The 144,179-nt window shown below is 42.4% G+C and overlaps 1 protein-coding gene and 1 pseudogene across 2 annotated transcripts; one reads left to right on the top strand and one right to left on the bottom strand.

Annotated features, from left to right (window-relative positions):
- The first annotated feature begins 85,486 nt into the window (after positions 1 to 85,486).
- On the top strand, positions 85,487 to 127,213 carry GYPC (glycophorin C (Gerbich blood group)). Of its 2 annotated transcripts, none has more exons than XM_039480061.2 (3): positions 85,487 to 85,895; positions 118,350 to 118,406; positions 120,374 to 127,213. In XM_039480061.2, exons 1-3 carry the CDS (start codon positions 85,856 to 85,858, stop codon positions 120,568 to 120,570), a joined length of 294 nt encoding a protein of 97 aa, XP_039335995.1. In that variant the 5' UTR covers positions 85,487 to 85,855; the 3' UTR covers positions 120,571 to 127,213. The 2 variants fall into 2 exon arrangements, with proteins under 2 accessions (XP_039335995.1, XP_074255929.1); XM_074399828.1 differs by lacking the exon at positions 85,487 to 85,895 and adding an exon at positions 86,117 to 86,417.
- LOC120368281 (U6 spliceosomal RNA) lies at positions 127,195 to 127,307 on the bottom strand (annotated as a pseudogene).
- Positions 127,308 to 144,179: the final 16,872 nt, after the last annotated feature.

Below are 144,179 nucleotides of genomic sequence, written 5' to 3'. Positions count from 1 at the left end.
CTAGGCTGTCTGCAATCCCCAGCTCCTGGGTTCAAGTGATTCTCCTCCCTCGGCCTCCCAACCACCTGAAACTACAAGTGTGTGCCACCATGCCCAGCTACTTTTTGTATTTTTAGTAGAGACAGGGTTTCACCATGTTGGTCAGGATTGTCTTAATCTCTTAACCTCATGATTTGCCCACGTCGGCCTTCCAGAGTGCTGGGATTACAGGCCTGAGCCACTGTACCTGGTCGGCAATTCAACTTTTTAAATTGGCAAAGGGCTTGAACAGCCATTACCCCAAAGAAGATATACAAATGGCTAACAAGCAAACAAAAAGGTATCCAACATTACTAATCACTTGGGAAATACAAATCAATACCACTTAATACACCCTAGGATGCCTATAATAAAAAAGATAGAAAATGATATTGTTGACCAAGATAGGGAGAAAGTGGAAGCTTCCTATCTTGCTGATGCAAAGATAGAATGGTGCTGGTTACTAACATTTAGACATGGAGTTACCATAGAATTCAAAAGTTCCACTCCTAGGTATGTACCAAAAAGAACTGAAAATAGGTTTTCAAACACATACGTGTACAAGTATCGAAGCAGCACTATGATAAACAAAATGTGTGAACAACCTAAATATCGATAGATAAACAAACACACTATTGTATATACATACACTGGAATATTACCAAGCAATAAAAAACAATGAAGGTCTGATACATGCTACACCATTGAGAAACCTTAAGAACATTATGCTAAAAAAAAAAAGGGAAGCCAAAAACAAAACATTATATATTCATATGATTCCATTTATATAAAATATCCAGAATATGTAAATCCGCAGAAACAGAAAGCAGACTGAAGGTTTTAATCTCCCGGGGAAGAATGAAATGGGAAGTAACTGCTTAGTGTTTATGGAATTTTATTTTGGAGTGATGAAATATTTTGGAACTAGATAGAGGTTGTGATTGTACAACATTGTAAGTGTACTAAATTACTTAGATGATTAATTTTGTTATGTAAATTTTGCTGCAATTACAAAATATATTTTTAAGGAAATGAGACTACTTTAGAGGGAAAAGGGTGGAAAGGGAATTCCGGGCAGTGGAACCAACACAAATAATGATACACAGTTTTAAAACAGGAGGATGAGAGCAGGAATCTACAAAGAATTCAGTTTAAAACCTAAGATTTTCAGGCCAGAATTGGAAAGTCAAGAGACTGGAGAGGCAGGAGGAATAATGGAAGGGCTGTGTGCTTTGCCAAGGGACTAGGAACTGATACAGCAGAAGACAGAAACCCATTAGATGGCTCTACACAAGAGAGGGGCATGTCCAGATTTGGGCTATGCATGGAGGATCGATCATATTAGCCGTGGAGTGGAGAGTGAGTGGGGCAGGCCGTATCTGTAAGCAGAGAACGAGAGTTAGGAACCCTGGTGGGAGGAGTGTAGCCAAGAGTTAATGGGATATGTGGACTAGGGCAATGTTAATATAACTAGAAATAAGGAGACTATTTAAGAAATACTTGGGAAATAAAATGGGAAAGACTAGATGGCTGTCTGAAGCAGGAAGTAGAAGGAGTAACCACTCAGTGCTAACGTCCAGGTTTCTAGCCTGGGAGCCCGGGTGGATGCTGCCACCACCATCTGAGATGGGAAGGAAATTTCATTCCAAACACACTCTGTCAGAATCCCTGCAGGGCTGGAATCTTAAGTGGGCTCTCCTGGAATAAACACTTTCATGTATCAAGAAGAGATGCATGTATCATCACAAGCAGCTGGTACAATTAGCCAGGTCACTACTGCTCGTCGCAAGCCTGCAACTGCACCTCAACCCCAATGACCCGATGCGCTTCTCCTGAGAGGAGGCCTTATTCTCGGGTCTACCAACAAAAAGGCCTGTCTGCTTCACCCATCATTCAAATACTGAAAGTTGACTGCCAACATAAATAGGTTTATAACCTTTCCGTTGGATGAAATGGCATCTGCTTTTCACTATGCTTAACATCTGGCTAATCCAACAAAGTCTATAATTATATTTAATGGATGGGAAGTGTCTGATGGATTGCAGCCAAGTATCTGAATAAGACAATAAAGCGTTTAAGTGCAATGGATAGGGATTTGCCTGACAGGATTCCCAGGCAAGGGTGAAAGGTGCTCTTCTTTCCAGGTGTACTCTTTGGTATTCATACCATACTCGGTTTAAAAAAATCAAAGCATTAAGCCTCCACACTGAAATGCACACCATGTTAGGTCCCGAGATGCACAGTTCTCTACCTTCTAAGAGCTGTTAATCCAGAGGGGAAGGCAAAGAAGTCAACAGCTCTAGCAGCATGGCAAAAGATAAGATAGGACCATAAACCAAGGACTGTAAGAGCACCCGAAAGGGCCACTCGAATGACACTGAGAAGGTTGGGTATCAAATAAGCTTTGAAGGAAGAACAAGATTTCAAATAATAAGCAGGGTTGAAAAAAGCAAAGGAATGGGAAGGAAATCTTCAGGCAGAGGAAACAGCATGTGTAAAATCATAGAGAATTATACAGCATGATATTTCTGATGACTGTATGTAGTTTCATAGGGCAGAAGCCAAGTGCACTTCCAGAGTCAGAGAAGAAGCCAGAAGATCAGCCGGATTGGGCCACTGAAGGGCTTCAGTCCTGAGGAAAGACTTCAGAACCATATCCTGAAAGCCCAGTAACCACTGAAGGGTGCTCAGCAGAAGTGCCATGTGATAAGATTTGCTTTTCAGCAAGCCTGGGCAGCACTGTGAGGAGAGAGTAGAGGAAGCTGCTGCTGGGGAAGGGCAGACCAGAAGAGGACTCCCGAGCCATCCAAGAGAGAAGTGGCAAGATGCAAAGGAGCCAGAGAGCTGTGAGAGGCAGCTATAGAACTGAGGAAGCTGTGGACGCTGGGAAAGACACTTAACTAGTTTGAGCCTCAGTTTCCTTTTCAGCAAAATAAAAACAATAAAGTCCAACCCATAGGGTTTGTTTTTTTTGTTTTTTGGTTTTTGGGGTTTTTTTTTTGAGACAGAGTTTCACTCTTGTTGCCGAGGCTAGAATGCAAATGGCACAATCTCGGCTCACCGCAACCTCCACCTCCTGGGTTCAAGTGATTCTCCTGTCTCAGCCTCGCAAGTAGCTGGTATTACAGGTGCCCACCACCACGCCTGGCTAGTTTTTTGTACTTTTAGTAGAGATGGGTTTTTACCATGTTGGTCAGGCTGGTTTTGAACTCCTGACCTCAGGTGATCTACCTGCTTCAGCTTCCCAAAGTGCTGGGATTACAGGCATGAGCCACCACACCTGGCCACTCAGAGGTATGTTCATGTTAAGCCCACCGAATGGCAGACGTGTTTAATTTTGGTGTATTCCATGAAAGCAAAAGTGCCTTAAACCAGATGAGCAGGGCCTTAAGAACTTATGCATTCATGAAGTACACACACACACACACACACACACACACACACACACACGTAACAACAACAACAACAATTAGAAACAAAATGATTCATAATCAAGTATCATAGTCAATTCATGTTCAGATCCTGGAGTAAACCCACAAATGGAAATCTGAAGGCAATAGGCAATAAAACATAGTGGTAAAGAGACTCCTGGAAACTCGCAGACTTGGGATTGCACCCTGACTCCATCATGTAAAGGATGTGCTACCCTCTCAGATCAGCTCTGAGCTTCCATTGCCTATTTTTAAATGAGAACATTTTCCTCATTATTTAAAATGTGGGGGAAGCTCTTATCATGGCCTTTGTTGCCTAATAAAGCTCAACAACCAAACTTGGGTCCATAGAAGTTAAAATTCACCCCCGACAAGAAGTCAGGAGCAGAGGGAGATCTTCCTGAACCATGCCAAAAGTTCTAAACCTAAAGGTGAAATGTTTAATCGAATGAAGTTTTTATTATCTGAAAAATTATAAAACAAAGCAACATCAGTAAATCAGATGACTTAGATAAAATGGAAAACTTTCTAGAAGGTGTAACCTGTTGAAATTGGCAAGAAGAAATAGAAAATCTGAATACATTTAGTTATACAACAGATAAAATTAGCAATTTGGCCAGGCATAGTGGCTCACACCTGTAATCCCTAGTCAGGCGTCCTAGTCAGGAGGATCACTTGAACCCAAGATTTCCAAACCAGCCTAAACAATACAGTGTGATCCTGTCTCTACAAAAAAAAATTAAAAATTGACCAGATGTGATGGTGCATGCCTGTAATCCCAGCTACTCAAGAGGCTGAGGCAGGAGAATCACTTGAGTCCCGGAGAAAGAGCCTGCAATGAGTCACAATGCCACCACTGCAGTTCAGCCTGGGTGGCAGTGTGAGACCCTGTCTCAAAACACACACACATACACACACACACACACACACACACACATAAACTTTTAATTCTAACAAAAAAATTCTAAGCCCAGAACAGTTAACTAATGAATTCTAACAAATATTTAAACATTAATTCTCATAAATACTTCCAAAAAATAGATGAGAAAGAAACACTGTTTAACTCATTCTTGGAGGCTAGTCTTACCCTGACATGAAACCAGAAAGACATCTCTTATGAATATAAGCAAAAAAGTCCTCAACAAAATATCAGACAACAAAATCCAGCAACAAATAAAAAACATTATATGCCACAACCAATTGGGACTCATCCCAGCAATGCAAGATTGTTTTAATCAATTAATGCAACACTCCATATCAACAGAATAAGAGGCAAATACCATGTAATTATCTCAGTATATGCAGAAAAAAAAGTGGTTAACAAATGTCAACACTCTTTTATGATAAACACACTCAACAAGCTAGGAATAGAAGGGAACTTTATCAAACTGATGTAGAGCACATATGAAAACTCCACAGGTAATATCTCACTTAATGATGAAGGACTGGATGTCTTCACCCAAAGAACAGAAACAAGACAAGGATGTTTGCTTTTCCCACCTTTTTTTTTTTTTTTTTTTTTCAGTATTTCGATGGAAGTTCTAGTCAGGGCAATTAGGCAAGAATATATATATTATATTTAAGGCTCTCATATTAGAAAGGAGGAAGCAAAACTATGTGTGTGTAAGTGGCATGAACCTAACTGAAAAGCTAAACTATAAAACAAGATCTTCACAATCTTGGCTTAGGGAAGACCTTTTCTGATTATGGCACTATAAGCTCATGACAAAGATGAAATAGATAAATATGACTTCATAAAAATTAAAAATCTTGTACTTTATAGGATATCATCAAGAAACCTAAAAAACGATGCACAGAATGGAGGAAATGTTTGCAAATACTATGTGTACTTTGGAACTTGTTTCTAGTATATATCAAGAACTCTTACAACTTAATGATAAAAAAGATAACAAATACTCCAATTTTTAAATGGGCAAATGACCTGAAGAGATAGTCTTCAAAGATTATACACAAATATTCAATAAGTATGTGAAAAGGTGCTCAACATCATTAGACATCCAGGAAACACAGATTTAAAAAAGCCACAATGAGATCGTCTTTGCACCCACTAGAATGGCTATGCACACACACATACACACACATACACACACACACACACACACACACACACACACACCTGATGACATGTTTGCAAAACAGAGAGAAACTGGAAACTTCAGACACTGTTGGTGGAATGTGAAATCATGCAGCAGGTTTGGAAAACACTTGACAGTTCCTTAGAAAGTTAAACGTACAGTTACTATATGACTCCTCAGTTCCACACCTATGTATATTCCCAAGAATAATAACAACATGTCTCCACATAAACACTGCAGAAGAAATTTTCATAGGAGCATTACTCATAATAGCCAAAAAGTAGACACACTGGTGAATAGATAATGGTGAATGGTGTATGTGCAGTAATAGAATATTGGCTCAGCAATAAACAGCACAGTAAGTTCTCACTTAACCTCCTTGATAGGTTCTTGGAAACTTCAATTTTAAGTGAAATGATGCATACTAAACCAGTTTTATCACCATCTCATTGATATAAGACAGGGTTAAGTTCCCATGGCATATTTCTGGTCACAATAATATCACCAAACTTCTAAATAAGGACCCAAAACAGGCCAGGTGCAGTAGCTCATGCCTGTAATCCCAGCACTTTGGGAGGTTGAGGTGGGCTTATCATTTGAGGCCAGGAGTTTGAGACCAGCCTGGCCAACATAGCAAAACCCCATCTCTACTAAAAATACAAAAAAATAGCCAGGTGTGGTGGAAGGCCCTTGTAATCCCAGCTGCTCTGGGGGCTGAGGCAGGAGGGTTGCTTGAACCTAGGAGGCAGAGGTTGTAGTGAGCCAAGATCGTGCCAGTGCACTTCAGCCTGGGCGACAGAGTGAGACTCCATCAGAGAGAGAGAGAGAGAGAGAGAGAGAGAGAGAGAGAGAGAGAGAGAAGAAAGAAAGAAAGAAAGAAGAGGGAGGGAGGGAAAGAGAGAGAGAAAGAGAGAAAGAAAAGAAAGAAGGAAAGAAAGAAAAGAGGGAGGGAGGGAAAGAGAGAGAGAAAGAGAGAAAGAAAAGAAAGAAGGAAAGAAAGAAAAGAGGGAGGGAGGGAAAGAGAGAGATAAAGAAAGAGAATGAGAGAGAGAAAGGAGAGAGAAAGAGATAAGGAAGAAAAGGAAGAAGGAAAGAGAAAGAAAGAAGAAAGAGAAAGAGAAAGGAAGGAAGGAAAGAAGGAAGAAAGGGAGGGAAGGAGGAAGGGAGGGAGGGAGGGATGGATTATAAAGACCCAAAACAACTCTAATATTAAATACTGAAGTAATGGTGAGCTATATACACATGTAAGAAAGATTAATAAAAAACAAAATAAGATAATTATTTACCAAATTACTCCAATTTAGGGTTGAGGGTGACTGTACTAGGTCTCAGCAGCTCAAGGCACAAGGCAGGAACCAGGTCCAGACAGGAAGCTTTTCCATTGCAGGGCACACACACTCAAGTCACACTTACTCAGATTGGGACAATTTAGACACCCATTAACCTAACATGTGCACTCCTTTGAGATGTGGGAGAAAACTTGGGATACCCAAAGAAAATTCATGCATGCATGAGGAGAATGTGCAAATTCCTCTCAGTGGCCCCAGCTAGGAATGCTTTCTTTTCTTTTTACTCATCAGCATTTTAATGAAGTTACATTGGGTGAAACAATGTTATCTGAGGACTTTCTGTACTGACACCTGCTTCTACATGGATAAAACTCGAAAATAATGATGCTAAGTGAAAGAAATCAGATACAAAAGACAACAGATTGTACAATTCCAGTTATATGAAAGGTCTAGAGCATGCAAATTTGTAGAAACAGGTATTAGCAATTGCTTACATGAGGTAGAGAATAGTTTGAGGGGAAATAAGAAGTAATTGAACAACAGTTACAGGTATATTTGGGGAATAATGAAAATATTCTAAATTTGACTATAGTGATGGTTGTACAACTCTGTGAATACACAAAAAAACCTCCATCCAATTTTATGGTATGTGAATTATATCCCAATAACACTATTATATTGAAACAATAACAGAAAAATTCAAAATTTTAGCCTAATTTAAATGAGTTTTATATTTTAAAATTTTATTTGAGCTTAATTTTGATGAAGTATTCCATCCTCATCAGAAACAAAACTTTACATCTGAGGATTACAAATTTTGGTGTTTGTGAACATCAGAAATGCAGAGAAAATAAATCATATTTTAAGTTAAAATTACACATGATTTTCTTAAAATTCTCACTTGTGCCCTTTCCCTTAAAGAGGGTCTGCACAATGCAGCCAGCAGAGCTACAGAGTCAGGATGCTGAGCAGATGCCAGCTACAATGTGGGCAGCGCCTCTGGGAGGCCAGGAGGGGCTCCAGATGTGAGCAGTGGGTGTGGAATCCCAGAAGTCAGGAGCCCCTGCTCTGGACGTGAGGCATTGAACAAGCCTCTGAACTTTTCTGGGTTTCCCATTCCTTTTTATTATGATGATTACAAACGCTAAACCGTGGTCTAGCAACTTCACAGGACCACTGTGAAAGATAAAACCAAAGTGTGTGAAAGTGGTTTAAACACTTTTAAACTGCTTTACAAATAGATATCCAGCTATGAGAAGTGATGCCAGAGTCCTCATTTTACAGATGAGCACAGAGGGCCAGGGAGGAGTTACTGGACCATATGGTGGCAGAGGCAGTTCTAAAATCCAAATTGTGGTTATGGTTTCAAAACAGGCACGCTGCTGCTTTTGAACATTGTATGGGGGTGGGTCTCCACTCTAATACATGAATCCAGTGCATATACACCAAGAGACTTGAAACAAACCTGCTTTGAACTGCACTAATTCTGCTGCGTATGATCTATCCTGGGGAAATTTGATCAAACAAAAAGCATCTTTTATTCAAAAATGTTCATTACAGATTTATTTGTTGTAAATAAAAATAGTGTGAGCAATGTATGCACCTAAGGATAGTAGCCCATTTTATTTATAAAACATAATAACACAAAAATATGTACATTATGTTATGTTAAAAGAGAAGATCCAAAATTATCTATTTATTGCATTCAAAAGTGTGTTAAAATGCATAGAAAAAAAGAAAACTGTGAAGGATCTCCCCTCATACTCAGCACAGGCCTAACGTAACTGTCTGATAAGCTGCCCCCCGTCAGAAGCAGGGCCTGGCTTTCAGGGTTGCTGAGAGGGAGTGAGTGTGTGTGGAAAGAGCCTGCTCCATGCGGCCGGCACAGGGCAGCCTCTCCTCACTGCTTCCTTGGCTGGTTTGGAAAACAGGCTTATTATCTGCTGTCTGTGCATACAGCAGCTGTACACGTGGCCACGCTGGGCTTCTCATTCAGAACCAGTTTCCCAAACCAGAATTTGCTGATTTGATTTTAGCATCCTGGAGCAGCATCCTGGATCAGCATCCTCCCTTGCGGTGAATTCATCCACTCCTCGGACATTCATCAAGAGCCAATCCTTCCCTCCCAGAGCTCTCCCCACCAGTCCTTCATCAGTGGGTATTTACGTTCTTCCCACTTCTTTCCCATTATGAACAAAGTTGTAATGAGTGTCCCTGTATACAATAGGCATATTTTTAATTCTTTTTTGTTTTTGTTTTTTCAGATGGAGTCTCGCTCTGTCACCCAGGCTGGAGTGCAGGGGCAGGATCTCGGCTCACTGCAACCTCTGCCTCTCTGATACAGGTGATTCTCCTGCCTCAGCCTCCCTAGTAGCTGGGACTACAGGTGTGTGCCGCCACACTCGGATAATTTTGTATTTTTAGTAGAGACAGGATTTTACCATGTTGGCCAGGCTGATCTCGAACTCCTGACCTAGTGATCTGCCTGCCTCGGCCTCCCATAGTGCTGGGATTACAGGCCTGAGCCACAGTACCCGGCTGCATATTTGTAATTCTAATACATCATATCAGACTTTTTTCCAGAAATATTGAACTTACAGTATCTCCAGCACTAAGTGATGATCTTTGGCAGAAGAACAAGCAAAAGAAATGGTTTTATTTACATTTCTCTATTAGTGAGGTTGAGTATATTTTCATACTGTTTTCAGGCTTTGGTGTTTTCTCTGTGATTCCTATAAATCATGTATTCAGCATATGTTCCCACGAGCTATACTGAGTGGTTTATCATTCTTTCAATTTGTAGGAGCTTTGGGTATATTACGGCAACTCGTCTAATAGTACTCAGTGGGGTATGTGTCACACATGGGTCGTAAGGATGCTGAAGGTAAGTGAATACTCCTCAGGCAGCGGGGCAGCCAGGGCACCATCCCCCAGGCCTTGTTGCTCAGGCTGCGTGCAGTCCCATCCGTTTACCGCATTCATTCACACGCTGCTAAGCTCGTATTCTCTACTTTTAGATGTGTTGTGGCGTGAAGTAAGTTGGCAAGTGTTATTTCACACATAGATCTTTATTTGGCACATGGATTGCAATTTGTGTGTTCTCTGTCTTCTAGTATTTGCCTTTGTTTGTGGTATCACTTGACATAGACGTTTCGTCATTACATAAAATGACATTTGATATTCCCATCTCATCGTTCAATTGGTATTGTCTTCACAAGGGCAAGAGTTTTTATTTGTTTTGCTCACTGTATATCTTTAGTGCCTAGAATAGTGTCTGGCATACAACAGATGCCCAATAAACATGAGTTAATCTAGTGAATTAACTGCAATGCAATGTGTTAGTGCAGTATAGTAAAGCTGCATATACCATGTGTGTGTATTTTTTTTTCTCAGAGAAGTAAGGTTTAATTTTTGGGGATGGGGGAAAGGTTGTTGTGAATCTTTCCCAGTATTTTTTTTTCTTAATGCATCTTTTCTGTCTCTGCATTTCACATGGCAGCCTGTTCAGCACCTCCCTTTTCTGAGCCAGAGGCTCAGGGATGGGAGAAGATATGGCATGAGGTCAAGGCTACGCTGAGGTTCAGTGGAGTTCACTCCAAGAACAAGCTTCCAAGAGACAGTCCAACCAGGTCCTCTCACAGCACTGAAGGAGACGCTGTTTACAAATGCCAGACTCTCTAGACTTGGCTGCCCTGATTGCCACAGCACTACACAAATCAGCCAGACCCTGCTTTCCTCTAATACTTCAGATCCTCGACTATATAGAGAAACAGAGAAAGCGTAGGCAAGCAAGACACACAGAAGAGCTGGCTGTGCATTGTGGTGCAGAGCACTAAGAGAGGTGAGTGAAAAGGAGGCAGGTGTGAGCTCAGGTCCTGCCTCTGCCCATTACTGAGGCATGATCTTGTGCTTTAGATAAATTTTTTTAGAGTGGGGGATTTGGTATGTAAAATGGTAACAGCATTACCTACCATAGCATCGTCACCATTACGTGCCACAAAGTGTCTAAAACTTTTAGATGATCAATAATAGTTGTTATTGCAATAGCACTATTTCTAGAGACATTATCTCCATTTCTTCTGTACAAGCCCTCTTTTGACAAGACATGTACATATTTGCAAACAGCTTTCCACCATGTTTTCACTGCAACTATAGAGTTACCTACGACACCAGATGTGCTCTCACAAATTATTGTTGGATTTCCTCACCTTGTTTAGAGCATGTTTTATCATCCCCACTCCACTGCCAGGGGACTTGCAGACTGGAGGAGGTTCAAGGAAGGCTTCAGGCTGCAGATGCACTGGGGCTCAGCCATCAGGGATCCCGCTCTAGGACTCAGAGTTGTGCCTACTCTCAGGGAGAAGCTCAGTCAGAGCTGCAGAGTACTCAGATGAGAGAACAATGGTGAGGGAACAAGATTGTTGCTGTTTCTGCCTCCCCTGTTTCAGCAAGCCTGTGCTGGTCTCCTACTGCTATTCATAGTAAACCTGGGTTCCCCAGTCTACCCTCATCTAACCTGCCCCTGCCCTTCATAGCACCAATCACACTTCAAGACTCAGCCCACGTGCCACCTTCCACCTCTTCCCTTCTACCTCATCATTGAACTTCATCTTCCTTCTACTTTAGCAAGACAGACAGCAGTTCCTGTCATGATGAGACTTTGTATCCAAGATGGTGGATGGGCACACACATCGGTCTTGTGTTCTCTCCTAAGACCCTAACATGACAGCAGAAGCATAAAAGGGGAATAAATCTACATTGAAACATGGACCGTGAGAAGGCAGTCATCAGTGGTCAAAAGATACCCAACAAATTTCTGGAAGATAAAGGAAGACAAATGGCAGCTTCTTACCACTTGGTCAAAGTGATGGGAACTATAGCTCAGAATTCTGGAGAGGAACAGGGTCAGAGTCACCAGGGTTGGGGAACAAATGGGAAGCAGGTAACATTTGACCTGACATTGAACCCCGGGGAAAAACACACACATGAACAGCAGAAAGGAGCTGAGGCTTCTAGGGTGGTTGCTGGAACCGTGGATACAGCCCAGCTCACTCTGGAAATGGGAAGGGGCTGCAGTGGATGGGAGAAGGTGATGAGTCAATGGTTGTCTCCCATTCACCATTAATTAAACCCTGCCAGAAATGGGCACACAAACCACCTTCCTTGCCAGGACACTGACCTGTCTACCATGAGGGGACAGAAGAGAATTCAAATTTCAATGTTTATCCTAAAATTTTAAAATAAATGTTAGTTTTATTTTTAAAAAAAATTGGATACTATTAAAAATAAAGAAGAGATAATAAAAACAAGTTGTTGTGAAAAGAAGAAAAAAAAAGATTGCCAAAAATATTTAATCAGGATGCCTAGAAAATAATGTCAGAAAATTGTATTTTCCAGGTGATGGAGTTAAAGGAGTTGACATAAAAGAGTCATTGAGTTTCAATGAAGTTGCTCCAGGAAAAAAAGGACATAAAATAGAGGTGGCATAATTGTAAAGAAATAAAGGAAGAGTAAATTCCCAGAGCTAAAGAGAAGCATCAGTCATTGCATTGAAAGACTGCATTACAAACTAAGCAGAATAAATGAAAAATAACTCCCATGTCAACACATGTTTCTGGACCTCCAGAAGACCAAGAATAATAAAAGACTGAAAAGCTTCAAGAGAAAAAAAAAGAAACTCATTAAAAACTCCTGAGAATCAGACTGATATCATATTTCTCTTTAGCAACACTTATGTAAGACACAATGGTACAGCAGCACCAAGTTCTAAGGGAAATTATTTCAATCCCAGAGTTGATACTAAGCCAAAAACCAAGTTATTTATCCAAAAGGCAAAATAAATATACTTTCAGACACAGAGAGACTCAGAAATTTAACCACACATATATCCTTCCTGAAGAAATTGCCTGAAATCTAACAAAAGGAGGAATGAAATTCAAAATAAAGGAAAACAAAAAGTACAATAAAAATGGACCTAACTCAAAGTCCAATAAAAATAAAGTGTAGGATTCCAGCTGTCCAGCTGTGCAGCAGTCCATAATGGGAGATGGTATGGCAGGTTCTCAGCAGAAAATCATCAAGAAAAATAGAATACAGCCCGCTCCATAACATGCACATGCCAGAAGCTCTTAGCGATATGATGAAGGGAGCGTAGGTTGGTTTCTCCTTGATGAACATAATCACATGCACTTAGGAAAAAAATCAAAGCAAACAAATGAAATAGGATGGCAGAGTAATTCAAGGAGAGTGGACCCCTCTAAAGATGGAGGGAGGATAATGGAGGTTGGAGAGGTAAAAACAGAACTTCAGATGAAACTATAGCACTTACTTATTTAAAAAAAAAAAATCTGAAGCAAAACAAAAGGCAATCGCATTTGGAAAATAGGACTGAGGGTGGGAAAGAATGAGGCAAGTTAGAAAGGGATGCTATTATTTTCTATTGTAAGGCCTTCTGCAACACTGGTTCCCTTCCCAGATACACATATTATCCAGGTAAAGGTTGAAATTAATCAACTTCATGTTAATGTATTAAACGTCTGGATATTCTAAGTTGCTGTGGGTGGAATGTGAGACGGTTGCTTTTCAAAAGCCCCTTTGGGGCCTCTACCATCAGCTCATCCGAGGGCTGGCACTGAGGAATCTGCCCTGATGGGTTTCTTTCTTGGGGGGACCTCCTGGCCCATCTTTTTGCATATGGATGGAGAACTGGTGCACCCTCCTCGCTCCCTCAGCAGTGGCTTCATGGCTGCACGTCACCTTCTTGGAAAATAATGGAGATCTCTGGGCTCACCAGGATTGCGCCTTCTCTTCTCCCACAGCACTTTGGACTAAATGCATAAGAGGCGCTTAATTATTTCTCTGACTCTTAAAGTTAGAAAACAGTTAAAAAATAAATTTCCCAGGGAGCCATAAGATCCAGGGCACTCAAGGCACATGAGCTCCCCATTTTCTCCCTCTCCAAGAACTATTCATTCTTCAAAACTTAATGCACTGGTGTCTTTTAGGGCATCTGATTCCAATTCCACTTAACACATTTTTGTACATGCAGTCAGCCCTCTGTATCCACAGGTTCTCCATCCACTGGTTCAACAGACCACAGATCAAAAATATTTAGAAATCAATCTATCAATAATAATACAAAAAATTAAAAGTAATGCAAATTTTTAAAATACATCATAACAACTATTTACATAGCATTTACATTATATTAGGCATCATAGGCAATCTAGTGATGATTTTAAGTATAGAGGATATGCAGAGGTTACTTGGAAATACAATGCCATTTTTTATCAGACACTTGAGCATGGGTATCCAAGGGAGTCCTGGAACCAGTCTCCCTGTCCATGCTGAGGGACCAGCGGAGTTAAGCCTCAATAAAGTGTATCAACTCTAATATGTTATGCAATAGAATTTTGCACAAGGGACTCTACAACATTCTCACATGGGTAGGGAGGTTTACCTAGGATTCAGGTTCCACTCTTACCATCCCAAGCCTATATTTGAACTTTTTGGAATTCTGTCACGGACAACCTACAGAATGGGAGAAAGTTTTTGCAATCTCTCCATCTAATAAAGGTTTAATATCCAGAAACTTAAACAAATTTACAAGAAAAAAGAAATCATTAAAGAGTGGACAAAATACATGAAAAGATATTTCTCAAAAGATGACATCTATGTGGCTGAAAAGCTCAACAACAAGGATCATTAGAGAAATGCAAATCAAAACCACAATGAGATGCCATCTCACACCAGTCATAATGGTAATTATTAAAAAGTCAAGAAACAACAGATGCTGATGACAGTGTGGAGGAATAGGAACTCTTTTACACTGTTGATGGGAATGTAAAGTAGTTCAGCCATTGTGGAAGACAGTGTGGCAACTCCTCAAAGACCTAGAAGCAGGAATACCATTTGACCTAGCAGTCCCATTACTGGGCATATACTCAAAGAAATATAAATTATTCTATTGCAAAGATACATGCATATGTATGTTCATTGCAGTACTATTCACAATAGCAAGGACATGGAATCAACCCAATACCCATCAATGACACACTGAATAAAGAATAGTACACATACATCATGGAATACTATGCAGCCATGAAAAAGAATGAGAACATGTTCTTTGCAGGAACATGAATGGAGCTGGAAGCCATTATCCTCAGCAAACTAACACAGGAACAGAAAACCAAACACTGCACATTCTCAATTATAAGTGAGAATACATGGACACAGATGAAGGAACAACACACACTGGGGCCTGTCAGGGGTGCCAGGGGAGGAAGAACATCAGGATAAATAGCTAATCCATCTGAGGCTTAATTACCTAGGTGTTGGGTTGATAGATGCAACAAACCACCATGGCACACATTTACCTATGCATGCTCTGAACATGTATCCCAGACTTTAAAATAATAAATAAATAAATAAAACAGTCAAATATAGTCTTTTCCTCATTTAAAAAAAAATCAGCGTTTAATCCACATGGAACATTGAACCAAACAATTGATTGTTTTCATATTCGAGATACTATGCAGGAGAGAAACAGTGAGGAACCAGAGGTTTCATGGACTGGCACTATTGAGCTTTATGTAATATTTACATAATATCCTATCATGCAAGGAGGAATTACACTAACTGTGAAATCATTAGGATTGTATGCTATTTCTGGAAGTAAATATTATTAGTACATCAGCTTTAAAACAATGCATTCCTGTTATTTCTCTTCCAATTTCAAGGCTTGGAGATAAGTTTAAATGACCTGACATCACAAAGAAACACACTGAAAGGATTTAGCATTTGCAATTGGTTATTGTTAAAATGTTTAGATTTCCAAATAATATAAAACAAATAAATTAGATACTGAAGCTAATATAAAATGGTCACATTTAAAAGCCACACACATAATTATAAAAGTCTATGATTGTCAGAATTCCTTATTGTTCACATATATTAATTTTACAAGTAAAACTGTAATATAGATTCAAGAAATGAGTGTGTACACCAATGCTACCGTCCCCCATTTTTTACATATTGTTGTTCTGTGGAAGATTTTGCCTGAAGACAAAGTTTACTTTACCTGGCATCAGTCTGAACCGGGTGGAATTCAGGCTCTATAACTTACTAGCTGGGATATGCCTTCAACTTTCTAGAATAAGCCAGGGAATAAAAAAGATTTCAAGTTCTTTACAAGAAAAAAACAAACAACCCCATCAAAAAGTGGGCAAAGGATATGAACAGATGCTTCTCAAAAGAAGATGTTTATGCAGACAACAGACATACGAAAAAATGCTCATCATCACTAGTCATTAGAGAAATGCAAATCAAAACCACATTGAGATACCATCTCACGCCAGTCAGAAAGGCGATCATTAAAAATTCAGGAAACAACAAATCCTGGAGAGGATGTGGAGAAATAGGAACACTTTACACTGTTGGTGGGAGTGTCAATTAGTTCAACAATTGTGGAAGACAGTGTGGCGATTCCTCAAGGATCTAGAACTGGAAATATCATTTGGCTCAGCAATCCCATTACTGGGTATATACCTGAAGGATTATAAATCATTCTACTATAAAGACACATGCACAAGTATGTTTATTGTGGCACTGTTCACAATTGGCAAAAACTTGGAACCAACCCAAATGCCCATCAATGATAGACTGGATAAAGATAAAGAAAATGTGGCACATATACACCATGGAATACTATGCAGCCGTAAAAAAATGGGACATGGATGGGACATGGATGAATCTGGAAATCATCACTCTCAACAAACTAACACGGAACAGAAAAACAAACACCGCTTGTTCTCACTCATAAATGGGAGTTGAACAATGAGAACACATGGACACAGGGAGGAGAACATAGCATACCAGGGCCTGTCAGGGTGTGGCAGGCTAGGGGAGGGATAGCATTAGGAGAAATACCTAATGTAGATGATGGGTTGATGGGTGCAGCAAACCGCCATGGCACATGTTTACCTATGTAACAAACCTGTACATTCTACACATGTACCCCAGAACTTAAAGTATAATTAAAAAAAATTTTTTTTAAGATCTTAAAGTAAATTTAGAGAAATGGTACAACTTCATTAACTTTCAGAAACCTCACTGTGGTAATGGAACAGTAACACTTTCTTGAGTGTTGCTGTGAAAGTTCTGGGCCCAGCTTTTGAACTCAGAACAGGCTTCAAGGATAGCTCAATAGCTCACTGCCTGCCTGACCCTGGGCCTGTGAATTCACCTGCCTTGAGTCTCACCTTCTTCCACAGAAAAAGGGTCCTCACCTGCCCCACAGCCTCACATGGCTGTGAAGATTAAACACCATAGAGACCACATCGTGCAATCTCAGTGCCTTGCTCTTAGCATGGAAATGATCATCTGTATTACCTTATGCTAAAGAGTATGCTTTCTCTTATAGCTTTCTCAGTATGTTCTCATGAAAAGAAAGTCCAGACCTCAATGATCACTGTAGTGTGGGCACAAGTTGTCTTTGTGGGCCTCTGAAATCACAACTTTTACATTCCATCTCCTCCACGCAGACATGCAGTGGATCTAGATGCAAGATTTCAGTATGCAATCCTCACGCCCCTCTTGACACCTTTAAGCAAAGAAACCAGACTGACACACGATATTGTTATCACTATTATTATTATTATTCACCCTCAAGCAATAGTGATTAACGAAACACAAATAAATCTCACTGATTTCCAAATAGCAATACTTTGAGAACCGGAAGAGTAGCTTCCACTTTTTTAGGCAGAAAAGTTCGTCTGATCCTCAATGGGAAATTGTAGGCTTTCTGAGACGTATTTGACAATCACAAAAAAACAGAACTTCATATTTTAAAAACCAGATGAACAACATGTAATTTAAGCCATAGTTATGTCAGAAGAAGTATATATATGTGTATGTCTTCCACCCACTCATTATGTAATTCACTTTTCAACACCAGCCCCTGGCATCTGATATGTAAGTGATAGATTAAATGGAGCTAGGAATGCACATGCCTGCTTGATTACAAAAGGAATAAAAAACTTCCATGACCCCATTGGATACAAAGGCCTTTATTAGTTTTAGAAACTCTTTGGTTGAAAAGAGTTTTGCTGGTTTCCCTGAATAAACTTTTAAAAAATACATCAGATCCCCAAAGTCTTTTAACCCATATCCATCCTGAAACAAGCAATTCTCAGGAAAACTCCCTAATTTCTACTCGTCTTCGCTGGGTTGCACCGCTGGGGTGGTAAATAGCTGAAACTTCTTACCATCTTGTGTAGTTATGCAGACAGTAGGTCTTGATGCCACTGGTTGGCTTACTGGGGCAAAGAGTTACAAAGGGGAGTCATAGACCCCAGGAATGCACATAACACCGTGGACTGCTGAGGCTGGGCCAAGCAGAGGTGCCCACCTGTCTTGAGCATCCTATGAGAAAAAGGTCCATGACCTGGCCAGCCAAACAATGCCAATGCTAAGTCCATAAACACACCAGCCAAGAAACGGCAAATGCTTAAAATGAGGCCAGTGACCAAGCAGGCAAGGGGCAGTGAACACCAAGAGAATACTGCAGCAGCCCCAAGGAAGTGCATGCCTCCCTCCCAACTAACATGAGGACACAGCTCTGCTCTGTACACAAGCCACATCTCAGGGTGGGTAAAGAGGAGCATGGAGTATGAGAGTCATATCACCAACCCGAATGAATACATTTTCAACCAAAAGAACACTAACTAAGCCAGAAGAATATATATATATATATATATATATATATATATATATATATATATATATGTAGTATATGTATACTTTATAAATATACATTTAATATATATTATATATAGTATATATATATGTGGGTGTATATATATATATATATATATATATATATATATATATATAGAGAGAGAGAGAGAGAGAGAGAGAGAGAGAGAGTATATATATTCAACTGACGGGTGTAAGTTTTCCCACTACCAGGCCAGGTGGGAGCTTATGGGACATAACAGGTTGTAGATAAAGAGGCGACATTTGCTTTGCCCATCTGGGCAGTAGCATGTGTGAATTCTCAACCTTGCCAAATGCATATAATATACGTGTCTAATGTGTCCATTGACATGAATATATAAGTGTGCATTTGCCACATTTCAATTGGTCAGTCCATAGTGGATCATCACCATTCCTTCATGATTATCAACCATCTGTACCAGACACCGTGCTGCTTTTTAAACACAACCTTACCATACTGCAAGTTAGATGGGACTACCCTATTTTACAGATGTGGAAACTGAGGCTGGAGGATGTAAGCATCATATGCCTGGTCACTCACCTGGTAAGTGACAAAGTCAAGTTCCCAGCCCAGATTTGTCAGACTCCAAGGCCTGTGTCCCTTTCGGATGCCAAACGGAAGCTAGAAAGCCACATAGTGGGAAAGAACAGGACAACAGCAATAAAGGTTGGAAGGAGCCTCCCAGTTTAGGATGAGCAAAACCAGGACACCACGGCAGTGACTGGAGATGAAATTAGGGAAAAGAGATACTCCAGGAAGATTCTGGTGTGATGAATCATGGAGGATACACAGGCGGGGGCCATTGCAGGGAGTGACGTTGCCAAAGGGGGCTGGATTGGGCAGACCCGCTTGGTGGCAGGCTGAGCATGGAGGCAATGGAGTGCCAAAGGGCCCTGGTTTTCCCTGTAATGGAAGCTTCCCACCTCCTATGATGACTGCAGGGCCAAGCAACCCTCTACTCAGGAGGCAGAAGTGTGTGTCACTTCACCTGTTGCTTCCACAATATAATTCCCTTACCTTGTACCTGCAATGTACATGCTCCCCGGGGGTGGGTTCTATGGTTGTCAAAAAATGATCATTGAGGAAATTCAGCCCAGGCCTTCCTCCCAGAACAGTGTGTCTATGTCTACACCTGCTAAACCTATAAGACTGGCCACCTTATGCTCCAATCCTAAGGTAGGTGATGAGTCTCAACAGCAAATGGTTACCATGTGGCTGAATTCCATAAATCTGTGTGATGAAGTCAGGGGCATCCACCTGGACACATCCCAGCCCCACCTCCGCTTGTTATGAGCCTTAGGCAGGTCCTTGCTTCCCTAGCTCTTATTTCTTCACTCTAGAATTGGAATCATAGCATCTATTTAACAGTGCTGTTTATAAGGACCAAGTCAATTCACGCCTATAAGATGCTCATTTTTCCTAGAAGACATTCATTTTACGTTAGCTTGTTAATAAGTTACTCCTTTTAGTAAATATGGTATTCATGGGAGACAATAATTTCTTCAAAACAGGAATGAGACTCCAAGTTACTGATGGCGGAATGCGAAGGAAAGTGTGGGTTCCACGCGTGCTCCCAAGGCTTCAGAGGTATAGGGTCACCAATATGCAAGGGCAGCCTGGGTGGGCTTCAGGCACTTAGCTCCAGCCTGTGATCTGCTGCAGCATGAATAGAGAGAGGGTCTCTGAAAGCCTTGGAGACCTAACCCCTACCCCAATGTGTCCTGAAGGCAGGACATCAAGTCAAAGAAGATAATTCTCAAGGCTTCAGATTTTGTGTTCTCTTTGCTGGGTTTAGACTAACTTGGGACCTGTTACTCCTTTGTTCTTGCCCATTCTCCCTTGTCTGTCCTATGCCGGTCCCATTATTCTATTTCAGAAGCCTGTAACTTGCTTGATTTCAGACTCACAGCTGAAGGAAAATTTGCCTCAGGATGAATCACACTGAGTCTAACCCATATCTGATTTAGATGAGACTTTGGACTTTAGACTTTTGAGTTAATGCTGAAATAAGTGAAGGCTTTGAGGGCCGCTGGGATAAAATAAATGTATTTTGCATGTGAGAACATGAAATTTGGCAGGCATTTCAGAGCCAGGAGCAGAAGGCTGTGCTTTGAATGTGTGCCCTCCAAAATGCAGATGTTGGCAATATAGTAAGATTCAGAAGTGGGGCTTTTTAGAGGTGAGTAGGCCATAAGGACTCCTCCCTGGTTAATGGGACTGAGACCCCTTATAAAAGAGGCTTCACACAGTATTCAACTAGTTTGCCTGTCTTTTTTTTAGCATGTAAGGCCCAGAATTCATGGAGCCAACCTGGAAGCAGAGAGCAGCCCTCACCAGACACCAAACCTACTGATGTCTTGACTGTGGACTTTCCAGCCTCCAGAACTGTAAGAAATAAATTTCTTTTCTTTATAAATTACCCAGTCTCAGGCATTCTGTTATGGCCGCACGAAATAGACTACAACAGTGAGGGTGTAGAATATCAATTTGGGTATATGAAAAAAACCCTGGAGATGGATGTTGCTGATGGTTTCAAAACAATGTAATTATACCTAATTTCACTAAATTGTACACTTAAAATGGTTAAAATAATAAATTTTATGTTATGTATGTTTACCACAATTAAAAACACCTTCCAAATTTTATGCTATGTATGTTTACCACGATTAAAACACCTTCCAAATTTTATGTTTTGTATGTTTACCACGATTAAAAACACCTTCCAAAGTCTTCCCGTGGCCAATACGGCTCAAGTCGTCCAGCCGAACGCACAGCTGCTCTCACGGGCTGGGCACACACGCTGGTCTGGCATTGTCTCTCTCCATTTCCCGCCCACAGTCCAGCCACAGTGCGTGCCCTGGTGTCCCTAGAGTGTACCCTGCCCTCATTTCCGTGCTTTGTGCATGTGCTTATGTCCATGGGGAATTTCCTTTGCTTGTTTTTTCCCCTTTGTCTACACTTACTCTCGGTGACTCAGCTCACGAGCCATGCTCCTCTGGGAAATCGTCAATCCTCAGGATGGATGGGCTTCGCTCTCCTGGTGCTCCCGCTGCTCTGTAAGAGCACTGATAACACTGCAACCTAATCATCCCATAACAATGCAGTGGGGAACACCTATTAGAAAGAAATAAAGCTATCTCGTGTTCACATTTTAATGAGAGGAGAAAATTCCGTCCATAAAAACAGACCCAGAAGTGACATAGATAATATAATTAGTAGACAAAGATGTTAAATCAGTTCTTATAACTACATTCCACATGCATAGAAAGAAAGTGTGAGCATGGTAAGCAGAGATATGTAGCATGTATAAAGGACTCCAATCATATTGTTAGGTGCAAAAAAACATTATGTTGAAGATTTAAAATGGAATGAATGAAATTAAAAGTACATTATGCATTACAGAAGAAAAAAAATGGGTAAACTTGAAAATATAAAAATAGAAATGACAAGACAGAAAACATAGAGAAAAAAATGAAAAGTGAATCAGTGAGTTATGGAACAACTTCAAGAAACTTAATCTATGTATAATTAGAGCAAAAGAAGGGGAAAAAAGAGAGAAGAAATAGAAAAACACATATTTGAGGAAATCATTGCCAAAAATATTCCCAAAGTTGATAAAAACTAGAAACCCACAGATCTTAAAACTCAAGGAACTATAAATACAAGAAATATGAAGAAAACCACATCACAGTGTATCATAGTTGAAAATATTAAAAACAGTGATAGAGAGAAAATCTTAAAAGCAGCCAGTAAAAAAAAAAGTCTCATTACGTAGAAAATGGCAAGAATGACAGAAACCTCTCCACCGGTAAAAAATGAATGCAAGTTAATAATAGTGGAATGTCTTTGAGGTATTAAAAGAAAAAAAAAGTCAACTTACTATAGAAATTCTGCAAAAATATCTTTCAAAAATAAAACTGGCTGGGTACAGTGGCTCATGCCTCTAATCCCAACATTTTGGGAGGCCAAGGAGGGAGGATCGCTTGAGCCCAGGGGTTTAAGATTAGTGTGAGCAACATTGTGAAACTCCATCTCTACCAAAAAAAAAAAAAAATTAAAAAATTATCTGGGTGTGGCAATGCATCCCTGTAGTCCCTCCCAGCTGATGGGGAGGCTGAAGCAGTAGGATCATTTGAGCCCAAGGAGGTCAAGGCTGCAGTGAGCTATGATCACACCACTGCACTCTAGCCTGAGTGACAGAGCAGGCACTGTCTCAAGCTAAAAAAGAAAACAAAGATTTTAAGCACAAAAGAAAGCTGAAAGAATTTATCATTAGCTACCCTGCACTACAAAAAATATTATGGGAAGTCTGCTCGTCTGTTAGACAGAAAAAATGACATTGGATGAAAAACTTGATCTATGTAAAAGAACAAAGAACTCCAGAAATATTAAGTATGTTGGTAAATATATATATACATTCTTCTCATTTTAAAAAAGTCTTTAGAATATAATGAATTGCTTAAAATAAAAATAATATCAATGTATTGTGGAATGCATAAAATACATAGAAGTAAAATGTATGACAACAGCACAATAGCCAGGAGGGAAACACAGAAATATATAATTACAAATTTCTTATGTCATGTGGGAAAGGGTGTGATATTATTTATGGGTAAACAGTGATAGGTACAAGATTCTAACTATAAATCCCAAAGCAAACATTGCCTCAATAGACAGAGTCTTCAGGTGACCCTCTGATCCACTCCTCTGAGTGTTCCTGCTTTTGCGGGATCCCTTCCTCTTGAGTATGGGTTGGACCTGTAACTTGCTTCCATTCAGTAGAATATGGGAAAGATGATAGAATGTACCTGGTTATACAATATTGTAGCATTCATCTTGCTAAAGTCTGTCTATAGTTTGGAAACAAATAATGGAGTGAATGTTTTTCCACTATATCATAAATAAATAATATCTACTGCTACAAGTTTTATTCAACATTATAATTAATGCTTTACTCAATACAATACGACAAGAAAATAAATAGATGGCATAAGATTGTAAGGAGGGAAAAAAAACTCCCTCTATTTACAAATTATTGATTGAATAGAAAATGATAAAGAATTAACCAAAACAACTAGAAGTAATAAGTGAATTTAGCTATGTTGCTGGACACAAGGTCAGTATACAAAAAATCAATTGTGTTTCTAAACTAAATTCATTTCTTTCTAAACTCAAATTCATTTCTTTCTAAACTAAAATGTATAACAACCTAATTTCAATGAAAATTCCAGCAGAACTTTTAGAAATAGGAAAAGTGATTCTAAAATTTGTATGGAAAGGCAAAGGAACCAGAATAGCCAAAACAGTTTTTACAAAATAGAACCAATTTTCAAGACTCAGTCATAAAACTACATTAATGAAGACATGGAATACTGTCAAAATGTCAATTGAACAGAATAAAGACACTAGAGTTAAACCGACATATATGTGATTTTTTTTTTACAAAGGTGTAAAAGTATTTTCTTGAAAAGAAAGATTGTCTTTTTCATATGTGGTTCTAGAACCATTTACCATTTACATGCAGTAAAAAATATCAGTCCTTTCCCAAAGCACATATAAATTATCAATTGGACTTTATCTGACTTTTAAAATTAAAAAGACAATTTACAGATTGGGAGAAAATAATTGTGAATCCTATATTTAATTTAAAAATCTGCATACAACATACATGAAAGACTTTCAAAACTCAAAAGTATGAATAAAAAGCCCAATTTTTTAAATGAGAAAAGACATTAATAGACACTTCACCAAAGAAAATATGAGAATGGCAAAATAACCATATGAAAAGATGCTCACTATTATTAGTTATCGGGGATGTGCAAATTAAAATCACAATGAGATACCAGTATACATCTATTAGGGTGGATGCTTTTTTTAATTAAAATTGTCATGTTGTGCTAATGATGTAGAATAGCTATAACTTAACGCTTTGTTGGTGGGAATGTAAAATGGTAGACATTTGTAAAATAAAGTGCCAATATCATATAAAGTAAAACATAGACTTACCATGTGGCTCAGAAATTTTCCTTGGTATTTAACTTAGTGAAACGGAAACTTATATTTGTACAAAAATCTATGTAGTTGTGTTTACAATGGCTTCATTTTGTAATCCCCCAAACTAGTAAATCCCAATTTTTCTCTGAGAAACTAATAAATAAAGTGTGATATGTTCATATAATGAAATACCACACAGCAATAAAATAGATGTGGAATATCACTGGAGACAAAGAAGTTACAAAACAAAACCGAATAAAAAAATTTGGAACTAAAACGAGCAATATCTAAAGTGAAAACAGATTGGTCGTGCTCAACAACACAGTGGAAGCAAAAAATTTTTAAAAAAGGAATATATGAATTCAATGACAATTTGAGGGAAATTACAGTTTTAAAAAGAGCAGTAAAGAGCGAACAAAAATAAACAAAGCCTCAGGGACTGTGAGGCAATATCAAGTAGTCTCACACATATAATTGGAATTCTAAAAAGAGAGAAAGAGAAGATTAGAAGAGAAAATATGAAAAGATCTTTAAAGTCCCAAATTTGGTGAACTCTATCAACTTATAGATCTAATAAATGTAGAAAATAACCAGCATCATGACTGCAAATAAATTTATCTCTAGGCACAACAGAGTCAAAATATTTAAAACTAAAGAGAAACAGGCCGGGTGCAGTGGCTCACATCTGTAATCCCAGCACTTCAGGAGGCCGAGGCCAGCAGATCATTTCAGGCCAGGGGTTCGAGACCAGCCTGGCCAACATGTCTCTACAAAAAATATAAAAATTAGCCAGGTGTGGTGGGAAGCACCTGTAATTCCAGCTACTCAAGAGGCTGAGGTAGGAGAATGGCTTGAACCTGGGAGGTGAAGGTTGTGGTGAGCTGAGATTATGCCATTGAGCTCCAGACTGGGCGACAGAGTGAGACTCTGTCTCTAATAAATAGAGATAGATAGATAGATAGATAGATAGATAGATAGATAGATAGATGAGAGAGAGAGAGAGAGAGAGAAAGAGAGAGAGATGATAGATATAGATAGATAGATAGATAGATAGATAGATAGATAGATAGATAGATGATAGATAGATAGATAGATAGATGAGAGAGATAAACAGATAAATAGATAGATGATAGATAGATATAGATAGATGATAGATAGATAGATAGATAGATAGATGAGATAGATAGATAGATAGATAGATAGATAGATAGATAGATAAACAGAAAATCTTAATAACAGTCAAAGAAAAAAAGTAATATTACCCACAAAAGAACAACAAAAGAAATTATGAGATCACTGCTTCTCAGCGAAAAATGGACATGACAATAAAATGAAATGACAACCTCAAGAGCTGAAAGAAAGCTTTTAACCCAGAATTCCATGTCTAGCCAAAATATTCTTTAATTCTATATCTAGCAAAAAGGGATAGCCTCAAGTAGCAGCTGAGAAAATTTGTGTTCTAATAAATAATTCTTTAAAAGAAACCTGATAGTTTAAAGAAAAAAACCAGTCTATTGTTGGGTTGAAAGTATGCATGATAAAATGCAAGATACAGGAATATAAACGGAATTAAAGTCTTTATGTTACAGGGGGTGGATGGGAAGATGTAGATCAAAGGGCTAGAAGTTTCAATTAGACAGGAGGAATCAGTTTCCAAGATCTATCACCAAGCTTGGTGGCCATAGTTAATAATAATGTATTGTATATTTCAAAATCATTAAAAGAATAGATTTTAAATGTTCTTACTACAAAAAAAAACTGGTATCTGAGGGGATGGATATGTTCATTAACTTGATATAATCATTATACAATGTATAAATAAATCAAAACAACACATAGTACCCCATGAATATATACAATTATTTTCCAATTAAAAATAATTTGTTAAAAATAAAGTGTTTCAAGGGTCTTAAGACTTAAAAAGTGTATAATATTAAATCTAAGAAGAGCATGATAAGATTCAAATATACATTATAACTCCAAGAACAACCACTTAATAATAATACAAAAAGTGACAGATGGAACACCATCATAAATGAAAGGTAAAATATTATTTTAAGATAATATTTGAAATTTTCAAATATGTAAAATTTAAAAAATATTTGAAGAAAATGTATAACTAACTCAAAGGCAGTTACATACATGAAAAGTTGTATGTAACATATGAAAAGAGATAACAAGACAGTGTTCTTAAACTCAACAATTTAAATACGTAAAATATAAATGCACTAATCTGACAGTCCACATCTAAAATCAGGACATAATGATATAGTATCAACAATAAAGAAACATTAAAGTAGATGGACTGAGAGTAAAAGAATGAAAAAAAAGATGTCTTCCTGCAAACAATAAGTATCAAAAGGCTTGTTTGGCCATATTATCACAAAATGTATGTGTTAAAACAACAATTATTACTGAAGAAATAAAAATGTGTATTAGATGCTTCTTCAAAGAGTTTACAATTGTTCCTCCAATGATGCATGAATCAAAGATATCCTAAAAAAGAAGTGAGAAAAGACAATTGAGTAGTTTCCTGGCCTTTGATAATAAGAGTTAATTCACAAAGAGACATGAAAATACTTAATCTGATTACATCCAATTACAGCTCTTCAAATCAAAACAGAATGAAAGGAGAAATAGACATATCCACAATCATAAATTAGAAAGTTGAGCATTCCTCTCTTCAAAAAATGACAGAACAAGTAGATAGGAAATCAATATAAAATAAAGGATTAAAACAACTTGTCAACCAACTAGATCATTCCAATACTACACCTGACAACTTCAGAATGACAAAATTTTCAAATGCCCATGAAATGTTAACCAAGTTATGCCATATTACGACATATATAATGGACCTAGTAAATTTCAAAATATCAAAATCTTAACACAATATGTTCTCTAACAATAAAAGCTAGCATAACAAAAAATTACACAAAAAATCACTGTTTAGAAAATAAGCAATAAAAATTGTAAATAATTCATGAGTGGAAGAAAAAATAGAAAGTATCTCAAAATTGATGGCTAAAACACAGCATAATCAAACCTTGTGGACTGCAGGTGAAGCAATATATAGAAAGAAAGTTATCTTTAAATGATTTCATTATAAACAAGAAAGATTTAAAGTGAGTAATCTAAATTTTCTTATTATAAGCTGTTGTTAAAAATAGTAAATTAAACCCAAATTAAGTGTAAGGAAATAATAAAAATAGAATTAGAAATCAATGAAATAAGAAATAAAATTAGAAGATTTCTTAAACAATTAACAAAATTGAGAAATCCATTACAAGAATAATCCAAATAAACAAGAAAAAAACATAAATTATAAATTTCACAAATGAAACAAGATGTCATTATATATTCTAAACTCATTAAGAATGTAGACTGCGTGCGGTTGCTCATGCCTGTAATCCGAACACTTTGGGAAGCCAAGGCACCAGATTGCCTGAGCTCAGAAGTTCGAGACCAGCCTGAGCAACACGATGATACCCATCTCTACTAAAATACAAAAAAAAAAATAATAATAGCCGGATGTGGCAGTATGCACCTGTAGTCCCAGCTACTCGGGAGGCTGAGGCAGGAGAATTGCTTGAACTTAGGAGGCGGAGGTTGCAGTGAGTCTAGATTGCACCACTGCACTCCAGCCTGGACAACAGAGCCAGATTCTGTCTATAAAAAAGCAAAAGCATATATGTACATATAATATATAATAAAGGAATATTAAGTCAACTCAATTTTTAAAAATTTGGCAGTTTTTGAAAAACACAACTTGCCTTACAAAAGAAATAATACACTTTTAAAAGTGCATTTATTAAGTATATAACATATACATATATTATATACATATGGCATATTACACATATGTATAACACATACATTGACATAAATAGACACATTTATTGAGAAATTAAATTCAAAATAAAAATGTCCAGGCCCAGATTATTTCATTGGTGAATTAGGTCAAACATTTAAGAAGGAAATCATAACAATTTGACATACGCACTTTCAGTAAATGAAGGAGAAAGAACACTTCCTAAATCCTTTAAGCCAAGTAATTCCACAAAATCTGACAGGTTTATTACCCTAACAGCTACAACAAAAATTATGACCAATGTCATTCATATACACAGATACAAAAGTCCTTAATAACTAATAGCAAGTTAAATCCAACAATATGTAAAAACAATAACATCATCCTGATACCAAAACCTGGCAGAGACACAACTGAAAAAGAAAATTTCAGGCCAATATCCATGATGAACGTTAATACAAAAATCCTAAATAAAATACTGGCAAACCGAATTCAGCAGCACATCAAGAAGCTTATCCATCATAATCAAGTCAGCTTCATCCCAGGGATGCAAGGCTGGTTCAACATACACAAGTCTATAAACATAATACATCATTAAACAGAACCAAAGACAAAAACCACATGATTATCTCAATAAATACAGAGAAGGCCTTCAACAAAATTCAACAGCCCTCTATGCTAAAAAAACCTCTTAATAAACTAGGTATCAATGGAACATATCTCAAAATAATAAGAGCTATTTATGACAAACCTACAGCCAATATCATACTGAAAGGGTAAAAACTGGAAGCATTCTCTTTAAAAACTGGCACAAGACAAGGGTACCCTCTCTCACTACTCCTATTCAATAAAGTATTGGAAGTTCCAAGAAAAATAAATAAAGGGTATTCAATTAGGAAAGGAGGAAGTCAAATTGTCTCTATGTGCACATGACATGATTGCATTTTTAGAAGACCCCATCATCTCAACCCAAAATCTCCTTAAACTGATGAGCAACTTCAGCAAAGTCTCAGGATACAAAATCAATGTGCAGAAATCACAAGCATTCCTATACACCAATAACAGACAAACAGAGAGCCAAATCAGGAGTGAACTCCCATTGACAATTGCTACAAAGAGAATAAAGTACCTAGGAATACAACTAACAAGGGAAGTAAAGGGCCTCTTCAAGGAGAACTACAAACCACTACTCAAGGAAATAAGAGAGGACAAAAACAGATGGAAATACATTCCATGCTCATGGTTAGGAAGAATCAATATTGTGAAAATGGCCATACTACCAAAAGTAATTTATAGATTCAATGCTGTCCTCATTAAGCTACCATTGACTTTCTTCACAGAATCAGTAAAAAAACACCTTAAACTTCATATGGACCCAAAAAAGAGCCCACAGAGCCAAGGCAATCCTAAGCAAAAATAAGCAAAGCTGGAGGCATCATGCTGCCTGACTTCAAACTATACTATAAGGCTATGGTAATCAAATTTGTTTGGTAGCAAAACAGATATATAGACCAATGGGACAGAACAGAGGACTCAGAAATAACAACACACATCTACAAACATCTGATCTTTGACAAGCCTGACAAAAACAAGCAATGGGGAAAGTATTTAATAAACGGTGTTGAGAAAACTGGCTAGCCATATGCAGAAAGCTGAAATTGGATCCCTTCCCTACACCTTATACAAAAATTAACTCCAGATGGATTAAACATTTAAACATAAGACCTAACACCATAAAAACCCTAGAAGAAAACCTAAGCAATACCATTCAGGACATAGGCATGGGCAAAGACTTCATGACTAAAACACCAAATGCTATGGCAACAAAAGCCAAAATAGACAAATGGGTTCTTTTAAAAAAAATTTTTTTTTTGAGACGGAGTTTCGCTCTTGTTACCCAGGCTGGAGTGCAATGGCGCGATCTCGGCTCACCTCAACCTTTGCCTCCGGGATTCAGGCTATTCTCCTGCCTCAGCCTCCTGAGTAGCTGGGATTACAGGCACGTGCCACCATGCCCAGCTGATTTTTTGTACTTTTAGTAGAGACGGGGTTTCACCATGTGACCAGTATGGTCTCGATCTCTTGACCTCGTGATCCACCCGCCTCTGCCTCCCAAAGTGCTGGGATTACAGGCGTGAGCCACCGCACCCGGCCGACAAATGGGTTCTAATTAAATTAAAGAGCTTCTGCACAGCAAAAGAAACTATCATTAGAGTGAACCAGCAACTAACAGAATGGAAAAAATTTTTTTCAATCTACTCATCTGACAAAGGGCTAATATCCAGAATCTACAAAGAACTGAAACAAATTTACAAGAAAAAAACAATCCCATCAAAAAGTGGGTGAAAAATATAAACAGAGGCCTCTCAAAAGAAGACATTTATTCAGACAACAAACATATTAAAAAAAGCTCATCATCACTTGTCATTAGAGAAATGCAAATCAAAACCACATTGACATACCACCTTACACCAGTTAGAATGGTAATCATTAAAAATTCAGGAAACAACAGATCCTAGAGAGGATGTGGAGAAATAGGAACACTTTCATACTGTTGGTGGGAGTGTAAATTAGTTCAACCATTATGGAAGACAGTGTGGAGATTCCTCCGGGATCTAGAAGCAGAAATACCATTTGGCCCAGCAATCTCATTACTGGGTATATAACCAAAGGATTATAAATCATTCTACTATAAGGACACATGCACGTGTATGTTGATTGTGGCATGGTTCACAATAACAAAGACTTGGAACCAATCCAAATGCCCATCAATGATAGACTGGATAAAGAAAATGTGGCACATATATACCATGGAATACTATGCAGCCATAAACAAAGATGAGTTCATGTCATTTGCAGGAACATGGATGAAGCAGGAAACTATCGATCTCAGCAAACTGACACAAGAACAGAAAACCAAACACCGCATGTTCTTACTTACAAGTGGGTGTTGAACAATGAGAACACATGGACACAGTGATGGGAGCATCACACACTGGGGCCTGTAGGGGGCTATGGGGCTAGGGGAGGGATAGCAGGGGGTGGGAGATTAGGGAGGAATAGCATTAGGAGAAATACCTAATGTAGATGACAAGGTGGTAGATGCAGCAAACCACCATGGCATATGTATAACTATGTAACAAACCTAAACCTGCACATGTAACCCAGAACTTAAAGCACAATTTAAAAAAAAATTTTTTTTGAAGAATAACATAGTATGATTAATTTGGACTTACCTCAGGAATGTAAGAAATGTCAGGTTGGTTTAATATTCTAAAATTAATGTTATTTTTTACATTGCAGAATAAATGAAAAAATATAATTATTTGTATAAATGGAAAAATCATTTGATAAAACTCAATAATTTTTTATGATTAAAACTATCATCAAAATAAGAGGGAAAGTAACTTTTGTGACCTAATAAAAGGCATCTAAGCAAAACCCAAAGCTAACATTAAACTTAATGATGAAAGACCAGATGATTTCACTGTAAGTTCAGGAACAAAGAAGCATGTCTGTCCTCATTAACCGTATTTAAGATTGGACTAAAGGTCCTACCTTGTGCAACATGGCAGAAAAATAAATATAGGGCATACCATCGAAAAAAAGTGAAACTACTTATTAACAGACAAGATGTCTGTGCATGTAAACATTCAAAAGAGTCAACAACAACTAAAGTCTGCTTTAAAAAGTCACAGGATTAAGGGCCAATGTAAAAACCTAAACTGCATTTCTACCAGCCATCAGCAATGCATGGTGGCCTTGAAGTGCGTATATAAGTGAAGCTAATTAAGTGAAGGACACCAAACAATTTTGTGTGATATATTAAAGACAGAAATAAAAGAGTATACTTTTAGATACAGAAACAACTGAAACTATTGTAACACGTACACATTGCTATTGAATGGCCAGCCTACTTCATAGGAGAGAGCAGCAACTGCTCCAACAGCTCCTGTAGCTTCTGTCCAGTGTCTTCATTCAGCTTCCAGGAATCCTGGGCCAAGTCAGTGAGCAGATACACAGTGAAGAATGTCAGCGTATTCTGCAAGTAACTTGTATCATAAAGCTTACAGGTTATCTTAATCAGCTAAGTCTGTCATAAGAAAATATTATAGACTGAGTGGCTTAAACAATATAAATTTATTTCTTACAATTCTGTAGGCTAGAAGTTCAAGATAAGGGTGCCAGCATGATCAGTTTCTAGTGAGGACTCTCACTAGATAAGTTTCAGTTTCTAGTGAGGACTCTTCCCAGCCTGCAGGCAGCTGCCTTCTTGCTGGATCTTCACATAGCAGAGAAAGCTCGCTCTCTCTCTCTCTTTCTCTTATTAAATGACCAACAATTTTAGTATCCCTCTCTTATGACCACATTTAACCTTAATTACCACCTAAAAGCCCTATCTGTAAATACAATCATTGGGGGTTAGGACTTCAGCATGAGTTTCTGGTGGATACATGGAGGCACAATTCAGTTCATAGCAGAAGTGGTGAGAGAGAGACACAATTCTATTGTGTCGTTATAGGTTCTGGTTTGTCCTTAGTTCCTCCCACTTCTTGCTCATCTTCCTTTCCCAACCACTACAGAAACTGATGCAGCAATCCTAGAGGCTGCTTAATGACCTCTCATAATTACATAAAGTCTAATAACTATCATTAATCTCTCATTCTACATTACTTTCTATATGGTAGTTCTGCTTCTTTGATTAGACCCTATTACATGATGAAACATGAAATTTAAAAATATATCATTTATAATTGCATCAAAACACTTATAAATAAATTTAATGAAGACAAGAGCTCTACACTAAAAAATACACAGCTTTGGTAAGGGATACTAAAGAAGTCTTAAATAAGTGGAGAGGTCAAGGATTAGAAGACTGACTGTAGTTAAGATGTCAGTTCCTCATAGATTGATAATGATTTTATGCAATTCCAATCAAAACCTTTATAAATTGTTTTATTGAAGTTAATAAGCTGACTCTAAAATGTATTTAGAAAAGCAAAAGGCCTAGAAGAAACAAAACAATCTTGGAAAAAAATGGACAAGGTTGTACAACTCACACTTACTGAATTTAAAACTTCCTATAAAGTTTCAACAATATGACAGTATGGTATTGATACAAGGATAGTCAATATCATCAATGAAACAGAAGAGTTTAGAAACAAAACCACACACATATGATTAACCAGTATTTCACAAAGTTGCCAAGGTATTGGGACGATTATATCCATGTTGAAAAAATATTACTCTGACCCCTACCTCACACTTTACACATAAAAAATTTAAGAAATATTATAGTCCTAAATGCAAATATAAAAAGTCTGAAACTTCTGAAAAAATAGGAGAATGTTTCCATGACCTTGAATGAAACAAGAATTTTTTAGAGAGAACACATTAACGCAAACTATATAAAAAGATGCAGTCCTGCATTGCTTAATGATGGGATACATTCAGAGAAGTGCATCATTAGGCAATTTTGTCATTGTATGAACATCTTAGAGTATACTTCCATAAATCTAGATTACATATATTTATATATATTTATCAGTGTATATTTTTTCATATGGGAAACCAAATGTTCCAGCACCATTAGTAAATATCAATGATTTCTCATGGGATATGCAAAGCTAATATCAAGTGCCATATATCAGTTTTCATTTTTTCTTAAATAGAGACAAGGTCTCACCCTGTTGCCCAGGCTGTTTTTAAACTCCCAGCCTCAAGTGATCCTCCTGCCTCAATATCCCAAAATGCTGGGATTATAGGTATGAACCACCACACCCAGCCTCAGGTTATCTTAGGGAACCACTGTCACACATGCAGTCTGTCACTGACCGAAACACGGTTGTGCAGTGCATGACTATATACTCAAATTCACCAAAACTAAAAATTTTGTGCACTAAAAGACACAGCTGAAAAAATTGAAAGGGAATTCACAGTTTGAGAAAAAGTATTTGTAAAACACGTAATTGACAAAGGGCTTTTACATAGAATAGTATATAAAGACTTTTAATAAGAAGAAGAAAAGAAACAACCCTACAATAATGACCAAAAGTATTTGAATAGATACTTCAGAGAATAAGATATACTAACAGTCAGTATGCATGTATCATTAGTCACGAAGGAAATGAAGATTAAGACCACAAGGACATACCAAGCAAACTACAAAGGTTAAAGTTTGGCAACACCAAACTCTGATGATGCTATGAATAAACCAGTACACTTGAATATTTCTGGTACAATTTTTTAAATCATACAATTGTGTTGAAACAGTTTGACAGTGTCTTAGAAAGAGGAATACACAATTATCATTCCTAGATATTTAACTAAAGCTAACTGAAAATATAGGTTTATACAACGATTTATATAAAAATAATGATAGCAATTTTATTTATTATAGCCCTAAACCAGAAACGATAGAAATGTCCATCAAGAAGCAATTTAAGGTGTATTTATACAATAGAGTCGTTTTTACCAGCAGAAAACAAGTCACCAACACATGCAACAATGTATTTATAGCTATACCGACTTCCTCCCTCACCTCCTTAATTCCTGGCAACCACTAATATGTTCTCCGTTTTCAAGTTTGTCGTTTGAAAAATATTATTGTCATTTGAAAAATGCTATAAATGGAATCATAAAGTGTGTAACCTTTGGTTCTTTTGTATTTACTCATGATATATTCAATACAAAATGAAAAATTCCATCCAAAAGGTTACACACTTTATGATTCTATGTGAAAGAACCATTTGTGGTGAACCTTTGATTTTAAGAGGCTTGTGTCTAACATTTTTAACTTCATCCAAGTTCTATTTTCTTTCCAAGGACTATCTTTTTTCTTCAAGTCAGAGATAATATTGTTTTTCTTGTAGCATGATATAGCCTAAAAATGAAGAGGTAAAGTTGAAATTATTGATTTGTCTTTTGGTGCAAATTGCCTTTTTTTGAGTACTCATGAAGATTCTTTTTAAAGTGACATTTTAAAAATGTTTAGATGTCTGAGAAGATCCAAGCCCTTGTTTCTCCATAGAAATATCAAAAACAACCAGAAACTGACTGAACAACTTTTATAAGAGCTCTGGAAAACAAGTGTCCAAAGAAACCACATGAACACCCAATTAAGATAAAGCCACCTTCAAAATTGTAGTAAATGTCATGGTGTTTCTACTCACTCTTGCCTTACTCCCTAAGTCGAAAGATGTTGTTGGTTTGCAGGAGGAAGCACCCTAGCTCCCAGCCCTCTCTCTCAACGGAAGGTAACAGAGCAGACCCTACTGACAGCATTTCAGCCTGTCTGGGAACTATCTAGGGGATGTTTCTCTGCCTTGTCTAACTCATATCTCAGACAGGGAAAAAGCAGCAAGCACAGCTCATGAAAGCTGTGCACAAACTCTAACCTGAGAAGCCAGGGCAAGAGATTTATACTGGAGACATAAAATAGACCATCTAAGACCCCAGGAAGGAGCTGGAGTGAGACCATTTGTGAAATTAAGACATTCAAAGTAGCCATAGATAAATGGGAATTGAGAACGTCACATGAAGGCCCAGGGCTCAAAAAGTAGACTGTTTGCTTTCATCCGGGACTAATCCCCAGGCTCAGGGCAAGCCTACTAATCAGTCAAGGACTGCAGCAGCACAGAGCCAATCAGCAAAGCCTGGAAGAGGTGGTTGCTTTCTCAAATGTCCAATTTTTAATAAAAATAACCCCAAGATAAAGAAACAAGAAAACATAACCCACTCAAATAAATACAATTAATTGGCAGAGATACTATCCTTGAAGAATTGGAATTACCAGACAGAGGCTTTAAAACAACTTCCATAGTAGTTCAAATGCAGAAGGAAAAAAAAATGAACCAAGGACTAAAGAAAATCAGAAAAGCAATATATGAACAAAATGAGAATACCAACAAAAAAACAGAAATTATGAAAAGGAACAAAGCAGAAATTCTAGAGCTGAAAAATGCAATGATGGAATTCAAAAATTCACTGGAAGCGTTAAGTAAAATCTTGAAGCATAAGAACAAAATTAGATTTTTATATCTAATTTTACATCTAAATGTATATCAGGCTTCAGGACTTATTCTAAAGCTACAGCACTCAAGACAGTGTAAAATAGTTTAACTCTGACTTAAGAAACAAAATATCAAAAAACAGATCTTCATATAAGATAGTCTATAACAAACGGTTCACTGCAACTAAGTGAAAAAAATATGATCTTAATAAATATTAATGGACCAATTGGACACCCAGATGAAAAAAATTTACATTGACTTCTACCTTGCACTATACAAGAACATTAATCTAGAATGTAACATAGACCTAAATATAAAAGATGTATAAAAGGTAAAGCAATAACTTGCTAGAAGAAAACATAAAAGAATAATTTTATTAAGTAAGATTAGGCAAAGATTGCTCAAACAGAAACAAAAAAGCACTAAATATAAAAAGACAAATTATAAATGCTAAATATATTAATGCATAGCTTCATTCAATTAAAAAATGTAACAAACCTGCACATTCTGCACATGTACCCTAAATCTTAAAGTAAAAAAAAAAAAAAAAAAAAATATGAATTTGGCTGGAAGAAAAAAAAATGTTTGCCAAAAGCCAGTATTAAAAGTGAAATAGTCAACTCACAATTGGCAATGCATATACTAAACCAAGGACTTTCATCCAGACATATCCTTACCTGTTCCCGTATCTGAATCCTCTGGCCCATTCCCTGCCTCCCTGGCCCAAGGATCAACGTGTGACTTGCTTGGGCAGATGGGATGTTGGCCGAAGTGAAACAAGCAAAGGCACAACTGGGCTCCCTCACTCATTTCTCTGATAGGTGTATTGTAAAAATTAAGAGACTAACTTCATGGAGAACTCTGGACAGTAATTTGTAGTCAGTAGATGTCCAATGAAGGAAAAATCTCTTCTATCTTGATTGCTTTACCAGCTAAGGCTGAGACAGTCCCAGTGGCCCTGGTGAAAATCATTAGCTTTTCCTAGTGGCCAGAGGCAGGAACTGCTGGTTTCCCATTCTACCTGAAAATATAGAATAGAGAAAGAGTGTGATATTAGAAACCAAAAAAAAAAAAAACAGGAGATATTTTAATTTCCTAGTCTTCAGAGGTTCTGGAAAAAGAAATTTTCCTTTGGAATTCATCTTCTCATTTCATAAAATAAACAAAGAAGCAAATATGGAGGTGGAGGTTTCTCTTCCTGAGATTGCCTGAGACTGTCAGCGAATAGTGAGGAAGTGTATAGCTAATGCATACAGCTAATTACGCACCCCTTAATGTTCATACTGCAATTAAAGACATTTGTTCTTGGCGAAAGCTGTCCCATAAGCTTGCACAAGCCCAGTCAAGAGGCTTTTCCTGGGCTCCTGAAAAGCGCATTCATAAATCAGGATAGTCTCTGAATAAAAAGGGCCAATTAAAGTGATTAGTTCTTCATATAATATAATTATTTGCAGTCATGCCTTTCACTCTCCCTCTCTCCCCTCCACCAAGGACAATGTTCTAAAAGGTAAACATCCATATTTCAATGCGTGCCCACATGGCTCCAAGAAAAACTCCATTAGGAAAACAGAGGAAAGGGCAATTCTCTAGTAGTTTTCAGCAGTTTTTACTCATTAGAAAAAAAAAAATGACTCAGTCAGGCCTCTTCACAAGCAAGCCAAAGTGTCACAATGTTTCCAATGCCAAGTTTGGTCGGCAGATCCCTTGGGAGGGAGGCAGGGTGGTGATGTGTGAGGGGAAAGGCTTAGCTCCAGAAAGACCTCATCTGAGTCACCTTGCACCCAGAGCTGCTTATCCTTGCCTGATTCTCAGATCCCTCTGTACCCAGTGAGGACAGCATCATAGTACCTGCAGGATATGGCACAGACTGAATGGAACATGTGGTGCCCACGGGTCACATGCTCTTGCCTTCTCCTTCCCAGTAGAGACAATAGCCCCTCCTACATCTTGCACAGGGAATGTGGCCTGCATGGTGGGTGACAGATGCAATCCCTTATGTCATTCTCCACTGGAATAAGGGAAGCCTCTCCATGAATGCTTAATTTCAAAATGACCTTGCAAGAAGTTTGCAAAGTGGAGCAAAGACTTCACCCAACCCCTCTTACCCCATATGAGTTCCATGTTCAGTGTCATAACTCGTAGAGACAAGCCACTTGCAATTGTGAACTTTTTTTTTTTTTTTTGAGATGTAGTCTCAGTCTGTCACCCAAGCTGGAGTGCAATGGCATAATCTAGGCTCATGGAACTCACAGCCTTCCAGATTCAAGCAAATCTCCTGTTTCAGCCTCCTGAGTAGCTGGGATTACAGGCATGCACCACCATGCCCACATAATTTTATATGTTTAGTAGAGATAGGGTTTAACTGTGTGATCCACCTGCCTTCGTTTCCCAAAGTGCTGGGATTACAGATGTGAGCCACTGTACCCAGCCACAATTGTGTACTCTCAATTGTGTACTCTTTTATCTTTAGGTGAGTCATGTTCACAACAGTTCCCAAAAGCCCCCTGGGTTTCCAGCCCTATGCTCCCTGGTCGGCAGTCCTGAGATGTACAGTGGTGCAGAGAAGACGGAGGCACTTAATGGGAGGCCTGACCCCAGAAAGGCCTGAGCTCTCTCTGTCTTCACATGGTAGAAGTGGACAGTTAGCTCTCTGGGGCCTCTTTTATAAGGGCACTAATCCCATTCATGAGGACTCCAACGGCCCACAAACCCTACCTCCAAATACCACCACACTGGGGATTCAGACTGAACATGTGAATTTTGGGACAATGCAAACATTCAGTCTGTAGTCCCCCGCTCACTGGGGAGTTGTCATTTGTGTCTCATAACCACTTACCCTCTGTCTTGCCTTCAAGGACAGACACATTCTGACAGGCCACCCATGAGTGATTGGACTCTACCCTCTGTGTCTCACTCTTTCCGGTTTCTCATCCTCTGATTCAGAAGTGGCCAAACAAAGGGGTGTAAGAAAACCAGTTAAGCAGTTTCATTTACAACTGTATTTTAACATGTAATCTTTACACCTAGTTTTGTGTGTGTGTGTGTGTGTGTGTGTGTGTGTGTGTTAAATGCATAACAATAGTCTTTACTTCAGTATGAGAATAATCTGTTCTCTCCTATTTTTTAAGAACACTTGGCCCTCTCAGTCTTCTTTTCATCTTCACACTTCTAACAGAGACATGCAAGTAAGAAATATTTTATAATTCCAAATTTATTGCAAGAAAAAGAGCTGTGGAAATGTGTGGAAACTAACACTTGCCTGAAAATAAGGAAGATTGGGACTTGGGTGGCTGGGGGAGCATACTACTCATTCAAAGGCACAGGTGCTCTTTACCCAGGTGCTGCTCTCCACCCAGGTACTGCCCACAAAAATGCAAACCCTGGGTCCAATTTCTTAAGAGAAGATGGCCTCTGGATTTGTAACATGAAATTCACTGGCTGTTAAATGTACAAGTAATCCAGTGTTTTGAGCACCCCAACATCTGCAGGACAACTGCTGGGTTAATTTGACCAGAGCCAGGAGAGTGTGCTTTCGGCTCTGTCCAGCCTTCACATGGCTTTTCCACTTCACCACCCAGCAGGCTGCAAGACAAACTCAAAACTCGACAGTCTGGTTTGCTATATTCACAATCCCACTCTGGCTTCATACTCAGTCTTACCTCCAGCTGCTATCCTCAGCAATTACTACTGCATAAGCGTGACTACAGCCAGGCTGTCATGAACCTTCCCTCTGAATGCCCTTCATAGCGTCATTGCCCAAGCAAGCAACATTCTCTCTCACCTTGCAATTCTGCCAGTGTGGATCATCCACAAGAGATGTGAAAGACCTCTTCAAGGAGAACTACAAACCACTACTCAAGGAAATAAGAGAGGACAGAAACAGATGCAAAAACATTCCATACTCTTGATTAAGAATCAATATTGTGAAAATGGCCATATTACCCAAAGTAATTTATAGATTCAATGCTATCCCCATCAAGTTACCATTGACTTTCTTCACAGAATTGGAAGAAATCACCTTAAACTTTACATGGAACCAAAAGAGAGCCCACACAGCCAAGATAATCCTAAGCAAAAAGAACAAAGCTGGAGGCACCATGCTAACTGACTTCAAACTACACTATAAGGCTACAGTAATCAAATTTGTTTGGTAGCAAAACAGAGATATAGACCAATGGAACAGAACAGAGGCCTCAGAAATAACAACACACATCTACAAACCTCTGATCTTTGACAAACCTGGAAAAAAAAAAAACAAAAAACAAGCAATCGGGAAAGTATTTAATAAATGGTGTTAGGAAAACTAGCTAGCCATATGCGGAAAACTGACACTGGATCCCTTCCTTACACCTTATACAAAAATTAACTCCAGATGGATTAAAGATTTAAACATGAGACATAACACCACAAAAATCCCAGAAGAAAACCTAGGCAATACCGTTCAGGATATAGGCATAGGCAAGGACTTCATGACTAAAACACCAAAAGCAATGGCAACTAAAGTTAAAATAGACAAATGAGATCCAATTAAACTAAAGAGCATCTGCATAGTAAAAGAAACTATCATTAGTGTGAACCAGCAACCAACAGAATGGGAAAGCAAAATTGCAATCTACCCATCAGACAAAGGGCTAATATCCAGAATCTACAAAGAACTTAAACAAATTTACAAGAAAAAACAAACAACCCTATCGAAAAAGTAGATAAAGGATATAAACAGACACTTCTCAAAAGAAGACATTTATGCAGACAACAAACATATGAAAAAAAGCTCATCATCACTGGTCATTAGAGAAATGCTAATCAAAACTACATTGAGATGCTATCTCATACCAGTTAGAATGGCAATCAGTAAAAAATTAGGAGACATTAGATGCTGGAGAGAATGTGGAGAAATAGGAATGCTTTTACACTGTTGGTGGGAGTGTAAATCAATTCAACCACTGTGGAAGACAGTGTGGTAATTTCTTAAGGATCTAGAACCTTTTGACCCAGCAATCCTATTACTGGGTATACCCAAAGGATTATAAAGGACTTAACTAAAAAGACATATGCACATACATGTTTATTGTAGCACTGTTTACAGTAGTAAAGACTTAGAACCAACCCAAATTCCCATCAACACTGTAATGTGGCATATATACACCAACGAATACCATGCAGTCATAAAAAAAGGATGAGTTCTTGTCCTTTGCAGGGACATGGATGAAGCTGGAAGCCATCATTCTCAGTACACTGACACAAGAACAGAAAACCAAACACCACATGTTCTTACTCATAAATGGGTGTTGAACAACGAGAAAACATGGACACAGGAAGGGGAAGATCATATACCAGGGACTGTTGAGGGTCAGTGGGGCTAGGGGAGGAACATCAAGGGGTGAGGAATTGGAGAGGGCTAACGTTAGGAGAAATACCTAATGTAGATGACAGGGGGATGGATGCAGCATACCACCACGGCACGTGTATATCTATGTAAGAAACCTGCATGATCTGCACATGTACCTCCTAACAAAGTATAATAAAAAAATTAAACCCTTCCAAAAAAGATCCAATGCTCATGTATAGAAAGAAAAAATATCATTAAAATCGCCATACTGCCCAAAGTAATTTACAGCTTCAATACTTTTGCCATCAAATTACCAGTGACATTCTTCACAAAACAAAAAAATTTTTTAACTATTTTGAAATTCATATGGAATCATAAAGGAGCTCTAACAGCCAGGGCAATGCTAAGCAAAAAGAACAAAGCTGGAGGCAATGTGCTACCCAATTTCAAACCATACTACATGGTTTCAGTAACCAAAACAGCATGGTAGTGGTACAAAAACAGACACATCAACCAATGGAACAAATTAGAGAGCCCAGAAATGAAGCCACACACCTACAACCATCTGTTCTTTGACAAAACTGAAAAAGAACAGGCAATGGGGAAAAGACCTCCTATTCAGTAAATGGTGGAGGGATAACTGGCTAGCCATATGTAGAAGATAAAACTGGACCCCTTCCTTACCATATACAAAAATCAACTCAAGATGTATTAATGATTTAAATGTAAAACCCAAAACTATAAAAACCCTGGAAGACAATCTAGGCAATACCATTCTGGACATAAAAATGGGCAAAGAGTTCATGATGAAGCCTCCAGAAGCAATTCAAGAAAAGCAAAAGTTGACAAATTAGATCCACTTTGTCTCTACTTAAGAGATTCTGCAGAGCAAAAGAAACTATCAAGAGAGTAAATGGACAACCTACCAAATGGGAGAAAATATTTGCAAACTATGCATCTGACAAAAGTCTGCTATTCAGCATCTATAAGGAACTTAAACAAGTTTGCAAAACAGACCCAACTCCCTTAAAAAGCAGACAACATATATGAGCAGACACTTTTCTAAAGAGACAGATGCCGTTAACAAGCATGTGAACAAAAGCTCAGCATCACTGATTATTAGAGAAATGTGAACAAAATCACAATGAGATACCATCTCACCAGTCAGAACCACCTTTATTAAAAAGTCAAAAAATAACATGCTGATAAGGCTGTGTAGAAAAAGAAATTCTTGTACACTGTCAGTGAGAATATAAATTTGTTCAATCATTTTGGAAATCAGTATGGTCATTCTTTAGAGAGCTAAAACCAGAACTACAGTTTGACCCAGCAATCTTATTACTGAGAATATACCCAAAGTAACACAAATTATTCTACCATGAAGACATATGCATGTAAATGTTCACTGCAGCACTATTCACAATAGCAAAGACATGAAACTGATCTAAATATCCATCAGTGGATAAAGAAAATATGGTACATATACATTGTGGAATACTATGCAGCTATGAAAAAGAATAAGATTGTATCTTTTGTGGGAACATGGATGGAACTGGAGTCCATTATCTTTGGCAAACTAACACAGGATCAGAAAACCAAACACCACATATTCTTACTTATAAGTGAGAGCTAGAGGATTAGAATTCATGAACACAATGAAGGGAACAATAGAGAATGGGGCCTACTTGAGAGTGGTGAGTGGGAGAAGGAAAAGGTCAGAAAAAATAACTATTGGGTACTAGGCTTAGTGCCTGGGTGATGATATAATCTGTACAACAAACCCCCTTGACATGGGTTTACCTATAAAACAAACCTGCACATGTACTCCAAAAGTAAAATAAAAGTTATACAAATAAAATAAAATAAATAAAATATGACATCATAGATTATTATTTTGTGCACTTATAAGAAACTATCCTGCTAATTAAATAAGTGTAAATGTTTATTATATAATTTTTATGCATATATGCAAAATGAAAGTGAAATGAAATGAAATAAACAATATTTTAAAACCCAATGGATGGTTTTAACTGTAAAGTTTCCAAAGCTAAAGAGATATTTCACAAAATTGAAGTTAAATTTAAGTACATTATCTATAATGCAGTATAGAAACACAAAGATTCAATAAATTACCAAAGAGATTTAGAATACATGGAGGAGAGAAAGAAATCTCATGTTTGGCTAACTGGAGGACGAGAAAGATGAAGTGAGCTGGGGAAAGATGGTATTTGAAGAAATAATGACTAAGAAACTTTAGATTGATAAATGACATTAATAGTTACATTACAAAAGCAAACAGAATAAGAACAAAATTAAATCCACCTTAGAAACATAACTGTGAAACTGCACAATACTAAGGAAAAACAGACAATCTTAAAAACCTTCAAATAGAAAAGACAAATAATCAATAAAAGAATGACAAATAGAAAATGGAAGTCAGAGGAGTGGAATAATATCTTGAATGTGCTGAGAGAAAATAGATCCAGTGAAAACATCTTTCTAAAAGTAGATGAAGGAAAAAAATCAGATTAACAAAAGCTAAGCTCTGTGCTCAAAATATCTTTACTAAATGATATTGTACGGTTATCCTAAAGGCAAACTGAAAACAATCAGAAGGAAGATCTCAGATGTGAGAATAAATAAAAAAACAGAAAAGGGGAAAATGGAGGTAAATTTATCCAAACACTGGCTATGTAAGACAATATTAATAATTTTTACCAACACAGGAAAAAGCAATCATTGGCAATAATATATCATAAGGAAGTCATGAGACTGCTGCTAATTTATTGTCAGTCCTTGTATTGTTTAGGACAGATGTAAAGATAACAAACATCTTAAATTTCTGAGGTGACCATTAACAGAACAGAAGACAGAATGAATCAGTTCCAAAATAGTAGAGAGAAAAAGGTGCAATGAGAAAATTTACAGAAGCAATCAAAAAGAAGGGGAAAAAGGAAAGTTAAAAAGCATAGGAAATGCATAATACACAAAAAGCTCAAAATAAATGATGTAAATAAATGTAATTAAAATGATACTTAGAATAAATATAAAAGAACTACATTCAAGTATTAAGACAAAGATTGTCAGACAAGATGAAAAAACAGAAGCTAGCTTTATGGTATCCATAAGAAACACTTCTGAATGATGACTATTAGAAAGAATAAGGCTAAAAGAATAAAGAAAATTACACCAGGCAAGTCCTAACCAAAGTAATTATATAGCTCTCTATTAATAGTAAAAACGCAGGAAGGCATAAGCATTAACACTATTAATCTATTAGGGTCTAATAGAAATATTATTGAACAGTAAAAGGTTTTATTATTATGGAATATATAGTAATTAAAAATTTGCATGTACATAACAACATAGTTTAATATATAGTAACCAAAAATTAAAAGAACTAGAAGGAAAAACCATCATTAACAGCAAAAGCAATATCTTAGGTGGAGATTTTGCAACTTTTTTTAATAGTAGATAATATATCAGGAAAATACACAGTCTGCACACGTAAAATTAAAGCAATGCAGCTAACAAACTCAAACACACAAAGTTAACACTTTAACCATGCCAGTAGAAAACACAAATTTTTCTTCAGCACATATATAACATTTATAAAATTGACCAACTGGGAGGTAATTCAAACACTAAAGAATTAATAAAATTTGAGAGTTCTGCCAAGATGGCCAAATAGAAACAGCTCTGGAGCACAGTTCCCAGTGAGAGCATGCAGAAGGTTGGAAATCTTCACATTTCCAACCAAGGTACCAGGTTCTTTGCAATGGGACTGGTTGGACAGTGGGTGTAGTTGAAGGAGGGCAAACTGAGGCAGGGTGTGGTGCTGCCCCACCCAGGAAGTGCAACTGGACAGAGGGTCAGGAATTCTTCCCCTCTGGTACTCCAGTTCTCCAGTTCAGATGCTGCACTTCTCTCATGGCCTTTGCAACCCACAGACAAGGGGATCCACACCGGGCTGAAAGGCATCATGAGTTATAGCACACATCTGAACTGCAGCTCCAGCCAGGGCCACAGGTTGTTGGCATAGATCTGGGTGGATGTTTTGCCCATCAATGATAGACTGGATAAAGAAAATGTGGCACATATACACCATGGAATACTATGCAGCCATAAAAAAGGATGAGTTCATATCCTTTGTAGGGATATGGATGAATCTGGAAAGCATCATTCTCAGCAAACTGACACAAGAACAGAAAACCAAACACCACATATTCTCACTCATAGGTGGGTATTGAACAATGATAACACATGGACACAGGGAGGGGAATATCACTCACTGGGGTCTGTTGGTGTGTGGGGGGCTAGGAGAGGGACAGTGTTGGGTGGGGAGGTTGGGAAGGAATAACATTGGGAGAAATGCCTGATGTAGCTGATGGGGGGATGGAGGCAGCAAATCACCATGATATGTGTGTACCTACACAACAATACTGTAAGATCTGCACATATATCCCAGAACTTAATGAACAATTAAAAAAAAAAAAGAACTAAAAGTAGAACTACCATTTGATTAAGCAATCCTACACAAAATCGTGGAACCAACCCAAATGTCCATCAATCAACAAGTGGATAAAGAAACTGTGGTATATACAGTTTGTGGTATGTATATGAGATTATTCTAAGTGAAGGACCTCAGGAGTGGAAAACCACACATCATATGTTCTCACTGGTATGTGGGAGCTAAGCTATGAGAACACAAAGGCATAAGAATGATACAATGGACTTTGGGACTTGTGGGGAGGAATGGAAAGAGGACAAGGGATAAGACACTACAAATATGGTGCAGGGTAAAACTTGGTTGATGAATACACCAAAATCTTACAAATCACCACTAAAGAAATTACTCATGTAATCAAATGCCACCTGTACACCAATAGCTTATTGAAAAGTAAAATTTAAATTAATAAACAATTTAAAAAAGAATAAAATTAAAATCACTAATAAAAATATAAATTTTAATTCTCAGAATTTCTCATATAACCTTATAGTCTTATAAATTAGAAAGCAATAACAAAAAGATAAATATTATTTTTTAAAATATAATTTGTTTAAATTATTTGTGGATCAAGTAAGTTATTATTATCATAAAATACTTCAAGTTGATCAATAATGAAAGTACTGTGCAGTTGAGTATTTCTCATCTGAAATGCATGCACCAAAAGCATTCTGGATTTCAGATTTTGGAACATTTATATTTACACAATGTATTGGGGTTAGGACCCAAGTCTAAACACAAAAAATCATTTATGTTTTACCTATACCTTATACATATAGCCTAAAGTAATTTTATACAATATTTCTAATAACTTCGTATATGAAAGCAAAACGTATGTACATTGAACCATGAGAAGCAAAGGTGTCAAACACACCTATGGCAACATGTCAGAACTTAAAATGTTTCAGATACTGGACTATTTTGGATTTCAGATATTCAGATTAGGGATGCTCAATCTGTATAACAAAATTGTGGGATACAGCTAAAGCAGTATTCAGAGGAAAATGTATAACCTAATAATTTACAATAGAATACAAAAAGTATGAAATATAATGAGCAAAAAATCTGATTTGAGTGGCCACCGCATGAATGAAAGAAAGGAAACATAGAGCAGAGAGCAATTCCATGAAAACTGACAGATCCTCTGCACAGATAATGGAGAGGGACGTCATCAATATTAGAAGTCATAAATGTATGTAACTATGGAGGCTGCACACACAAAAAAAAGTAAGAGGATTTGATAAATAACCTTATACTAATACATTTGAAAACATGTAAAAATCCACAAATTACTTAAAAATATAAGAATCATCCGGGTATGGTGGCATACTCCTGTAATCCCAGCACTTTGGGAGGCAGAGGCTATTGGATCACCAGGTTAAGAGATCAACACCATCCTGGCCAACATGGTGAGACTCTGTCTTTACTAAAAATACAAAAATTAGTTGGGCGTGGTGGTGTGCGCCTGTAGTCCCAGCTACTTGGGAGGCTGAGGCAGGAGAATTGCTCGAACCTGGGAGGCGGAGGTTACAATGAGCCGATTGTACTACTGCACTCCAGCCTGGCAACTGAGTGAGATTCTGTCCCAAACAGCAACAAAAAAAGAATCAACACCAAAAAACCAAATAGTGTAAATAATCCTGTAAGTATTCAATAAATTAAATCAGCAATTAAAAGTCTTTCTATTCAGAAAAGGTCTCAGATGGTTCTCTCTATTATGTCTAATGCTCAAGGAAAAAATAATTCTAATTTGACAAATATTCCAGATGATAAAACACTGGAAATACTCTACAACTCATTTTGCAAGAGAAAAACACTATAGGCCCATCTTACTCATGAACTTAAATGCAAAAATAGTTAAATAAATGCGAACAAACCAAATAAAAATGTATGGAAAAGATAGCACGCTATACTATTAGAGGTGCAGCGTTAATCTAACACTAGAAATCATTTTATATAAGTTCTAGATTAAGTTTAAAAGAGAATAATTCTAGAATTTTTATTTGATAAAAGCAAAACTGATTTCATATTTTAAAAATACAGTCTTATCAAACAAAGTAGAGGTGAGTTTTTTAACCAGCAAAAGTTATCTACAAACGATTTAAAACATGAATCACACTAAATACATGGAAAAATGGAAGCATTTTCTTTATGAACAGGAAAATTCTAGGGGGCCTGTCATCACCATTTCTAGTCAATATTTACTAGTGATTTACTATGCAATAGGAATTGATAAATAAATTGAAAGCTTAAGAATATGAAAGAAAGAGAGAGAGGGAAAGAAAAGAGGAAGGAAGAAAGGAAATTTTATAGACAATAAGATTGTTAAAGGAAACATAAATTATTACAATTAATGTATTTAGAAAAGTTGTCTGATTTAACAACCATTTATATGCAAAGATAGCAAGGATTTTTAAACTATAATTAAATGGAAGATACTACTTAAGCACCCTGAAATTATAAAGTGCCTAGGAATAAATCTAGCACAAGTTTTTAAGTTTTTTATGAAGAAAATTATAAAGCTGTATTAAAAGACATTAAGGCAAAAGCAAATAAATGAAAAAACACACAATTTTCATCAATCAGAATACTCAGAGCATAAAGATGTCAATTATTTCCCTTGATGAGTTCAGTGTAAATCCAACCTAGATCTTCAAAGCTATATTGTGGTACTTGACGAGTTGTTTCTACAAAAAGGATGAAATATAGTAAGCAAAGAATTCAATTGGAGTGGCCACAGTGTGAGTGAAAGGAAGGAAACACAGAGCAGAGAGCTATTCAATAAAAACGGACAGATCTGTATATAGAAACATAAGGAAAACGTTAGGAGCAGGAATCACCAAGATACTAGTGAAGAAAAATGACGTAGGAAGTTCTACCCCACCAAACTTATTAAAAAGTGGTATTAAGAAAATACAGCATTTGTGCAGCTTTAGAAGACCGACCAAGCAGAATGGAAAGACCATACACATACGTGTGCACATGAAACAGATGTGTAGTATAGCAACAATGGAGAAAGCATGAAAGCATGAGCTTTATAATGATCTGAGACAATTGCTTATCCACAGGTGGAGGAGAGAAAAAAATGAAAGAAATAAACTAGAGTATTACCTCATATCATACTTAAAAATTAATTCCAGATGCTTTAAATATTTAAATCTGTAACACAAAACTATAAACATTTTAGAATGCCATATGAAAGAATATCTTTGACTTCAGAATAGAAATGAATGTCTTAAGATTCAAAAAAGGCAAATCATAAAAAAGCAAACTTATTAAAACTAAGAACTTCTGACTATAATAAGGAAATATGGTTTTTTGTTTGTTTTGTTTTTTTTCTTTTTTTAATTGCATTTTAGGTTTTGGGGTACATGTGAAGAACATGCAATATTGTTGCATAGATATACTCGTGGCAGTGTGATTTGCTGTCTTCCTCACCATTACCCATATCTGGCATTTCTCCCCATGCTATCCCTCCCCAACTCCCCACCCCCCGCTGTCCCTTCCCTATTATGTTTTAAATGAACATAAACCACAAACTGAAAAAAAAAAAATTGCAACATGTATCACTGACAAAGGAATAGAATACAGAATATTTAAAGAACTACTACGAACTAATAGAAAAAGGTAATTCGCAAAAGAGAAACACGCAGAAGACTTAAAGGAACACCAAAGAAATGCCACAGGTTAAAAATACATGAAAATATGCTCAACTCATTATTAGTTAAGAAAATGAAAGCTAAAACCACAATTAAATGCTGTTTTTACATCCACCAAATTGTCAAAAATTTTGAAGTCTCACAATATCAAGTTTTGGCAAGGATGTTAGGAAAAATCCATCTACTGCTGTGATACAGCAATCTGGCATTTATTCAGTAAAATTGAGGATGTGCATTTCAAAAATGCAAGAACTCCTTTCCTAGGAATTCATGGAATGCTTGCGTACATGATGTGCTCTGGGGAATATCTACAAAATGTTCATAACAGCACTGTTTACAACAGCAAAACCTCAGAAACAAGCCAAATGCTCAATGACAAGAGAATACCTAAAGATTTGGGTACATTTATCCCATGCAATACTGTATAGCAGTGAAAATAAATGAACTATAGCAGTAAGCATATGGTGACTCACTCTCAGGAGGATATGTTGAGTAGTGCAAAGCAAGTTGCAGATGAATGCATATGTTAGGATTCCATTTAAATAAAATTTTGAAATTTGCAACACTACACACTGTATTCCTTTTGGGAGGCTGCAAGGCAGAGCTGTGCTGGCCCTGTGCTAACCCCATCAGCAGATAACCCTTGATCTTTTACAGTGCATATTCTCTGAGGAATTACATAGTGGCCTTGTTATGGATTTAGCCACAATTGTTAAAACTACAGTAAAATCCAATACAATTATCGATAAAAAATGTGGTATAGTGGTTACCTCTAGGGAAGGTACAGGTACTCCCTGGGTTTCAAAGATTATGGCAATGTCTGTTTCTTGAACTATATGGGGATACATTGTCATTCATTGTAATGTATATTTATAAATTTATATAATTATAAAAATATATATATACAATATGTATATTAAATATAAAATAAATATAATTATATATAATTTATAAATATACATTATATATAATTTATAAATATAAATGTATATTAAATGGAATGTTTTTATAAATATACATTTATATTTATAAATTGTATCTAAAATATTTATTTTCTATTTAATATACATATTGTGTGTATATATATATATATAGTATCTAACCAACATTCAATAAAACCAATTAAAATAATGACTTCTCTAGTCATGGCCTTGCTTGTACAGTGTGACTCATGGTATTACCATTCCAATCCCAATGTCTTCCTGCAGGATTCCAGCTTTCTATCATCCCACCATGAATAAACCCTTTTTCCAAGGACCATGAAAACCAGTGGACACTTAGAGAAGCCCTCATGGCACAGAGAGTGAGACCAAAACAAGACCAGCTTGGGAAGTTCTTCATTAGATTATATGATACCTGTGTGACATTAAAAAACTTAACCTTTCTCTGGTTCCTCATCTTTAAAATGGAGATGGTAACACATAATTTGCAATGCTGTGGGGAAGTGAACTACACAGGCAGAGGATGGGTAAATCAGACACAACATTTTTGGTGGAAAATTTGTGGAAACTATTAAAATATTAAATGCTCTTGCCATTTAATCAGCAATTCAATTACTTCTCATCTATTCCATAAAAATGTTCTCCAAAATAGAAACACTTTTACGCTGTTGGTGGAGTGCAAATTAGTTCAAACATTTCAGACACAGTGTGGCAATTCCTCAAGGATCTAGAACCAGAAATACCATTTAACCCAGCAATCCCATTACTGGGTATATATCCAAAGGACTATAGATCATTCTACTATAAAGACACATGCACGCATATGTTTATTGAGGCACTGTTCACAATAGCAAAGACTTGGAACCAACCCAAATGCCCATCAGTGATAGACTGGATAAAGAAAGTGTGGCACATATACACCATGAAATACTATGCAGCCATAAAAAGGATGAGTTCATGTCCTTTGCAGGGACATGTATGAAGCTGGAAACCATCATTCTCAGTAAACTGACACAAGAACAGAAAACCAAACACTGCATGTTCTCACTTGAAAGTGGAAGTTGAACAATTAGAACACATGGACACAGGGAGGGGAACATCACACACCAGGGCCCGTTGGGGCATGAGGGTCTAGGGGAGTGATAGCATTAGGAGAAATACCTAATGTAGGTGATGGGTTGATGCGTGCAGCAAACCACCATGGCGCATATATACCTATGCAACAAACCTGCACATTCTGCACATCTATCCCAGAATTCAAAGTATAATAAGAAAGAAAGTTCTCCAAACTTTGCATAGATCTATGGGCAAGCTAGTTCATTGCTACATTGTTTTGTGTAGAAAAAATATGAGAAGATACCTTCAACATGAGAATTGTTAAATAAATTATGCTACATCAATACTTTGGAATATATTTCATAACCATTAAAATGAATAAGGTAGATGATGTATTGATGTAAGAAAATCTCTGTGACATATGATTCAATGAAAAATATTCATGTAGATAGAGTCTGAAACCCAGACAGTTTTAGAGAGGTCTAGTTTTTACCAGCTAGTAGGAGGAAGAGCGGGAGCTGCAATTCACATGTCATTCTCGAGTGAGAATTATTCCTGCTTCAACACACAGCCACCCTTAAGAAATCTTCTGTCAGCTATGTTTTGCATTTTCTCTCTCCCAAAAGATTTTTTTTAAGTTATTCAAAGTCATAACTGAAGCAACAAAAACCTGATGATTTTGGAAACTTTCTGAAATCTAAAAAATGGCCTTTGTAAAGACAAGGTCTGTGAGACTAGGGCACCGCGTTCCGTGTGGTTTTGAGGAGAAGGAGTTGCTATGTTTGGGACGTATGATTGATCCATCTTCACATGGTCACCACCTGTCTGTGGTACTATTTTTTTCCAGAAAAACTGGGTTGAAATGTCACTGAAAGGCCTCTCCAAGGCTCTTAGATGAATAATTTAATCACCCTCTAGTTGTCTCAATGGAACTGAGCCTGTCTCTTTTCAAGCATGATCATAGGAGGGAACTCAGAGGTTGTGCTGACCCGGCCTTCATCTGCCAATGCTGGCATCATGCTTGTCTGTCTCCCTTGAAGGCAGCCTCAGAGAGTGATTAGAAGAGTCCCTGGAGGGGGTTTGGGGGAAGATCACCATTACAGGTTTTCTTGAATGTGGAGGAGAGGTGGGCAAGGCCGAGAAAGCCATCCGTCCCGAGTCCCAAAGGCCTAGGTGCGCCCCCAGGATTGGTAAGGTGATTAAGTTGGGAGGGCGTCCATTTGGGGCTTATGTTTTTTTTATTTCTTGAGAGGCTGAATCATTTTTAAAATGAACTGTTATATTGCCTAAAACTTTCCCCCTTGCTGAACAGTTCTTTTCCATAAAAAGAAGTTAGAAAGGCATGGAGGGTTTGGTTTGTGCTCGCATGTGCCTGGGCAACCAGGAGCCAGTGTAGAGCCAGCCCCTCACATCAACCAGGAGGCTGACAGGGCCAGACAGAGCCGGGCAGCCAGGCTCCCGCCCAGTGCTCTCACCCTCAGTCAGCCACCCTGTTGATGGTCTGATTGTAGGTGATCATCACCGCTGCGAGGTAATGACAAGCCTCATCCATGGTGAGCTACATCGGCACCAGCTTGCCCAGAGGACTTCGATGTGAGGACTCAGAAGGTGGAGCCATTGGCATTTACAAGCTCAGTACATAGAAAATCTCATAATCCTCTCAGTGATTTTACAGAGTCAGTGTTTATAACCCAGGTCTTATAGATAAAAGGCCTGAGATTCAGAGGGTAGGAAACCACCCAAGATCTCTTTATTCCTAACTGGCAAGATCAGGATTTGAACCCAACCCCATATAATTCCAAAATGCATGCTTTTCCCGCAAATTCTTCCACAGACATCAACACAGTCAGAGCTGTTTGGGGCCAGCATGAATTAAATCTCATTTGTAGTATTTTCTGAAAATTCCAGCTAAGTCTGAGAATTCACTGAAGTCAAAACTTAGATCCCTAAGGACAGAAAGGCAGATAAGGACTCATCTCAGCAAGTCCCACAGACGGGACTCCATTACCCCAGGTGAGCACAGAGGCTGCTCTTCTCCCTCTTCTGCACTGAGAGCCAGCAGGGATGTCCTGTAGTTACTTTACCATGCTGCTCCTACTAGTCCAGGACAGATTTGTGAGGATGGTGGGGACACAGGCTAGGTCTTGAAAGAAAAGTAAAAACATCGTTACAGCGATAACTAACAAAATGCCTGCAACCACTGAATACACCAGACAAAAGTGCCTGGTACAAATCAGCACACAAAATAGCTTCAGCTGGGCATGGTGGCTCACCCCTGTAACCCCAGCACTTTGACAGGATGAGGCGGGCGGATTAACTGGGGTCAGGAGTTCAAGACCACCCTGACCAACATGGTGAAACGTCATCTCTACTAAAAATACAAAAATCAGCTGGGCATGGTGGCAGGCACCTGTAGTTCCTGATAGTTGGGAGGCTGAGACAGGAGAATGGTTTGAACCTGGGAGGTGGAGGTTGCAGTGAACCGAGATTATACCACTGCACTCCAGCCTGAGTAACAGACCAAGAGTCCATCTCAAAAAAAAAAAAAAAAGATAGCTTTCATATGCCAAGCACTCTTCTAGGGGCTTCATATAATTTAAATACCCCATGACCCTTCATGGTAAACATGATCCCTTTCATTGAACCTATGATGAGATCAAAGCTCTAAACCCAAGTTCCACAGGGCCATGTACAATCAATTCATTCCATTGTGTTCATCTACTGGGTGTGTGAACCTGAGCTGTGTACCGATGAAAGCCCCAAACGTGGAGAGGAAGGTCTTTTTCTGCTCTTCATAGAGCTAGCAATCAGACAAAGGACAAAAGCAATATACCACGAAAGAAAAACAGTAGTGGGAGGTGATGAGTTGTCCTTGTCACACAGACTAGAGGTTCTCTTGGCAAGGCAACACCTCCTCCAGAAAGTCTTCCCAGAGCCCCAGGTAATGTCAACCACTCTCTCTTCTGAGCGTCTCTGCCCACCCCCTGTATTCTAGGCACGTTTCTGTCTTTGCACACATCATCTGTTTTGGAGACAATTTTCTTATTTGCCTATTTCCCTAGTAGACTCTGGGTTCACTGTGTCAGGCATTGTGATTTAGCCTTTCTTGGCAAAAGGTTGGTAACAGGGGGAAAAAAGTGTTTATTGTTATAAAATATGGATATGAGAGCCGATCTTCTGGGTCTGACATAGGCTGGGCAGTCCATACAGAGCAATTTCTGCAGCAGAGAACAGTGACAATGGGCAAAATATCAGCTAGAGGAAGTCCTCTCCTCTGCTCGTCTCTCCTGTCACCCAGCTTTACCTGTTTAAATGATAATTTACCATAGTGTGTGGATCCTTTTTTTTTTTTTCGTTAACCTTACAAAGAGTTCTATAGTGATAGAGAAGAAACGGAAGCACTAGATAGGTCAAGGTTCTGAGTTTGCATACTGGTTCCATCACAAACATCTTCTGACAGTGACGAGGACCCAGCACCTCTCTGAGCCTCAGCTTGCCCATCTGTAAAATGACAGAGTTGAATTAGCCAGACCCCAAGACCCTTTCCAAAGTCCACATTCCATTCATCAGAGAGGACAGATATGGAGAAGCCAATTAGACTCCTCAGACCAGCAAACAGTGATACTAAGCCCAGACATCAGGAAAAACAGGAGCTGTTTGAATCATGACTTTGCAGATAGGCATTGGGCCATCATAAACCTTCTCTGCCGTTCTCCAAGTTATAAGTCCACCTCATCGTCACTACCACCGTAGTTCCTGCCGTAATTTCATTTAATTTTATGGCCTGGCTCCTCCAGCCTTCCTAGTCCGATAAGCAGGAATGAGGAGGATGCCCAGCAGTGATTTGCAGGGTTGGGAGCAGCATATAAACCAGGCCGATCAACAACGTGGGTGGAGGCATCGATTTACCTCTGAAGACGAGAGCTGGGCCTCCTTGCAAGCAAAACAATCAGGACAGTACAGGATGCTGGCTGGGGGAGGGGGTATAGGGGGGAGATACTGATGATGTGCCCACAAAAGGCATATGGATGGCTGGTAGGTTATCACCCAGGCACAGAGATGAACCAGTGCAATCTGCTCACGAGTAGAAAGAGGGATCCATCAACCAGTTTCTCCCTGGAAGGATCCTGCAATTCCCAAGTAGAAGAGAGGACAGTCTGGAGCTGTGGGCAGAGTCACCTGTTATTGCCATGTGTAAAAGAGGCTGGCATTTCTGTGTTAACTCCCTTGCACAAGTCACTTAACCTGCCTAAGCCTTGGTTTCCCCAGGGGTGAAGTGGGTACCGTAATAACTATGTTCAGGACTGTGAGTGTGATATTCACGAGGAAGTCAGCAGTGACCCTGTCACAATGGCCGTGGAGAGGACACTGTACCCTCTGTTCTCGGCAGACTCAGAAGTGTTCAGTCTCAGACCCAGACTCTAGAAGTGTTCAGTGGACAGGGCCTCCTGCTGTAAATGCTGACACTTCCTTTTTTGGTGTGTTCTGCTTGTCCGTGACCTTCTTGGGTAATCATTGAGTGTGTCTTATTTTACCTTGTTTCTCCAGAGTTTAGCAAAGTGCCTGACCAGGGACAACCCAGGGAAAATTTGAAGGAGGCATGGAGGCACCTATGACACCTGGGGGATCACAGAAAAACTGGTCGAGTCCAAACAAGAGAGACGGAAAAGGCACTTTTCCTCTTCTCTCCTCCTAACTAGACCTGATAAGATGACGTGCCAGCCTGGAGCTGAGTTACCACTGAGTCAAGGTCAAACACACAAAAGGCTAACTCTATCTCACCAAAGGCTGTGAAATGGAAATCAAGGACAGAGGAGAGAGGAACTGCCTTCCTCCTTCATCACAGGTGTAGCTGAGCCCTGGCCAGGCTGGTGTGACTAGAGTCCACTGCAGAGCTGCTACTACATGGGTGTGGCTGGAGGGACCCTGGCTCCCTAAAGGCCTAAAACTCCACCCAGGAACGGGGCTGTGGACCAGCCCCTTGCCTGTTGGACAGTGTTCTGAGCGCACTGCACACATTCACTCCTGTAAGCCCCATGACAGCTGGGAGGCAGGTGGGAACCCAGTTGTAGATGAGGATGGACCCTTGGCGGTGAGAAACCTGCTAGGGAGCACCCAGCTAGCAAACAGAGAGAAAGGAGTTGGCCTTGAAGGAGAGCTTCTCCACTGTGGCACTACAGACATGTGGGGCCAGATTGTCCTTCGTTACAGGGGTGTCCTGTGTATTGTAGGATATTTGGCAACGTCCCTGGCCTATGCCCTCTGGACATCAGTAACACCCCTTTCCCAGCCGTGACAACCAAAAATATCTCCAGATATCGTCAAGTGTCCCCTGGAGAGCTGAATCACCCCAGTAAACTACCGTTTCAGAGGGTAGCAGGCACAGGCCAGGCAACAGGCGATTTCCACGTACAAATTAATTTCTTGCTGAGAGGGAAACTGGAATTTGGGATAGGGCCACCAGGGAGGGGCACTAAGCTCAATCTCTTGGGTCAGGGGAAGCGAAAAGGTCTGAGGATCAGGAGTCATCTGGGGGAAGGGCTGGGAGAGGATGTGCGCTATTACCCCTGAGGAACAGGCTGCACTTTATGTGAAATCTCATCATTTAGCTTCCTCACCTAACCAGACACTACCACAGCTTTTGCATCAATGGACGGGAAAAAAACATACATAGGTTTTGGAGTCAAACAGAATTGAGTGTGAATCCACTATTGACAGACCATCACCATTAGCCCCTTTAATGTTTTTTATTTAATCTACGAGTACAAAAATATCTACCTCCTAGGCATTTTAAGGCTGGAATTGTCTATTTGAAATGTGATGATGTGGTTGACATCAAAGGTTGCTGAATGAATCCAGAGCTAAGTAGCTGCTCGACACACAGACCACTCAAGTAAATGATGCTGCTGAGATGCATGTGGAGCTTATTAGAGAGTCACCCAGAGTGCTCATTAAAACACAGAGATTAGGATGGGATCCAGGCCCCACTGCATGGAACTATTCCTCCGAAATAAGTCCTAGCTGCCATGATTTCTAAATCACTCCCTGGATCTGTTCGCAGCTGCACAAGGTGTCAGATGATCCCTGGGCCATACCTCTGCCTTGACAATCAGAGCCAGGTACCCAGCCCAGGCCTCGAACTCATTTCCACGAAGGCTGGCCTGGCTTTTCCATGGCCTGAGAGCCTTCCCCTGAACCACAGCAACCATACCACCACACACTACTTACTTCTCAGGACCCCCTAATGCAGTCACTCCCAATTGTTCCCTGAGTATGAGCCTTTTTTTCACCAACGCTGTTGAAAACCAGGATCAATGTCTATAAGTGGACGTTATCACTGACTTTTCTCACTTCTTGGAGACTGCATTTTAATCAGAAGTTTTGCAATGCTTCCACACTGGGCCCTGCGTCCTACCGTCACCAATCAGTGGCCCTGTACGGGCTGTTTTCTCCACAATAAATCCCAAATCTGCCGGTTGTACTCAAAACCCACATTTTAAACATATGTTTGCTTCTTGGTCTTAAAAAAAAGAATTCAACACCTTCCTCTACAAACAACATCACAGCTATCACATATAATACATGTTATTTTTTAGCTGAGCCTGCAATTTGTAAATGAGCCCATCGAAAATAGGAAGAAACATGCAGCATTTGAAGCAGCTCGGAAAATGATACTACCAAGGTTGCTCTCCAGTTTAAACCCATTTGGGTGACTAAGTAGCATAATTGAGGAGCTGTTTCAATGCTTGTTCCAAACCCAGCAAATCCCTTTTCCTACAGTCATGATGGCAGAGGTTTTCCTCAACATGGAAAAATGATGGTAGAAGGAATTGATCCCCCGGCGTGAAGGGTATGGGGGTCAAGGAAGAAGCAGCCATACTAACACTGTCCAAGGAGCACACTGTGCCAGACACTGTGTGAAGGCCTTGAAAACACATTAGGTGATGCTCACAGCCATAGCTCTCAACCTCCGTGATTATGCCTCCTGGGGCAACAGAAACACCAGCAGATATTCTTGGTTGTCACAATAAGGGAAGGAGGGACGCTACTGGCATCTTGTGGGTAGAGCCCAGGGATGCTGCTAAACATCCTAGCCCCTTACAAGAAAGAATTATTCAGTCCAAAATGTCAATGGCATCAAGGTTGAGCAACCCTGGCTTTCAATATAGTCACTGATAAAAAGAGTAACACTCTGTAAAATACTTGAAGAGATTTATTCTGAGCCAAATATGAGTGACCATGGCCCATGACACAGCCCTCAGGAGATCCTGAGAACATGCCCAAGGTGGTCAGGATGCAGCTTGGCTTTATATATTTTAGGGAGACATGAAACTTCCATCAAATACACTTAGAAAATACATTCATTCAGGCCAGAAAGATGGGAAAACTCAAAGTTGCATTGGAAGGGGTAAAGAGGTAGGGAGCTTCCCATTTATAGGCAGATATTTTAAAATTTTGGTTGGCAATTGATTGAGTTTATCTAAAGACCTGGAATCAATAGAAAGAAAATGTCTAGGATAAGAGAAGGAATTGTGGGGACCAAAGTTATTATCATGCAGATGAAGCCTTCCGGTAGCAGGCTTCAGAGAGGATAGATTGTAAATGCTTCTTAACAGACTTAAGGTCTGTGTTCACGTTCATGCCAGAGGGGTATAATGAAGCATGTCCAACCCCCACTTCCCGTCATGGCCTGAACTAGTCTCCCCCGTTACATTTTAAGAGGGCCCTGGCCAAGGAGAAAGCCCATTCAGATGGCAGGGCATTGAGAATTTTATTTTTGGCTTACATAGTTATCACCATTCTTATTTTCCAGATGAGGAGACTGAGACTCAGAGAAATGAAATCGCTTCCCAAAGATCGGTAAGTGAAGGAAGCAGGGTTCAGGCTGAAGTGTAGCTGACCTCATAGCTCCATAGTCAACTTTTAGAAGTCATCATTTTAGTTACAGGTAATTCCCTGAATCCAACATAAAGATGGTTGTGTGGCCTGTTTTTAGCACAATCTGAAGCTACGTAGTAAATCACACACCTTAATGAAAGCAGAGATGAACAATATCCATACACACATACAATATTTAAAGTTAAGAATCACTGATTTCACAGCTCTTTTCACACAAAAGTTAAGAAGCATTTCACAGTTACTAAATTGTCATGTAGCATTAGTCAAATCACTGAAAGTCTCTAAACCTGTTTCCATATTTAAATAATTCATGTTGAGGTTATACTTACTGAGAATGACCTAATGTTGTCATCCTTATCTGAAATCTTTCTAGCTAATGAATTGATGTGAGGATTTATTAGTCTAACCTAAATTTTGATTTGCATGTTAGGAGGGGATCTTGTGTGTTTCAGGCCCCATGACAAATGGCAAAAGACATTGTTGGGTGGCCGGTATTTCACCAATTTGTCCTAGAATTTCTACATTGACTTTGGTATCAAGTGGAACCAGCCTGAGGACAAACACGAAGGGCTGAGGAAGGCAGAACCCCCAAGACTCCCAATTCATTGCAAACTTTAAATCTACACCTTGATCAGTAGTGAGGTCACTGCTGCCTTGGGAGGTCTCTGCACCCTCTCTGGGATAACACAGTGTCACAGGATGTCTTGCTTTGTGGATTCTTCTCCTTCTGATATGGAGACCACCATTACCAGGCCAAAGAGTTTGAGCTTTGTCCACAGAGAGCTCTTGAGGTCTTGCGATTGGTGGACTAACATACATCACTTCTTTTCTAATAAAATGATCTAGAACATCTTTGATGTAAATAGGTTTGCAGACAATATTTGCAAACATAATTGTTTATGTAGAAAATCCTGGTGAAACTACAAAATAAAAACTATAATAAATTTACATATCTAATAAACTAATTTAGCAAGGCTATACTATAAATGGTCTTACACAAAAATAATTTGATTTTCTATAGTTACCAACAATTAGAAAAGAAGTTTAAAAACAACTACACTAACGATAGCATCAAAGGATATTTAGATACCTAGGAATAAAGTTAATGAAAAATGTTTAAGTCCTTTCCACTGAAAACTGCAAAATAGTTCTGAGAGATATTAGGGATTAAATAAATGGAAACACATATTATGTTCATGGGTTGACAAACTCAAAATATATAGTTTAATTCCCATCAAGTTGATCATTTTGAAATATTCCTGGAGCATTCTGTTCCGCCTTAAGAAAGGCCCTTCCATAGAAGAAACCACTTTACCAGAGTCTTACCTGACAGAGGGGAAAGGCAATTAGACAACACCAAGCCTCCACCAACCATCCTTTCTCATATAAAGAGAGAATAAAAAAGATAAGACACGTGTCTGAAGGTCACAGCCCAAAGACTCAGGTCCACTAAAATAAGATACTGAGATTTAATGGTATATAATGTTTTCCCTCCCTAGTATCTTACAACCTCACCAACAAGGCTCTAGTGTAATTACAATGAATTATTACACCCAAAAAAAAAAAAAAAAAACCTCTGCAAGACACAAACTCCCTTTAAAGAATTCTTAGGGAAACACAAAGATAAGACAAGAGAAACCCTCTGACATCTATAACTTCAACAAACAATGTATGTTGAGTGAATCTCTTTATTCACTCACAATGTACTGGACATTTCTGTGACCAAATACGTGGGGGTTTTTCGTACAGCAGGCAATTCTCCAATTCTCTGCAGATACCACCAAGGTGTCTCACGAGTAGTAGGTCCTCTGTTTACCCATGACTTCTGTCTAACTTGGCTACCAATCAGAGGTTCTCATGACCCTTTTCTTGGGTTCAACCATTGGCTAGAATGGCTGACAGAACTCTGGGAAACACTTCACTAATGTTTAACAGCCAAATTGAAGAAATGCATAGGGCAAGATATGGTGGAAGGGGCATGGGGCTTCTATGAGTTCCATGGATATGACACTGTCCCAGCATCTCAACAAGAGCAGTCCAGAGATCTTCAAACCCCATTCTTTTGAGTTTTTATGTAGGCATGATCAACTAGATGAGAAGTCACCAACTTTTTTGGCACAAGAGACTTGTTTCATGGAAGACAATTTTTCCCCAGACTGGGTGGGTGGGCGAGGCAGGATGGTTTCAGGATGACTCAAACACATTACACTTACTATGCACTTTATTATTATTACATTGTAATATATAATGAAATAATTACACAACTCACCATAATGTAGAATCAGTGGGATCCCTGAGCTTGTTTTCCTGCAACTAGATGATCCCATCTGGGAGTGATGGGAGACAGTGACAGATAATCAGGCATTAGGTTCCCGTAAGAAGCATGAAACCTAGATCCTTCACATGCACAATTCGCAATAGGGTTCATGCTCCTGAAAACCTAATGCTGACATTGATCTGACAGGAGGCAGAGCTCAGGCAGAAATGCAAACAGTGGGGAGCAGCTACAAATAGAGATGAAACTTGCTCACCTACTGCTCATTTCCTGCTGTGCAGCCCAGTTCCCAACAGGCCACAGACTTGTACTGGTCTGTGGCTCAGGGGCTAGGGACCCCTGGTGTAGATCATTGATCAGTGGCAATCAACTCAACCTTCAGCCCCTCTCCTCTCCCTGGAAGGTGGAACTGAAAGTTCCAACACTCTAATGCACAGTTGGCAACCACCTCAAAGCTACCTGAGACACCCCCAGCCTCCCCCAGCTACCAGTCATTTAATTAGCATACAAATGACACTTATTACTTCAGAGTTTCCAAGAGTTTAAGATCTATGTGCCAGAAAATGGGAATAAATACCGAAAACCATTTTTTAATTGTATCACAATATTACAAAGGCAAAACAAAGACTTTTTCTTCTTATTTTTGATTGATTTAATAGTTCAAAGTGTTACTGAGCAAAAGGACTTGCTGCCCTATGCACTAAAAGCCAATATTACGACATTGTGTTTTTGAGAATACAAAGCTTTTTGTAAAATCGATCAACAAAGAGATAGGATTCCAGCTCAAATCTGTCTCCCTGTGCTTTAAGGTAATATTAGTAGAAAATGTTTAGGGGGTGGATTCCAGGACTAGTAGGTAATTAGTGGAAGAAAAGAGGTCTGAAAAGTGCATGTGCAGGTATCGTTTTATGCTACCTTATGAGTCACATGTGCAAATTCAAGGGGAGTTAGTATAAATTATTCTGCGGAAATTTGGGCTGTGCCATAAGCAAGCTCAGTCTGCAGACTCCGGTTAGACACATTTGTTCCAACCAATTTCAGCCAATTTTGCTATCTGACAGGCTGAGGGAGTTTCCATGTTTTAGCAAGTTGTCTCTTTTCTTATCTGCCATTCTGTGCACTCAGGAATTTCTGTTAGTCACTGATTTCTTTTACTCTTTGGGGCACAGTTTCAAAAGTAGTAATAGCAGCAGTGTATTGGATAATCATAGCTTAAGAATAAGTAAAATGAAATAAAACAATGTTATAAGGAAAAAAAGGGAGAAATGGGAACACCCCCATTATAAGGTAGTTGCATTTCTCATAAAGAAGTACATCGTTATTTGAAAGTAAGCTTAAATTGGTTATAAATTGCAAACATTAGCTCAACAACTTAAAAATAACATTAAAGATGTATAATTGATGGCTAAGAGAAGAGAATAATAGAATTACATGAAATCCTCAATTAAAACCAAGAAAAGACAGAAAAAGAATGAAAAACAAATAAAAAGAACAGGGCAATGAACATGATAGATATTAATCAAACTACATCTACTATCACTTCAAAAATGAATATCTCAAATATATAAAAAAAGAAACTGTCACAGAGAATTTTTAAAAGACCCAATTATTTGTTGTCTACAAGAAACCCTATTTTAAATATAAAGACATGCATACATTAAAAGCAATGAAATTGAAAAAAAATATACTAAGATAACACTAATCAAAGAAAAGCTGGAGTAGTCACATTAAATTTTAGACAAGGCAAACTTCAGGGAAATTATCAGGAATAAACATGGGCATTACATAGTGTTTAAGGGGTCACTTCTTTAAGAATGTATAACAATTTCTAACATATATGTGTCTAACAACAAAGAATTAAAATATGTGAGGCAAAGCTTGATAGAATTGCAAAGAGAAATGAATAAGTCCACTGTTATATTTGGAGACCACAACATTCCTTCATCATTGACAGATCCAGCAGGCAGAAAATTGGTAGGGATATAGTTTAACTAAATCATGCTATAGATCTCCTGGTTCTATTAGGTTGGTGCAAAAAGTGTGGGTTATTTTTTTCTGCCATTTAAAAGTAATAGTAAAGCTGCGGGTACTTTTGCACCAACATAATACTTGCCATTTATAAATTATTTTATTCAACCACAGAAGGATACAAATTCTTTCAAAACTCAAATTGAGCACTTGACATGGAAAATCACTTTTTGGGCCATGAATACCCTCTAACAAACTTTAGAAAATAGAAATCATACAGTGTCTGCTCTCAGACCTCAATGGAATTAAAATCAATAGCAGAAATATATATGGGAAATCCCAAAATATTTGAAGATGAAGCACATGCCTAAATAACATATAGGTCAAGAAAGAGGTTTCAAGTTAAATTTAATATACCTTGAACAAAATAAAAATGAAAACAGTAATTATCAAAATTTATGGGATGTAGCAAAAGTAGTGCTTAGAAGGCAATGTATAGCATTAAAATGCATACATTAGAAAATAAGATTGATACAAAATTAATAATATAAGTTCACATGGTAGAAAACTAGAAGAAAAAAAGCATTATAAACCTAAAAACAGAGGAAAAAAATTAAAATAAGGCAGAAATCAGTGAAACTAATAAAAGAATGTCAGTAGAGAAAATCAATGAAATCAAAACCTGATTCCTTAAAAATATAAATAGAATAGATTAATAAATTGATCAATTTAATAAGCCTTTAATCAGCCTAACCAAAAGAGAAAGAGAGAAGTTGCAAATTAACAAGACTAGAAATAAAAGGATTATCACTACTAATTTTATGAATATTGAAAGGGATAAGAGGAGAATATTATAAACAGCTATATGCTCACAAATTTGATCACTCGGATGAAATGAAAAACCACAAAACTCTAATGAAAGAAATCTAATAAGAACTAAGTAAATGGAGACATATTTCATGTTCATGTGTAGGAAGACTCAATATTGCTAAGATGTTAAATTTGATAACTTAGATGAAATGGAACAATAAAATATAGAGATGCCATCTTTCAAGAAAAATATAACAAATCTGAATTGGCCTACATCAAAGAAATTGAATCAATAATTAATGACTTTTCAAAACACAAAGCACTGAACCTAGATGGTTTTACTGTTGAATTAGTTCAAACATTTGAAGAAGATGTAATATCAATTCTCTACAGTCTCGTCCCAAAAAAATGGTAGCAAAGAAAGCACTTCCTACCTTGTTTTATAAGGTCAGTATTATTTTAATGCCAAAGTCAGATAAAGACATTACAAGAAAGTAAAAATACAGCCCAACATATTTTATGAACATAGATGAAAAAGTCCTCATCAAAGTATTATTAAATCAAATTTACAATATGTAAACAAAATTATACACCATAACCAATTGGAATTTATTACAGGCATGCAAGGCTGATTCAACTATTTAAAAATTCAGTGAATACAATACAACATATCAACAGGCTAGGAAGTAAAACCACATGATCATATCAATACCTGCAGAAAAAGCATTTGACAAAATCTAACATCAATTCATGTTAAAAACATTCAGTAAACTAACAATAGAGGGAAACTTCCTCAACCGGATGATAAATAGCTATTTTTTAAAAACCCTACAGATAACATCATATTTAATGGTAGAAAAATAGATTATTTACCCCTAAGATTAGTAACAAGGCAAAGATGTCTCCTCTCTCTACTCCCACTCGACATAATATTTGAAGTTCTTTTAATGCAGTAAGACAAGAAAAGGGAAAGAAAAGTATACAGATTGGAAAGCAAAAAAATAAAATAAAATTGTCTTTGCAGATTACATGATTGTTTATGTAGAAATTCTCAAAGAATGGAGGGAAAAAAATTCTGGAACAGGTCAGTGAATATTGCATGTCTGTAAGATTCATTGCTAATATACAATAATCAATTGCTTTCTTATATATCATCAAGAAACTACTGGAATTTGAAGTTAGAAACACAATACCATTTATAATAACAACAAAGGATGGATACTTTGATATAAATATAATAAAATGTGCACTAGATCAATATGAGGAAAACCAGAAAACTGATGAAACAAATAAAATAAGAACTAAATAAATGGAGAGATATTTCATGTTCATAGAGAGAAGATTCAATATTGCTAAGATGTCCACTCTTCACCTTGATCTATGGGTTCAATGTAATCCCCCCCAAAAAATCCCAGGAGGTTATTTTGTGAATGTCAATCAACTCTTTTTAAAGTTTATATCAAAATGCACACACATTTTTAAAAAACAATAGCAAACACAATACTAAAGATAACAAAGTTGGACAACAGATACTACCTTGACCTCAATAATTACCATAAAGCTGCAGTAATCAGAACAGTGTAATATTGGTAATATATATATATATATATATATATATATATATATATATATATAGACATGTAGAACAGAATAGAAAACAGATCAATGGAACAGAATAAACAGCCCAGAAATAGACCCACACAAATATAGTCAACACATCTTGACAAAGGAACAAAGGTAATACAATGGAGGAAAATACCACCTTTTCAAAAAATTCTACTGAAACAGCTGATGTGTCATATTTAAAAAATGAATGAATATAGACTCAAACCTTATGTCTTTCACAAAAATTTACTCAAAGCAGATCATACACTTAATGTAAAATACAAAGCTATAAAATATCTAGAAGAAAACATAAAACAAATTCTCAGTGACCTTGGGTTTCACAAGGAGTTTTTAGATACAACATCAGCATCACCATCCATGAATAAAAATTATTCATAAGTTGTACCTTATTAAAATTAAAAACTTCTGCTCTGAAAAAGAAACTATTAAGAGACTGAAAAGATAAGACTAGGGAAAAAATATTTGCAAAACACATATCAGAAAAAGGACTTGTACCCAAAAGATACAAAGAACTCTTAAAACTCAGTGATAAGAATACAAACAACCCAACTAAAAATAAGTAGACAATCTGTACAGGTACCTTACCCAAGAAGATACACAGGTGTCAAATAAGTATATCAGAAGTTGTTCAACATTATAGGTGTTAGGTTATTGCAAACTACGGTAACTATATGATACCACCGCACATCTATTAGAATTGCTTAAAAAAAAAATTGACAATTCCAAATGCTGACAAGGATGTAAGGCATCCTGGCAGGAACACAAAATAGTAGAGCCACATTAGCAAACAGTTTGGCAGTTTCCTGCAAAGCTAAACAGTCTTATCATACAATCTAGCAATTGTACTAACAGCATTTACCAATTTAATTAGAATGTTATATCCACAAAAAACCCACACGTGAATGTTCATAGCAGCTTTCATCATAATTGAAAAGAAAACTGAAAGCAAATAAATGTACTTCAATAGATGATATTGAATAAACAAACTGATATGTCCATACAATGGAACATCATTTAGTATACTAAGCCACAAGAGACATGAAAGAACCTGAAATATACAATACTACACTTAAGAAGCCAATCTGAAAAGATGGCATTGTGTATTCTTCCAACTGCATGAAATTCTACAAAAAAAGCAAAACTATAGAAACAATAAAAACATATCTATGGTTTTCAAGGACTTGGGAGGAGGAGGAGGATGAATAGATGAAACATGAGAGATTTTTATGGCAGTGAGACTATTCTTCATGAATTGTAATTGTAGATACATAATATTATGCACTTGTCAGAACCCATAGACTATATAATACAAAGGGTGAGGCTTCATATGACTATAAGACTTACAGTTCATAATAATGCATCTATATTGGTTTGTTGTAACAAATGAACGTTAGTAAGTCAGAGACCTCACCTAAATACTGAGGCACCTGCCAGAGCCAGTCCTCTTTGCTGAGCTGTGAACTTCATTTTTCTCCTCAGCCTCAAAAAATTGTTGTCATCTCTTCTCAACTTTCTCAGGCACCATTTGAGTATGAGAAAATTCCTCTAGAGAAAAACTAGTACCAAATGTCAGAACCACTTTTCGGTGCTTCTCCTTTCTGTAGACTCTCAGCCCTTCAAGCCCTACCACCACATTAGTCCTCCTATAACCTGAAACTAATTTTATTAATTTTGTGTACAAGATTTATGAATGTTCTTGGCTGCATAGCTGATGCCCTGTCCAATCCTAAAATTAATTGGTAGTAATATAAAAAGTGAGATCAGTGGAACATAGTCAAAAGACCATGACAGGAAGAAAATATTTGCATATGTAACAGTTAAATAGTTATACACAATATATAAAGAGCTAAAATAAATCAATAAGAATAGAGAGAATCAACACAAAAGAGAAGTGGGCAAAGGATCTCAACAGGCCATTCACAAAGCACAAATAGGCTATATATGAATAGATCTAGTAGGTACACAGGCTTGCTTTTCATCAAGAAAATGCAAATTAAGCAAGCTACGAGATGCTCTTTTTCATACATTGGAATTTTAATATATTACAGATTAATAATACAATACACTATTGACATATGATGGTGAATATGGAAAGGACTTCCATATTTGATGCAAGTGGAAGTGAAAGTTATCAATTAGCAAATATCTTTCTGTATTTCAAATTTATTCACCCTTGACTCAGCAATTTGGATTTTTAAGAATTTGTTATTTAGAAAATCTCATAAAAATACACAGCTACACTAGCTAATAAAATGAAAGCTGTTGAGAGTCTACTATTTGCCAGACATTGTTCTTAGTGCTTTACATGAACAAATTCGTACGATTCTCACAATGACATAGAGATGATAGATGTATCCCAGTCTGACTGGTAGTTGAAGCAGGAAACAAAAGCTAGAATAGAAATAGACTAGATTACTGTAAACTATAGAAGAGGGTAATGTTGTCTCAAACACACGTTAGTAGAGGCAAAATTAAAAGAAGAGAGAGAAATTGAGAGAGGATGGCTGAATGCACCAGGCTTGGTTTTGGAGGGTGGAAATAGATCAGAAAGCATTGCCCAGATGTATCAAGGGGCTGTGACATGGAACCAGGTGGAGATAGCCACAGGGCTGAGCTGGCCGAGTCCCTAAAATAAGATAACCATGGGAGACAATTTAATTGCCTCCAAACCATGTATTTTTAATCATCTGCCACTTCCCTGTGCTCCCCAGCATGACTGCTGTGGGATCTGAGGAAGAAATACAAAACCGAGTCTCTTTATCTAAGGAGCTAGACATCTTTGTAGGAACACTGCGGACCCTGCTCCGGCCTCCCAGAGGAGCCGTGCCCAGGTATCTAGGCAACATCTACAGCACTGCATGGGATTTCCTGTGAAGTCATTATCTCCACTGCTTGACTCTATTCTTCTTGAAGGCAACTCTACATCTGACTCACCTCTGTGTCCTCCACACTTAGCAACAGCATCTGGCACTCACAGACTGTAGGTGAATGGCTGTTGAATAAATAAATGATTGGAACCACAGATGGATGGGTAGATGAGTGGGTAGGTGGACAGGGTGATGCACAATATTTCATATTTAGTATTGACCCTTTTCTTATTATATGTAGATGAGAAGGGTTACACTAGATGATATCTAAATATCTACTATTCTGTAAAGATTTCTGTATTCTGATCTAGCTTACTACCATCCTTCAAGATTCCAGCCTGTGAAATTTATTTTCATCCTTCAAGCTGCATCAATATAGAGAGAACCATGATTTAAAATGATACTGTTTTTCTTTAACTGCGTTTTCTCTTTTCCGAGCAGAAAACCCTTTCATACCTATTATTTCATGTTTCTGAGAAAACAAACACTAACAGCCTCAGGACTGAATATCAAAATATCTGCCCACTATCATATTTATTCTTATACCAAGAGAAAATCTATTTCATGTTTATTATGTTTTATGGTTGCCATGCACAATAAAATTCTGATGTTTCAGATGGTCATTATTTCCAACAATTCTCAACAAAGTCAGACACAAGGCATCAGGATGGAACAGTAATAGCCATCAAAGCTTCCAGGAGCATGGCTCAGGCTGGAGAAACAGTGGCTTCCTTACACATGCTCTTCCCATGGGGGAGAGCTGGAGGGCAAGGGTTGAACCAAACCATCTAGCACATTCCAAACTGTGCTGAGATGCACTCAGGTCATGTTCACTCACATCCCCAGCCAAAGCAAACCCCATAGGATTAGGGCAGGGCAGTGCCCTGGGCTCATGCTGGGGAAGGGAAGAATGCATATTTGTTGGACAACAAGACAAGCTATCCCAGGGGACTATTTAGCGGTGAACCCTCGAGACACCTGCAGCTTCCTCACAGTCTGCTGGAACTCTGCCTGCTTTGTCTCCATTGGTGACTTTACCACCAATAACTGAATATACAAGGTAAAAACAGTCGCCACTTATTGAGTACCTACTATGCCACAGTCTCTATATATTTAGTAGTGATGTGGGTCTCACTATGCTGTCCAGGCTGGTCTCAAACTCAGAACCTCAAACAGTCCTCCCACCTCAGCTTCCCAAAGCACTGGGATTTACAGGAGTCAGCCACAGTGTCCAGCTTTATTATTTTTAATCCTCACTATATCTGTTGAAAGTTATCCATGCATTACATAAAAGAAAGCTACGATCAAGGAGAGAAACTAAGTAGCCCAGTGTCACTGAGTCTAGGCCTAAGGCAGATGTCAAGTCCAGTTCTGCTGGCCCATGTAATCAACCATGAGCTCCTTCCAGTTCCTTTTGATACTGAGCCTCAAATGTCATTCTATCTGATTTCTTTATGTTGATAGAGACCACAATGAAACACTGCCATATACCAGACAGAATATTAATTTATAACACTCAAAATATCAAGTGTTTGGAAGATGTAGAATACTGTGAACGTTATACACTGGTGCTCATGAAAATTGGCATTTTGGGAAAAACGTCACATTATCTAATAAAGTCAAATGCATACTATGAAGCAGCAAGCTCATTCCTTCTCTGTATATTGTGACACGTGTGTGTGTATACATAATGTATAAGTGTCTGTATGTTATATATATTGTGTATGTGTCTATAAATAGAGTACATGTAGTATCTGTATATATTATGTATATATGCATACATAAATAATATGTATAGGACACACATATATATTACATATAGTATGTATATAAAATGTATGGTGTGTGCATGTGTGTATATGTGTGTATATATATGTGTGTGTTTATACACACACACACACATAAACACATCTCCAACAGAAATGCATGTACCTGAACACCAGTACATGCACAAGAATTTTCATAACAACATTACAAACTGGATATAATCCATGTCCATTGGTGGCAGAATAGATCTAATTAATTCTAATATATTCATATATTAGGATACAATGAAAATGAATGAACTACAGCTAAGGATAACAGCAAAGTCAATTAATCTTATAGACATAATTTGAGCTAAAAAAGCCAGGCTCTACTGAGTATACCCTATATGATTCCATTTATGTAATGTTCGAAAAGCAAACAAGACCATATTCTTTCTCAGGTGAAACTTTAACAAGAAAGACGAATACAATAAAGTTAACACAGCTGTTACCATTGTATGGGGAAAAGGAAGGTAAGATTTGGAGATGGTGTCAGAGGCTTCTGGGAGGCTGGCCATGTCCCGTGTCCTGACCTGGACGGTGCTTCCATGGGGGATGATGTTGTGATAATTTATGGAGCTGTACACTTTTGTTTATTGCATGTTTTGTATGTATGTAATGCTTCACAATTTTAAAAATACAGTCAAGAGAGAAAGATAGAATGGGACATGAATTGGAGACAGTAACTTTAGGTGACTTTTAAAAGAAGTTTTGTTGCAACAGAGAACAAATGGATTGGTAGTTGGAGAGGAAAATGGAAGGGATTAAAGTACAGATGAGCATAAATCCAAGTGATCCAGAGGGCAGAGGGGCGAGACCCATAAGAAAGAAGAGATGACATTGGTTGCCCCTGCAGAAAGGTGGCCAGAGACAGAAAAACAGGACTGTGCTTCTGGGCCTGCGACGTCATAGATTCTGCTGTGGAAAGAGGAAGTGGCTGTATCCCAGTGGATTCCATTTTGAAAGTAAAAAGATGAAGGAAGGGCTTCAGGGGTCTGGAGAAAAAAGAGAAGAGAAGTGCAGTAGCATTCCCAGAGAAGATCTGAGTGACCAGAGAATACAACAGGCCACTGGGCAGAGCTGGGAGTCTATCTAAGACCAGTGCTTATAAACTGGCACAAGATCAGGAGCACGTACCGCACTGCGAGGGTGAAAGCACAGGGTAGGAGGTAAGTATAGTTCCATCAGAGTGGGCCTTCTGGAGACAGTGCATCACAAGGAAAGAAGGGCAAGGTCTCTAAAGGGAAAAGAGGAGCAGAGGTTGAGGTGGGGGGTGGTGTCCCATGTGGACTTCAGAGTCTTTTCTGGGTAAGGAAAGAACTGTGCACATAAGAGACGGGACAGGGTCAAAGTGAGCAGTGTCAGGGTCAGTGGATTGAGGGTTCCAACAAGCCTCGAGAATTGTCAGAATCAGCTCCAGAGAAAGCGGTGGAAAGGCAGGGTGCAGACGGTCAGGGAGCTGGAGGCGGCTACACTGGAGTCAGTGCAGTCATCACCGCAGGGGTCTGTCAGGATGGAGAAAAGGGTTGGTGCTGGCGAACAGGCCACCGAACTGTGAAATCTGACTAACGTTTGTGTGGACCCTGAAAAGCAAACATAGTGCTGGAGAGAAAAGCACGAAGCTACGAGTATCCCCAGAAAATAAGGGAGAATGACTGGGGGTAGGGAGGCAGGTGTGGAATCTAACAGAGGGCATTTCAAACACATAAGTGTTTGCAAGAAGAGGAAATGGGAACAGGACCATCCTCCTCACCCCACGGATTGTCCCTTGGTTGGTCCCAGTGATAATTAGAGTGAGAAAAACCAGCAAACAACAATGAAGAGTCCCCATCTGAGTGGACTGAAGAGAGAGCAATGTCCTCAGGGAAAGCAGAGATCTTGAAAGAGTACAAACTTTAGGTCACATTTAGAGAGAAGTTAGAGAACACAGAGAAAGTTGCTGACAGGACTGTGAGTTCCAGGGCACCAAGTGGAACGGTTTGGAGGGGTAGAAGTAATAGGTGATGGACTTCCATGATGGGCTTTAAGAAGAGGCTGGGAGGCTCGGAACTTTGGGTGGTGACTCCAGTAAGCAGGGATATTGACAATGGCATCAACCTGGATGCTGTATTGGGAGAAGGTAGGTTATCATTTCTACTTAGAGTCTGGAATTGATTGTCGGGTGGGATGGGAAAGCAGGGTCAGTTCTTATAAGGAGATCACAAAGCTGTGGGCACCCCCCATGCACCCCTTAACCACGCTGTAGGCAGAGTTGAAGCTGGGAGGCCTGGCTGAGTCATTTCCTTGCTCTGTCCACATGCCTTTTTTGGTAAAAGGTCATTGATTTAAACGAATTGCTGCTAAATTTTGTCTTACTAAATCAAGTCCATATTCTCAGCCAGCTGAGATGTCTTTGATATTATCTGCTTTCCCTGTGGTTTACAAGTTTTTTTTAAGAATTAAAAAAATAGTTCAAATAGTACAGAGAGCTTTTGTTTGAAAAGCAATCCTCTCCCACAGACACCCCACCCACAGCCCTGCTCTCCAAAAGCCCCTTTCACCATCTTTGATTGTAGGTTTCCAATTGGTTCCTTCATTTTTCTAGATAATATGCTTATTATCCTAGTTTTGGACTTGCCAGCTTCAAACAATGTCTGTTAGCTTTCATGTTGGTAACTCTTCATTTACCCAACACAGATCCATTCTCCCCTACTCTGAGCCCAGGAGATGCAGGCAGACTGTAAGGGCTTCATCAGCAGAACACGCAGGTAGGTTAGACCAGAGGGGGCCCCTCCTGCCCCAACCTCCCTCTGTGGTTCTGCAGTGCTGCGCTCCGCTAAAGCAACGGGGGAGGGGAGGCCCCTCACCCAACGTCCCCACCATGCCCAGCTCCATGACAACATTCCTCTACTGTCACTTAAGATCTAACGGTGGTGCTCATGTCAGGATGCAAGGCTCTTAGCCCACAGCTCTGAAATGAGTCCCCCTTAAAACACTCTGTGCAAGCTGGGCGCAGTGGCTCAAGCCTGTAATCCCAGCACTTTGGGAGGCCGAGGCGGGTGGATCACGAGGTCAAGAGATCGAGACCATCCTGGTCAACATGGTGAAACCCCGTCTCTACTAAAAATACAAAAAAAAAATTAGCTGGGCATGGTGGCACGTGCCTGTAATCCCAGCTACTCAGGAGGCTGAGGCAGGAGAATTGCCTGAACCCAGGAGGCGGAAGTTGCAGTGAGCCGAGATCGCGCCATTGCACTCCAGCCTGGGTAACAAGAGCGAAACTCCGTCTCAAAAAAAAAAAAAAAAAAAACCCTCTGTGCCTCGTTCACGTCTTTGAGTGCATCCATCATCTTTCTCACCCCAGGATGCTGCCGACTCACCTCCTAGAAGAATGGCGGCAGTTCAGCACTTGACATCACTCCTCACGTCTTTTTTCATTGCTTTCTCCAGATACTGGACATTTTTATTATCATATTCGCTTCTTCCCTGGGTTGAGAGTCTTTGCAACTTTAAGCAGTACGATAAAGCCCATGTCCCTGCGTGATCCAATGCCATCTGCCTCTCAACCACCCTGTGTAGAGTGGACTATCAGCATCCTCCCCTTTCCCTCCACTTCTCACCTTCTACTCCTTCTGTCTGCCACCAATGGTCCTGGACTTGCACAATTCGGTCTCACCAAAAATCACATTTAATTCTGTGACCCAGGTTGTCTTCAGTGTGTGTCTGTTTCCGTACAGGTTCATTCTAAACCCAATTACCAATTAAGAGTGACAGCAAGTAATAGTATCAGATTTTTCCACTGCAAAACCAAGTGGGGTTCTTGAGGTCCCACTTCTTGGCCCCTGCACTTCCCCAGGGAAAGCACCAGCAGCCTGGGACTGCGATGACGTGCCTCACACACTGTCAGTAGCCTGAAGTGATGCTGTACTTTAGTTAGCTTCAGATTTGGCCCCTGGCTTATTTGTACAGCTTTTTGTTTGTTTTCCGGGGTTTTAGTCAACATTTTTCCTTGTGGAAAAACAAAGTGTGCATTCTCGCCACATTTTCAGGTGTCTCCAGCCGCTCAGTCGTCCTGTTTCGCCTGTGGAGCCTCCTTTTCATTTTTCTCTACAGCGTTGTCCCTCCAGAACTTTGCCATCCTCCAGAACTAAAGTGAAGCCCCGCGGTCCCTCCCCTGCCCTCCAGGCACACCACTGTGGCCTGACCCTGGGGCTCCTCTTCTTGCTGTTCTCCTGCTCGAATGGATTTGCTTTTCCAACAGATTTCTTCTGTGTAAAAAAACTTGTTCAGCCTTTACATCTCCAAAGATGTCTTTATTCTTCTCTCATAGTCCATTGATCTTTTAGCCAGGTATAAGATTTAAGGTTCAAAGTCATCTCCACTCGAACTTTGAAAGCACTGTTCTGTTGTCTGCGAGCTTCTTCATTGTTGATGTGAGTTCTAATGCCATTTCTAGCGCCAGCGTGGAAACTTTATTTTCTGTAAAAGCCTCTCTCTCTCTCCACCTCATTTGCAAAGCTTTTGAAACCTTTCTCTTTAAAATATTTGTTCTGTAATTACATTATATATATATGTGTGTGTGTGTGTGTGTGTGTGTGTGCATATATATATACAGATGGATGTATTCTTTTTTTTTTTTTTTTTGCTGGCCTTATCTACATTGATTTATTTTTATTATAATTTATTTATTTTACTTTAGGTGCATACTATATCTGGCATTTCTTTCCATGTCATCCCTCCCTACACTACTCTCCTTCCCCCCCCCCACTGTCTCTCCCGTACCCTCCCAACTGTCCCCAGTGTGTCATGCTCCTCTCCCTGTGTCCATGTGTTTTCGTTGTTCAACACCCACCTATGAGTGAGAACATATGGTGTTTGGTTTTCTGTTCTTGTGTCAGTTTGCTGAGAATGATGGTTTCCAGATTCATCCAAGTCCTTACAAAGGACACGAACTCATCATTTTTTATGGCTGTGTAGTATTCCATGGTGTATATGTACCACATTTTCTTTGTCCAGGATGTATTCTTTAAATGCAACCATTGCAGTCTGAAGACTGTGTCTTTCATTAGCTCTGAGACATGTTCTTCTGTTCCTTCTCTTCATTCTTCTACGTCTTCTTCACATATATATACATATATATAGTTATAAATATAGATATATGTAGTTACATATATAGTGTTATATATATAGTTATATATACACAATTTTTTATATATAGCTGTCTCCCTTTTTTTTCTGTTCTCTCTTTGGGAAATTCATGTCAGTTGGAGGTCCTTATATTATGTATCATTTTTTTCTCTGTTATTTTCTCTTGGTTTGCTCTTAGTCTAGACTTTCTTTAGCTTTTACTTCCAATTCTTTTTTATACTTTTATTTTTGTTTTTGAGACAGAGTCTTGCTGTCACCTAGACCGGAGCACAGTGGCACAATCATGGCTCACTGAGGCCTTGACCTCCCGGGTTCTGGTGATTCACCACCTCAGCCTCCCAAGTAGCTGGGACCACATCACACCTAGCTAATCGGTTCTTTAACTGAATGTTTATTTCAGCCATTATATTGTTCATATTCAAGAATTTCCTCTGATTATTTGTTTTACCTTTTTCATAGTGTAATACTCTTATTTTACGATTTTAATGTTTTCTCAGACCTCTGAGTGTATTAAAGTTCTGCTTTGTTTTTTGCTTTAAATTCTCTTAGTTGTTCCTGCCTTTTTTAACTGAGGTGAGATTTTTCTTTTGTCCCACTTCTCCTTTTTCTTCCATGTTCAGACTTGGGTATGTGACTTGGTTGTTAGACACAGTTGTCTATTAACATTTACACGTGAAAGACCAGACTGATTATTCTAAAGGTGGTTAAGGGTTTCCTCTTCAATTACCTGAATCTGTCTCCTGATCTGCCTCTTTGCTGAGTGAGTGTGGGCTGAGAGATCTGTTTCCAAACTGCGTGGTCTCTGTTTCAGGGAGCAGCATGGGGTGCTGCCTGACAGGCCATGGCCTCAAATCCTTGGAAGAAGTGTGTTAGGCTGTTCTTGCATTGCTATAAAGAATCACCCAAGACTGGGTAATTCATAAAGAAATGAAGTTTAATTGGCTCATGGTTCTGCAGACTATACAGGAAAGATAGTTGTCAATATCTGTTCAGCCTCTAGAGAGGCCTCAGGAAGCTTCCAATCATGGCAGAAGGTGAAGTGGGAGCAGGCACTTCACATGGCAAAAGCAGGAGCAAAGCCGGGCGCGATGGCTCACGCCTGTAATTCCAGCACTTTCCAAGGCCAAGGCAGCCAGATCACTTGAAATCAGGAGTTCAAGACCAGCCTGGCCAAAACAGGGAAATCCTGTCTCTACTAAACACAAAAATTAGCCAGGCATGGTGTCACACAACTGTAATCCCAGCTACTCGGAAGGCTGAGACAGGAGAATCGCTTGAACCCGGGAGGCAGAGGTTGCAGTGAGCTGAGATGGTGCCACTGCACTCCAGCCTGGGTGGCAGGGCGAAACTCTGTCTCAAAAATAAATAAATAAAATAAATAAAGCAGGAGCGAGAGAGAGAATAGAAAGGTGCCACACACTTCTAAGGAACCGGATCTCAGGAGAACTCACTTACTACCCTGAGGACAGAACCAAGAGCAATGGTACTAACCCACTCATGAGAAACCCAGCCCATAATCCAATCACCTCCCTTCAGGCCCCGTCTCCAGCATTGGGCATTTCAATATGAGATTTGGCCAAGGCACACATCCCAACTACATCAGGAGGTGTTTACCTCTCACACCAGTGGCTTTCTTACACAGTTTTTTAGAGACATCCACACTTTTCTGTCCCTGTGGACAAACTTCTGTGGCCTCCCTGACATTTTGTACCCAGAGGTGAGGAAGTACAAAACAAGAGGGAGAGAGTACAAAACATGCTAAATCTACTAACTTGCGCCAAATACTTAAAGGAACTTATACCTGAGAAAATCAACAGTCAAGAGAATAAACAGTCACCTATGTCCCACGGCCTTGGCATGACCATTCCCTGCTGCAGGTGGGCGTAGTTACATCTGGATGTGGTCATGGCACAGCTAATCCATGCACGTGTGTTTGTTTCACAGGGTATCTTTTAGTTTTTTCTACAGTGTTATGAAGGTGCGAACCTCCCAGGGGAGCCTGCCCCAACCCTTCAGAGCACATCAGACACAGATGTCATTAACCTACTTGGGGGCAAAGTCACTCAGCAAAGCAGCAGGTGGTGAATCAAGAACGAGAGGCATCTGCCACATTCTAAATCCTGCTCCGTGCTTGCCTGTGAGACCATTCTGGAAATTGAATGAAGTTACCACGCAAGGCTTTTAGCGAAAATGTGGCAAACATAATTACCATTCTGTTTCTCCTTCTTGGTCACTGCTGGGGCTCAGAAAACAATACCCCAAAGTGTGATGCTATGACGTGCCAAGTGCTTTGAACTAAGGAGCAGCCTCAGAACCAAGGTCTCTCTGACTCTGCCCCCGCCCTCTGTCTCTGGATCCTCTTTCTGTCCCAAAGCACGCGAAGGGGCTTTCCCTGAAGTTTCCCTTATCTGACTAAGGAAAATTTCTCCAAAAGAAATTCAATGTCATGAATCCCCTCTCTGGTATCTACATTAGCAAGAGAAGGTGAATTCTTACCACAGAGAAGGAAGCTAAGTCTCTACACCCAGGATACTGTGTCCAGACAGATGACTACCCAGGGCACCATGCCCACACAGACTTTTCACCTGTTCTTCATAGGGCTAGATTCTGAGAGACTCTACCTGCATAATTCCCAAATTCTTCTCTCCTGTTGGCCAGAAAGAGCAAAAGTCACAACAAAAGGTCTTGGGAGGAGCTGCTTTCGTCCCTTAGTGGGCTCCAGAAATGTGTTAGTTCAGTGTCATACCAACAACTTATTATACCCAAAGGGAAAAGGGCTTGGACCCAAATGAGGCTTCCTGAAAGTTGGTAACTCACTCCCTCATTGTCGAAGGATTTTAACTGAACCTCTTTCATCAGCTCCCTGCCTCCTCTCCTTGTGGCTAAGGTGTCCAGCATGAAAAGCCCCCATCTAGCTATGCTGTGGTGTCAGGAGTCCATGGGGACACAGGGGTGTGAGGGGTGGGGACACAGGGGTGTGAGGGGTGGGTGGGGTACCCAAAGCGCGAGCTGGCAGCACTGCCATGGCAGGGCTTTCAAGGGCCACAGTCCTGGTTGGACTTCCCCAGCTCAGACATGGAGCCGCTGTGTGAGGGTCACCTCTCTGGACCTCAGCTTCTGTAAAATGAAGAGTGAGCAGGAAGACAAATGAAAGCAGAGCACCACCAACGGTGACGATTAGCTGTGACAGTTAATAACACCCGTATGAGAGGGGACTAGCAGAGCACATTCTAGGTGCTGAGGAAATTGGCTCTTCAATCCTGCACCTGCTGCGATGCATTTTTACAGAAAATTACAGACTTTCTGGGGCATCTGAACCACGCAGTTTGTCGATATGTTGTCTCCTTTTTTTTTCACTGACTCTTTTGCTAAAAATTCAAGCTCCTCCTGACGTTTCTCTGGGCTCTTTTTTTATTCCCAGACTGAAGCTTCCCAACTTTTCTCAACCTCAGTCCATAGAGGTTGGCTTTTAGGGCCCACACCAGGAGTTGAGGCTGGCCTGTGCATCACCTCAGTCCACCCCAGACCACCCAGTGTTCCCATTGGGATTTCATGCTGTTCCTGTTCCCTTAGAGACACCCATTAGGAAGCTTCTAGAAGGGAGCCATTCTGTATCCTGAAAGATCTACCCTTGAATGGGATGTTGCTATAAGTCAGGGGAGCAGACTACAGCTCCCATAGCTTCACACAATGCTCGGGTGCTATTGGGGCTCACAAATCGATACCTCAAAATATGGCCCTTTGACATGCTGAACTGAAGAAGCCTCAAAGTCCCTCCGGCCTTCTCCTTTCACATCTCCCCCTGCAACACCTCCTGTCTCTTAATCCTCTGTCTCTCCCAAAGCCCAGGATGCAGCTGTTCTCTGAAGTTCCCCAATCTGCCTAAAATCTGGACCTTCCTAAGAAGAAAACAAGGACCCCTCATCCCTTCCCTGAGTTTTCATTAACTGAACTCACATGGCAAAAAGAAAGACTGAAGTCTGTCAATGCACCTGGGCAGACTTTTGTCACAAACTATTGTCTGTCCTGCAGGCACGACAATTTGTCACGGGCCACTGTATGTTCTTCAAACCTATTTGACTTTCCCTCAAAATCATTTACTACTCTCCTAAAATTTTCCAGACTTCCCGATGTGGTTTGGATTTGTAATCCCCAGTGTCGGATGAGTGCCCTGGTGGGAGGTGATCGGATCACGGAGGTGAATTTCCCACTTGCTGTTCCTGTGATAGATTTCTCACGAGATCGGGTTGTTCAGATGTGTGTAGCACCTCCCCCTTCGCTCTCTTCCTCCTCCTTCAGTCATGTAGAACATGCCTGCTTCCCCTTCTGCCATGATTGTAAGCCCCAGCCATGCTTCCTACACAGCCTACAAAATTGTCTCGGTAGTTCTTTATAGCAATGCGAGAATGGACTAATGCAGTTCCCATTTCTCTTTCTCCTAAGAAGAAGGCTATAGGAGCACCCCATTGGTTGACTGGGTAAGCATTCCACAATTCTCCTATGCTGTGCATGTTAAAATAAACTTGTAGACCTTTTCTCCAACTAATCTGCCCTTTGCAAGTCAATTTTTCAGTGAACCTTCAGAGGGCAAGGTCATTTTCTCTTGGCGCCTTCAGTGATTTCCCATCCATCTGCCTTGCATGGTGAGAGCCAGCGTATAGCAACTTCTAAAAGAAAGAGGATCTAGCAGCTCAGTCAGCAGGAACGATAAAGTCTCCTCTCTTGCCTGGAGACACTCATCTAAGCCTTCAAATGGCCCCATTAATGAATCCTCAGAAAGACCATTCTGCTGGGAAAGAAGATAGGTTCCCAGTCAAGACTGGGAGCTTGTGTCCACGGAGCTCTCTGTGTCTGGAGCAGGTACAAAACTGTCTCTCTGTCTCCACCCTCTCCAGTTCCCACCTCTTCAGAAGGAGTCTGTGGGAGCATGAACAAACCAAACTCCTGCTTCTTGTCCACATCCATCATAAAATATGCATCGCTGGACTTGGGTTTTCTTAAAAGCTACCAACTTGACAATTGTGTAAATCACTCTGTTTCTGTGTTAATTGGAAAGAACCAGAAAAAGGCCAAAACAGACGTTATTTGCAATACACATGAAAAGGTGCTATTTTATTTTGTGTATAAAAAGTTCAAATAAGTCAACAAGAAAAATATTTGCCACTCCTATGTTAGTCAGGGTTCTCTTAGAGGAACAGAACTAATATGTATACATATATTATTATATATGTGTATATATATATATATATATATATATATACACATATATATTAGAGGAACAGAAGGTCCCACAATAGGCTGTCTGCAAGCTGAGGAGCAAGGAGAGCCAGTTCCAAAACTAAGGGAACTAATAAAAGATACATATATATCCTATTATATATATAGATCCTATTATATGTATATATTAAGATCTATATATATATATATATATATATATATATATCTCTTCTATTAGTTCTGTCCCTCTAAGGGAACCCTGACTAATACATAATACTAATACCCTGACTAATATATAATAAGATACATATAATAGGATATATATATAATATATTATAGGATATATATAATATAATATGATATATATTATATATATGTATATAGGATATGTATATGTATATCCTATATAAAGCAGAGCTTATTAAGCATTAACTTAGATGATCACAAAGTCCCACAATAGGTTGTCGTCAAGCTGAGGAGTAAGGAGAGCTGATCCAAGTCCCAGAACTGAGGAACTTGGAGCCCAATGTTCCAGGGCAGTTAACATCCAGCATGAGAGAAAGACGTAGGCTGGGAGGCTAGGCCCATCTCTCCTTTTCACGTTTTTCTGTCTGCTTTATATTCCCTGGAAGCTAATTACATTGTGTCCACCAGATTAAGGATGAATCTGCCTTCTCCAGCTCACTGACTCAAATGTTAATCTCTTTTGGCAACACTCACACAGACAAACCAGGGTTAATACTTCGCTTCCCTCAATCCACTCATGTTGACCCTCAGTATTAACCATCACACCTCCAAATGAGGAAAGAGTGTGAACAAAATATTAATCTAAGAGAACCTGAGATTTGTAAATAAGCATGTGACAGCATGTTCAGCCTTTCTGGTAATCAAAGAAAATACTAACACAAATAGCTACATATGTTTCTCATGTACAGAATTAACTATGATTTTAAATTTACTGTTTAATTCTGGCAAGAAACTGAGAGAAGCACTGGTACTCCTGATTTGGAAGAAATAAAGGTTATAGCCACAACTTATGAATGTATCAAAAGCTTTAAATGCACTCTTAACCTGTGACTGAGTAATTCTACTTGTCAGAATATACACTAAGGACAAAATTATGAAATCCAGACATTTATGTTCATATGGTTTATCACAGCACTATTCGACTAGCAAAGAAAATGAAACAACCTAGTAATTAAAATGAATTAAACAGCTTTTCTACTTTTATATCAGAAAATGCTCATGACATAATGTTTGGTAGTAAAAGCTCAGCACTTGAAATTACATATTCAGTAAAATCTCAAGAGTGTAAAGCAAATATTCGTAAATGCATAAAGAGGGTTAAAGGTACATAACTTTAATGCGCTAGAGATTGCAAGCAATTCAAGGGTTTAGGTATCTTTTTGGCGTTTTCTCTATTTAATTGCTTTTCTTTTTGCAAAACCTTTCAGTAAAGGGCCCAAGTCACATCTACCCATCCAGTCTATAGGGGCTCACCCAGGAGACAGCAACAGCGGCAGGGGGCCTCCAACTTGTCTCCCAATAAGGGACCAGCACTGAGGATTTGGAGAGCAGTTTCCCATGGGCAGTTTCTTTCCTGGAGAGAAAGAGAAAATTCACGTTGAGGACTGGATCACACCATCTCATACCTTGGAGGGCTCTACAGCTTATTTCAGTCACAGCAGTGAATGAAGAGCCAGCTAGAACTGTCAACGCCCGCTGCACTGCAGAGCAAGTTCTTGTCACTGCTCTGGACCTCTGGGTTCTCATCTTCACAGTGGACTCTTGGCAATATTCTCTTTAAGAGTATTTATGGGAATTAGATGAGATAAGAACTGGTTTATTGTTGCAGGATATAGATGAGGTTTTTTAACTTCATGAATAAATATCCAGCACATGAAGACGCACTAACAATGCATTTCTTGACTTAATATCAGACTGTTATCATATAATCAAATTTTTCATATAATTATTTTTCCTTCTTAAAATAATAGTCATTTGCTTAACATTAGAAACTTTCACTGTTAAATTTTCTAAAATATATCGAATGTTTCTCTGCGAGCTAATTTGCTGCACACTATGAAACACTATTTACTTTCTTTTTCAAACGATCTGGGGTCCTTACTATAAACAAAGTATGTGTTAGAGGAAGAAGGGGGCCAATATCTTTAAGTAACTGCAGTGAACTCTCATTGTAATTATCTCATTAATTATTATCAAATATCTTACTCACAACAGCCTAACTTTGTAGATTGCTCCAATTTCCAGGATAAGATAATTGAGGCTCAGAGAAAGAAAGTAAAATGCTAAAGATGACCCAGCTAGTAGGTAGTAACTAACCCAGATTGACTTCCAGAGGCCTTGCTCTTTAATAGTGCAAGGAACTGCCACATCCTCCAGTGATGGTTGGAGCTGAGAATGCTTTAACATTCTGTAACAAAAGCCACTTTATTCTTGCATCTGACTTTTGTAGTGTGTGGGGCTTTCCACTTTCACTGTTTAATTTTTTGGCTTCCTTTCTGTAAGGAATTCCCTGCAACATTTTGATGGCTTCAATCTGTCCTACCCTAAGAGATTAAGGAAATCTCTTATGATTATGTCTAAGGCTAGTAGGTTCTTAATTATGTCTAAGGCCAGTAGGTTCTACAAGCATGCTGCAATGACCTAATGACTTGTTCTTTGGTTACCTGGCAGGAGTTTCTGCTTCCTTCCAACTCTCCAGTTGCATTTCACACAATTAAAGAGAAAACAATTATTTGCGAAAATAATATTTCACAACTTTAACTATGTGAAATGCAACTGGAGAGTTAGAAGGAAGGGGAGGGGGACTAATGTCCCACCTAGACATATATGTATCTATTATCAAAAAAAAAAAAAAAGTGAAACTGTTAAAGCCATCATTGCTTGTTTCTGTTTATTAAACGCCTTTTCTGTTCCCACACTGGAATTCTACCATCACTGCCTCTGTAAAACCCTGGCATGCAGGCAACCTTGCCTCCATTTCATACATGAGGAAATCAGGATTCAGGGCTTCCCCACCAGGCCAAAGGCATTCTGTGAGTAGTTTACTTCAGTTCAACATGCCCGTGCTGCACATGGCAGTTTGACTAAAGATCCTAAGCAGTGGGGGGGGGGGGGGGGGTTCATGACGTAACTGAAGAGAATCATGAGTGCTTTCCCACTGCGGCAAGAAGGGCTGGAGTTTGCGCAGCCCAGGTAGATGGGAGCAAAGCTTCTATGCTGCACATCTCCAGGGATCAACCTCTCATTGTATTCAACGCAGAGGACAGCCCCAAAGGCACTGCTCACACATTGTACAGACAGCTGGCCTGGCTCTCTGGGTTGTGCAGGACAGGTCTTAACGACAGAAGGTAGAGGAGAAGGGGGAGTCACAAAAGTACTTGGAAAACTAAGAAGTAAACAATGAAAAGCAGCACAGGACGGTTCAGACATCACACAGGAGAAGTACAGGGTGTTCCCCTGGGCGGGGATTTAAAACAAGAACCTCAAATTCCTGCCCTTGTCTTTGGGCAGAACGGGCAGATGACGCTATGATACATTTTTTTGTAGGTGGTGCCAGCTGACTTGCATTTAACAAACCAAGGTATGTATGGAAATCCATGTGTAGGTTTTCATGTCAAAAGTAGAACAAATTCACAAACTCCACTGTGTCTGGGAGCTTCAGACAAAGGCAAGGGAACAAATCACCTGACCCTTGCCCAGCAATTCTTCCTGTTTTGGAATAATCTTTGCTAAACAGGCCATCCACGGATACAGGGCTCGCAAAGGCCAACAAGACAGGGACTCTCCCCAGGGACAAATGCCCCGCGGCTGGCTCAGAGCGGCCGCCCAGCTATCCAGCGGCGGCGCAGCCAGCCAAGATTTCAACACAGGTCTGCCCTATTTGGTCACCATCCCCGACCGTGTTGGGCCAGGCCATCATTTCACACCAGGGAGTTTTCCTTGCACTCCAGGGGGCCTTCTCAACCACAACCTCTGTATCCGGTAGTGGCAGATGGAAAGAGAAACGGTTAGAAAAGTGTGGTTCTTGCGCAGGAAAGTTGGAGCACAGAAGAGTTCAAAAGTGGGCGGGTGTGTGTTTAAAAAAAAAAAAAAAAGGGTGGAAACCCCACCAGCCAAGTCTGCAGAAAAAAAATAAATGAAGTCTGCCTATCTCCGGGCCAGAGCCCCTCCCCTCGGCCCGCGCCGGAGGCGTGTGACCCAGGTGCCGCTTCCTCTCGCCGCTGAGGGTCAGGAGCCCGGGAGCGCGACCCTCCCTCGGCCGGGCCCGGCCGGTCTCCGCGGCGTCTGCCCGGGCTGACGCCCAGGACCGCGGGCCATGAGCAGCCCCAACCGCACGGCGCTGCCCTCCGACCTCGGTGAGTACCCGCCGTGGGGAGGGGTCCGGGGGCCCGCGGGAGGCCACGGCCCGCAGCAAGCAGCCGGGGACCAAGCCGCGACCACCGACGCCCGGGTGTCCCACTCCGTGCCAGGCCTCCTGGCGGAGGAGGCGCCCGCTGGGCTCAGATCCCGACTCCAGCCCCTGTTCCGGGCACCTGGGCTGCGCCTTGTCCCTGTCCCGCGTCCCGTACCCCGTCGCGCAGCGTCCACGCGCCCGGAGCTGGAGAGGCCTCCAGCCCGCCCGCCCGGGGCGCGTCCCCCGCCTTGGGTTTCTTTGTGCTGGGCATGTGAAGTGTCAGGGGCCAGAATCGTCCCCCTAAAGAACAGTTAGGGAAGAGTCCACATCAAGTTTCGTTTGTGCTGCTGCCCAGCTTGGGGCCGGCCGGCCGGGCCCCGGAGAACTCCAGGCAACTCCAGCCTTTCCCAGGGACTTGCTGGCTTCGCTGGGCGCCGCAGGGGCACACAGACGCGGGGGAGTCGCCGGCCTGAATCCTTTGGGGGTTCGTAATTCCTCGATGCTTGTTTTCTTTCTCTTTTAAACCATTACGTTTTCTTGCTGACGGGAAATCATATGCGATGAAAGTTTTTGTAGGGGCTTGGAAACATTGCTGGGCCTCTCTCTGCCCTTCTCCTCTGCCACTGGGCTTTTGCAATAAAAATTACCATTTTATTTAACCAAAAAGCCTAATACATGTCCCTGTGATCCCCCACCATGGCGCGGTCCGATCCTGAGAGTCTGTCGGAGAAGAGCTGTCCTGAGCCTATCATGTGATAACGTTACCTTACTAACATGATAATGATATGGGTATTGGAGAAACCAACTCTCTTAGAAGTGTTTGAAATCCAGAGGGCTGTGAGACCTCACCCCTCACCCTGCCTGGGCTTGGCATGGATGAGCGTGGCTTCGGTCTACGTGTGTACACCGCACTGCGTGTGCCCATGGCTCTGCTTGGGCCAGCCTGGGAGTACACAGGCATCAAAGGTGCTTGGGAGTGAGGGCCCTCAGTATGCACTGGGATCACCTGCACTGCCTGTTAGCAAGGCAGCCTCTCAGCTCCAGTTTACTCATCCGCAAAGCAGGAATAATACCAGGAGAGTCCTCATCTTAGCAGTAAGAAGTGCGTATAAATGGCTCCGCACAGAGAGGGACACAACCTAAGTGCTGGATCCAGGCTGGGCATCTTTATATAATTGTACGTGGTTCCCAGAGTTAACATGCTTTAATGCGTTTGTGTGTGTGTCTAACTTGAGCACGTATTTCTGTGTGTGTATATGGCGCGGCCTGGGTTAAAGGGACAGAAGCCACTGTCCTTATGCCAATTTAGGCACTGAGGAGGTGAGGCTGAAAGGCACCCCCATGTCTGAAGAGGATGGGCTTGCCAGACCCCTGCCCCGTGCCCAGCTCAGCCCAGCCCCACAAGCAGTTCTCCAGGACTCAGGTTTCTGACCTTGGGAGACAAACAGCGGTGCAGCCCTTGCTGGAGTGCTATTCCACATTCGGATTGATTTATGGCAGGATCCCTGCTGTGCGGGAACTGCAGGGGGTTGGGGGGAGGCAGCTATTTCTTGCTGCTAACTCAGGCAGGATGTGTCTATATCCTGTCTCAGTTTATGTAGCTGCTCATCTAGAGTGGAGAGGACCCACTTCCGCCAGGCAGGCTTGCTCTGCTCAGGTGGGCTAGGCCCCAAAGCCGCAGTTACTGCGCCTGAGTCATGCACAGCAATTCGTTTACCTTGCCCTTGGATGGAAGGGGTCAAGGCTCAGTGAGGAGACACGGCCAGGTCTGGCAGCTTTATATAGAATTCACCGCCTCTGGCAGTAGAGGATTCCATTAAGAGCCAAATGAAATTCCACCTCAGCCATTGCTCAATTCCTCCAGATGTCACTGGCACTGGGAGTCACATGGTGCTGGCAGTCAGCAGCTGGACCTTTCCAAGGGTGCCTGTGGTTAGGCAAGTATTTCTGGGGACTTGCAGAGCTCCATGGAGAGGAAAGGGGTGGGAAGTACAAGGCATTCTACGAGCTTGCAGTGGGAACAAATGAACCCCTCTGCAATGCTTAGGAAAAGGCCTCCTCAGCGGGGATGAGAGGTTGGGACAAGCCAAGTCAGGATGCCTCTTCTGGTGGCAGACCTGTGTATACATCTGTGCCTCAAGTGCTTGTCTGAGGCCGCAGCCAAACCATCTTCCAGTAACTGAGAACACGCACAGGGCCAGCAAACATGCTGTAAACACAAAACCAAACAGTCAAGTTAACAGTGAATGAAGAGTTTAAAATGAGAGAAAGACACCTTCTCCCTACCGCAAAGGCAATTGCTTTATTTCTTGAGGATAATCCTTCCAGAAGTAAATTTGCCAATACAAATATTTCTTATTTTACATAATAAAATGTATTTCATGTGTTTTAGTTCACCTTGTTCTTTTCCATCAGAATGTCTCTTAAACATGATACCTTAACACCATGTAGGGACTAGTCCATTCTTCCCAGGGCTGTACAATAAGAATTGTACGAATATGTGAATGACCTTGGTATTTTATTTAACCAATTCCTCTTCCAATGGGCATTTTGGCTGTGTGCAAACTTCATTTAATTTTTTAAACCAAACACAGTATTCTTGTGACAATGAGTAAGTAGGGTTTACATGCAAGTGACTGTAAACTGTTAGGATAAATTCTCCTACCTCAGCATTTAATTTCTGTATCCATTTAAAACATTAGTAGATCTTGAGAAACTATCCTCCTAAAGGTTATACCAGTTTCTCATGCTCAAAAATAGCCTAAGTCACCATTTCTCTGCATCCTCATACTGCATTTTTTTTTTTAATCTTGGCCAAACTGGTGAGTAAAAAAAAAAAAAAAAAAAAAAAAAAAAAAAAAACCACTGTCACTTTGGAATGAGCCTCTGTAATTAAGCGAGGCTAAGCATGTTTTCTTACTTCCGTAAGAGGTTGTATTACTTTTCTGGGAAGTGTCGGTTGATGCCTTTGTTCATTTCCTCTTGGCACCCCACCCCTGTGAGGAAACGTGACCCAGAAGGGAAAGGATGTGTCCTCATCACATGATGAGTGACAGGCAGAGCAGAGGCCACAGCCACATCCGTGCTGTGGAGTCAGCCCTGGGTTTGACTGCGCTCCAGTGTTCACCAGCTTTGAGAGAGACCAGAAGTACCTCGGCACCTCAGTTTTCCCATCTGTGAGTGGTAATAACTGGAATCACCTGATGGGCAACAGCAGAAGGGACTAGCCCTGCGCCCCTAGCAGAGGCTTGGGAGGTGGCTTTTGTTAGCAGAATTCACTGAAGCAAGCCTGGCCTGAGGATGCTGGTAATTTCAGGAGTCACCCTCCAGACCACTGTTGTTTTTAGCTTTTGATAAAATAACAACAACCTTAGTACTTAGACACCAAGCCCTGGTAATGGCCTTACCTGGGTCTCCCCTGCACACCAGCTATGATAGGTATGTTCTTTTTTTCTTTTTTCTTTTTTCTTTTTTTCTTTTTTGAGACAGAGTCTTGTGCTCTGTCACTCAGGCTGGAGTGCAGTGATACCATCACAGCTCATTGCAACTTCCACCTCCTACACTGAAGAGATTCTCTGCCTCAACCTCCCAAGTAGCTGGGACTACAGGCACACACCACCACATCCAGCTAATTTGTGAATTTTTTATAGAGACCTTTGGATGAAACACTAGAGCTTCAGTGAGAGATAAGCCACCACAGGGTGCCCGGGCACTGGTGATACAGCCAGGCTGTAGATACAGGCTGCCAAAACCCACAGGCAACCCAGGCCAAACCAAGGGGAGCATTGCAGGGTGTGTGGTCCACAACCTGTATGTGCCAGGCAGGGCACGCTGCTGTGCTCTGCACACAGAGGGATGCTTAAGGCACAGACACTCAGGACCTGCCTGCCCATGTCAGGCTCCTCAACACACCAAGTGCCCAGGGCACAGGCACCTGCTGGTCTGCTAGGACTCAAGCCTCCCAGGCCTAGAAAACCCTCCATCACGGCCGTGGGCACAGTTGCAGCCCTGACAGATTCCTGAGTCTGCCTTCTTCCCAGAATTCTGACCTCTCCAGGGGCTCTGTGACCCTGCCTGTCCCTGACTCAGGGCCTGGCACAGAGGTGTTTGCTGAGCCACTTTGAAGCCAGTGGGTAATTGCAGGGATGACCCCAAGCCCACCCACATTCCCGAGACTGCCACCATTCCAATGCCAAAAGAGCCTTTAGAAAGCCTTCAGTCAGGAGCTCCTGGTCTAGAACTTGGCATGGATGTGGAGACCAGTAAATAAGAAGTTGAGATTGACAGGAGTCAAACCCAAACAAATCCCAAAAGCACAGTTGTTGGGCCCCAGGAATCCCACCTAGTCCTTCCCACCTTCTTACCCAGCTGGGGTTCATTTTTGTATCCACTCCCTCTTCCTCTGTCCCTACCTCCCTCTCATCTTGGCCTGGGTTTTCTTCAGATCCTTACATAATCTGAACTTCCAAGAGAATGCAGGCTCCAACCTTAGTTACTATACGTTTTGATTTTGATTTTTTCTACATTCTTCTAGAACAATGTTCCTGTACAAAACAATGTTCCTGCCCATGGCAGAAACTGGCCTGTTTCCCATATGCAAGCAGAGTCTGGCCTTGCCGACACTGGGTTCCTTCTTGGGCAAGGCGAAGGTTGGGCAGGCCCTGACATCACTTCTCCAGCCCCTGGAGAGGCTGCGAGGTTCTGACCCCTTCACAAGCGAGTGCTGGGCTTGGGGAGGGGTGTCTGCCTCGCCTGGGGTCCCACAGCTCCAGATGGGGGCAAAGCAGGGCTTGCTGCCGATCTGCCTGGCTCTGTGGTCCCTGCTCCCATCCCCGCTCTGCTAGCATCACTGCCTCTCCTTCAGAACTCTCCACAGAGCTGCATTCTAGTCTCTCTTATTCCGCTTGTCCATGTGAAAGCCAGATACCCCTTCTCTTATTGCGAGAACACTGAGGTCACACACTGCTTGGGGCCAGCAGGCACAATACTGACCCCTTTCTAGGGTTCAAGGGAGGAAGCTCCATTTCAGGGCATGGAGAGCCAGCCCTGGGCAGGGCAGCCTTGATTATCTCACTGCATCCCTGGCACACCCTGATGGTGCTGTCTATCTGCACTTTGCATATGATCGTTTTGACTGACACATCCTTGCAGAGAGTCACTGCCAGAGTGCCTCGTACCTACTGCTCCCACATGCAGTGGGCAATTTTATGAGGGACTCAAGCACAGAGCTTCCAACTGACCCAGCACTGCCGCTCTTCCTCCTGGAACTCTGGAATGGACTATCTTCATGTTTTATCAGCAGTCGACGGGCACATGTTCTCAGCAGAGTCTTAAAAGGGAGAAAACTATAGGCTGCCAGATCAAAACCCGATAAAACAATGATGCATCTGGTGTGGGGCCCAAGCCAAGCCCTTCTCCTGTGTTCACTGGCAACAGAGCCCGCTGGAGGTGAAATCCACTTTCACTGGAGAAACTCACCCGATGCTCTTGCTGAAACATACACACAGGCCTTAGCAATGCTAGAATCTTCAAGTTCAGGCTCCCCTTCTGAATTCTTTTCAAGCTTTAGCTCAAATAGACTTTGTATCGATTTGCTAGTGATAAAGGGTTAGCTTTGAAATCTGAGGATGAGATTTTGAATCTGGATCCGCTGTGAGCTGGCTGTGGCTTGGGACAAGTTGCCGGTCCATTGCCCGGGACAGGGATGGCTTCACAGGGGTGGAACCTGCCCAGCAGGGTCCTGCACTTCCTTGGTTTAGTGCTCTCCTGTTGCTATCTTCAAATTCTCTTGCAAACAAGGGGTCTCATGTTTTTATTTTGCACTGGACCCTGCAAACTCTATCGCTAATCCTGATCCTGCCAATGGAGCTAGTAATAGTCTCCACCTCAGGGCTTTGTTCGGAGTATTCAGTGTATCCTGATAGATAAACATCCTAGTGTAGCGCCTGATACATGTTCATAATTGTGCTTAATTGCTTCCACTTACTGAGTGCTTGTGTGTGCTTAAATGCCAGGTCCTCCCTGCTGCCCCACTCCCTCCTTGCTTCCCAGACTCCTCTCTGTTTGCTCCTTGCCATGGAAAACCATCCATCTGGATCTGTGTGGTCCCATGGAGCCCAGGGCAAGGCCCTCTCCCCGGCGATGCTGCTCCTTCATGTTTTTATCTAAGAGTTGGCACTGCAGTGGAGAGCAGCCCAGAAAACACACACAGGCCCTGCTGTTAGCCACATATGCCGGCTGTGTAACGGGGAGAAGCCTCTTACCTTCTGGGGTCCCATTTCCTCACATCACCCCGGAGAGAAGTCATCTTTACCCGCGCCTCATCTGGGCAGCAGCCCCTCAGCCACTCCTACCTGGGCTGTCTGCTTCTCCTTGGAGAAGACTGGGCTCTTTGAAAGCATCCTATGAGTGAAGGAATGAGGGAATGAGTCAGCAAATGGCTGGAGGGATGTGAAGGTCCATCCAAGTACGCTCTGCAGAGTGTCCTGAACCCCAGCAATCCCCATACCCTCTCCCCACCCTGGGCGAGGCCCTGACCCTAGTGCACTCTAAGCTCCTCTCAGGTTGGCCCTGACCTCTCCCCTGCCTGCCAGGGCCGCCTCCCCTGAGTGGGAATGGGGGGCATCGTCCAGCGGCTCACCTGGCCCTAATGCGCTCAATGAAGACCTTTCAATGTCTTCTTCTGGCAGTCATTTCTCCTTTTTCCTTCATGCTCCCCTTTGGACAGGCTTGGATCTGGGTCTTTCTAAGGATCTGCTCGCTCTCTCTCTCTCTCTCTCTCTCTCTCTCTCTCTCTCTCTCTCCCCTCTCTCTCTCTTTCTTTTCCTAAGCTCCTTCTCAGCTTTTCCAAGTCCCAGACTCCTGGCAGGGGAGCCCGGCCTTGCTTGACCATGCCCTGGATGGGCTTGTCGTACGAATCCCCTTCCTTCTACTTCTGCCAAACGTCTCATTTTAGTGAAATTAATTTCAGTTATGGCTGAAAATCCTGAGTATTCCCTTTTTAAAAATTTTTCATCATCTTTTTTCTTTTTCACTGATGCTCTAAACTCTCCTGAGGCACCCTTCTCTTCTGGTGACTGTAGGCCTGTCTCAGAGCGGAGACAAGGCTTCACTCCACAGATGCCATCTCATTTCACCCTCTGACAGCCCCAGGGAGGTATTTTTATCTCCATTTTGCATGTGATGATACTGAAACTAGCAAGTAGATGTGACTTACAGAGAGCCTGCCAGCCCCTCACACACTCTTCTCTCCCCCACTACACGCAGGCTGTCTGGAAGGTTCAGTCAGGACCTGATCCCCAGGCACACTGCTCAGAGCCCACAGTGCTTCTAGAGACCCACAACAGTGTTTGAGTTCCTTTTAAAATCGGAAAGGAGGAAATGAACCTTTAAGATCAAATAGTACATTTGCCGTTATACGTAATGCAGCCATCAAATATGATTTCTAATATTTGCTGGGAGAAGGGACCCGTAAAGTAAAGCATCTTGGCCCATGGAAGTCATCCTGTGCCCTGAGCTCAGCCCATTGGAGGCCGAGGGGACGGAACCCACTGTCTCTGCTCTCCCTGCCTGGACCTGCCCCCTGTTCCCAGGGCTCTGATCCTCCTCTGCGCGGCAATCCTGGCTCCCTAGCAGTTGGATCTGTCAAGGCAGGGTTCCCTGGGCTGGGCACCTGCCAGGGCAGCTCTACCTCCCCCTGTGGGATTTCACAAACAGCTAGAGTAGATGCTTGAGAGGCTCAGTGCGTGCACTACTTGCTATCTTTCTCTCTGTCTGTCTCTCTCTCTCTCTCTCTATGTCTCTCTCATTCTCTATCTGTCCTTCTCTTACTCTTTTGTCCTTTAAAGTCAGAAGATTAGGCTACTCTTCACTTACAAGTTTAAAAATAAGTTGTCTTTGCCCTATTTCATTATTGCAGAAGCAGTTCATGTTCATTGAAGAATTGTAGAAATGGGATCAAGAGGAGGGATATAGGTAGAATCTCTCTGGGGACAAGGGTGTCTTTGAGATAGAGTCTCTTGTCCTGATCTAAGCTTTCAGTTACCTGAGGTACAGTGCAGTAAGATAGATAGATAGAGAGAGAGAAAGAGAGAGAGAGAGAGAGAGACTGGTTCATTTAAGTTTTATACAGTACATTGTTACAATTGTTTTAACTTTATTATTTGTTACTGTTAATATTTTACTATGTCCCATTTATAAAATAAACTAATTTATGAAATAAACTTTATCAGGTATTTGCATATAGGAACACTATCATGTATGTAAGGTTCAGTGGTATCTTTGGTTTCAGGCATCCACTGGGGGTCTTGGAAAGCATCCCCCATAGGTAAGGGGGAACTGCTGATTCATGGGACAGATAGGTGATCACCCAGTGGCAGCTCAGAGGGAGATTAGGCCGCAGATAAGGCTGGAGGACCTCAGTCAGTGTAAAGAGGCCACGCAGTGAGGAGCCCAGAGGGGAGCCCTGGAGAGCCTCTGGGTGCAACAATCACCTCAGATTGGGGCCCAAGGAACGCCGATGCAGGGCACAGCACTACAGCAGACTCGCGGCACAGGCGCCCGAGGTTGGGCACGCCCTGGCAAGCATCCACGCTGCCCTGCTCCACACCTAGTGAGGACATGTAACACACACAGTGCCTCCTTTAATGCTGAAGGCATCATGCGGATGCACATATTATTAATTCCAGTTTACAAAGAGAGAAAGTGAGGCTCAAAGGGTTGATTTCACAAGGGCTTCCCTATGTATCATTGACACGCTCCCTCCTGGAAGCCAGGCATGCCTTCCTTCAGCTCTGGGACTCTGCAGCATGCCCTGCTGGGAGAGGCTGCCCATGACCCCTTACCCTTCTGCTCAGCTCCATAGAGCCCTGAGGTGGCTCTCCTGGCCTCTGAAGCAAAGGCCTTTCTTTGTTACCCCCATACCCGGGACCGCTTGTGTTCCCTCTGCCATCCTCCGCAGCCACCCACCTGTGGCCCAGCAGCTGCAAATGCAGTGCTCAGAGCGGAAGTCAAGGGCAGCAGGCCAACCCACTCTTCCCCCGAGGAAGCAGTGGGTAGCTGCCTCCCAAGGTCACTGCAGGGACACTGGGAGAGAATAATGACCCCACCAACTCCTGGCCAATTCCTGGAATGCCTCCACCGTAGAACCACCCCTGGGCTGGCAGCTTTGTTCTGTGTTAAAATATAACAAGCCAGCCAGAGGACCACTGTCACTGCATGACTGTAATTTCTGTTACACTTTGCTAGGCACTTTCAAATCTGTTTCTTCTCTTCATTCGAGAGACGCTGGTCTCCCTCTTCCACAGGTATATAAAGCAGAGTTCAGGGAAGTTCAGTGGCTTGGAGAATTTACACAACCAGGTGGCCATGGAGGGAGCCAGACTGGACCAGTCCCTTGTACCTGACTCCTTTGTGAGTATACTATTTGAGCCACAGAAACTCATTCTTCAATCTTAAGCAGGAAGGGCTGAGGCTGAAGAGTCATTGGAAGTAAAAAACAGACATTGGCCTTCTGTTCTCATGCCCACTCTCCCCTCCCTCCCTGTACACACACACACAAACACACACACACACACACACAAGCACACACACATTTCTTCCTACACACCACCTTCTTGCATTTCTTAGCAGCAGACAGGTATCAGCCCCAGACCTGAGGCAGACCCCTGGGGATCCAGTTTGGGACAGAGCGGACAGGCATTTGGTCCACAGGTCCTACTGACCTCCCAAAGATAACCAAAAACAAATGTAAGAACTGCTGCCTACAGCATCTTTTGGCCTGGGGTGTCAGGTGCCCTGTGCTTTTGAAACTTTTTCTACTCCACTATTTTTGGGACCCCGTTCCCATTTCTTTGCCTCAGTATAGAGTGCCTGTCATATAGAATGTCTCCTCATGGCCTCCTCTGTCTGCATCTCACTCAAGGTCATTGTGGCCATCAGACCCCACCTGGCAGACAGAGACACATGGATTTTGAGAATTCAGCAAGGCTTTTTTGCTTATTTTGGCTTTCGGTTCAGCACTAACTCTCCCAGACTGTTCTGCAATGAATCCTCCCTGAGTCTATTGTAAAGAAAACAGCAACAGCTTTCCCCAATAATGCCCCAGTAGCTAAATATTTGGGTCAGTTTCCAAATATGACTCCTATGTGCATTTCCCCTTATTCCCAGCCTATCACATGATGTGGAGTCCTTTTCTACATTCCAAGTCTGCAGGGACCTCTTGGGTACCAGGTGTCATGAGCCCCGAACCTTTAGCTTTTCAATGACTTATAGTGAATACAGTCAAGAGCCCCACCGTTAGACATCTCAGTCCAATCTGAGGAGCTTTGCTTTTAATCCAGGGAGTCCCTACTGTGTGCAAGGTGCCACACAGGAGACACAAAGGGACAAAGACCATATCTTCAAAGGGCCTTCAGCCTAGTTAGGAAGGGAAGACCCAGGAGCATCAGAAAACAGAGCAAGTTGAAATACCAGTCAGAGACACGTGGCCCAGCAGATTGCTCATTGCACCTGGCTCAGGCACAGGTAGCAGTGCCAGGCTGCTTGGGATGAAAGCCACATCTTTGTGAAATTTCAAAAGAAGGGACTCCTCATGTGGGATCCCCACCCTAAAAGACACACACACACAAAAGAGCATCAGAACTACAAATCTCTATCACAGTATTTTTGTTTTTTACTTTCTTCTTGCAGCAGTGGCAATTTTATAAAATTAATTCTTAGATGAAGTATAGAAATACCTAAGAGATAAAAGTCCATCTGATGCAGCTGAATAAGGAATAAGGCCTGGTGACCACACCCCAAGGGACCCTTGCGATGGCTTATTCCCGAGACGAGTTTGAAGTCTCCTACCTGGTGCCTTCCAGAGCCAGAACAGCTAACCAATGCACAGTTCACTAATTGCTGTCAAGGAGGCCACCTCGAGGCTTAGATTTCAGAGGATGCCTTCATCCTAGACGTCTCTACCCCATGCAGTTGTAAAATGGGTTCATTGTGATTAAATATTTGCCTACAGCCAGCTGCAATGAACATACAGCTGTTCATCACTTTACCAATCAATTCCGTGAGAAAAATGCTTATCATACTTCAGAAGCTTTATGCTCAAACTCCAGAAAGAAAACCTGAAATGCTAAAAAAGGGACTGGATACAAAATTCTATTGTGAGAGCAATTCATCCACAAAGCGATTACTAATCACTTTATACATCCCCGGTTCCTCCATCATCGGAAACTCCTAGAGTTATGGTGGGTCTTCCCTGCCATCAGTCCTCAGAACTGAGAGGGGACAAAGGTGTAGGATGAGATGCCTGCCCCTGAAGCATTGCTGGGCTTCTTGGGGCAGCAAAGTTCACATCACGACAGGAATAAAAAGCATCCAGTCTTCCTGCTGAGAAATTTCTTATCACACGAATTCAGGTTTCAGATCGAATTGCCTATGACTTATTGTGATTAATTGCTGAAATGGCTAAATAGCTATCTAGCTATTTAGAGGATAACTTCACGGAGTATAAGTCCCCCTGTGTAAGTGGGTGCCTTTCTAGCTAATATGAAATGATAGTAAATTTTGACCTAGCTAGATATGGTCTCACCTTGTTGAATTAAGATAATCGTGCTTGAAAAGACAAGATGTTGGCAATCAGCGCCGACCGCTGAGGACGCTCTAACTCTGGAGATTGAATTGGTAAAAAGCAGTTGCAGGGATATATAGCGGAAGAACAGTGCTAACATACAGAGCTCACTACATGCAGCAATGTTGCCTGGCGGTCTTTATCCCTGCCCGTGATCCTGTGCTGCAAGTGGGTGCTCCAGGCAGCACCCCACCCTCAGGGTACAGGACGTGGCTGTGACTCAAACCCAGGGGGTCCGACCCCTAGGCTCTCTCTGAACCCTTGCACAACACCACCCCTGATATGTGCAGAAACTGGGAGTTTCAAAGAAGAACAGAGTATTCTTTCACAGGAGGAGTCAAAGAAAGTTAGTTCAAGCAGGCTGCCGAGTACATTTATTTATATCAGGCTTTGGTAATTTGCCCTGGGTCATTTCTTATTTCAGAATCCTGAAGCCTCGGAAAAACCCTTTTGGGGCAGGCTATTTTTAAACAATTTATTTGAGTGAAATGAAGTTTGTCACTCACTGAGAAAACCAACAATGCTAGGGGAAGTCAAAATGCCTCTTTCAGGATGTGGCGGTCGCAGGCGGATGAAATCCACGGTGTTCCTTCAGAGTTCCAATGAGCTAGTGTTTCCCGCTCATGGGCATTTCTAAGCCTTATTATTATTATTTCCTGGAGGCTTTTGTCCTCTGCCTAATTCGCTTCATGGTCTTTTCCCCTCTGTTTCCAGAGTGGTGCTTTTGGTAAAAGGCTTCTCTGAGGTTGCAACATCTCAGAGGCACAATTATCTGAGTTTCTGGCCACATCTCGCCTTCCTCAGCCCAGGGCTATGGGAACAGAGGCTGAGCTGTCTGGTGATGAACGGCTGGCCTCTTACTGCCCTGCCTCCTACCCTGAGAGCCCAAGTGATTCTTAAAGATAGTTCTCCTGAGTTCCCTGCGTGTGAGGCCCTCCCCAAAAAGAAACAGGTTCTCTCGGCTGCAGTTCGTGGTGTCTCCTTCTGAGACCACAGCTCCACTCAGGGAGTCTTGTGCTGCAACTCACCACTGCCCAGAGCTGCTCCAGCCTCCCTGGACCAAGCCCTAAGGGTAGCCAGGCTGCGGCCACTTGCATGGGCCCCTTCTGGTACACCCCCATTCCACCCCGGGTTTCAGGATTGCCTGGAGAGTCTCCTGGTGCAGCACTTTATCAACCAGTGCACTCAAAGACGGACACAAAGAGCCCAGCAGAGCCACACACCTCCCATCCCCATTGCCATTCCGGCCTTGCCATGAGCCAGTGAGGGTGGCCTTGGGGTGCTGGTTTCACCCCCTTTGGCCTCTGCCTCCCCAGCAATGCCTGTGTCCTCACAGTCACTTGTGTAACCCCTTGCAGGGGCTGAGGCAGCAGGGATGTGCCTGCACTCTGATGAGAAGTGGAATGTCACATGGGCTACAGGCTTCGAGGGGGCCAGGCCGGGCGACAGGCACAGCTCAGCCTCTTGGTGGCTTTGTCCCCATAGGCACCTTGCATGAGAGGCTGTGGACTGAGGCCCAGGCCTAGCATGGGGCACACACTCAATAATGTTGACCAGAGAGGGACCAGAGAACGCAGAGACAGGGAGACTTAAACAGGAGCGCCGCGGCTGGGTGCAGTAATCTCAGCACTTCGGGTGGTTGCGGCGGGCAGATCACAAGGTCAGGAGTTTAAGACCAGCCAAGCCAACATGCTGGAAACCCTGTCTCTACTAAAAAATACAAACATTAGCTGGGCCGTGGTGGCAGGTGCCTGTAATCCCAGCTGCTGTTGAGGCTGAGGCAGGAGAATTGCTGGAACCCAAGAGACAGAGGTTGCAGTGAGCTGAGACTGTGTCATTGCACTCCAGTCTGGGTGACACAGTGAGACATCGTCTCAAGAAAGAAAAAAGAAAGGAAGAAAGAGAGAAAGAGAGAGACAGAAGAAAAAGAAAGAAGAAAGAAAAAGAAGAAAGAAAGAAAGAAAGAAAGAAAAGAAAGAAAAAAAAGAAAGAAAGAAAGAAAGAAAGAAAGAAAGAAAGAAAGAAAGAAAGAAAGAAAGAAAGAAAGAAAAAGAAAAAGAAAAAGAAAGAAACCAGGAGGGCTGCAAACAGAGACCCACTGCCAAATCCAGCTGCCACCTGTCTGCACACATGGAGTTTTCTTGGAACAGAACAGCACCTATCATTTGCAGAGTGTCCATGGCCTGCTTCCCTGCTACACTGGCAGCATTGAACCTTTGCCATTGAGACCAGTGGCTCCCAAGCCTAAACTATTTACTGTCCAGCGCTTTTTAGACTCCTGACTTTAACCAATGGGAGACTCTCTGATGGCCCTGGACCACCTGTCCCCACTGCACCTCAACCCCGTGAGTGGATAGGAAGCCATAGAAGCAAAATCCACACCGAGGTCAGGGAGCAGGCAGCAGCCAGGGAGGCCCACTGGGGCCAGGACCCAATAACCTAGACTCAAGAGAAAAGCATCGGTTCCTGTTCCCTGACCTGCCACTGCCCAGGCTGCCAGGGGCTCTCGTAGTCTTCCCCTTTCTCCTGCCCTCCTCTGGAAATACAGGCACTTAGGGATTCGCCTCTGCCCTGCAGAAAATCCCCACCTCCCAGGGCAGGTGCAGGAGGAAGAGCCAGAGCAGGTGCACAGCATGGGAGGCAGGCTTCCCTGAGCCCCACAGCTAGGGGCAACCAGCTAGCACCAAGTTCAGAAAACAGCACTTCATCACAGGCATAGACACAGGGAAGCCACCTCTCTACGCACCGGCCAGGTGTCAGCTGTGCACCTTGCATGCTTCCTTATTGAAACCCCTCCCTACCAGGAGACCACCATCAGATTTGGAGATGGAGTCGGGGGTCGATGTATGTCTGCATTTGACCAGGTATAACCTGGTGGCTCCTGAGCTCAACCGTGGTCCCCTGGAGTCCACACTTCTGCAACTGCCCCAGCACACCTGTGGCCTGGGAGCTCACATTTCACAAATGGTCACTGAGCACCAGCTGTGTGACAAGCCCAGGGCAAAGCCCTGGGAATAAGACAGTGAACAAACCAGCCGGAATCCCAAGAGGAACTCACACGCTCTCGCGGGGTGAACACATGAGTAGAATGCTCAGCACATCAGATGGCACTCAGGGCTGAGCAGACAATGAAGCCAGGAAGGGAGATGGAAGGTGAGGGGCGAGGGGCGCCATCTTATAGGGTGGTCATGGAAGGCTCCACTGGGGGTGGTGATGTTTGAGAAAGCGCTGAAGGAGGTGAGTGGTCCAGACATGGGGGCCTCTGAGAGAAGCATGACAGGCAGAGAACGCAGCAAGGGCAAGGGACCTGAGGCAGGTGCAGGCCTGGGCTGACCGAGACACATCCAGGCCCAGGTGGCCAGGGTAAGAGGGAGGAAAGGGGTAACTGAGAGATGCAGTTGGACAGGTGAGGTGACAGAGAGATAAGGGGACTATCTCTCAGCACCTGTTGCAGTGTCCAGAATGCCACCATCCTTCCTAAGTCTTGGAGTCTTCAAGCCCCCTCCAGAAGGCTCGTGACTCTGAGGGAGGCGCCTTTCTGCATCTCACCTTATCCTTAACAAAGGACTGAGAGGGAGGCCTGGGCAACCTGTGACATGAAGTGGGAGCTGGGAAGGAGGAAGAGGATAGTGAGCCTGCAGTCCCTGAAATGGGGGGCCTTCACACAGCGCCCTATTTGCACGTGCACCTGCACACACACATACACACCGAGGCCAGCTTTCAGAGGCCGAAATTGCCAGTTGCCTCTTTCAGGTGCCTGGCCCTGCAGGAATCAGTGTGAGTGTGGGCCCCCTGTCCCCCCGCACCTGCAGTCCACAGAGCACACAGGAGCCTCAGGGAGCAGGGAGAATGTGCATGGGCCCCTCACCTACCGCTCTGGGTCAGTGCAAGCTCTGGGGGCATCAGCCCAGGAGAGAGCACAGAGCAGCGACCTTCTCCCTTTGGGGTGGAGGGGCTGGCCCAGCAGTGAACAGAGAACAGAACTGTGAGAGGGTGTGGATAAGGGAGATCTCCACCCACCGAGTCTAGGTCCAAGCTACCACCTATCTGGGGGAGGAATGCCAGGAACCACACTCGGCCCCACCCACTCCTCCGTGGCACAATGAAAGTACAGCCCAGATACATGGCCTCCTTCTCCTCTCTGAAATCAGAGAGGCAAAGAGAGCAGCTCAGGCTAGAACTCAGCATTCCACCACCTCAGTCTCACTCTAGGTAATGAAACTCACCCATAAGGCAAGTCAGGATCCGAAGGTCAGGATCCGAAGACCCAGAAGGGTACTGGGAGGTGATTTTCATCTGCTCACTGCGATGAATGGTCCAGGGAGGGCACGTGAGCGAAGCCCCTCCAGCCAAGCACAAGGGCTCCTTCTGTGTGCCTCCTCTCCTCATAAATAATATGATGCCAGGACAAGAATCCAGTTGCTACAGAAGTGACTGAGTCCTGATTCCTGCACTTCCCATCTTCACCTAACACCTTGAAAGTTGGCCAACTGTCTGTACTTGGAACCGCTCATGCATACCAAAACACATTCACATTTCTTATCCCTCTGTCCTCAGCACAGCCTGGGACAGTGGCGGGCAGGGGGTGGAGAAGGAGATCACGTTCACAGAGCCCTCCCTGTGCCAGGCGAGCTGCCAGTGTGCTCTTGGGAGGAGAGTGTTATTACGCCCTTGTTTAGAAGACAAGGTCTGGGGTCCAGATACAACTTGGTATCCTGAGTGTTCCTGAATAAATGAGATTGGAAAGGTGTGAAATAATAGTCTGAAAGCCACAGCAATAGCAAATGGCAGAGCCACAACTAGATTTCAGGTGAGTTCCACAACCCCTGTCCCCCACAGACTCACGGCAGGCAGACCGTGCCAGCTTCCCTTCTCAGGCGAACCACATGCTTTAGGTACCATCATTTTAAGTGGACAAATGGTTTCGTGCTTAAGCGCTGCCAGATCCTCTCCACGACATGCACACACACACACACACACACACACACACACACACACACACGGGCACAGCAACACCGTTGGGAGACTTAAATGATACCTCTTAAAATCCGAGAGGGTTAGCCTCTTAGATTCAAGCTCTAGTCTCTGCTGAGCTTGGACGCTGTGCTGCCTGATGGCTCCCAGGTCATTCCTGAGCAGGGATGCCTGTGGTACCTTGTCCTAAGAGACCCTGTGTCTGAGTAGCTGGTGAGACACCTGCCTCCTGTCGGCAACATGAGGACACAGAGCCCGGCCTCACAGGCAGGTGGCTTGGTGGCTGTGTCTGAGCTTGCCTGCGCATTGTATTATATTTCTTCCAAGGTCTCTTTTTCTCCTCCTCTTATTCAACCTGATGGAAATGGCTCCTGCACCCAGGCCTGCCTCTGATAAGCCTCCAAGTGGGAGAAGCAGCAGAACTGAGCCTCTTATCAGGCAGCTGCAGCGGTGTCTGGTGCCCTGTGCTGGGTGCCCCGGTGCTGATAAAATGGGCCTGGGCCAGCTGCCCTCCAGCTGCTCTCTCAGACCTGTCTTCAAGCCCTGACCGCTCAGAAATGGGAACAGTGAAAGCCAGAAAACGTCTTTACTTTCTGACATACCAAAGCAAGGCAGGCTTCTGGTGGCCATGGGAGAGAGGACCTGATTGGAAACACATGGGGATACGGGCTTGGCCAGGCTGCGGGTGGAGAATTGAGCACTAGAGAGGCCCTCACCCCTGAACGTGGTGGTGGGAGTTGGTGCCTCCTACCGGCGTGGCAGGAGCTTGTGTCTGGTTTGCGCCTGCTCAGAATTCCCTGGGAGGCAGACACTGCCTCTCCCATAAGACTGCACTGAGACTCAGAGAAGAAGTTTCTTTTTAAGTGTTTGTCTGTTTAAGCTCTATTGTGGTGTGGTCGGGTTGAAAGCCGGGTCTGCTGGTGCTGAAAGCCCAAACACCTTGCTCCTTCCTGAGAGCTGTGGCTGGAGGGGTTCACCCCTCCAAAATCCCACCCCCGACACACACAACTTGTTTGACCCAGCACGTTTTGCCTTCAGAAGTTAACTTTTTTCCCTCAGCTTCTGTTGCTGTTAACTCCCTAACATATTTGGCGAGTTCAGACAAAAGTCTGACCAGCAGTCTAGCTGGCATGCAATGGTTGGACCATGCTTATATTCAAACAATACTCATTGTTTATCTGAACGTCAGATTTACTGGCTTCCTGAATTGTGTCTGGCAGCTGTAGTAGAACAGGACCTGAACATGGGTGTTTCTGAAAGGGCTCCCAGATGATTCCAAGGTGCAGCCAGAGCTGAGCACCCAGGGCGAGTGGCTCCTGCTAAGCATGCCCACCTGCTGCAACCATGCCAGGCCCTGCTGAAAAGCCCAAGGTGGACGGAAGCTTCCTCATCGGAAACATCCTCCAGGGGCTTTCCCAGATTCCTTTCTTCCTACCCTTGGCATCCATCTCATGGATTCTTCCCACAATGGACAGAAACCTATTTTGTATGTAAATGTGGAATCTGAGACACAGCTTAATTTTTAATACTTTACTGTTTAATTGTGGCAGTGATTCAGTAACCAAGCATATTGGAAACATAGAATAATAAATGATTATTCACAACCTTCCTACCTCTCCCATCACACTGACGTTCGCTTCATTCGCTTCTGCTCACACTCCTGCCTAAACCCCAAATTCTCAGACTGCCAGCCTCTCCTGCAGCTCCCACCTCACATCCAGACTCTCTGTCCATCACTCCACCCCTGTGAGCCTCTCATTGTGTATTCATCCCGATTCTTTCTCCGTAGCTTCTAAGTGCTATTCTAAACAATGGGCTCTCCTTACCAGCACTACCTGAGAAAACCCAGAGTTCTTAGCCTGGTCTTCAGGACCCTTCATTGCCCATTGCTCACCCAAGCAGGTGAGGAACAAAATTTATTAGTGATATTAACCATAGTAGTGATGGTGGAAGAAGTAATAAGACAAGGAAAAGAAAAGGGGAAAAACAAGCTAATGGTATGTACTAGGTTTAGCCATTTATATTCTTTCCATTTTTTCTTCCTAAAACCATAGCTTTTATACTTCCCCAAACAACTCAAAAGTAGTTACTTTAAAAGTGTAAAAAAAAAAAAAGTAATAATACATTTGTTTCATTATGAAACCATCCATACTTGAAATTGATACAATTATCTGAAATCTGCACTGTTGTAGACAATCTGGCTTCTCTAGGAGCCTCCAATGCTGATTGAAGAGACTGATCCACCCCTGCAGCTGCCTCGTGTCTTTGTGAGCAACTGTTTTCACTCTGTTACTCAGTTTGCTTACGCAAAGGCTTCTCGCCTTTATCAGGGAAATTAGCACACCAGTCTGACAGAAGAGTAGATTGTGTTTCTGCTTACCCTTCTTCTCCTAAGATTAAGTGGTAGCTTTCAAAGCTGCTTTTGAAGTGGTAAGAACCCTGATGAGAAATGAGGAGCAAAGCCTCCTGTTTACATTGGAGGCATCAAAACAGCAGGACTGGGCCAATTCGCCCATCCCTGTTGGTCATTAGACATTAATTGGTTGTCCAACTTCAACCACATCACCTACAAAACCCTGCAGTGAAACAAAGTCTAAGTTAGTTGACTTTTCTTTGATTAGTCTCCAGCATATTTATCACTTCCTATGAAAGAAACATCTAATTTAGATGGCAGTTGATTTGTGTCATGGGATTTCATCTGACAGGAGGCAGAGTTATGTATGTGTTTATGGCTTCTTTGCTTTTAAAAGATTAATGTTGGGCAAATATAAATCACAAGACCTCGACAGGGGGCTGGGAAGATGGAGCAGGATTGCCAGGGTGATGGATTGAGATGTATTTTAGAGGATTTTCATCTGCTAGAAAAACAGTGGGAAGATGGGGCTGAGGGGTGGTAGGAAAGGGACAGGGAAGAGAAATGGCTTTTTCTCCCTGTGCTTGATCCAGGGCAGGAGGCTTCCTGGCTCTATTTCAGATGCAAAATGAAAGTGAATTGGTAACTTCCAGAAGCTCCTTTCCTGACCCTGATACCCAGAAGACTGGATTAGAGGACAAAGGAGAGCTCTCAGCACAGCTGGAAGTACCCAGGGCGCCCAGCCGCTCCAAGAGATAAAGTGCTCTCTGCCTGCCCCAGTCACAGCAACTGGCCCCTGAAGCCAGGCGCCCACACGAGACCCTTCCATAGAGCAAGTCTAGGCTTCTGTCCCGGAGGCTCTGTGTGTGTGTGTGTGTGTGTGTGTCTGCATGTGTGCCTGTTTGTGCATATGTGGGAGAGTGCACATAAGAGGGTATATGTGTGAGTGCACGTTAGTGTGATTGTGTGTTAGTGTGAGTTTGTGTAAGTGCAAGAGTGTGTGAGAGTATGTAAGAGAGAATGTGTGTATGAGTGTGTGAATGTCAGTGTGAGACTGTATTTGAGAGAGTGTGTATGAGAGTGTGTGAGTGTGTGTGTGTGTGTATGTGGCTGTGTGTATGTGAGTGTGTGTGTCGGTGTGTGATCATCCTTAAATATATGAGGACAATTAGAATAGCCACCGTGTGCAGGGCAATGCCCCAGGGAGCCACACTCAGTGCTGCGTGTGTGTTGTGTGCCATAATGATCCAGGAGGGGTGTGTTGAGTGGGGACACAGGCCCCAGGACTTATTGCCAAATCTCTCTAGCACCAAAACCCATGATCCCTATGCCACCTATCAGGATGCCCCCTTAAAGCACGTTTAAGATGCATTTTAAGGAGCCATTTGTTGGTATGCGTTTGTCTTTTTCACTACCCCAAACAGTACCTGCCCAATATTCCGATGAAAATGCCCCCTGTCTTTCCTAGCAGGCTTTCAAACATGAGTCTGACATAAAAGAAAAGTCAGGGCATCACCAATAGCAATGGCTAACATATACAGTGTACACACTCCCCCCAGCCTTCACAGGCATCCTCTCCTGTGAGCCTGGTCACCACCCTCTGCTGCAGGCTCCCTCCCCATCCCACGGAGCCAGTGTGCCTCTGGCTGGCCTGAGCAGGGAGAAGGCAGTGGACTTTCCTGAAGCCTTGCATTCTCGTGGAGCTTTCCCTGGCTGGGGAGGAGGAGAAGCCTTGTAGGGAATGAGGCGAAGTGGCCCCTGCGTCCTGCTCCTGCGCCTTTCCTTCCTTTCGGCATCCTTCACCACTGCATCCCCACTGTTTGTGCCGTAAACTGTGGGTCCTATGGTCTCTGGGCCGCTTTGGTCCCCCCCTCTCTCAGTACATCTCCTGGGGAGGCACAGCCATCTGCCTTGGGAGGCAGACACAAGCCCCCTCCTTGCAGCCAATCCTGGTGAATGTTTGGACTGAGGTTCCAGGCAGCAAAACGTCCTCCTGCCTCCAGATGCCCCTGCGATCCTGCCCACTCCCTACATGGGCTCCGCTGCTCCTGCCTGTCAAACCAGGTGCAGGAAGGAGGTAAACACTTCCCGCATCCTGCTCACCAACTGATGAGCCTTCTGGAAACCCAATAACAAAGCGTGCCTAACTAAATCATCATTATTTACACATGCAGCCCGATCGAGGACATTTAGTCATGTCATTAAGTACCTAATTATGCTGAAAATGGAATTATATGATTTTTAAGTGAATTAAGTCCTCCAGAGAAGTGGTAAAGATTAGCATGCAGCATCCGTCTGGGGAGCAGGTACCTCAAAGGGCACCCAAATGTGACTCCAGATTGCACAGGGGCCAACCGATCTGAACCCAGATCACATGTGTGAGCCCCACACAGGCTCATCACACACAGAGGATGCCAGCTTCACCTCTGTGTCTCCAGAACTCTGCAGAGGTCTGCTGCACACCAGGAACTTAATAAATGACAGCCATTAATGTCATTGAAAGCATAGTATACATCTGTGGAGTGACTGTTGAGCGACTTAGAGAATCTTAGGGAGGTTATTTATCCAGCATCTGAGAAGCAAGTGTGTAGAAAAAAAAAAAAAAAACAATGAGAGAAGGATCAGCCGGGACATGTCACAGGATATTTTATGCAACATCACTCATTCATTCAGATGCTAGAGCAAAAAAAATACAGTCAGTGTCTTCTAGGAGCTCAAAAATGAGTGCAGAGACAGAGAAAGCATCTTAATGGTGATATGAATAGGTTGTACAGCAAACTACAAAAGCATTAACCCTGTGGGCTAAATGCAACCTGTGGCCTGTTTTTGTGCAGTCAGCTAGCTAAGAATGATTTGTACCTCTTTAAGGTGCTTCCTCACTTCCACCTCATGCAGCTCAGGTTCCCAGTCCACGGTCTCAATCACTCACTGTACATCCACAGCTCCAGTAGGGGATCCAGAGTGATCATTACATCCAGGAACCAAACCTCATATTTCTTCATAAATATGGAAACAAAACCGTGAAGCCAAATAGTTGTTAAAAGCAAGATTCATTATGTCTCGGAAAAGGAAGACAACAGTGTGGATAAAGATGAAGAGGCTGAAGATGGCTACAGGGATTGTCAAAGGAGGAGATGGAGAAAGATGAGGCCAAGAGGAGAAACTGAGTCTGCACATTTCAGTGCAGGGTTTCCCTCCATGAGGCCAAAATCCAAGGGACAGCTTGGAGCTTCCCTTCAGAAAATCCTGGCAGGGGACTCTCAATGAGCCAAGGAAGTGAGAGGAACATTTCCAGTATCTCTAGGAAACTATTCACACTGGAGACCCCTGAGAGGTCAGCTGAGTAGCACAGCAGTAACAAAATCAGGGAGCTCGAGAAGGAAAGCCTCTGGCCAGTGGCTGTGTGATTCCAAATGCCCAGCCTCTCACCTGCTCCCTGAGAGGTCAGAACTTCCCTTCATGTCCACCTGCAGAAGCAAGGGACTGGGGGTGAAGCATGGACTGAAGCCACAGCCCACATTTCTCAATCTGCAATCGCAGCCCAGGGAAAGGGTATCAGGAGCTGTGGTCACTGAATGCACTGTCTCTTTTCCACAACATGCATGTCTTTCTTGGAAATGAAGATGGCTACCTGGAACATCTGCTGACCAGATTAGGCAAAGGATGTGTGGGCACAACACTGAGAGGGCCATTCAGAGAGGGTGGCCAGAGTCCTGCTATCCAACAGCAGCCGGACACCGGCCCACAGGAGATGCCACCAAGCAGCTGCAGGTGGCCAGTGGGAACCTGGAGCAAGGCAGGCAGGTCAGGGCAGCAGGAAAAGACCTTCACAGACCTTCTCGTTGAAAACTTTGAAGATTCTTCAAGACAATAGCCAGTTCTGAAGATTCATCCCCATTTCTTCACTGTCAAAGTAACACACAGTTTTTGTAGACGACTTGGAAAATACAAACAGCCATATGTTAGAAGAAAACAAAACCACTCATAACCCGTCCACTACTTAAAAGCTGGCACTTAACATTTTAAGCGTATTTCCTTTCATTCCTTTGTCTTAAGACTTGGTGAAATAGTTCTCATCGTTTTTATTGAGAGAAATAACACCAGTTAACATCATACCCTGAACATTTCCTACTGTTGCTAAGTTCACATGCACCCCTTCCCTCGTCGCATAATACTAGGTCATAGTGGCGTATCATGATTTGCATAACCAATGCCCACATAGGGAACATTTAGACTGTTTTCTCTCTTTAATTTTTTCATTTTTGACTGCATTGCAATCCACTTCCTGAGCATGGACTTTTGTTCCTGTTCCAGATTATTTCTCTAGGATCAATTACTAGAAGTGGATTGCTGGATTCTTAGGATGATACATGTGCCCAGTAGTGTACCAGAGCATTGAAGGTACTTGTTTCTAGGAAACACTTTGACATAATTGACGATGTGAATAATTAATATTCAAATAGCCTGACCTATGTCTGGCACTGTGTACCACAAACTAGCTTACAACGAGGCTACACAGTCATGCCACCGGGTTTTACATGTGAAGAAACCGACATTTGCAGTGAGCTGAGATTGCGCCATGGCACTCCAGCCTGGGCAACAGAGCAAAGACTCCATCTCGGAAAAAAAAGAAAAAGAAAAGCGACATAGCATTCCTCAAAATGGTCTGGCCACCAGTGTCCCCGTCCCATGAGTGTCCACAAGTGTCCACACCTGTCCCCGCCATGCCTGGCAAGTGTGCTGATGTCACAGTGGGACAGCCAGATGCCTGGCCCTGAGCCTGGCAGATGGGTGACCCTGGGAACACCGCGTGCTTCCTGCACACCTTCACGCTCCTCAGGGAGGTGTCTGGATGGAGCTGGGCCTGGAAGTACGTGTGTCCAGGTTGTTCCACGCTCCAGCCACCTCTGGTGGAGCTCGGAGCTGGCAAGTCAAGCAGACGCTGATTGGGACACCCAGGTCCTCCTGGCTCCTCTGCACACAGCCATTTCCTTTGCCATTTTGGTGCGCCAAACACCTATTTTTAGAGAAGCATTTCCCTGCTACCTCATTGGAGCTCAGCTATCCTTAAATCAATCAGCAGTGGTCTGGTAGTGGCTCAGCTGGGAACACTTGCTTAAGTGTTGCTGAAGCCATCCTCACTCTCGACTCCACTCCCCCAAGCCCTCAGTCTGTGCCTGAATTCTTCCTTCTTTGCTGGACCAGATGGACAGTGGAAGACAGGAAGCGGGGAACTCCTTCAACAGCTCCTAAGGCAGAGGGGAGCCATGAGAGATGGGCCGGGAAATGTAAAGACCAGGCCAGGCAGGGAAAAAAAGGAGCTTTTTAGCACAGCATCATCTGAAAATGCAAGCGAAGAGGGGCTCTTGTTGGTAACAGAGGAGCGTGACTTCCAGTCTCGGGAGCTATGGAGCAGAAGGGCGTGTGCATGGACCAGACCCTGGCACAAGGACCCCAAATCCTCAAACCCAGCACTGTGGGGGCAGGCAGGGGACAGGCAGAAGGAATATTCTCAGTCCTCCACTGTGGCTGGTCCCCATTTCCCTCAGGGTGGGGCTCTCTCGAGCCTGGATGCTAACTCATGCTCAGGTGGCATCTCCCCGCTTCTCGCCCAGCTTCAGTTCCGTCTTAAGGACTCTGTTCTCCTTCTGCTGTGATGATCCCTCAGCATGACAAAGACGCAGCAGCAGGTCAGAGGTTTCCACGGTGAAGGCTGCCCTGCTAGTGTGCTGAAGACATGCCAACTGTTCAGGGCAGCTTCTCTGCTTCCAGGAAGAACACATTGACTAGGTTCCTTCCAGCGGTCTGGGCATTGCCTTAAGCCTGAGCTTCTTCAGTTGCCTGTTGACCCCAGATACCCGCCGAGTCCCTACCTGTCTCCAGCAGCCAGATGCTGACCAAGCCCCGGGAGCTTCTCACACTGAAGAGCCACCCACTCTTCCTGCCTCTTTCAAATTTGATTTCCCTAGAAATTCTCTGGCAGAGCGTGTCTGCTAGAGGACAGGCCAGGGGAATGATGGTTCTGCTTTCTGTCACTCTATGCCATGAGTAAAGAAGGATATTTGCAACCAGGCAAGATAGCTCACGCCTGTAATCCCAGCATTTTGGGAGGCCGAGGCAGGCGGATCATGGGAAGTCAGGAGTTTGAGACCAGCCTGGCCACATGGCAAAAACCCATCTCTACTAAAAACACAAAACTTAGCAGGACGTGGTGGTGGGCACCTGTAATCTCAGCTATTCGGGAGGCTGAGGCAGGGAAAATCACCTGAACCCGGAAAGTGGGGGGTGGGGGGGCGGAGGTTGCAGTGAGCCAAGATGGTGCCATTGCACTCCAGCCTGGTATATTTGCTGCTTCCCTGATAAACCACAAATGCCCCACCAACGACAGCTGACAAGGTCCTTTCCCTGGTGGTTGACAAGGGCAACTCCACCTTGTTCAACCAGCCTTTTATCCCCAAATATTTCCCCTTCAGGGCTCCTTGCTGATTTCTGCTATTTCGGCATCCTGTACTTAGGAGACAATGGTTTCACTTTTTCATATTCTTGCCTCGCAATGGAGAAAAAACACTCTTTCCTCTTACTGAGATGCTGTGGCTTAAATGAGGCAAATTGGTTATGGTGTTAGGGTTCTGTTTAAATTTTTTTTTTAAAGGCTTAGGGGGAATAACAGGAAAATCCACACAGAAAATCCTGGAACCAGACACTTCAAGTCTACGTCATGGCAGCCTTGCGTTCTTTCCAGGGAGCACATCCCAAAAGCAAATGACTAGGTATGAAAAATTCTCCAGCAAAACTCCAAGATGTGCATAAGAAAGATGTCTTTTCCTGACTCTGCCTTCTAAGTGTTGTGCCTCTGCTTTATCCCAATTTACGGACGTGGGAATGACTGTCTTCTCCAGGGCAGAGAGGCCACCTCTCCTCCCCACCCACCCTTGGAGGCCTCCACACTTCCATGCAAACGGTGTAGTGCAGCTGCAAGGTTCCAATCCTGCCATCCATGTGGTGTTTGGATACTGTGGCAGCAGATTAGACCGGATAAGAGTTAGGAGGAGGAAAGCATTGCTGATCGTCTTACAGAGTGTCAAGGCAGTGCAGCTACATTGCACAGCACCTTGTCAGCCCTGAGGACTGCGGACCGGGGGGCACTGTTTGTAAGGTCACCCGTAAGGATCTTCACGGCAATCATTTTAACCTTGAGACTTTTAGACAGGTTCTGAATAGGCTGGTCAAGTTCACATCAACCTCACCTGTGTACTCCATCTGAAAGACCAGATGAATGTACATGTGCTTTCTGCACAGATGGGAAGGGTGACCACACCTGAGGGTGTGGGCAGATTGAAGCCCTCATAGCAGACATCCAACAGGTCCCTGGAGCCCAGGTTCTGACACATACTGACCAGGTATCAAGGGAGACTGTCTACCCAACCCAAAAGCTTACTGACCACACTATCAACACGGCCTTCCCTTCATGTACCTCTCCTACCACCATGCCCACTACCACATAGTCACTGTCCACCCACCATCTCAGGACAGACTTGGGACCACCTCTTCTAGGAAACCTTTTTGTTTGTTTGTTTTGTCTTGTTTTTTGAGATGGAGTTTCACTCTTGTTACCCAGGATGGAGTGCAATGGCACGATCTCAGCTCATCGCAACCTCTGCCTCCTGGGTTCAAGCAATTCTCATGCCTCAGCCTCCTGAGTAGCTGGGACTACAGGCACGCGCCACCATGCCCAGCTAATTTTTGTATTTTTAGTAGAGATAGGGTTTCACCATGTTGACCAGGATGGTCTCCATTTCTTGACCTCATTCATGATCCACCTGCCTCGGCCTCCCAAAAGGCTGAGATTATAGGCGTGAGCCACCGCACCCGGCCCCCAGGAAGCCTTTCCTGAGGACACTGAAGGTTTGTGGGCTCCAGCAGAGAGCAATCCTTTCCCCAGCTTACCGGCATTTACCCTTTTCGGTTACACAGCTTGCTCCTAACTGTGGGGCTTGGCCTTAACGATGGAGCATATGACTGGAGCATAAAAAGGTTTGCTGAAGGAAATAATGAACCAGCTCAATCATGAGCATCCCCACTGCCACAGACTCCTAGAATCCTGGGGCTCAGTCTCATGGTTGTATCACCACGAGTCCCCCAAGCACCTCGTCAATGCTCATTTTGATGCTTCGTCACATAGAGACTGTGGGCAATCTGACTTTTGCACCTCCCCAGCCAAGTCATATGCTTCCTGGGGACACACACCATGTTCTCCTCTTCCCTGTAACTCTGGGGCTGGGTCAATGCTAACTGCTCAGCCAACGTTGGCTGGCTTCTAGGAGAAATGGACGGGTGGGTAATAAGCTATTTATTTATTTCTTGGGGGCGCTTATATTCTGAGACCTTAGAGCCTCAACGCGGCATCTTTTCCAGAAGTGATAATGGCAAATCCTCAAGGCTACGTAAATGCATTTGACCATTCCTACCAAAAAGAAAAGTTAGTTAATGTACTTCACCTCTCATCTGATCTCTACTTCACTTATGCAAGGATGCTGAGGGATCTGGAGCAGGAAGAAAAATCCCAGTGCTAGCGGAGAAGAACTTCCCATGCCCAAGAGGTTACTGTTCCTTCCCCATAGCTCTTGAACCCCAAATCAGTCTTGTACAAAGCTTTGCTGCTTCAGAGTGGTTGGTAAATTGACTTTTCTTTTCCTTTTTTGCTTAGGGTGTGAGGGGAGAGATTCTCATTCTGTCACCCAAGCTAGAGTGTAGTGGTGCTATCTCAGTTCACTGCAACCTGAGCCTCCCAGGTTCAAGTAATTCTCTTGCCTTAGCCTCCTGAGTAGCTGAAATTACAGGTGCCTGCCACCATGCCCAACTAATTTTTGTATTTTTAGTAGAGATGGGGTTTCATCATGTTGGTCAGGCTGGTCTTGAACTCATGACCTCAGGTGATCCACATGCCTCAGCCTCCCAAAGTGCTGGGAATACAAGTGTGAGCCACCACACCCAGCCTGGTAAATTGATTTTTCTAACCAAACCTGTAGGTTCCTCATAATTGAACACCCCGGGTAACTGACACAGCACTTGGCCAACTGTCACGCAGTCAACGCTGCCGCTGCTGCCTCACTGTCACCAACAAGGCTTGTCAATGTGGGAATTCTCCAAGGACCCCCGTGACAAACGTACCTGTCCTGTCATGATTTTGAGACTGAAATCATCTTTCTCCTCCCAGGACTCCTAGGTGTTCTAGTCTGAAGCCATCCTTATTCTCAATGCCCCCTCTCAAGCCCTCACTCTCTGCCTGAATTCTTCCTTCATTCCTGGACCAGGGACAGTGGAAGACAGGATGTCGGGAACTCCTTCAACAACTCCTAAGGCAGAGGGGAGCCATGAGAGATGGGCCGGGAAATGTAAAGACCAGGTCAGGCAGGGGAAAAAAGGAGCTTTTTAGCACAGCATCATCTGAAAATGCAAGACAAGAGAGGCCCTTGGTGGCAACAGCGGAGCGTGACTTCCATCCTCAGGGCCAGCGCCTAACCACTGCTCTCCGTCCATGTCTGCGAAACACCACTGGCCCTGAGAATCCACTGCAGCTGAGATCCTGCACCCCAGTGGCTGCACTCAAGCTGCCAACTGAAGCAGAGAGCACTCCCTGCACTGCAGGCTCATGCCTGTGTGCCCTGCTGCCTCCAGGGGTGGCTGCCTTCCACCAGAGAATGGACAACTGGCATCCTGAGGACATAGAAGTTAGTAGGGTTTGACTGCAGTCAGTGGCAAATTCCATGGATGGAAAGGCATTCCCAGCTCCACAAAGACAAGCATAGTGAAGGCTGGAGTTTAGATGATTTGTTCCCCAGAAGGCTTTCAATCATTCAGCATTCGTCCCTCAGTGCCAGGCACCCAGTCCAATGCTGGGTACTGAGTGGTGAGCAAGACATGCCTGAACTTACGGAGCTTCCTGTCTGGGGTGGGTATTTCAGGAGGTGGGTGGGTGGGGAGAAGACCTTGCAACCTAGAGGAGAGCTGGAAAAGAAAAGTAGGTCTTTCCAAAAAATGGGTCCTCTCATGTCTGTCCAGTTGTTCTGGTTAATTGTCTATTTCTGATACCAGGACCAAGCTTGGCCATAACTAACACTTACTCTGCCATAAACCTACCCCCAAGGCTGCCCACAGATCAACCCCACCCTAGTTGCTGAGCTCAGCATGATTTTAACCCCAACCTCATAACTATCCCTCAGGTCCAGCAAGGGGCAGGCTCATTCCAGGCTCCTTAAGCTGGATGCAGACCAACCACTTACCTCCTGGGCAGGATCTGAGCTCACTGAGCCAGACTTCTCCAAAGACCTGACATCACTGCTGCCAGCTGAATGGGCACAGGGCAAGGGAGTGCACTGAGGAGGGCTCTCACATCCCCCCCCCCCCATTTCCAGAGACCTCGGCAGCCTTGGCGCCATGGATGGCAAGCAGACACTGGGGAGAAAGCTGAGAAGTGGGGAGAGGTGCCTTGGATGCTGAGCTGTCTGCCTGGAATGCTTAGATGCTTTGTGCAGCAATTTGTCCTTAAAGGGTCAATCCTGATGTCACCACTTCTGGAAGCCCTCTTTGCACCAGCACTTCCCAGCCTAGAGCATGCCTCAGAATCTACTATAGTAATTACTGGGTCCCAGTCCTAGGGTTTCTCATCAGTAGGTCTGGGCTGGGGCCTGAGAATTTCTATTTCTAACAGGCTCTCAGAGGATGCTGTGTACCCAGAGACCACGCTTTGAGAACCTCTGTTTCATAGCATCCGCACCTTCCCACACAGGCCTGAGTTTCCTCTCTATGCTAATTCTGATCTATTAATATATGGCAGCTCTGATGGGCTGAAACGTCACTTCCCTGGAGTCCATCACATTGTGAAACATGTGTGAATTCAGTCCACACACTTGGAGGAGGTGGGGCATGGAGAGAGCAGTTCCAGCTGAGGGACCTATCCTGCCCACCATGCTCCTCAGTGGGCATGAGCTTGGAGGGAGCCCACATTGGGAGGCACAGCTGGCAATACCTTGGAGGTCTCAGGTCCCACCTGCCCTCCCAGCCTGGCTGGCCTGCTGGAAGTGTGTGTAGTCTCCCAGTATACAGATTTGGATACAAGGTCCCTAACCACAAGCCAAGAAATGTGCCCCAAGTTGTTCAAGGCAATACCTCATCTGGAAACCAGCTTACCAAGGCTCTCCACTTGGCAGTGCCCTGCAGGGTTCAACACACTGACTCAAAGCTGCCTGAGCTTCAAGTGATTGACTTCTGACTCTCCTGGTAGTTCTACAAGCTGGGGAAAATAACACGTTTCTGGGACTCAGTTGCCAAATCTGTAAAATGGGATTAATAATAACTCCTATGGAATGGAATTGTTGCCCAGGACTGAGTTAAAATGCATTAAATGTTCAAAGCAGCACCTGGCATCTAGTAAGCAATTATTAGTTGTTTTAAAAGAAGAAGAACTAACAGTCTCTTCTAACCCTGACTGTGTCAGACAAAGTGTCATAAGAAATACTGGTGTTCATCTGGAAAATTTCTAAGGGCAGTTCTGGGTATTTGAGCTTCTATAATCATCCATGCTGACTTAAGCAAGGCGTTATTCTTTCTGTCTGAACTTTGAGGTGCTTAGTGATTGGAAAAGTCTAGAACCCCACCACTAAATCCATTCACTTACATATGCACGCATTCACTCATGCATTCAGTGGATATTTATCAACTAGTTACTATCTGCTAGGTACCAAATGGGAGGCTACACTTGCTCACTCTGTGTAATAAAGTCCAGCACCCACTTGAACTTGCTATGGCTCCTGCTTCAGGTCTTGCTACTAAAGAAGCACTGTGAATGCTGGATCCTCCAGTCTGCCAGGTCCCTGGCTCCCCAGGCCCTGACTCCTGGTGTGTTCACTGGGTCCCTTTGCTGGCTCAATGCCTTACATTATGTTCTTCCCCACTTCCAAGCTCCTTACTGATTCCAGACCCCTCTAGCTTGGCCCACCTGCTTCCTGCAGAGGACCTCTAGCCTGGAGTCTGTTTTCCCCTCATGCACTATGACTCCTGACGCCAGCAGCCAGTATCTTATAAGAAAGAGGCATCTGGCTACTGCACTGGGAGAATGACCTCATAGTACTATAATTAAAGTGATTATCTGAGTGGAAATGACTATGATGACGCATCCTTCTCTGTCTTATTATGCAGAGCCATTGTTATGTGAACATGGGATTTCTCATGTTAACACTGATATTTCTGTGGTCCAATAAATCCTTCTTCACAATCACCTCCCAGAAGAGAGAAGGCATTCTCTGCAGTAGCTCTAGGAAACATGCAGGTCCCCAGTGGAGACTGGCTAGGATGTCTAAGACATCGGGGACCTGCATGTTTCCTAGATGTGAAAAAAACACACTCAGTAACTTGCCATAAAGTGGTCTTTCCCACAGGAGAGTCTATATAAAGGCCTGGAAAGGGCTTCTCCAAGAGAGAAAGAAAGGAAGTGCTCTCCAGAGGCAAGAGCACTGGCTAAGTCCTGACCTGACATTGGATGAGCAGTGTGATCATGAGAACATCACATCTCTGAGTCTTGGTGTTCTTCCTGTGAGAAGGGCCAATAACACCAGGCACCTCATAGGATTGCTGTGAAGACTGCATAATATAGTAGATAGAAGGCAACTAAAGTAACACCTGGTGCTATGGTTTGAATGTAGTTTAATCCTACAAAAACTAATGTTGAAATTTGATTCCCAATGTGGCAATGATGGGAGGTGGGATCCAGTGGGAGATATTTGAGTCATAGGGGCAGATCCCTTATGCATAGATTAATACTCCCTTGAGGGAGGAAGGGAGTTCGTTCTGTCACAGGACTGGATTAGTTACTGGAGAGCAATGTGTTATAAAAGCACGCTCAGCTTTCTAAACTTTCTTGCTTTTTCTATCACCTGTGATCTCTTTGCAAATATCTGCTCCCTTTCTGATTTTTGCTGTGAGTGGGAGCAGTATGAGGCCCTCACCAGACGCAGCTGCCCAATTTGGACTTCCCAGCCACTAGAACTGAGAGCCAAATAAACCTCTCTTCTTTATATATTACCCAAGTATTCAGTTATAGCAACACAAAATGGACTGAGACACCTGGTGTGAGCAGCAGGTACTCCACAAACAGTCTGTCTTAAACACAACAAGAGCCTCTGCCTTCATACACACCACAGATATCTGTTGGGCATCTACCAGGTGCAAGCACCACCCTCAGTGCAGGCATATGGCACTGGAGTGACCTGGTGGTTCAGGTTCACACAGTTTCCTCCAACCCATCAGTGACCAAGCAGAACCTGGTTCCTGGTCTGTGCTGCCCCTGTCTACCAGGGCCCATTCACAGAGCTGCTCACACCTAAGCAAAGGATCCAGCTTGAGCCACAGTACTTCTAGGCATGGAGAGTCTTTCTCTCTGACCTCAGACTTTTGTCCTCTGTTCACAGAGCCTGATCCAGGGATGGCCTCCGCCTCCACCGCAACGGACATTGCCATCATTGCAGGTGAGCTGTCACTGAAGAGCCCTTCAAGCAGCCGGGGTGAGGGGCCTTGATGAAAACATCCAGAGAGAACTGACCTAAGGACTTGGGCAGGGGTGGCTGTGGTCATTTTTTTCTCTCCTTCAGCAGTGGTTTTGAATGTGGAATGGAGTAGTCTAGCCCTGAGTAAATATGTCTGTATGTACGTGCGTATATATATTTATCGGCCCCTCTCAGGGCTGTTGATTCACAGGAACTCAGGGGCTAGAGAGACAGCAGCTTTGGTGAGGGAGGTTGAGGGTGGAGGTGGGATGGGGGTGGACAGACCAGGCTTCTTGGACTTCCCTGCCATCTCCCTCATCTCACATTATTTTCTGCCCTGGGTCCATGCGCCCCCAACCCTCTCTCCTCAAGGAAACCTGAGCTTACCTTTGCCTTGCTTTGAACCCTGGGCATGTGGCTCCCCATGGGTCATGGCTGTGACTGCAAACTATGTTTCAAGAACAACCGAGTTTGGGAGGTGCTCTATGCCCTGTATCCTTCTTTGAGATCCACACTTCTCAGCAGCTTATTAATAATTCAGGAAACATCCACAATTTAAAAAGAAAGGAAAAGCAGCAGCAGCAAGCAATCAAAGGCACCTGTTGGACTCTGCGTAACCTGGCATTCTCCAACTCATTGCATCGCTGAGCTCTTTTTCTTCTTAGATGGTATTATTAACATTATGCAGACACAATTGTTCCCCTGAAGGCAGTAGGAAGTTTAGGAAATCGTTCCATAATGGTGGGACTTGGGAGCAGTTTTAGACTTTCCATATTCTCCAGCAGTCTCTCCCCAAGGCCTCCAGATAAACCCTCATTCTAAGAAGACAGAGGCTTGTTCTGCAGCTTCAGAGTAAATACCCAGACTCAAACACCCCGCGCCATGAGACTGCTGCCCCCTCACTCTCCAGGCCCTGAGCGATCTGATCTCTCCTGAGCAGCCTCACACTGTCCTTCCCCACCCCTCTAGAGTCCCAGCAGAAGTGAAGGGTGACCGCCCCCAACACACACCACCTTGGCATCCTCTCATGACCCTCTCCCACTTTGGTCCTTCCTGTGGCCAAGTCCTGCTCCGCCTGCAGATTCACCACAGTTCTCACTCCCCAGGAAGGAATGGGAGCAGGGTAGGGTGAGGAGGGGCCATCAGGCCTTTGAAAAACACAAACTGTACAACTGCCCCAAGCACAGTTAATAGCCTCATCTTTTCCCCGCTGTATTCTGTACATAGAGCAACCAGCTCTGCCCTGTTTTCTGAGACTTTCCTGGTTTTAGAATGGAAAACCTCCAAAAAAGTTTCAGTCCCGGGGTAGGATCCTAGGCTGTCTGCAGAGTGCTTAGTAGCACAGCTGTCGGGAAGAACAAGAGAAGGGAGGGAAGGAGGGAAAGGAGAGAAGGAGCGAGGAGGATCATTTCAGAAAGGCAGGGACCCAGGGCAAGCGCACAGCAGGCGCTTGGGAAAGGAATGAACCGGCCTGTCTGGGGTTGGTACAGATGTCTCCGATGTACAGTGGTTCAACTTAGGAGTTTCTGAGTTTGCAATAGCATGAACGCAAACATATCCGGTAGAAACCGTACTTTGAATTTTCCATTTTGATGCTTTCCCAGGCTGGCAATACATAGTATGACACATTTTACTATAAAATAGTCTCTGGGTCAGGTGATTTTGCACAACTTCGGGTTAATGTAAGTGTTCTGAGCCTGCTTAAGCTGCCTTAAGCTAAGCCAAGCCTTGCCGCTCAGTAGGTTTGGTGTACTAAATGCAATTTTCACTTACAATAATTTTGACTTACTATGGGTTTACAGGAACCTGGTTCCCATCAAAAATCAAGGAGCATCTGTTTAGGCTGTGGCAGCATATCTGTCCTCACACAGCCCCTGTGGGTCCTGACCCCGTCCCGGGTCCCAGAGCCCCTGCCTCAGGCTGACCCTTGCACGTCTTCCCACCTGCAGGTGTGATTGCGGCCGTGGCCATCGTCCTAGCCTGCCTCCTGTTCGTCATGCTGCACTACATGTGCCGGCACAAGGGCACGTACCACACCAATGAGGCCAAGGGCACAGAGTTTGCTGAGAGTGCGGACGCGGCCCTGCAGGGCGACCCTGCCCTCCAAGATGCTGGTGACAGCAGCAGAAAGGAGTACTTTATTTGAGGGGCAACAAACTTCACTTCCCCAAACGCCTTCTCCAGCTCCATCAGGAAAAATGCACCCCACTGTCCAGCATCCCTACTGATACCACCAGGCAGCCAGAGAGAGCACTTGCTCCTTCCCAAGATACGCACCTGGGAACACTAGGTCCCTGCCCAGGAAGGAACAGAGGAGGACTCGGGCTTCATCAGGCCTCGCCCAGGGACCCAGGGAGGCAGTGGCCACCTCAGAGGCCACCCTTTGCTCCACTGAGGTGGGAGAAAATCTGGGCACACAGGGCCCCTGGGCAGTGCAGGACAACATCATGTCACTGGCAGGAAAGTCTTTGTTGAGGGTGAAGGGGTGCTGGGGTACCCAGGGGCTGGAGAGGCAAGGACATAAGTCATCTATATGCTGACTGGGGATAATGGCATCAAATGTCAGCCCTTGACATTTGGGGGAAACAGCAGGTGCCAGAGCTGAAAGGTACCTTTGTCTCCCATTGATCCAGCTCAGAACGATTGGAAATAAATTTGAAATGTAACCGAGCATTCATGGTCCAACAGTATTACTGTAGTTGTCTGGGGAAAGATAAACGCCACCCAGGGCTTGCTTTTCACCTGTCTGATATTATGTTCTCTGATGGGGCCAAGACAGTTCATTTCCGGCTCCTGCAAGGGCCAGTTCTCAGAGAGCACAGCCAGTACAGGCAGCTCCCAGGCCTGCCAAGGGAGGGAGGACAAGTGATCAGCTTTCCTTTTCCTGCAGAGGCACCAGCTGCATGAAACAAAAGGAAGGGTGAAATGTCCCTCTAGAAATAGCCTGTCCCAGTGGCCAGGGCACTGGCTGAAGCACTGATTTTCCAAGGTGCAGTATTAGAATAAATGGACCTGATCCAGAACTGTGAGCAAATCCCGTTCTTCCAATAACAGTGACCACGGCAACCAGTGGTGGGAGCAGAGACTGCAGAGCTCCACTGTCTGATTTTGGGTCCCAGCTACCCTTTCCAGGTCCCAGGACCTTGAACAACTCGTTCGACCCTTCTGGCTTCAGTGTTCTCCTCCCTCACATGGAAATGATGCTGATAATGGCACCTGTGTGGTGCCTGATTCGCAGCGTTGAGGGTCAAGTGCTCAGAGCTCCCTGTCTTCTAGTGTCAACAACTGTGTGCAGCAGTAAGAGAAGAGGAACTGGTTAACCATCCCTTTCCAGATGAGTTTTTCCAAGATTCCCAACAGCTTAGCTGTCACTCCAGGGACCAGCAGCTGTGAGGTTAAAGACTGCACACCAGGTGCTGGGATCACCTAGGTACTTCCTGGGGCCCAGGCTTCTCAAGGCTGCACCATCTCTACCTGGGAGTTGGCAGAAAGTCCCATAGATCTCCCTGGGAGGATTATGGACATGCAAGCTCAGTGGGATGTCCACCAGCCAGAGGAGCTGGCAGTCCTGGGGCCATGGTGGAGAGGATGAGTCAGGAGCTCACAGAAGCAGTGATGGAAGAAGCCTGGTCCAAAAGTGAGACCTTTCCCTGGTGACCCAAGCTCTCAGGCCTTCATTTATAAATATGTACAAGGCAGTTTAGAAAATGATGTATCATGCAAAGTGAAAGCCGTGCAGACTCCTCAGCGTCTTCACTGGCCCAGTGTGGACGCTGATACTGGTAGGAGGGGAGCAGTACACACAGCCTTTCCCAAGTGTGTTGAACCAGAGGCCCCATTTATTCACAGGATACCTGCTAAGAACTCGTGGACCAAGTGGTCCTCGGAGCACAGTTTGGAAACACTCGACTAAATGGCTTCTAATATCCCTTCCTGTGGCAATGCCATTTCAGGTTTTTGAGCACCATATCTCCCAGGTTTAGGAGCACAGATCACTGTCCACTGGGCCCAGAGGAGGCACGAGAACCCACACGTAGACATGCATTGGGATGAAAAGGCTTGAGGAAGATGGTAAGCCCAGAGCTCTCCAGAGCCCCTAGAGTGTGGGTGCCTGTGTGGAGGAAGGATGACCGTAACTCACCCCTTTCTCCCTCATTGGGCCCAGGAGCTGCCTGTACTAAGCCTGGCTCCCTGGCCACTCATCACCTCCCCTTCCTCACCTCCCTTCATCCTCACTCTTCTGCCTGCCCAGTGTCCTGGAAAACTATTGAAACACAGTTTGCTCCCAGCCCACTGGGTCCCCAGAACCAGCCAGAATCAGGCTCAGCAGCAGTGGTGATGACATGGAAGCTGCAGAGCAGGGTTGTCCCAGGTGGCCTAGCTCAGACACCAGGAGAAGGGAGCTGTCGCAGGCTAACTGCAGAGGCCAGAAAGCCACATCAGAGAGAGGGCAACTTAGATATGATGCCCGCACACACATGTGTGCATGTGCACATGCACACACACACACACACACACATGAGTGCACACTGGCGAGCAATTAATAATGCTCTCTTAGATTAGGGACCAGGTTTTTAAATCTTTGACCCCTTCTCCAGCAATGCACTAAGTCATTCCGCAGCATGCCTGAAACCATTGTCAGTTGGGGTAAATAATGCACAAATTTGCACATACCAGAGTCAAAAAAATGTTAAGAAGGAGGAAAAAGGAGAGAAAAGGAAGAGAAGAGATGGGCCAGAGAAGGGCTGGAAGACAAAGGAAAGGAACAGAGCTCTGTAGAAAATCCCAGCTTCTTTGCACATAAGCCTCCTTTAATCCTCAGAATAATCCTGGCAAGTGGGTATCCTTATTCTCCCTTTAGATCTGTAGAAATTAAGGCTCAGAAAGGTTAGTGAGCTTTGCTGGAGGTCTCATAGCTTCTAATGGCAGAGGAACCATTTAACTCAGGGCCTTCTGGCCTCCCTTCAGCAGGCGGAGATGAGTCAGCAAGAGCCCCACAGGGAGCAGAGCAGGTAACATCAAGACTCATGGATATTGGCATGATTCATCAGTGCTGGAATCAAAGAATCCCAGCCAGGTCTCTGCTACCCAGTGGTCCTGGACAATGATGGCCCAGGCACCTCTACCAGCATCCCGATCCCCTGTCAGAGCTGCTCTGGGATGAGAGGTTGCTCCTCCTGGTGGGAAGAGATGATGCAGTGGAGCCTACCTGCCCTAGGTGGGATGATTAGCTTGTAGAGATAGCAAATACTGCCAGCCCGGCACACCTGGTCCACAATTCCAGCACCCAGGACACTTGCACCCAGGCCACTCTTATGAAAAGGAAAGCAATCATCTAGATTACATCATGCCAAAGCAGCCCTAACCTGACCTTCTTAGATGATTTGTGCTTCTTAAAAGTGCTCATTCCCAAACTAAGAGTATTTAGTGATTAAATTTCAGATCCAGAGACAGATAATATATATATATGTGTATGTCTGAGTATATAGCTGTAATCCACAAACATTTATTAGGTACCATGTAAGTGTTGGAATTACATAGCTAAATAAAGCAGCCTCTGCCTTCAGGGGTCCATGGCTTAGTGGAGAAGATAGACATGTAAATATACACCAGCCCTAAAGCATATGGATGCTGAGAGAGTAGTGATACAAATCAATTTAAAACGCTAAGGAGAGTGGGATCGGTTCTATCTCGGGAGTGAGATGGACTTAAGAAAGGCTTTAAAGAGGAAGGGAGGCTTGGGTCAGCTGCACAGTTTCCAAGGGCTTCACCATAGGGTGGCTTCTACTCCAAGCTAAGAAATTTGGACTTTGGTGCATAGGTAATAAAGAGCTCCTGAAGGAACAGGCCAGTCTCTATCATACAGATAAGACAATGATCAAATTAAACAAGACAAAAGATGAAAATGCAACATGGAAATTCACAAAAGGGCTTCAAAAGGCCTAGCAAGTTTTAGACGCTGGCCGTGGAGCTGGAGGCCTCCCCACTCTGGGACTCGCCTGTTCGTCCAGCGGCCCCATTGTTTAGTCTGAATTTCACATGACTCGGCCCATCCTGCCTGGAGAGAGATGGATCTCATCCATTCACCAGAAGCAGCAGCAGGAGGTCAAGGTTTGGAGCCAACTGTTATATAAATATTACAGAGAATTTTCCCTTCTTTTTTTAATGGAAGGAACTCCCCTTCGTGATTTTATCTTTTTGTCCTTCCTGGAGAGAGGCTGCTCAATTGTTTTTCATTCCTTACCTAAATATTTTTATCATCATAGCAACGGGAACGATTTAGGGGCCAACAGGATTTTAACTGGCCCAGTGCCACAAGTAGAAGTACAGGCATTTTAATGCTTGCAATTTAGCATGTCAGCATGATGTTAGGAAAAGCGAATGGCTCTGGAATTGGACAGACTTGGACAAAAATCTCACCTCGGGCACTAACTCGCTCTGGACCTGGGAAGAGTCATTTAACTTCTAGTGCTCCAGGGTTCTTATCAGTAATATGATGACCAAAATATTTGCATTTTAATGTTTTGAGTAGTAATTTAAATGAAGATGTAAGCTTGCCAAGAATTGTGAAGGGTCTGAGGTTTTGCCCTGCTTTTAAGTGAGCAACCCAGCCTACACCAGTTTCATAGATGCTGACAGAAGACATGAGATTCCTGGGTCAGAGACAAAGGCTTTATTACTTACAGCCCAGCAAGCAGCATGACATCGGCATATTTAAACGAGAGCTCCTCATCTCCAAATTCCACGTGGGTGATGTGGGTGATCTCAGAGGATGTTTATCCATATGGTGGGTTGAGTTCTAGAAGAGAAATCTTGAGCCAAGAAAATCAGAATCTCATAATAGACAGTAAAATGCCTGCCTTTTGCTCTAGAGGGAGCTACTGCTTGGTCTTCCAGGGCTGTTTAATGCACAAACATCTCGGAAAAGGTAGTCAAGAACACAGTGAGGTTCCTGCCTCCCTCAACAGATGTGAAAAATGCAAGAGATCAATGGGGAACTGTCTCCCAACAAGGAAGCCCTGTCTGACATCGTGCCTGGTACCCGTGAGTACTCAATAGATAGTTGCTGAATGAACAATGCAATGAACCAAGTAACAGGGCCCATAGGCCTTTAAAGTATCACAGCCTTCTCTCCAGAAAATCAAAAACATCTTCTGTTTCTTAAACCACATGCAAGAGTTGAAAGAAGAAAACTTTTCTCCATTCTCTGGCCAGTGTATGAAAGATCTCGATGCAGGCTTGGTCATTTTCATTGGTTTGCTATGACAGGAACACATAGAGGCATACAGCTGTGAGAATGTCTTGGTTCTTGGGCGGATCCATAAATCCAGAGGCCTGGCAATGAGGTTGGGTGGAGTTCAGCAGCCTCTATTCTAAGATCATCCTGTGATCAAGAGGTCTCTTGCCAACATTATAGAGCTCCAAAGCTGATGCTTAAGATAGGCAGATCTCCTAGTCTTTTTAGAACCAAATACATTACCCACCTTTTGTTTTTCAAGTAGCTGAAATTATTATCATTTTTCTCTCTCAAAAAGTACTTAGGAACAAGTTCTATATTCTGCTCTCTCAAGATAAAGCATCTCTGGGCTTACTGAGACGCCCAGAGTCAGGCCACTCCTTTCTCCAGGGAAGGATCTTTTTTTTTCTTTTTTTCTATTATCATACTTTAAGATCTGGGGTACATGTGCAGAAAGTACAGGTTTGTTACATAGGTATACATATGCCATGGTGGTTTTCTTTTTTTTTCTTCTTTTTTTTTTTGAGATGGATCTCATTCTGTTGCCCAGGCTGGAGTGCAATAGTGTGATCTCAGCTCACTGTAACCTCTGCCTCCTGGGTTCAAGCGATTCTCCTGCCTCAGCCTCCCAAGTAGCTGGAATTACAGGTGCCCATCACCACAGCCAGCTAATTTTTTGTATTTTTAGTAGAGATGGGGTTTCACCATGTTGGCCAGGCTGGTCTTGCACTCCTGACCTCAGGTGATCCACTGCCTTGGCCTCCCAAAGTGTCAGGATTACAGGCGTGAGCCACCGCACCGGGCCCAGGAAGGAACATTTTGCTCATAGCTGCAGTGCATGGGTATTGTCTTCCTAAGGTGACAAATGGAGGTGTTAGGGTAAAACGATGGTAGGCATCCAGACCTCAGTTCCCAGGCAAATATAACACCATTAGTTCCTTCATTCAGGATACAAATGTTCTCTGCATTGACACTACAGGAGGTGCAATGTCAGAGACCTGCAGCTGAGCAAGGCCTTGCCGGTGCCCTGGAGGACACTGGCTGCAATAAAAGATGTGTTAAAATAGCTCAAGGTGCGACGAGTCCATCATGGAGGACCAAATGGCCTGAGGGGAAGTCAGGGAAGGATTGTTGGAGGGAGAATTCTGAGGTGGGTTTTTAAGGAGCTCTCTAGGTAAGGGGATGACAAATGCAGAGAAACTGAGGTGATACTGGAACCTGCCAGTGTGCAGTTCTTCCTGAGCCTGAGGCACGGATGGAAGTAATCAAGGATGACTCCAGACCCAGAGACTGCAAAGAACCAGGTAATGAGGGGGCTGGCCTCTAGGCTGTGGGGCACTGATGTTGCTTTGAAGGTCGTAAGAGCCCTTTACAGGAGGAAAGTGGGTGTAGATACGGTCAGATTCGCAAATCACGTTGCATCCAATACTGTGAGGCGGAAGACAGCCTAGAAATTAATGAGACCTGAATAGAGAAAAGCACCTTATGAAAGATGTCTCAGGATGGAGGCAAAATCCTTTAAAAAATAAAAATAAAAATATGGACTGCTTTACGAATGTGCACGTGCGTGTCATCTGTGCACAGGGGCCGTGCTAATCTTCTCTGTATCATTTCAATTTTAGTATATGTGCTGCCAAAGTGAGCACCAAAGTCTTCTTTAAACATGATTGTGAATCAATGTGACCCTGAATTGGTTATGAAGCACCACATGTACGGAACACACAGCCCCTGGAGCAAAAGATCAAACTAGACCTGTTTAGTTTATGGATGAAGACCGTTCATCTGCCTTTGTAACTAAAATCTCTGTGGAAGAAACCAAGTTTTTAAGTATCACACAGTCACATCTGCAGCTCCTCTGCAACAAAAGATACCTAACTAGGATCACAGAGAGAAAATGGAAGCAAAGGATTCAGACGTCATACCTCATGAGACCTGCCCTCTATGCGTCTGGGAGGCCAGGGGAAGGCTGAGCTTTTGACCCCAAGTGAGTCAGAAATGTTATTTTCAGCAGGGGGTGGGGGGAGGTGGGGAGGGATAACATGAGGAGAAATGCCAGATGTAGTATGCACCTAAAGTAAAATAAATAAATTTAAAAAAAAATAAAATTAAAATTAAATTTAGAGGAATCACAAAAAAAAAGAAAGAAAGAAAAAAAAGAAAAAGAAAGAAATGCTACCCTTCAAGTTTTCTTCTTTGGGATGCGTATTAGAAAGCTCTCTGCCAGGTACATCCCTCCAGGCAGGGAGGAAGCAAGAAGAATAGTGAGGAGGCCCACCACCTTCCCACTTCATCGGGGGATGAGAGAGCAGAAAAGGTGCCGAGGCATGTGCGTGCAGTGTATGGTGGGATGGACACAGGAGGGAAGAAAACATAGATGACCATTCTTCCCAGGCTCAGCTCTGACACCCTTCTCAGGTCAGAAGGCCATCCTGTGCCCATGTGAGGACATGAGACAGAAAAAAAGGCTGTGCTTGAAGTCAGGCAAAATACCCAGAAGTGTTTCACAACAAGGTTACAAAATCCAGCATGGGACCTGTCTCCCACTTTCTCACTTTCCTAAGAAATGAGGTCATAGAGCTGCCAGAGGAAGCAGGCCCCACATATGTTTCAATTACCGGATACCTGTGCAATCCTGGCATCTGTTCTGTGCTGGGCACCTGCAAAATGCCGGTGCCGATACAGTAAAAAGTACTGAACAGCTGTGGACCACTAGCATCTGAGCACTGTCAACACCTGTGCCGTACAGAATATCTGTGCGATACTGGCCCCTAGGCAATACCAAGCTCCTATTCAAATAGGCATCTGTGTAGCACTGGGCACCTGAGCAATGCTACGGGCACCCCTGAAATACTGGACGGCTGTACAACATTAGCATCAAACAATGTTTGCACCTGGGCCATATGTACCTGTGTAATACTGGGCATGGTTGTGCGATACTAGCATCTGATCAATACTGGTGCCTGTGCAAAACTGGATATTTGTGCAATACTTGAAACCTGAGCAATCCTAGCCATCCATTCAACACTGGGCACTGTGCAATGACTGGACCCCCACATGTGGATGTGACGGTTGAATCCGTTGGCATCTTGCAGTTGATATTCACTAGCTGAGTAAGACAAGGAGGTTCCTGGGTGAGGACATGGAGCAGAGTCAGGTGGCTCCCCTCTTGGAGATTTTTTCCTCATTAGTAAAAAAGTGATGATAGGCTGGGCATGGTGGCTCACACCTGTAATCCCAACACTTTGGGATGCCAAGGCGGGCAGATCACTTGAGGTCAGGAGTTGGAGGCTTGCCTGGCCAACACAGCGAAACTCTGTCTCTACTAAAAATACGAAAATTAGCTGGGTGTGGTGTCACGTTCCAGTAATCCCAGCTACTCGGGAGGCTGAGGCAAATGAATTGCTTGAACTAGGGACGTGAAGGTTGCAGTGACTTGAGATTGAGCCACTGCACTCCAGCCTGGGTGACATAGCAAGACTCCGTCTCAAAAAAACAAAAGTGGGGGATGATAAACCTTGCTCCCCTCTTCTTCATTAAACTTAGAATTGGCCAATGCAGTGAGATTTTGCCTAAAAGTAAAGAAAGCTCTTTACCATGAGTATTTTTCATTTTTATGAATACCCTGTTGAAATGTACTGTAAGAATGATATTTTTTGTTTGTTTATATGGAGAGAGATTTTCCCCTCATAGACATGTTTGATTTTTAAAGCAAGGCTCGAGATTTTAAACAGCAAAGCTGAACTGGAATTCTTGGTGGCTACCTGCAGCTACCCCCCCAGGGAGGCAGAAGGAAGTTCTGCAACTTGTTTATTGCACCCACTATTAATCATCTGCCATTGAAAAATGATTGAATCGTTGAAAAATGATTCCAGCAGGAAAAATGTGCACCTGCATTACTAATCAAGAAATATAAATATGTCCATGTATACGTACACACCACTGATCCTTTAACAGCACGGATTTGAACTGCACAGGGTCACTCATACGTAGATTTTCTTCCACCTCTGCTACCCCTGAGACAGCAAGACCCACCCCTTCTCCTCCTCAGCCTGCTCAACGTGAAGGTGAGGATCTTTCCGATGATCCACTTCCTTGATGAATAATAAATATATCGAATATATTTTCTCTTCCTTATGATTTTCCTTTTTTCTTTATAATGTTTTTAAGCCACAGTCTGTTTCTGTTGCCCAGGCTGGAGGGCAGTAGTAAAATCATAGCTCACTGCAGCTTTGGACTCCTAGGCGCAGGCAACCCTCCTACCTCAGCCTCCCAATAGCTAGGATTACAAACGCAAGCCACCTCACGCAGTCCTCACGATTTTCTTACAAATGTATTCTTTTCTCTAGCTTACTTTATTACAAGAATACACTATATGATACATATAACAATTGATTAAGGTTATAGGTAAGTCTTCCACTCAATAGTGGTATATTAGTAGTTAAGTTTTAGGGAAGTCAAAAGACTTATTTATGTATTTCCAACCGTGCAGGGATGGGGGTGGTTCTCCTAACATTCACATTGTTCAAGGGTCAACTTTACAGTTACAGATACAGATAGATTTGATTTAGATATAGATAGGTATATGCACATGTATATGTTCATATATATACATGTATGTGCATACATATATGTAGTAAATATGGGTGTACATGTGTGTATTGCATTTTAACAGATTAATTAGGGCAGAGATCATTTAAAAGAATTTTATCCAGGGTCACTAGGCTCGCACTGGCTGGTGAATATAAACATGGACATGACATCTCTGACAGTATATTCAGCAGTGTGCCAAGAATCTTATAAATGTTCATATTCTTTGATCCAAAACTTCTACCTCTAAAAGTCTATCCTGAAAAAAAAATCCTGAAATATAAGCCAAAATTTCTGTTTGAAAAAGGCTTATAATAGCTCTATTTGCCATAGATAAAATACAGAACCATTAAATTTGCATCGTTAGGGGAATGTTAGGAGAATTATGATGCAGACTTGCAATTCAGTATTCTACAGCAAGAAAACAGTACTACAAAGAATTTTTAATAAGTTGAGGAAATGCTTGTGATATAATGTTGGGTGAAAAACATTAAAATACACAATATACGCAATATAAACTCGAGCATGCTACAAAAGCACAGAAAAGATTGGAAAAGTTCGCCTGCATATTAAGGGTAATTACTCAGGGTGCTAAGACCATTAAAAGAAGTTTCCATCAAAATCAAGGAAGTTGGCCAGGTGTGGTGGCTCATGCCTGTAATCCAAGCACTTTGGAGGCCAAGGCGGGCGGACCACCTGAGGTTGGTAGTTCAAGACCAGCCTGACCAACATGGTGAAACCCTGTTTAAAAAAAAAAAAAAATTAAAAAAAAAAAAATCAAGGAAGTTTTTCAAGATCCTACCCACTTCAGAGGCCGAGACAGGAGGGAGCTTCAGGCTGTGCCTCTTCTCTTTGCCTTCTAGGATCAGACACCTTTATGGGTGTCTTTATGGGTCATTGTTTCTGGATCCCTTCCTTCTATCAAGTACTTTTCCACATCCCCTATCAAAAATATATAATAAAAAAATTTAAAATATTAGACAAGCCTCACCAAGAATTGGTACTTTTGCAAATTTCACAGTCTTTTCCATCCCACCCCCAAGGTAGTGGTCTTCAGAACCAAAAGAGAAAAAGTGAATCATGGTGATTATCACCCCAACTACATCAAGGCCCTTCCTTCAGAGAGGGATTCCAGACCTGTGCCCAGCTTCACGGCTACAGGCCATGGGTGTTTGGAAGCCAACCAGGGTGGGACTGACTGTTGAAATGGGAGACAACCAGGGCCCTCAGCTGCTAGAAGGCTCAGAAGAGGTTACGTAGCCCAGCTAAGAGATGGAGCAAGGGCTTGTCTGAGTCTACACAGTGCATTAGACACGAGCTCTGACTGACATTTCTAAGTGTACTAAGCATTTACTATGTATGAGGTATAATCTATTGATTCATTTAATGCTCACAACAATCCTTTGAGGTCAATGTTATTATTTTCTTCCCATTTTACAAATGAGGAAATAGAGAAAAGAAACTTTAGAAAGCTCATCCAGATTGCACAGCATAAAGTGGCAAAGCCGAGAGCTGAACCCAGGCTTCAGCCAGTGCACATAATAACTACACAACGTATTAGAAAATGCTAGCTCTGAGATGGAAGATCCACATTGAGACCTGGGAATGTGGGGTTTGTTTAACCAAGGGGCCTGCAGGAGAACTGCTCTAAGAGGGCTCAGACACCCTGCTGCTTGGCTTGAGGTGAGTGGGGATACCAAACCAGCATCTCCATTTGCAAAGCTGGCCTCCATTCCCATTGAAGTAGGTACTTTCTCAAGCAAACCCTCAGGGTCAGGGCAAACATGTTCTCAGAGATACCCCACATTGTAGCTGTTCCTTTGGGATTTCCCTGCTTTACCAGAGATGTCTACCTGGGATGGGGTAATGGAGGGGGTAATGGCACATCCTTCTAGAAATGTCTTATCTGGATACAGACACTCAATTCTCAGGATAGAGGAAAGCCCCAGGGGATGGTGTTGCCCTGGAGTTGAGTGGGAAGCTTTGTTCATAGGCCAAGGCAGACCAGGACTTGTAGGACGCTGAGCTGGCCCAGCATCACCCATACATGACAGTGGAGAACACAGCTTCATTCCAAGTCACCAAACATGCATGGAACTCCTATGTGCCTGGTCTTGTGTATACACTAGGTCTATAGAGAACAATACCTGTCCTCAGGGAGGTCCCAGAGGCAGCAACAATAATAGAAAGTCACCCCAAAATGGCAGTAAAACTTGCTAACTGCAAGGAGAGAGAGAACTGCAGGATGCTTCAATGTATGACCCGGAAGACAGCAGGATGGAGAGAGAGGAGTTGACCAAGAAACCCTTCTCAGAGGAAGAACTCTATTAGTACCGAATTGGTAAGGAGGCATGATTGAGTTATCGGTTATCTGAGCTAGTGAATGGGGGATTTCAGGAAGAGGTAAATGGTTAGGTAGAAATGGCCGGGACATATCCAAAGTGGTATGAGTAGCTGGAGTGTATAGGTGGAGAGGGGAAGGTGGCAGGAGGCAAGGCTAGAGAAGGAAACAGGAAGATGCTCACTGACAGCCTTGCGGGTCCAGCTATGAAGTCTCTACTTTCCTCTGTAATCAGTAGGATCCCCAGGAGGATTCTCAGCAGGGAGTGGCATCATCAGACCTGGAATTCAGAAACTTTCTTTTCGTGTCATGAGATGGACTAGAGGGAATCTGCCTTCACCACAGGTCAGAATGATGGAAATTACTGCCATTTTTCAAAGTCCCTAATTCAGAAGAACCGATTATCTCTAGAAAAGAAGTGAAGAGCATGCAAATATGTTCCCTGGGTATCTCACCTTACAATTCCTTAACATTCACCTACTAAGACATAAAGACCCACAGACATGTAAACACTTACAGCACATGAACCCAGACTCCTTTATCAGATTACACAACAAAGCAAAACTAGGAGAAAAGATCATGCAGCAAAGGAAAGCTCATTTAATTTATGTTTAATATCATTATTATCACTTTTTACATACTTTTAGAAGTAATGTTTTCCATCAAGTTAGCACAAGTAAACTTCCTCTTCAGATGCATCACTTCTGTTCTAAGTACATGGTTATAAGAGATAAAGCACAAAAGAGGGAAAGTAGCCTCAAATTCAAGAAGGATGTTTCTGTGGACTCAGAAGAGAAACAAAGATGCAGAAAGGCACCAGCTTGCTGACTCAGGAAGTAAAAAGTATTTGTCTGGCAAGGGAGACCCAGAGTTAGAAAACCAGACTCTCCCAGCAAATGGGCCCCCTGAGCACCAAGTATGTTGAGCAAAACTAAGTGCATACTTGCAATGTGTGTGAAAGATACGTGGAGGACTCAGTAAGGAGAGCTGGACTGCATCTAACCAGATTTCCAAAAGGGGAAGAAAGAAATGGTGCGAGGTAATAGATAACTGAGAACTTTCTGGGATTAATTAAAAGACATCAATTTTCAGAATAAAGAAATCCTGAAGACCCAAATAAGATAAATACAAAGAATTCACACCTAGACATATCACAGTGAAAGTGCTAAATAGTGATGAAAATAAGAATGTATTAGCAGTAACGTGAAAGAAAATATATGCTAAATTTTAACGTGTCAACAGTATTTTGACAAATATCTTCTCAACAGCAACAAAGGAAGCCACAAAAACTGAAATAATACTTTCAAGGAGAAAGTAGAGAAAATTGTCAACCTAGTATTCATATTTGTCAAGAACATGATGACAAAATATAAGTAAATCTAAACAAATACTGATTTTATAAAAATAATAATTATTATTATATCCAATAAGATTAGAAATATGGTAAAACTGAAACACTAGGCAGTTAAAATCAGCATGTTCTTGGGTCCTGTATTGTTTGGGAAATTATAATTTATTAAATTTTGACTTTGATAAGTTAAATAAACCTGTTAAATAAATAAGAGGAAAAATATATATAAATTCTAAACCAGAGCCCATAAAAATGGATAAGATAAAAATGTCTAATCAATTCAAAAGAAAGCAAGAGAAACAAATATAGGAAAGATTAAACAGAAAGTACAAAGTGAGTTATTAGAGTTATTAGATATCAATCAATTATATTAGAAATATAATTAATGGAAATCTATTAAATTTTCCACTTAGAAGATTGTCATTTTCAAAATAGGAAAGTGAAACATGCTATTGATAAAAAATAGTTCTAAAACTTATCAATGCAGAAAGGATAAAAGTTAAAAAAAAAGTGTGAATATCAACTCCTCAAAGCTAATATAAAAGTAACAAACTTGTATGCATCTAGAAATACAATTTTGAAACATATAAAGCAAACGTTGGCAGAAAATTCACAGAGAAATAGACAAATCCATCATTATTTCAGGATATATTGACACAGCTTCTTTCAAAGAGGGAGGGAAGAAGGAAGGAAGGGAGAGAGAGAAGAAAGGAGACACATAACATTTGAAAAATACACCAGTCTTGACATAATGGAGATCAAGAAGAGAGGTAGGTAGGTAAGTGGATAGCAGCTAGGTAGAGATGACAGAAGATGGAAGATAACAACAAACAGATAAATAGATACTAATTAATATCCATAGCAGCCAACAGTAAAGAAATACACATTCTCTTCAAAGTCTATATAGAATATTTACAAAAATTGGGCTGGGCACAATGGCTCATACCTGTAATCCCAGCACTTAGAGAGGCCAAAGCAGGTGGATCACAAGGTCAGCAAGACTAGCCTGGGCAATGTGGTTAAAAACCCCATCTCTACTAAAAAAAAATACAAAAATTAGCCAGCCATGGTGATGTGCACCTGTAGTCCCAGCTACTTAGGAGGTTGAGGCAGGAGAATTGCTTGAACCAGGGAGGCAGAGGTTGCACTGAGCCAAGATCATGCCACTGCACTCTGGCCTGGGCAAAAGAGCAAGACTCTGTCTCAAAAAAAAAAAAAAGAAAGAAAGAAAGAAAGAAAAGAAAAGAAAAGAAAAGAAAAGAAAAGAAAAGAAAAGAAAAGAAAAGAAAAAAACACACACACAAAGATATTTACAAAACTTATTAACATACTAAGGCCAAAAAAAAAGTCTCAACTACTGTCAAAGGATGGGTATCTTGGTATCTTATAAACCCTATTCTCTGGCCATGATGAAATTAAGTTAAAAATCAATAACATAAAGATAACACATATATATATACACACACATAAATATAAATTCAACAACATACTTCAGAATAGCACGAGTCAAAGAAATAATAATAGAAATTAGAAAATGTTTAAAAGACTGCTTATGAAAATGAAATAAAATGCTAATTTGATTTAAAAAATCAAAGGGTCTTCAAAATGTTCATAGAAAATGCATATTATAAAAAAACTAAGCATGGATTTCAAACTTTTTTGCACCCAAATAAACTGGTACTAACTTGTTAAAACATGCCCGTTAGGATCCAATTTAAGGCATTAAGAAGGATAAGACATCATTATGAAAAGGGCCCTTATCAAAGCAACAGGAATTCTGCTAAAATTGAAGCAAAAGCAAGCAGCAAATTTGTAGTGAAGCTTACATGGAAGAATGAAATAATTGATGCCTTATGAAAAGTCTATGGAAACAATGCCCCCACCACCCCACAAAAATCAGCAGTTTCCAAATGGATAACTTCTTTTAAGAACAGACAAGAAGATGTTGAAGATGAAGCCCACAGTAGCTGACCATCCACATCAACTTGTGGGGAAAAAAAATTAACCTTGTTCACTCCCTAATCAAAAGGGACTGTTGATTAACAGCAGAAACAAGAGCCAGCACCATAGGCATCTCAAACGGTTCAGCTTACAAAACTCTGACTAAGAAATTAAAGTTGAACAAACTTTCCACTTGTTGGGTGCTCAAGCCACTGTGCCCAGATTTGCTGCAGACAGGACAGATCTCCCAATGGAAATTTTAAACAAGTGGGATCAAGATCCTGAAATATTCCTTCAAAGAATCACAGCAGGAGATAAAACACGGCTTCACCTGAGGAAAATGCACAATCAAAGCAATGGCTACCAAGAGGTGGAAGGGGTCCAGTCAGAGCAAAAGCACATGGCTCAAGAGCAGAGGGCATGGCAACAACTTTTTGAGATGCTCAAGGCATTTTGCTGTTGACTTTCTGGAGAACCAAAGAACAATAACATCTGCTTATTAGGAGAGTATGTTGAGAAAGGTAGTAGTTTCTGCTTTAGCAAAAAAAATAATAGTAATAAAAATTGCATGGGGAAGCTTCACCAGAGAGTCCTTCCCCACCACAACAATGACCCTGCTCATTCTTCTCATCAAACAAGGGCAATTTCTCAGAGTTTTTACGGGATACTATGAGGCATCTACCTTCCATCCTGACTGTGCTCCTTCTGACTTCTTTTTGCTTTCTCGTCTTAAAAAGTCTGTAAAGAGCACCAATTTTTTTTCAGCTAATAATGTAAAAAGACTGCATTGACAAGGTTAAATTCCCAGGACCCTCAGTTCCTTAGGGACAGACTAACTGGTTGGCTTCATTGCTTACAAAATTGCCTTGAACTTGATGGTGCTTACATTGAGAAATAAAGTTTATATTTTTAATTTTTATCTTTTAATTACATTTTCCATGAACTTTTTGAAGTTATCTTGTATAGATGGAAATTTATATCCTTAAATGTTAATAGTAGGAACAAGAAAGGCTACAATTTAATGAACTAAACATCCTAAGAAAAACATTAGAATAAACCTAAAGAAAATGGAAAGGAGAGTATACTAAAGAGGAAAGCAAACATTAATGAAAAATAAGCACATACAATAGACCAAAAGTGCTAAAATTGGTTCTTTGAAATGGCCAATTTTAAAACATAATCAAGAAATACATGAGAGAAGGCATGAATAAATAATTTAGGAGTAAAAGAGAAAACATAGCTTCAAATTCTGCAGCTACTAAGAAGGCAATACAAGAACAGCAACATTATACCAATAAACTTGAACACTTAGGTAATATGTGTAAATTCATTAAAAATATAACTTACCAATGCTGAGGAAAACTAAAAAACAAAAAAATTCTGAATGGTCCTATAACCACTTAATGGAGCAGTAGCTAGAGAGATCTCTTCCCCCAGAGAGAGCACCAGGTCGGAGTTCCACAGAGAGCTATACCAAATACTCAAGAGATTAACAATTCTAAATTTCCTGGAAATCCTCCAGAAAATAAATAGACAATGGGATCATTTTATGAGGCTGGCATACCCTGGATGCCAAAATCCAACCACAACAGTGTAAGAAAATAAAATTACAGGCAATCTGTCTTTCATGAACCTAGATGTAAGAAAATCTTAAAATGTATTAGCAAATTTTTTCTTCTGGCAATGTATGGTGGATTTAACTTTTTTTAAAATCAATGAAAGAAAGTCATGCATTCACAGTTCAAAGGGAAAGATCATAAGAGTACCTATTAGTTGAAGAAAAAACGTTTGCTATAACTTTACTTTCATTATAAAAATTCCTAGCTAGCTAGAAATAGAAAGTTTCTCAACCCAGTAATGCAAACATCACATAGAAGAGTGGCACATTAAAAGCATTTCCTTAAGGTTAGGGGAGTAAAGGGCCCACTATCACCACTTCCATTGAGCATCATATTGTGGGTCTCAGCTGGCAAAGAAAGGCAAGGAAAAAATTGATGTGAAGATCAGGCAAGAACAGCCAAACGGTCAATACTTGAAGATAATATGACTATTCATGTAGAAAACCCAGAGAATCTACAGGTGAATTATTGAATGAATAAGAGAATTTAGCATTACTCTCTTATTAATTAAATTACTAGTAGAGCTCACTTTTTAAAATTGCATTCCTCTACACTAACAACATTTTTAAATATCATTTTTTAAAGTATCATTTAAAATTGTCTCCAGCTTATAAAGTCCACAAGAGTAAATTTAACAAAAGATGTACCTGACCTATATAGACAAAATTATAAACTTGATTTAAAAACATTAAAGAATATCCACTATGTCTTCAGTGCATTTCCATCAAAACACAAAAGTGGTTGGATGTTTTGTTTTTGTCGTGTTATGGTTGTGGTTGTATAGCTTGATCTGCTGCTTCTGATACTGACAAAGAGGAACAAAGAGTAAGAAGAGCCAAGATGGTCCTGAAGACACAGGCTTAGGCTGGAGGATTTACCCTGTCAAAGACCAAGAATTATTACACATCTCGAGTAATTAGACAATGAGGTATTGGTGCAGAAGGGGAGAAAAGACCAATGGAAATGAGGAGGAAGCCGAAAAATAGAGCAGCACGTCCATTCAACCTAATTTTCTACAGGTCTTAATCCTCTGTGAACTTTCTCATCTCTGCTACTGGTGCTGGTGTCTCTATGCCCAGGAGGATCTGGGGCCCAGGACTCAGAAAGAGGCACTGCTTGGGCGGTGCTGGTCCATCTCGGGGGAACAGTTCAGAGGCTGCAATGGAAAGGAAATGTCCCTACTGTGAGGGAGAACCAGGGCTGGGTGATTTTTCCAGGAACAGGAAGGAGACAGGAAGGCCACAGGAAGCACGGAGGATCCATTCCCATGACACAGGAAACTGGGAAGATCCATTCCCACGCTTGCCTCGCAGAGGTTCAGGGGCTCCCAAAGGCCCCCGATTGGAGGAACCAAATAAAGAAAAGCTGGCAAGGCAGAAACCTGGTTTCAAGCTCAAGCATTGCAGAATGAGTTGTAAAAGGGTGCGGCTGGGGCTGAGAAACAACAGCTTCATATTAAACTGAAACAACCACAGGCTTCAAGAGCCAGGGTGACTTGGTGCCTGGGTCTCTCTTGTAGACTCCCTGTGTCTGCAGTTCTGATCCACATTTTGTTCCAGGCTTTTCCTCACTTCACACCTCTGCCTCAGACTCTTCACCACTCATTTGCTTCCTCTATCCTACTTACTCTTTGGGGTTCAAGCCAAATGACAGCACCCTCCCCAGGTCGACCTCAGCCTGCTCCCAATTCCTTCCTGGACACCCTGAGAACAAGGCTCCTGCACACACCACCTCCGTCAGCTTTGCCTTGTCTGTGAGAGCCCTGGGACACCAGCAGACCAGAGCGCAAGACCCAGGGTCAGGGACTCAGGGGAGGGTCCTGATGCTTGCCCAAGAAACATCGTCTCCTCCACTTATCATCCACACTGGCCCCGGCAACCAGGGTTGAATCAACCCCTGAGCTTTGCTCTAGCAGTGCAGGTGGACAAGGCTTCCCCTGAGACTCATCAATCAAAACACCATTTCACTGTCAATGATGGTCCCATGAAGCCCAAGCTACCTGAAGCCTCTGATCCTGCTGCCCATCTTCCCAGAGTGCCATGGGACCATCAGCACAGAGACTGATACCACGTTTATACCAAAGTAGCACCAAGTTAGCAAATGAGGCAAAGCAACAAATGAAGTAGATTCCTATGGTCATTGCTGCCGTGTGTGAAAACCAAACCCCAGCTCTCCAGCATCAGCAAAAAAAAAAAAAAAAAAAAAAAAAAAAAAAAAAATGTCCAACAAAGGTCATGGCAGTAGGAAGAGTAACAGGAACAACAGCTATTATTTAAGGTGCGAAGGGCTATCCTAGGCATTTAGGAAGTATTATCTCATTTAATCCTCACACAGCACCAGGAGATCATTACAATTACCCCCACTAGAGAAATTAAAGCTCTGAGATTCAGAGAGTAAACAAGACAAAGAAAAACTTGCCCAAGGTGACAGAACTGATAAATGTCAGGGCATAGTATTAGCAAGGATATCTCCAGCAATTCGTTCATGTTCAGGGAGATAGCAGGGACGATTTTCCTAACAAGTGTCTATTTGCCTATGGCAGTGTCTTAGTCAACTCAGGCTGCCACAATAAAATGCCACAAACTGGGTGGCTTCCACAACAGACATTTATTCTCACAGCTCTGGAGGCTCAAAGTCCCAGATCTAGCCTCTGGTGAAAACTCTTTTCCTGGTTTGCAGACAGCTGCCTCCTTGCTGTGCCTTCACATAGTGGAGGAAGAGAGAGATTAAGGGAGAGAGAGAGAGAGAGAGAGCTCTCTGATCTCTTCCTATAAGGGCATCAATTCCATTATGAGGGCCATTCATGGCCTCATCTAAACCTAATCACCCCCCAAAGAGCCCCATCTCTTCCTAATACCATCGCATTGGGGGTTAGGGCTTCAAGGCATGAATTGGGGGAATGCATCCAGTCCATAATATACAGAGTCCCTCTGTTTCTCTCTACTGGGGATATCTCATTTTCCTTCTTCAAGGACATGCCCCTCCCACTGCTCCTCTGCGATTTACATAGGACCCTCCTGGTTCACCAAGACATGCCCTCCAGCTACAGTTGATCAGTCCAGGGGGAAGTGCCTGACCCAAGCTCAGCCAACCACAGCACTTCACACCCCACACCATTTATAGTTGATTCCTTCCAAAGAGGGCATTTGACTCAACTTGGGCTGACTCAGGGCCCTTCAGTGGGATTTTTCAAATTGAGTCCAGAGAACATATGTCTCAGTCCTCCCATGCTGGTGGGATGCGAGGTGATGTCAGGCAACTCAGTTGAAAGCTCTGGGCAGGCATGTTGACCTTCAAGAACACAGTGGAGAAAATACCATTTTTAAAATGAAGTCCTACAGAAGACCAGGATTACCTGGTCACAGATGCAGGTATCATACGCTCTGTCCTCATGAATACCACTTGAAGAAACCAGGGGAAGGAAATTGGCAGCCTCCTGCACTGATCCTCTAAAACAGAGCTCCACCTCCCACCCACAGCTATGTAGGCTTTGATCTCGAAGTGCACCCCTGCATAGGGTTTTTAGAAACATTGGATTACCTGCCCACGCTTAAAAATTGGAAGATACCCCATAAATATCTGGATTTCTGGATTCTCTTAAAAAATTAGAGAAGCTGGAAATAGTAGGTATTTTCCTCTGCTGCAACAATATGCTGGAAGCATGTGACAGCGCCTGCTTCAGGCTGGGCACATTCTCCTCCAGTTCTCTAAACCCCATCCCTTAGCCTACCTGAAGCCACATGTCGTCTGCCATTCCTCACGGTCTCAGCACTGTTCCTTTACAGACGATAAAGAGCTGGACCAGGAGGGTCACACACTTTGAGAAGTTTGGGAGAGAGTGTGTTACTTTGTGGGAGAAAAGAGTGCTCCTGCATGATTTACGAGAAAACAAAATCTGTCCCAAAATAATACAGCTGAAGATGCCATTCCAAAACAAACAACTGTCAGCTAGTGCATGGTGCCCAGTTCACTCAGGGTGAAGCTGGGTGGCCCTTCTGGGTGTGTGATTCTGCAAGAACTGCTCTCGAATAGTCATTATCCCGAGCCCAGCAATCAAAACTCAAGACCAGTGGCTACGACAGGAAGGTTGTGCTATTCACACATAGAAAGTTCACTCTGGGATTTATATTCTACTGTCTTGGTTTTGTTTCTGTTATAACAGATATCTGAGAATGGGTAATTTCTTTCTCACATTTCTGGAGGCTGGGAAGTGTAACATCAAGACCCCAGCAGGTGTGGGGTCTGCTGAGGGCCCAGCTTCGCTTCCATGAAGGTGCTGCATGGCTGTGACCTCCAGAGGAGAGGAGCACTGTGTCCTCCTGACATGGCAGAAAAGGTGTAAGGGCACAAGGAGACCTACCTAGTTCCTGCAGCCCTTTGATCGTTGATGAATTCCAACAGGCATCATGACCTAATCATTTTCTAGAAGTCTCACTTCTTAATACTGCTGCATTAGGGATTAAGTTTCAGCATGAATTGTGGAGGAGACACAAACATTCAAACTATAGCATCTGTATATGGAAAACTAGCACACTAGACAGTGTTATGAGATTCAGTGATCTTGCTTTGTGTCCCTTGAAGGTCTGTGGCCAGGAATATCAAACCCCCCGCCCCATGCTTATGGGGAAACAAAAATCTAGAAACATCATATTCCAGGAAGGAGTTAATGTTCAAAAGGTACATTTTCATCAGTAGGACCTCGTAGGATGTGAATAAAAATTCATCTATCTTATTTACCTGGTAGTGCTAGCCTGCCTACCTCATCAGAAATGCTCACAGTTTCTAATAAAACATTCAATTTACTAACTCGCTTTTCATCTGCCATCCTGTGCCTCTCCATTCCCAGTCAACCATTTCATAAAAGTCACCATGTCCCCTTGTCCAGCCCAGATACATTCCACTGACTGTCGGGAGTAGGTGGAGGCAGCTTTTAAAGGCAAAGAAGTGTAATCATAGCTCTTCATTTAGTCCTTAGTGTGTATAAAATATGTGTTGTATATGCCAGCGTGGGCTTAGTTCCCATTATCTCATTTAATCCTTATAATAACCACGTGCAGGGTGTATTATTTCATCTTGTGGTAAATAAGGAAACCCTGGCTCCCAGGTGTCAGAGGCTCCAGCACACTAGTTCTTCTCTATTCCTTAAATCAGTCAAGCTCTTTCCACTTTGGGGCATTTGTGTCTGTTGACTCCTCTCTCCCGAACACTTCTCCCTGAGCTTCAAATGCCTGGTTCCTTCTTATCCAGATGCCAGCTTCTCAGATGTCTGCTCTGGTCATCGCACCTGCTCTTCTCTTCCCAGCCCCCTCCCTCACATCACCATGTTACTCCTTCACGGGTGTCTAATAAGCATTCTCTGTCTGAATGACCCCTGATCCCGTGATTCTTTGGATTCTTCATGTAACTTTATGCTCAGAAACCTCTCCTAACTTAAAAAGGTAACCTCAAGATCCAATTCACACTGATGCCTGTAGCCCTCAAGGTACCCCACTGTCTGGGGCCAATGAGCCCTTCCAGGGTTGTCATCAACCTATCTACCTCTTCAACCACCCCTAACCTCGTCACACAAATGAGAGGGGCTTTAAATACACCCCAAAGGCAGTTTAGAAAGAAAAATGGGGCCCAAGGATGTATGCGGGGCAGGAAATGGTCAGCCCGGTTCTTCAGGCACAATGAGTGATAGGGTGCAGTGCAGCCTGCAGAGGTGGCCAGGGAAAGGGGAATGGGGAGGGATGGGACAGGACTCATGGGGCTGGGGTGGGTGCTGTGGAGGGCGATGTGATGGCGAGCCTCAGTATTTGGGCTGGTGCTCCTGTTGTTGATGGTAGGGTGGTGATCTGCCAATCTTGGAGTTGGGATGGGGTACTCATGATAGTGGTGGTAGTTTTGAGGTTGGGATGGGCTAACGATAGTGGCCATGGTGGTTATTTGTTTATTTGTTCATTCATTTACTCATTTGTTTTTTCAGCTGACACTCACTCATTCATATGGGCATTTGTTTTTCTTACACCATTTGTTTGGAGGCAGCAGAGGTGGCAGTGGGGATGGATAGGCATGGGGTCACCGAGATGGTGGGCATCACATTGGGACCATTTGCATCTATCCCCAGATCACTGAGCTGAGAGAGCTTTAGAATCTTCCTTGCAAGTTCTCACCTAAGTCACTATCCAACCGGGATAATCCAGAGGTACCCCAATCCCAAGGCCCTTGGCAATCATCCCATCTGGTAGAACACTTGAAATGATGCAAATGCATTGGTCAAGGGACACATGATTTAGGTGTGGAAAGCCCGTGACTCTGAGAGTGAGGAGCTGGACAAATCCCCTATAGACAGGTCCAGGCGCCGGCCCCACAGACTCCTTCAGCCCTGCTCCTCCCAGGCATCCCCCCACCACCAGCTCACAGGAAAGTCAGCTGAGGGATCAATCTGCTTACCTCACATTGTTCCAAGGCAGCTGATGGCAGAGTATAAATAGCTCTGCGGCCCTGGCAACAGCCAGCCGGAAAAAGCAGGCAGAGGCCGTTGATAATCTGGCTGTGGAATCTCGGGCCTGTGCATGTCACCCCGAGGGCTCTGAGAGCAGAAAAAGTCCAGGGGCCTTCTGCTGAGCCAGGGACCCAAACGGGCCTGTTTGCAGCTGCCTGCAACTCAGTCAAAAAGAGCGCAGCAGATCAAGTC

The sequence above is a fragment of the Saimiri boliviensis genome, chromosome 5 (genome assembly GCF_048565385.1).
Source record: "Saimiri boliviensis isolate mSaiBol1 chromosome 5, mSaiBol1.pri, whole genome shotgun sequence".
Lineage (NCBI taxonomy): Eukaryota > Metazoa > Chordata > Mammalia > Primates > Cebidae > Saimiri > Saimiri boliviensis.
Note: the sequence above shows the minus strand (reverse complement) of the source record. Positions and strands in the feature narration are given on the sequence as shown.

Coding starts and splice junctions, on each gene's coding strand:
- GYPC (XM_039480061.2), top strand. CDS start 85,856: ATGAGCAGCCCCAACCGCACGGCGCTGCCCTCCGACCTCG. Junction 85,896..118,349: donor GGCGCTGCCCTCCGACCTCG/GTGAGTACCCGC, acceptor CTCTGTTCACAG/AGCCTGATCCAGGGATGGCC. Junction 118,407..120,373: donor GGACATTGCCATCATTGCAG/GTGAGCTGTCAC, acceptor TCCCACCTGCAG/GTGTGATTGCGGCCGTGGCC.